Source organism: Lytechinus variegatus, chromosome 2 (assembly GCF_018143015.1).
Source record: "Lytechinus variegatus isolate NC3 chromosome 2, Lvar_3.0, whole genome shotgun sequence".
NCBI classification, from domain to species: Eukaryota; Metazoa; Echinodermata; class Echinoidea; order Temnopleuroida; family Toxopneustidae; genus Lytechinus; species Lytechinus variegatus.
The window spans coordinates 27930157-28046876 of NC_054741.1; the positions used below are offsets into that span (position 1 = coordinate 27930157).

At 36.5% G+C, this 116720-nt stretch overlaps 2 protein-coding genes across 2 annotated transcripts; both read left to right on the forward strand.

Annotated features, from left to right (window-relative positions):
• Window positions 1-29010: 29010 nt before the first annotated feature.
• LOC121409720 (monocarboxylate transporter 13-like) lies at window positions 29011-47119 on the forward strand. Its single transcript, XM_041601629.1, has 4 exons — window positions 29011-29190; window positions 43817-44048; window positions 44722-45717; window positions 46406-47119. Exons 1-4 carry the CDS (start codon window positions 29011-29013, stop codon window positions 46549-46551), a joined length of 1554 nt encoding a protein of 517 aa, XP_041457563.1. The 3' UTR covers window positions 46552-47119.
• A 7317-nt stretch (window positions 47120-54436) lies between these two features.
• LOC121407747 (E3 ubiquitin-protein ligase znrf2-like) lies at window positions 54437-92459 on the forward strand. The gene is made up of 4 exons (XM_041598938.1): window positions 54437-54942; window positions 76743-76838; window positions 89432-89537; window positions 92375-92459. Exons 1-4 carry the CDS (start codon window positions 54486-54488, stop codon window positions 92430-92432), a joined length of 717 nt encoding a protein of 238 aa, XP_041454872.1. The 5' UTR covers window positions 54437-54485; the 3' UTR covers window positions 92433-92459.
• The last annotated feature ends 24261 nt before the right edge of the window (window positions 92460-116720 follow it).

Consider the following 116720-nt stretch of genomic DNA (forward strand, 5'->3'; position numbering starts at 1 on the left):
GTAACCTGTAAAAAATAATATGCTTATATATGCACTGGGATAGAGATTAGATATCTGTGTATTAAAACACATCATATAATCAAATAATTGAAGAATTGCATCAGCAGTCAAATATGAAAAAATAAATGAAGAAACACATTCCCAATCCGCAGTATTTCCCTTTATTATTTTGATTTATAATTTTTAATGGTTTCTCATGACACAGTTTTATTCTTTTTACCAGCAGCTGATTTTTGTTCTTAAAGAAAAATCCGTCAAATTGAAAAGAAATGCAGACAAAGAAAAATCCGTCAAGTTGAAAAGAAATGCAGACAAACATTGCGAATAATTTTCGAATTTACTATATTTAACACTCGTGCTTAAAAAATCCAATGATCTACAAGTCATTATAATATGCAACCAGAGTATTATTCACTCTTAGTTATTATATAGATGATGGAGATTGTGGTGATCATTTTTATCACCGTCAACTCAATTGAAATGCAGAAGGTGACGGTATCATATTTTTCATCAACGATTTTCCATCAATGTTTTGAGAATAATTTCCTTTATTCAGGCCATCAAGCTGATAGGACGGAATTCTTTATTTCCTTTTATTTCCTCATGTCATAGTCATAATGAGTGAGATGGAGAAAGTAGAGAAACGAGCCAGGAGAATTGTGATGATAAAACATAAAAGATGATGATCTGCGCTTTTGGATTTAACATGCATCATTAATAATTATTAGTGGATGCATAAAGCAGTAATTCATTTTTATTCAATAAACTGTTATTCGAATCACACTCTCATATTGTATCAAAGGATTTGAGAATATATAGTAATATAACGTTTCTTTGTGCGATCTTTTCAGCATGTTCTGTATTTTTAGTGCAATCGTAGAAGTAATATAATATCATTTGAATGTTTCGTCGCCCCCTTTATATATTTTTATCAACTTTCCCTCTTTTTCTTTCTCTCAATTATTTAAATGTCTTTTCCTCATCTCTCATTTATTTTTTATCATGTTTTTTTATTCCCTTCTGATTCGTTCATATTCACTCGTCACTTACATTTCTTTACATAAATGCCAATATAGGCTTACCAGTATACAAATAATACATATTCATCTCTATTCAAGCATGGACCTTTTATAGGTCCATGATTCAAGCGTTCCTCCCATAGTCACGAACATGCCCCCCCCCTTATGCCCATGTTGTATCCAGCCCACTTTTCCGCATCTCTCATATATTCTTTATCATGTTTTTTTTATTCCCTTCTGATTCGTTCATATTCACTCGTCACTTACATTTCTTTACATAAATGCCAATAGGCTTACCAGTATACACATAATACATATTCATCTCTATTCAAGCATGGACCTATTATAGGTCCATGATTCAAGCGTTCCTCCCATCGTCACGAACATGCCCCCCCCCCCTTATGCTCATGTCGTATCCAGCCCACTTTCTCCATTATATTCACTATCCTCTCCGGGCACAGCTTTACTCCTCACTTTATTACACATACGTGTACTCTTTTCCTTCTTGAATACGTGTTATTTTTTTCTTCCCCTTCCCATTGCCTGCCCTTCACCCTCTCTACCCCCCCCTCTCTCTCTCTCTTCATCTCTCCCTCATTTCCCTCTCTTTTCCCTCTTACTCTTCACACAGAATCCCTTGCTTTCTCTTCCTTAGGGCATGCACGGGAAGGGTAAATACAAATATGTTTTATTGTTTATATCATGTTGTAGATGTTTATATATTGTTATAATGATACATTATTTTGCTATATTATTATTTCTAATTTAGATGTCTGTCATTATGTATTTTTAAACAATTGTTATCATGTCATCCATGGATGCTTTTAATATGTAAATCCCAAGACAAATTTCCTTTATGGACGAAATAAAATTGAATTGAATTGAATTGAAATTGAATGCTCCCATCTTTTTCACCCTCTATTTGTTCATCTTCCCTATTCCTCCTCCACAATAAGCATACCAACCTCTTCACATGATCCCACTCTCTTCAAGCGCCACCGCTACCGGATCCTGCACCCCTCGTACCGCATCTTCCTCTCATAACCCCCCTTCTCAAATCTCTAAACTCTTCAAGCCTTACCCCCATCCTCCCTCTTGCCGATCAATCAATATCTCTTTCACGATCCACTCTATCCTCTCTCAGCCATTACAGTCTTCCCTTACCTAATCTGACGATGGTGTGAGCATTCACGAAATTTGCCCATCAACATGATCACAGGGGAAAGAGGTATAATAGAGCAGTCATCATGGGACGGGGGGGGGGGGGTAGCAATCAATCAGAGCCCTGCTCATGTGAAGACGAACATCAAACCAGGAATACCCTTTTTTATAATATCTGTATTCCCATAATGAGAAAATGGCAATAATCGACAAAGCCATCACGACTATTAATCGGGCATTCGATAAATATTGTATTACTATCATTACCATACTGTTATAGCTCGGAGCAAATAACTCAAGCTGGATGGTTTGAAGTAAGTTACCATGGCAACGTCACTCCTTTCGCCATAATGCTTTCATATTCTTTGAACCTCATTATCTTATTATATGCGTTTATTCGGTCCCATTCCACCATTACATGATTGACTTTGGTAAGAAATATAAATCGTTCATCAAATCGTGCAGTTCTTTAAAACCGTGTCAAATTTTTTGGTTTAAATCTCTAAAAATTTATTTTCTTCCTCTAGATTTTAAAGTACCAGTTCATGGGGTCATAATAATTGTAAACCCCCCCCCTATTAAATGTTCCAATAACATTATTCCCGCATTCCATGTAAAATTATTTCAGTGGTTAAAATTGAAAATCTTCGAATAATAGATATTCTCACATTTTTTGCGTATATCTTTCTTTCTCTTTTCAACGTATAATGACTGAAGCTTGGTTAAATCGCCCGTTCTTCTTCTTATCACGTACCGTACTTAATCAGTGTTGTATTCATATCTTGGTCAAATTGTATTTCTGGTGAACATCGCGAAGTAACCTAATGTTTTACAGATTATGGCATGTCAGACATTCGGAAGTGCACGGTTATTAATGTATGTATGTGATGGAGAGCAATGTTTCCTGAATTCGACTGATATTCGATATACTGGATGCCTGCAGAGCATCCCCAGGCATCCGTGGATGCACTATTTCATCATGTCGTTAACTACGTTAAAACAAGAGCGTTGATTGAGCTGTGTGGGCCTAGCATTCATGTTGAGGAAAGCTAGATGATATAAGTGATGGAACATTATGATTGGGGCCCCCAGACTCTCATACTAAAGGTCCTGGGTTCAAGGTATGGGCCCGACATCTCTCAGCGATGTTTCTGCACGATGTTTTCACTTTTTTTTCCAACCGGTATGGCTAAATTAAGTGAGTACCAATAATTATTTGCGAAATTATATGCAGGAAACTAGAGAGAAAATAAGGGAATCTTAAAAGATGCATCTGCAAATTTTGATTTATCAGAGAGACGCATAACATATATCTTTTTTATCAATGTATAAATAAGAAGCAGTAATGAGGTTAAAAAAGCAAAAGGGCTAGATATGGCGTATCGCGTAAATTCATCAAAAGTTGGGAGCGAGTGAAGTGAGCGAGCAAAAATTTCGACATATTAATACAAATATCAAATTTTTTGATAAATTTTGACATAATATCATGTAATATTCAGAAAATTATATCATATTTCACCCTTCTCTCTTTCCTTTTCTCTTTTTTTTCTTCGTCTTGAAAAGCCAAAGAAAAATCGGTAGGCCAGCGATGAAAAGTATCTCGTCATTCAAACGAATGGATGTTATTAATTTTCAAATGAATATTTCAATTCGCTTTTAAGAGTTCTAAGTACCTCTATGATAATGATCTCTTGCAAATGAATACACAAAGATTGTATTTAGAATGTATGTGTATCTCTATGGATCCGCAAGACCCAGCCCCCCCCCCCCCTCCAACTGTAAGAGATTCTTGGTATCAATAGAAATGATGGTACACTCATTCTTAAATTAGACATGCATTAAGATCCTAACGAAGCGTAACCGCATTTCATTTTACCGCGGTTGAAGCAATTAGGAAAATTAAGTGTTCTTAGATATTCGTCTTCTTCGACACTTCAAAAGTGGGGATGAGGAAATCATTAATTAGTGATTTAGATCCGATAAGTGATCTGAACCATTTATCTGGAGGGTGTCACCTGTCTGTCAAGACCCCCCGCAATGCCTCTCAAACTCAAGTTCGAATGAGAAAGAGGAAAGAGGTGAAAGTGGCCCTAACACCGCGGTTTTGTGTATTAGGGGTTTAATAGATTCAATTAAACTTCACTTTCGTAGACATGGTAGAGGGGGTCTAATTCACACCCTTTTCAGAAGGAGCTCTGGGATCGTTTTGTTTGACGTGATCAAGAACAGGTGAGTAAGCGCGGTACACTAGGAGGCAGGTGATACGGAAAATATAAAGGGGGAGGGGCGTTCGGGGCTCTGGGAACCATTTTTTTTACTGGGGGTGCGGATGTAAATTTGACAAGCAAAAAAAAAGGGGGTGGGGTTAACTACAAATGAAGAGTATTTTAGTCCCGAGAAATTTTACAAGCAAAAAAGAAAAAAAAGGGTTTCACTACAAAATATTTTTCAACACCTACCAGAATTCCAGGGGGTGCTGCCTATATGAGGAGAATAATACACGCAGCACCCCAAACACCCCTGCTTCCCAGGGCCATGGTGCGTTTGAGCAGGAGAAAGAGAGATTGTGAATGTGGGGGCATTTTTTTATATTTAAACGGTGTTTTATTGATATATTTCAATTAACACGAAAATAATTATATTTCAAAATAAGGATGCACTAACCTTCATACTCATACTCTTCAATTTAATGATGAATGCATGAACAATATTTATTTCATCAATGTATTTTTTCTTCATCGTAAAAAATATAACACACTTTGATAAATCGACGATAGTTGGCTCATTTTACTTTTTTAAAAGGGTCTATGTTAGTCAGACGTTCAGACAGAGAAAACGAGAGAACGAAGAACAGAGTTAGAAAAGGCAATAAACGTATAGGGAATTGGGAATTTGAGGCATTCTTGAAGATAGAGGGAGGGGGGGTTAAGAGAAAAAGGAGAGTGGTAGAGAGAGAGTGGGAAGGAGAAAGGGAGGGAGGGGATGGGGAGAAGAAGAAAGTCTTAAGGTGAAAATCTAAATCATTACTCATCTGGACTGGAAAACCCGATCCCGATGAATAGGCCTATATTGACATGAGTGCAGGAATAAAATTGAGTTCACGACAAGAGTAAAAACAGACAGGACAGAAGGAAGTAAGTACATGAAATGCAAAGAAAGAAGGCTCAAGTCTGGTGCATAATATAACCATCAAGCTATTACTAGCTCTATGATATTACGAACGTTGTCTCCATGCACGCTTGGTCACTGCGAGTTGATTTTCATGATGAATTATTATCATATTTAACTGTTTGTCCAGCAATTTGGATTCTACAACGTCTTTATTTCTCAAGATATATTTCACTTTGGCATGTGGATAGGGCTTCATAAAAGGCTGCCTTTATTGTTATTCTCATCTTAATAAACTCAGTGCGTTTGCCGAGAACAATAATCCTAAGATTTTTAACACCCCCAAATTTAAAACAATACTACAATAACTATTCTCCTACATATATAAGCCGATTATTCAGCGAAAAAATACTCGATTGTCAATAATGATTACTAAGGGGAGTTGCCATTGCATTGTCTAAATCACATTATTCATATTCAAATTAACGTAATTTTTTTTTTTACCATGCGAACAATATTCACATTCAGAAAAAAGAGTGGTTATGACGAATCAGGGCCCTGGAAATCCATTTGTTGCTAGTTCAAAAAAAATGACATGGAAGAAAAGTTGCCCCCCCCCAAAAAAAAAAGGAAAGAAAACAGGTTTCGCTGCAAAATGAAGGTGCATTTGGAAATGCTGCCTATATGGTGTATAACATACGAAGCCCCCCCCCCCCCACAAATCACAAGTTGTGTGCTCTCGATAATAAGGCAGGAAAAAATGAATATTCCCCCCCAAAAAAAAAAGTGATTCGTTTCTCAATTCTTTCTCTGTGATTCAGAGTTGGCTGGCGTTGAAAGTGAATGTTTAATGGATTCTGAAAACCCCTCCGCTTATTCGGGTCATTGAACTTTAGCCCCTGCTCTAGCCTCAGTCGTAGCATGCTAAAGCAATTTTCTCATTTTTCCTGAATAGTTCCCGTATCTGTAGGATGTGGTGAATAATAATTGGTCTGAGTCTTAGCTGGCTGCTGTTCACCGTAGATTTTTTTTTCACTGGGATTACCGAGTCTAGATTAAGGAATGATCGGTGAATTGATTTTGATCACAGGATTTTGAATCATGATGAGTCGTAGGAATGATATCAAATTTTTGGAGACTTATTAAGAACGCAGGGATTTCCTTCTTTAAGTCACGTATTTTCGTATTTCAGAAAATCTAGATACAAAGATTCCGTACATCTGAATTCCAGAGATTCTTGGAGACTTCGGTTATGTGGTAAACTGATACAGAAAGGGTGTTTGTACCAGCTCGAACTTGATTAAGAATGGAGATTCGTGAGGATGCTATAAGCTAGAAGATTTAAATGTATAGGCTATATGCCTATTACATGACTTTGTATTACAAGTAGGCCTATTGTTGATACTTGAAGGAAGAGAAAGACTTCAAATTCGTGAAGATACACAAAACCAGAAGATTTAATTGTGTGGCTTTTACAACCATATAGGCCCTTTTATAAATGGGGTAACCATATACCATACAAGTATTGTAAATACCGAGTGGGTGCTGCGTGTCAGACAGAGGGATGGGGATATTAGTGAAACACGAAGAATAACAATGATACCTGCTTTTATTGTTTACTATATTTCGTGGAAAATGTTGTCGATGTTAAGACTTTATCAAGGGCCACAGAATGGGGTGGGGGGGGGGGCTTCAGCACCCCACTTTTCAATAAATATGCACAAAATGTTTGTTTTAATGACCATCTTAATGGGTGTTAGTGGGGTGGGTGTGTGGGTGGTGTTTTTTTGTATGGTCTGTCCTACTTTCGGCTACCCCCCCCCCCCAGTATCAAACCCATTCAGCGGCCCCTGTTGATAGACTTTTATATAGGGTCGGATGAGAAGAAAGTGTCGGAGAGGAGGTCCGAATTATAAGGCACATGATTTTACGTTGAACCTTTATATTTTGCTGATTTAAGACAGTATAGAAAGCTAAATGGCTGCCTCAAAGTGCCTCTTTATTTATATGACGAGATGGTTCCGTTGAAATCATAGGCAATTTCCATATTGAAAGGGGTACTCGCCTCAAGCTGCTTTTGGGAATGACCGCGTCACAGGATGAGCGCCGCACAGAGATTTGAATACAATATCGAAAATGTCCTGCATCTATTAGCATTTTTTTTTTCAGAGGAAAACATCACTTAAGCATATCATGAGTACGCATGCGCGATATTACACCTGTGTGGATGATGTCTTGCTGTGCAATGGCATTCAACTTGGCCGGTTAATGTAATGCGAACGTGTTCCTGTTCGGTCCTGTTTATGCGGGAGCTTTCATCTTCTCTATCGGATGTGTATATGCATGCACGTGTGAATGCCCGTCGATTCACCTTTTAAACTGCCCCCGCTCCCAGTACAGTGCACGCGCTCTCGCATCGCATTCGTTTCAGGCGCCACTTCGTGCCCGTACACACTGTAAATGGGGCTTGCTTTCTCGAGCAGACGATAAAAAGCTCTGATCCGAAGTAGTTCGCTGTCTCATCTGTTGGTCGCATTGTGAGCATACGACTGAACTTTCGCAGAGTCTAAGTGAGTTTAGAAATATAGCAGACATCGGACTTAAAAGCTGGATTTTCAAGAAGGGATCTTCAGAATGATATTAAAATTCTGGCAGTGAGATAATGAATTGGGAGCACTTTTCTTTCTATTGGTATTGATTAAATCATGTTCCATCGAGTGAAGACAGCCAGCGGGGTGGTTCCCGTGGAACCAGCGGGACGGAGCCCAGACGGAGCCCGTTGGTCATGCAGGACAGTGAGATGTAACACAGCCTTACTCGTCGTTTATGCTCATCTCTGTCTTTTCTTTGGGATTGGGATATCTACAAGCTTGACTGTATTTCTCGACGACATAGTTCATGAATTCGACTCCAGCATCACCACATTGGGCATATTCTTCTCTGTTCGAGCTCTCACGTTTGGTGTCACAAGTAAGTCGACGACCCTCCACAAATTTATTGATTATCAAAAGCCCATGCAAGTCGTAACTCATAGTTTAATTTTACTTCAATTCAATTCAATGTTCATATCAAATTACTTCCATCCCTCCATCATCATTGATTCTCATCCATTTGAAATGCACTGTAATCTGTAATGATACATCAATGTATCATCATAAAAGAAGTTTATTGATAATGTGGCCATTTTAGCCTATCTGTTTCATTGTAGGCCAACTAATGTGAACCAGATTTTTTTCTTATTTATTATTATATTTTAAAATGCTTGTATTAATTATATGTGATTTGTTATACAAAATCATGAAAACCCATTAAAAACTTAAAAGAAAATATTAATTTGATATGAACATTAAGATCAATATGACTAAATCTAACCATGTTTTTGAACAAGGCGGTAGCAGATTGCTATCATCGGATACTTTATTAAAAATGAGGCATATTGTAGTTTATTTCGATACTCGTTCTTCCGTTTCCTGTGTGCCAGTCGAAATAAGTCTTTTTCAAAGTTCTTGATACTATGCACTAAAACTAAAAGCAGCGGTTATCACACAATCACATAATGCCTATGGAAATATCGACAAGGAAAGTGTCCATATTAATAAAGAAACAAACGTTCATTGTAGGGGGTGGGGGAGAAAAGACAACTCATCTCTCAAATTCAATAAATTCAAATAGGACCATCAAGCTGTAAGAATCCTGGTCGATAATTAGATAATGAAAGCTTCACGCTTTCTGAAAACTAATTGTTACGGTAACGGGACATCACGTTTTATTAGCCCCCCTGTACAGACAATAAAAGCTTCACTCATTGCAAGAAACATCTCAAGAATTCAGTCCTGTCTTTAAGATTGGAATGATTAGTATTAAGTCTATTATTGATTTGTGCCTGAATGCATGTCCGTTGCTATGGCGATGCACTATTTTCTTAATCCATGCCACAATGTATAGGATATTTGCTGTGGCCCTTACTATTATGATCACATAGTTTCTCCATGGTTTCACTTACCAGCTACAAGAAATTTCATGTAAAATGTCAAGACTATGCATTGATATTTGTAAGTAACGTATTTTCAACATTACAATAATCACCAATCTAATGATCCCATGCAGGTATATGCTTAATTATTGAAATTGTCATGAGGGACGATTCCAAGGATTCCATGATTAGTTTGACCTAATATTTTGTAGATCTTATTGCTATATGATATATCTTGTTCCCGCGAAAATCAACCAGAATAATGATTGGATGTTTTATTCTCTTATAAAACCCAAGCTTTGAAGCATAAACATGATATTTTACTTCACGTCGCCACCGATTATTCTGAACACATCGTCGATATTGCTTGTAATTAATCGTTTCCGATTTGCCAACGAATTGCTAGCTAGATATGTGTTCAGCGTAAGTATTCCTGAAGCGACTTTTAAAATTTTCCTTGGAAAAATCAAGAGGCCAAGATATGAAGAACGTTGCACCATGGAGAGGATGAGAAAGAAGAAAAACTTTCAGAAAAATGTTATTCATTGCTTTAAGATAGTTCTAGAAATCTGTTTGGAAAGTCCATGACAAAATTATTTTCACCAATCACATCGAAGCATTTAGGGTACCTTTTGGCATCAGCTCGTAAATTTTCGTAGACAATAAGCTTACGAAACAGAGCCCTGGTCTAGGATTCGATCTCTGGACCTTCCGTTGAAGGTCAATCAAATGGCCATTCTGTTCTCACATACAGTGTACTGTTTAACGCAAGTACCTTGACCGATAATAGTGGTAACAATTTGATTGATTGATCTGTGTAGCAGACGTCAATTCGTACAAATACAGAAGTCGCGGATTGTTATGAGTATACCTAATGATTTAAACATGATGGATGTTTCTTTCTGTTAATAGAAGTTATTCAATTAGTAACGCTAATTATCCGAGTGACCCGCTCAATAATATTTAGAGCTAATCTGCTTGATTGTCTGTTGTTATTCGGGGCTTCTTTGAGACATGATGTCGTACCAGATATGATTTGTGAAGTCGACAATTACGTATAGTCATAATGACCATTTCAAAGATTTCAAATTCATCTCCGAAAGTCAACTCATAGGCCTTAGTGTAATCATGTACCATGGTGTAATGCATCATACAAATGACGAGGTTTTTTAGAAGTCAAAATCGGGTTATGGGTCTTTGTCACAAAATGCACCCTGCACTACGAAATAACAAGCTAACTCGATGTCCGAATGTAACAAATTAATTTCTGGTTGAATAGAAGATTTTGAAAAACTAATTTTACTTGTAAGTCGTCAATAAAAGTAGAAAACTATTCATTTGTTTATAGGTTTAACGTGTTCATTAATTTATGTTCAAAATCATGCTCATTAATGTGTGATTTCATATTGAAATTTGATATTATTGGTAAGCTCTGGCGGGTCCAGGGGGGGGGGCAAAGCCGTCCGTGCGCCCCTCCCCCATGAAAGGTACAATAATTCATAATGGTAAAGTTAAAGTGCCGTTAAAACAGAAGTCTGCCCCCTTTTGAAAGTGAAGACATTTTTTCTTTCTTTTTTTTTTTGGCTTGTCAATTTTTCCTCGGGAAAAATCATGGATCCGCCTGTTTTTAAACGTATATGCAAGGCTTATTCTGACAACCATATTCTATCTCCGTTTGCCTAGTGCACCCCTCTGTCTATCGCTCTCTCGTTGACCCCCTCAATGGTGTCACAGATGATCGCGATGATGAGGTCGACAACGACCTCAGAATTAAAAATGACAGCTCTGTGGGTTTCGTCATTCCCTGTATAAGATTCGACGTCAGAAGAGCTGTCGGATCGTACTAACCGAAAGACTGCATGCTATCTGAACCTGCTGAAAGGAATGCTAATAACCTATCGTGTTTCTAATATATTTAAAATATCATTACGCATTCAAATAGTCGAGAAACGTTCGCAAACCATCTTCGGGTTCAGATGATTTGCATTACTATCACTATATTAGATTGATAAAGATGCAAAAAAAACAACGGTGTTTTCTCGCTTATCGTCTGTTCATGGAAATCAGGATTTGAGAATGAAGAAAACGTGTAGGGTATCAAAGAGAAAGTATACTTGTATTTTATACAAGACATCATTGGACAATCTTTAAATCACCACTACTTATAAGTAGTGGTGATTTAAAGATTGTCCAATGATGTCTTGTATAAAATACAAGTATACTTTCTCTTTGATACCCTACACGTTTTCTTCATTCTCAGTATTAATATATTAACCCATCCTTTCTTTCTCTCACTTCCTTCTTACCATCTCTCTTTTTCTTCTTTGTCTCGAACTCCCAGGTTCCCTTTCTCTCCCTTTGCAATTCCCGTTAAATATTAGAGATAGTCGATTCCTTATTTAATCTTCATCGGACCACTTTTTTCTTTGAATTTACACAATCCACCTGATCAAATGCTTAGACCAAACACCCGGGTGTATTCCGAATGGGCAAGCACCGCGTCATGTGTGCATTTCAGGAATTGAAACTTTCTTTCTCATGGCTTGTCATGAATTTTGTAAGGCCTTTTCTCCATCAGTGATCCGCTGAAGTTCAAGATTATTCCTGTTTTCTTTTAAAGAAAATCAAAAGAATTGTTGAACACATGCTCCCTGTCGAGTCCCCTTCGCTTATCGAGAGACATCTGCACCGACTGAAAAACCTGTTCCTCTCCGATGTCGACATCCATTCCTTTCTGCCAAATAAAATCCTCGTCTGAGAAGAAATGAAACACATGCATGCAGTACCCCCTCAGTTCGGTTAGCAGCGCCTTGACTCATACTCAGTTTCCCTCACCATCAATCCTTTTGAGCTTTTTACTTCAACTACACCATACACGATGGCGATCTTCATGCACATGCAAGGCATGACTCACCCACAAAATTTTATCTTCATGTTCTTTCTTTCTTTCATTTTTTTTTGGCGACCACATTTTATGCCCCTTTCCAACCATCATTACTTTGCAGATATTGGGAAAATGACACGCGTGGAATCTTCATGCAATTTGCATCAGTCTGATGGCATGATTTACGTAACACTTCATCCAGATGATGAAATACTAGGAAAAAATGAATAAATGATAAGGTCAGTTATTTATTTATAGAAAAACTGATATCTCGAAGCGTTTTTATAACTAACGTGTGGAAAAAGTTCTGTTACATAATTCAATCTTCCCCGGAAAAATCCAACAACGAAAGCATTGAAATAATGCTATGATCAGACATTTTCTTTAAATTTTAACATCGTAATTACATATGTATTTTGCCGCTCTGAAATTGAAAGGTCGTTATTGAGATTGGGAACAACCTACCTACACTATCAATGCTTGTTGGGCATTTGGAGAAAATGTTTGACATTGTGAACACAGAGGACATTATTCAATATGCTTTTTGAGAATAGTAAATCTCGAAAATCAAATTTAATAAATTCTGATACCGTTTTTTGTTTTACTTCTTTGTACTTATTTCTTCGTATTTTATGTTATTTATACACTTAACTACGCTAATGCCACGCCCTTCTGAAATGATATTTTGTCATTTTCAGGGATACTAGCCCTTTCAGGACCATACCCAGACCTTATGGCATCCTTTCTCCATGTCCATGCACCATAGTCCTCTAACAACATGTCAAAACTCTTGTCTACATGGGAATGATAAATAATTACATTAAACTGACAAGCAAAGGTCATGTTGAAAAACAATCAAGATTGAAGTGGTCCGAGATGTGGAAAGCTCTCCCACTCGCGTAGGTATAGGTCCTTCAATTATTCACGAAGCCCCTGCAGCATCCCACTAACTGTCTACCTGTCCGTTACAACAACCAAATACAACCCCTGGAAAACTTTCTAATTAGTCCTATTCATACAAGGAAACCATTTATCTTGATATGCTGTGACTCGTGAAGCCTTTGCAACTCTCCGTGTAATTATAAAAGACGTTCTGCTCTGAAGAAGTCAACGTTCTTTCTGAAGACACCAAGCGGCGCGTCAGGTATTCTTTGCGTCAAGCGGTTGTTGGTAGCTTATAATTTTGTTTTAAAAGATTTTTTTGTGATGACAGTGTGCCGAAGTAAAGTGAACCAATTTCAGGCCTTCAAGTAAACAACCTGCTCTGCGAATGACCGTAAGTTTACACACCCAATAATTGCATAACGCTTCCCTCGGCATGCTCGTAGATTAAAGAAGAAAATCTGTGTACCTTGTTTTTCTGCAAATTGTGGACCAAAGATAAGTGGTATATCGAGGAACTTTTCGCTCAAATTCTAAGCATGATTTCCCCGTAAAAAATGTATGGATTTCATGTTGATCGATGATCGTAATTAACCAAATATTTGAGGGTTTTAAGAGCGGCTACATCACAGGACAGCAAAAAGAGGGCTGAAGTATCTGTGTGGATAATGAGTAAAAGAAAACTCTTGTGTAATTAATCCAATAAAATGACTGTGAACCTGAGTGGCTAAGCCAGTAAAGAAAAGGACAAAGATAACGCTGATGGGCCAAGTTCATTGTTTGACTCATCAGTAAAGGGTTGATGACCCCAAACCACAGGGTTTTTAAAATCAGTATTGATCCTGAAGCTTAAAAGATGCTCATCATTCTTTAGAACCGTTACGTAACGGAAGGAGATCAAGATGTACACAATTACCTATTTCACACCGGTAACCCAAATAAGCCACAAGGAATGCACGTAGAAGTGTAATCGCATTTAGCTCCAAAGAAAATAATCATGATAATGGGTCTAATATAAGATAAGATTATTAAGAGACTGGTAAAGGTTTGTAGCATTGAAATAACGATGAAATAGAGTGATGGAAGAGAAAATTTAAGAGCAAGAGCATTCGTGAGTGATGATGAGGGCTTGGTTAGAATATTTTATATGGATGCTGATCCATAGAGGGGGGTTGCGGGCACTTGACACTTCCAAAAAGTTCCGCTACCGAGAAAAAAAGAGAAAAAAAGAAACGGAAATGAATAACAGATGAAATATATAATTTTCTGGATATAATATATTCTGTGACAAAAAAATATTTTCAAATTGAAAAGGTTAACATAATTATATAATCTCTAACATCTTTTTTTTTCGAGAGTCAAATGGGCCTAAGCTTCCTATTTTTTGTTCGATAGTTTTCTGCCCCCTCATCATGTCAATAGTCAGCTAGTCAAGCGAGTTAAAATGTTAGAAGTTACGAATTCAAAGTTTTAAAGTGGAAGATTGCTTACACACAGTCATGTTCCGAACGTTTCCCAAAAGAATCGGATTCGTAACTTCCCCAATATTAGCGAATAAAAAGACACTTTTCGGAAGAAAGCAGCAATATTTTGAGAGCAGTATATCATGATTTAAATGTTGGACAAACATAGCAACTATAAGCTTCTCCCTTGTGCCCACACTAAATACACGCGCTTGATTTCGACGATAAAATTTACAGCTGGCTGTAAATTCGATTTGATGTGATGATGCATACAGTCCTTTGCTATTGTTTCAGTCGGAATAAGTTTAAATCGTCAGCTATTTGAGTCGATTTCCGCATTCCTCCAATTTTGTAAAGTAATCTCCCTGGTGCCGTCTTAGGGAATTTTAGAATTCAGTTTTGACACCCGTGACCTGTAAATGATGGCAAAGTGGTTTGGTATTGATTTTTACCATTTTGATGGTTGATGGTTCGAAAAACCAGCACAGCGACATAAATCTACCCTCCCAAATTGGACAGACCATATTTTCTTTACTGTGATATCACAGAGACACGAATATTCACCCGTTCTGTTGTAACCGTATTCCAATAATCAGAATAATTGGATTTCAGTCACTGTTTATATGCCAAACATCGCTTTCCCTACTTATTAGTATCATAATATCTATGCAGTCAATATACAGAAATAACCATGTTTTACAAACAATAGGCCTACAGACCGAAAAAGTCAATTTGGCTATGTAATTACATATCCATATGTAATAGGCCTATATGGAGGCTGACCTGGGCAAACTAGACTGCCCTCGATTTCGATAAAGACGGTTATCGGGCTGTTTTCAGCGAATTTGGACTCAGTTCGCATGCGTTTTAAGGATTTTCGACGGATAATTCGCGACTTCTATCACCTGCCTGCTGTAAAATCGAAGCAGAACAAGATAATTCTTTAAAACTTGATAATTTCCATTCACCATGTTCACTTTGATTAAGATAAACTATTTTGGGGAAGATAATGTGTGTGCAATTTAGATTTAGATAGCAAACCAGCACGCCCAAAATGAAAGGTATATAGAAGCATGGAGATATACGATGTTGGCAGTTGTAAGGGGGCGAGTATATGCCTATAATGTGTGACTTATCGTTTTGAGGTATTATGTAACAACCAAGTTATCATTTGCATCAGAACATTTCTTTCAATTTAACATGGAAGTAGTAACTATATGGCAAATGCCGCATATGTTACATTCAATTAGGTTGAATTCAATTTAAAACCATGTTTTACAGCTTCACAAAATGTTCGGTGTCAATTTAGATTAAAACGATATAAGCTATCAAATCGTCAACAGTTATCGACAAACTGAGGGATAGAAAGACAGTCGGACTTTGAATGTTATTCACAGACGATTTAGGCCCCCTACTTTGATGTCGCCATTATCTGGTGTCACACCAGTTATTTCCATTCATTGTTATATGGCTCCAGTAAAGCTGCTCGGATCGATAGGCGTTTTATGTGAGCGAAATTTCCGCATCAATAATTTACTGATGTCAACATTTTCAAGGGGACGTCCCTTCCCCCAGATAAAAGCCACTATGGACATAGTTCCATACCTGATGTGTAGTAATCGATAACTATTTCCGATTTTTCTCCATTCAGTCATGATTAAACGATCATCATCAAAGATGGAAAAATATTGATCTGTAAAATTACTCATCGTATATCATTCTTTCCTTGCAGTTTCCCTCCTTTTGCAGTTACAACATATTGGAAGTTGTTTTTTTATTTCTATTTAATTTTCCCCTGCATGCTCTTCAATTTCTTCCTCATCAGGACATAAAGCCTTGGTTGATAATTAGCTATATATTGTTAGATAACAGCACGAATCAATGTTTACATGTGCCTAATAATGCAGCTTCTCATCGTCTATAGTTTTCATCGAAGGGCAATAGTTCCTTGTATTGCCCTGTATGGTCCTGTTGTTAGCTATGCTGTGCTATTCTCGAAGTACACTGTCACAGTTTGCAGTCAAGCTAAACGTGTAATTTACTTCGATTTCTTGAAGTATTCCATAAACCCCTGTGTCGTCCAACTTGTAGTTGCAAATGTAATGGATTCAATTTGAGATCGATACAATAGTCACTGGTGACTTAAATCGATGGCTATTATGAATGGTTGATCTGTTGCTTTTTTCATCAATATAGCAAGGGGCATGACGATATTTGAGCTAAACGAACAATATAATCAAGGAAGGCATGATAAAACGTGAGAATAAGAGACGCCATAATAAATATTTTGAAACTCTTCCAATTCAAGACTGTTGATACGAAGCAAAACAACAAGGACCCTTTCATGGACTGTATTACACGCAAAATTATCAAATTTTATGAAAAGAGACCCAGCACTATTATCACATTCTAGGCAAGCATCCTGTTTCGTTGTATCACCATGGCAATGTCCTTGGCTGCATAATTAATATTTTAAGTAAATTTTCCATTCGATAATATTTCTGTTCGACAAGACATTGTTCGAGTCTGTTTGGCAATACCCGGTGTATTTCTATTTCACTCCGTTAGTCTTGATTCGTTGCTATGACATAGATGACACATGCAATGGAAAATTTTAAACCAACATTTTGAGGGTATAGTGGTATGAAATGGATCAGTTTAAAAGATGCCTAATCATGCTAATAGCATGGAATCATGGAAGAGCGAAGATGCATATTGGTCATTGTGTAAATGGAAACAAAATCTCATTAAATATAGATAATCCCCCGATCTCAATTATTCTGCTTTCACAAATTCATCTAGAAATTATGCAATGAAATTAGGGAAGGGGACTATAACTATGGCGTAATGGAATATTATTGTAAATTTCTGCCCTGTGATGACGAAATCGCGGTGAGGGGGGTTTCCAAACGAACTCCTCCCAGGTTTAATGACTTCGTTACCATGGCGACAATCTTTTAGGGGACGTCCCTGGATCCATCTGGCAAGTGTTGGTATCGTTGTTGACATTCGAGTCATGGGGAAAAGCAATAACATTCTATAGGTGTGACATAATTTCTTCATTGGTAATCAATCGGGGATTTTGTTCTATTGCGCTTCTGAATCAGTTATAGAATGCATGTTTAACAAAACATTGGTATATGAAGATCGGGAAATACTGAACATTATGCCCATGAGCTATTGAAATCGAACAACGGACCATAGTCCATTCCACTATTGTGTAGGTCTATGATAAATGTTGAACATATATGATCATGTGCAGTAAGTACATTTTCATAACATAATAAAAATTAATATTTTTTAACTAAATCCTAGTTTCGAGAGGTCGTTCTGCTTCACTCCACCTTTGAAACGCATTTACGAAACCATGGGTTTGAGACAAAATATATTGGGACACGTATTCACCGAACTCGTCCTAATTGAAATACTGACCTGGATTTGATGCTCGAAATGGCTTCAGACCCAGTGGTCTAGATTCACAAGAAGAAATGTTCTGAGAATGTGACATACATACATGTCTTTCTTCTCAAATCCACGATCTGATGCGTGAGATGCACCAATTTCCCATGATATGCAACTCGCCAAGGTTGAAAGAAAATAATTTGAGTAGCAAACGTTCCCAATTTCCTTCCAATTTTTGTCAATTTTGTGCCGATGACATGAAAGCTTGCAAGAAAGGACATCGAAAGTTCGACTCGTCTCATGTTTGATCATGTAACTCCAGACATCGCGTGGACATGCATCTCAATCAACGGTGATATACTTTAAAGAGTAGAAGAAATGTGAATCTATTCTATATACATTTCCATGAATAACATTTAGATTTGGGTATTGCTGAATGATTAGGATGCCTGTAATTTTGTTTGCAGAAAGGGAAGGAAAGTCGTTGAATGAATGCATCTGTCAAGTCCTAACCATATTGAAATATGAAATCCCAAGCACAAAGTTAAATCATATAAATTTGCCTTGGACATGATGGATCTGTAGGCATATGAAGAGCCCCCCCCCCCTCCTTGTTTTAAACTTGGGTATGTAAACAATTTGACTTGGCTCCAGATAATTTCCGTACACTGGAAACGGTAATATTTTCTTAATTCTTTGTAATAATTAACAATGATGAAGGTGGTGGTATAGTGGTGGTAATGATAGCGAGGACGATGATCTCCACCACTACTACCATTGCTAACTTCACCATCTTCTTAGTCTCATCACCACCTCCAACAACATCACCACTACTACCACCATCATCATCACCATTAGCACCACCATCATCATCACCACGATCACCATTACTGCTACCATCGCCACCATCATCACCACCACCACCGTCGTCGTCATCATCATCATCAACACCATCACCGTTACCACTACCACCACCATCATCATCACCACCACCATTACCACCACTATCACCACCATCTTTACCACCACCACCACCGTCACTATTATCGTCGCCATCGTTTCAACTATTTTATCCCTTGTGGTGGAGACAATCGTCCAAATATCTCACATCGACTGGAATTTATCACAGCAGCAAGGGATTGGTGGAAAAAATTATTAAAACCCTAATTTTGACTTATTTCATGATCTATCCTATACATCCCGACTCCAAGCAAGTTTGCTCTTTCATCTGCAGCACCTTGCCTTCTTGCGTGCAACAGATCGTTGAATATAGACGGTATAAAACCTCCATGATCTTGATATGTTACAGACTGGACATGTGTTGTTGGTCCACCCTGCATGTTGCAGACCGCAGTGACCCAACAAGGCATAGTCGATAGGCATTATCTCTGCACCGTGACACAAAACGCCACGATAATCACGATGATGCGCTGTGACTTGGGATAATTATTGACAGACATCAAGGCTGCTAACCTATAAACCATATATATGCGTGCTGTGCTATACAACTACGCAGATCAGATACAAAACAGTTATGGCATCCATACACGGATAACGAAGGCTTTATCCATGGATAAACGAACTAATAATTCCATGGTTTATCAATCTCTCTCTAAACATAGAATTACCAGGGTCATATTTCACTGAACGTGTTATCAATATCAAATCGTTTGTAGTAGGTCCATGATCAAAATGTAACTTTATATCACTGATATGCCATCGTCTTTTTAGATTCAGTAGCTTACAACAGGCGCTCCAATTAAAATAAATTATTTCAATGCAACTTTACCAATCAAATAATTAGGCTTAGCCCCACTGAGCCGGTATCGGAATCAATCAATTAAACACTTTTCCCTTGGTCGCCATGGTCGGTTAAAAACGGGTTGATTGACGGTTGCCATGGTGATTCGGGATGACAGTGTGGATGATAGCGTTCTAGTATTCATGGTATCTAGGGGGAAGATTGGATTATAATGAATAAGACCTATTTCGCAATTCACCCTCAAAGAGCTTTTACATCATTAGGAAGTGCAGAATGATGAGCTTAGGAGAACATGAAATTGAAAATGAAATTAAGAACTCATTTTGCTCATGGGTTCAGATTGAAGTTTAGAAGAGAAACAGATGGAGAAAGGGAGAGGGCGGCCTTGACTTATCCATGAAAAGTTCAGTCATATCAAAATTTGATATGGTTTCCGGATTCGTAGGTGTTATGATGTGACATCTATGTAACGGTCGGCGTGGATATCAAAAGCAATGGACCAAAATGTGGTTTCGGGGCTCGTTTCAGGACTTGCAACTGTTGTAACTTTGCCATATTGACAACTGCCATGGTAACAGGGCTCAGCAGCCAATCAGAACCAAGGTTTCCATGGTAGTTGCCATAATGGCAAAGTTACAACAGTTCCATGTCCTTTATGAAACGGGCACCTGGTGCACGTCACTTCGCGTGTAATTTTGCGACATATCCATTTAAAAAAAAATGGTTTGAAACTTATGGGCCGGGGGGCGGGGGGTATCCCCACTGAGTATATACGACCATGAATGTCACTGGTTGGCTTTTACAAAGAGCTTTCGTCGAAATAAAACTTTCAATCGCAGTCCGTGCTCTTTTTATTGACAGTGTTCAATGGTTTCTAAAAATGCTGCCTTCGGGTATTGCTTTAATGGGAATCTCTCGTCAAGCAATAACAAAATTTCAGAGGAACAAATCAATGATGTGGTTAAATTGTAAACAATTATCCCCGATTTTCAGCTTCCATCTTTCAGCGATTAAACAGAAATGCAACCAATCTGCTAACAGATATCAATTAACAGCCAATTGGAAGTCTCCAAATGTAGATTCTTCTCAACTTCTTCGTAGCCCATAGGCGTTTTGTGTAGGGTGGAGACTTTTTAATCGTCTCTGACTTTAGTAATCGGGTTCACCTTTCTGCCCTGATCGCTTCAGATAGAATTAGATTGACATCACATATGCGATTTAAAGACTCATCCAGGGGTAGTTGTTGCGGTGAAAATATTGCATGTGTTGATAGACGGATAATAAGCAAAGAGCGTTAACCTCTTGGCATACATCGCTCTGGTAAAACCATGGACCTACTAGCATGACTAGAGGTGGTAAAACAGACGTGGAACATTTTCGCATGTGATATCTTCAACAGTCTGTAACGGACTTGATCCGGACAGCCCTTCATGAAGCGATTTGTCAATTATTTTCACCTACAAACTGCTATTTCACAATGAGCTACTGCAATCCTTACATGTGGTTTGCTGAGAACAACTTGTTGGTGAAATCACTGACAATATAATATATCCTTCATGAAACGGAACGCTCCCCTTATTTTGTAACGTTTGGTCGCATTTAATTTTTCGTTAGCTGCAACCGCCACTGGATGTGTTGGATCGCAACATGGAGCTATATGCAAAGGACCTCCATGATCGCAACAAGTCTATAGACCCCTTGCATAGGCATAATCATAAAAACTTTGTCATCCAATGGTAACTCCTATCATGGACCTACTACTCTACTACAACTACTACTACTCAGAGTAGGAGGGAGGAGGTCCATGCTCCCATGAAATCCTTGACTTTTCTTGGCAGTTGAGCAGTGTTACCATGGTAGTTAGCCCTGGAGATAAAGTGCCGGGTTGATCTTATGCAATGCGATCCGGACAACCAAAACGATTCAACTTTTGATGGCGAAGAGTATAAGTCGAAATCAATTGTTACCAAGCCGATCAAAGCTATATTTCGAATAAGTTGGTTTGTAGTTGGTTTCATGTGAGGGCAACGTAAACTTAGGACCGAATGATGGGTGTGTTTGAAATCAGTAACGATCTCGAGCGACCAGATGGTAAACGTGATACCCAAATCCAGAGTGTATTACGAATAACCTCAAAGTTCACTTCTGAGTTATAGAATTCATTGCTCGAGCCAAGAATAAAAAGATTATGAGACGCCGAATTTTAAAAGTTGAAAAACACAACACAAGAGCTTCATGTCATTGACCATGTTGACACATGAAGGGGTGCTATAAAGTTGTTTTCCCAGAATACCCAGCATAATAAAAGAAAATGGTAATGTTCTTCGGTAAAGTCCAGTAATCAAATCCATAAAATCACGGAATTACATTAATTCATTTAAGAGTATGCTTGGTATTTGTAAAATGTGTTTTACTTGAATAATAAAACCGATCCACATGTTCGTTGCGCAATTAATTGCTAAAGTACCCACTTCGACCTGGGTGGAGAGTGACAAATGTAGGCACATGCGTCGAAAGGGCTTTTTTGGTGTGCCGCCGCGGCAAGAAGGTGCAAGAATGTTAATGCAACATGTAGTTTAAGAACAGGTGTGCTCCAGGCCAACTGTTCCTTTGGTGAACAGCAGCACATCGGGTGGGTTATTTGCGCTATAGATCGATGAGTGAATAAAGGAGAACCGGTAGGGTTAATGTTGAAGACGGACGACAAGTGGCCTTATTAATTCATGTAGAGGGTTGAGGACTGGTTACCATGGGAACAAGGCTTTGGAGACAGGTGAGAGTGGTGAAGACCGGGGGTTGAGAGGAATGGGTTTGGTCGTAGTGAAGAGTGTTTGCTTGACAGTCCTTCCATCAATCATTAACCAATCTTTAATCACTAACCTCTTGCGGCGCACAGGTGCGGATGAGTCGGAGAAATTGACCGCAAACGTTCATTTTTTTCTTCCAAAAAGCTCCCCTTTTCTGTAGAAATTATCTTATTTACACGAAAATTAATACCACTCCACCATAATGGTGAAGGATTTATAAATGTACGATTTATCGTTTTTTTTAATAGAATATTCAGAACAAGTCAAAGGTAGATTATCATGACTTTATACCTCCGTGGTGACGTTTATGTTTCTTTTTGAAGGTACTAATCTTTTAATTGCCATTACCTGTATATGCTATTAGTCTTTTATTATGTGAGCCTAAAACTCTTACTTGCATATATGCAGTATTGTTTTCGAAAAAAAATCATTTCAAATGATTGTCATGACGTTGAGTTGGAAACTATTATACAAAAGACATGAAAGGTGAACGACCTAGCTTCAGACCATCGATGCGTCATTTCTGAATTTCTGATACCATATATCTCCCATCCGACGTGTATAACAAGTAAAGAAGATATCGAACTTAAACAAAGATGAAATGGAATAATTTATTGAAAAATGTAAAATTATTCTTAACGTCCATAGCCCGTGCAGGCTAACGAATTAAACGAACATGACAAATGGAGGCGGATTAGGACAGGATATGAAATCTAAACAAATCGTTTGGCATTTGCAACTTCTGAGAGTAGACCCATCAAATATGAGAGCTGTTTGAGGAAGAAAGAAGAATGAGAGAAAAATAAAGTAGTAAGGAGAAAGAGAGAAAGGGGAGAGGGGGGGGGGGAGGGGTGCAGAAAATTGATTTGTACCACGAAAGAAGAGTGATGACAAATAGAGCGGACACTATTCAATCTTGGTTGAGAGGTTTCTTGGGAAGCCGCATCGTTTGATTGTTCTTCTTTCTTCATATTATCATTCAATGACTATCGAGTGAAATGGGATGTTTAAGAAGATCGGACAAGTACCTCTCGAAAAGTTTGGAAATAATAGAAGATGGATCGGCTTCTCCTTTCCATGTTTTCTTCATTTTCAGTCAGTTCGATCAATATAAAACTTGAGATGCAAACAATGTAAGATGATACTCTTTCCATTTGGCGTATTGTAGGATTGACTTTTTCTTTTACTTTCATTCCTTCACCATTCCTTCAGCATGTTCAGTATACAACTTAAGTTTTTACCTAAACGAAATCGTTGCATTTCAATTCGAAAATATAAGCAAGATATGTAGAGTCATCATGATCATAGGTCAACATTAATGTATTAAGCTTCAGATTAGATTACAAGGAACGATGTGAAAAATTACCATTAAAAAGTAATGAATAATAAATACAGTGTTCCATTCTCTTTTCATGAAATGCCATTGCGATCGAAAGTGTTGGTTGAGTTACAATTTGAAACCTTTTAATGGATGTGATTTCAGTTTAATGAAAGTTTTGCCTTTGTAAATTACAAATCACCCTCTTCATTGAAAATTAATGACACTGGTTGTTATATCATTAAGAAATAATTATCATTTCATGCAGAAGATCTCATAATTTCCAAAAAGCATTTTGTTTAATTGTTCCTGACAAGAAGTATCAATCCTAGGGGTCGTGGGTGTCATTTAGAATGTAAGTAAAAGTGCCCAGGTCGCTGATAGGTGAATAAACTGCTACAAAATAATGTTCTCCGTTCTGTGAAATCACTTGGTCACAGACCCATCATCGTCTAGACTTGGAACATTCGATAATCTGTGCCCAACAATTCCAATATTCTTGAATCTGATAACCACAGATTGGCGTCAAGACATGAACAATTCGATGATCTATTATTCCCACCACTTAAAGGCATTTCATTCTTGGCTCTTATAATAGTTGTCGAACAAGAGAAGTAGTCAATACTTTCCACTCAATCTAACATGGTGTCATACCGCATCAGTTCTCTCTTGATATCCCTATTATTTTGTCATCTTAATCCTACCCAATAGACGATTCTCTAAAAAAAATCTTTCTCCAATCTGTCTCGGATCCGAAAGTACCACAATGATGTCAATAAATTAAATTCTGTGTCAGTTCACAAAGATATCCCTTTGGCTAAATTAATTCCCTTTCAATACATTATTGACAATACCCTTACGCACGCCTATGGGTGTATATAGCTGAATTATTTCTGCTTGAAAAAATATTTTACAACTGGATTTAATATTTTATTGAACGTTTAGAAATCGACGATTGTACATGAATGGATACATAAAAGCATAGGATAAGTTACTTTACGAGTTAATGGTCCGTGAACAAATTTGTCCGTTTGATTGCTATTACGCTTTTATTCAAAGTGATAAGCAATCGTGAAGGCTAATGAACTTAAAGCTCGAAGCCCTTATTTTTACGCGTTTTTTTCTTCTCGTAAATAAAATTCTAATTTACAATATTGCCAATCATAAGAGTGCAGATGCAGGGCAATCTCTTCCTAATACCTGTCATTGATTCCAGGGTTATTGTTAATAATATAACTGTCACATACAATCTCGTCAACTGCAGCTTCATCGCAAAGGAAAGATTACATTTTGCCAAAATAATTTGAATTAATCTTCATCAATAATCCATGTTCCTATGGGCAAGTTATCAACGTCAATTCAAATGTCGAATATCATTTTTCAGCTCATTACCATTTTCAAGACATTGCTTTAAGATGATTGTGGGACGCGAAAAGGGAATTAACTGGAATTTTAATCATTTTGATCATGAAAAAAAATGTACGTCAAGAGATAATTCCTATCCACTTTCCTGATTTCAGTTCTGATTTTGAGTAATTCCAAACAAGGAGCAGTTGTGTTTCTTTTGATGAAGGATGCTAGAATGTTTCATTCCAAAGATTGGAGGAGCTTGACTTCGTAATAGCAGTTGTCGCAAGGTTAAAGTTTTTTTTTAAGTGACATGGTAATTGGCAACTTACGTTTAGAAGAGCCTAGAGATGGGAAATTAATTTAAGAGCTGACAACTTTTCTGCGTTATCATGATATATTGCAGATATTAACTATAAACTTTCGCTACGGGATATTGCATTATCACATTTTAGTCTGACCAAATCAGAAAGTCCACGCTCGGTTTAATCGGTCAAGGGGGTAGCACTGACCTTCCATGTCGATATCGTGATATGTTACACCGATCATTAAAATGTCTGCTGTTTCGAACTTCCTCTTTGATGACTCTTCTGTGCGATTAACGCTCAACATCCACATTAACTCATAGAATTAGTGCTGATATCTTCCGTCATTCCTGAGGTCCGAGACAGGATGCCATCTTTACTAGCCACCATCTTCCAGACAGGCAATGACATGGCGTTGAGTCAGAAGAATTGTCAACCTGGATCATAATTAAGTCGGTACGAAGTCCTCGGTCCCACACGTGCGTACCCGGCCCTATTCTATACGCTGTTGCGCCAAGACCAACGTCACATGTAAGCCATAAGCTTCCTGACTGCATGGCACAGATTTCATAGGGTTAATCTAGGGGTATACGCCATTTGGTCTGCAGCCAATTCGTCTTATAGGCCTACTGGGGCCCGTTGCAGAAAGAGTTGCGTTTAAACGCAAGTCAAGAAATCAATCGCAAGTCCCAAATGCGCGCTGTTGATTGGTTGAAAACAGGTTGAAAATCAGGTTGCGCATGATTTTTAGAGTTGCGATTGATTGCAACTCTTTCTGCAACGGGGGCCTGATCACAAATCTGATTGAATTTTTTGTCCGTTTTCATGTCACCCCATCACATTGCATTCACCAATGATTTTGGACTCTTCCTCTTGAGACTTGGTATGGTTATCACACAATTCCATTCATCTCCATTCGATCCTAAATCCGTTTGTGTATGAAAGCATAAGCTTTCATACATGCAGTCATGATACATGTTTTGTTCTGTTGAAAACTTGGAAGGAATGCTGGCGGAGGCAGGGCTGCAATTTACTGTGAAACTTTGTCTTGCATTGAGAAGATGTGAAAAGTTTATTGGAATTTGAAATGGAACACAATATGATGCAGATTCCATTGTTAATATGTGAATCTCTGATCTCTAAGTGTTAAACTTGCCAGTAAAAATTGAATTTTGACTTGGGTTTCGTTGCATTGACGTTGGGTAACCTGAAGGTGAACAAGTATATGCTCAAATCTAGAGCTCAAGAGAAGTTTAGAGAAAGATACACCAAGTGACATTGCTTTTCCATTAGATCTAGAGGGGGTGGGGTGGGGGAGAGGATTTAACACCTGGGAGTCATGAGGCTCGGTATCTGTCAGGTTCGATCGGATGAAGATGTTCACATCACGAGAGATGGATCGAAATTGAATTAGAGAAGAAAAGTGAGACTTGATCTCCCCAGATGAGATCCAGGACTAGAGATTCGTCATGAAAGGAATGGTGACGAACGGAGATTTAGATATGAGAGCAAGATGGGGGTACAGACGAAAAGCAAATAGTGGGTGCGGGGTGATTGTGCGCGCGCGTGTGTGTGTGCGTACCTGTGTGTGTTGTGCATGCACACGTAGATATAAAGAATGAAAAAAAAGAAAAAAATAAAGGAAGAAATTAAAGAAAAAAAGGAAAGAAATGAAAGAAAGAAAGAAAGAGAGAAAGAAAGAAAGAAAGGAGAAAGAAAGAAAGAAATAAACAAAAAAACAAACAGGAAGAAGAAGAAACTTCATCGTAAAATGTATGGCGGTGACAAATGTAATTTAAAAAAGATTTGAGGGTATGCGGGAGAGAGACGAATGATTGGAGGAATGAGTGTGTGGGATCAAAATGTGGGTGATGTGCGTGTATCTGATAATAGGAGGCGTACTGTAAGCTGATGTGGTAAATATTCATTTTTAATCTTTCATTCAGGGAAGATTTAACAAATTAACGACTAAAATCCTAAAGAATATTTGGATTGTTAGACGAAAACAGAACGGAAGAGTGGTTATAAAGATAAAGATTGGAAAGACAAGAATGGGGTGGGCAAAACGAATTAAATAAAATGATAGGAAGTAATAAAAAGGAAAAGTTGGTTGAAAATTTTGATGACTAAGAATTAGTATAATGTAAAAGCTCTAGCAAGAGTCCGTTCCTGATGTGAAGTCCTTTACCTGTCGAAGTTGGAATATCCTCGCTCCTTATTCCTTTCTCAGAACTTTGGAAAGGACATCTTGAGATATATACGTGTTGAACCGTGAGTCATGCTTATTTTCCTTCATGGCAGCATGTAGAGTAGAATTCATTTGAAATCAATTTATTTTCGTGAAAGCTTTGGTCAGCTACCCAATAATTGTCGTCTTGTCAAAAGTTATATATTCGATAATTGATCCGTTTCTTAATCCTTTTAATTCTAATCCTTTAATTGTTCATTGTTCCTGATATACCGGAATCACATGCTTCATTAAAGGTCTATTCAGCATTTCAGAAGACGATGATGATAGCGACATCGAGGCCATCAAATCGATCTGTTTGAGCAATATGATAGCAGAAAGACAGAATGTTAGTGAAATTGTTGTGAAGACAACGATCAACAAAGAACTAAAAAAAAACACTCTGAAAATTGATGGTATCATGGCACAATATAAAAGTCTGGTAAGATGTCCAAGACTTCTTCAAATAACAATGTTAGAACAAAGAACTGACATCAAATCAATAAAATAGGGAAGCGTCATCATGGTATACAGTTAATTCAATTTCAAAGCGATTTTCTGTTATTTCTTACTTCTAGTAGTTTAAATTGTTGAAAAATGTTCGATCAGTTGTTTAAAATGTTGAGATATTGTGAAGCAAGGGTGAATGTACGTAAGTGTGTATATTTTGGTGTTAAAGTGCTGTCACAAAATTTATTGAAAAAAAATCATGATGTTTGCCAAAAGGTTTTTGGCATTGTGCGATGATAATTCTGCTCGAGATAACACTATGTTTATGTTCACTCAAAATTCCTCGTTCAGATCACATCAGATCCTGACAGCAAATCTGGTACCATCTTAAGAATTCCTCAAGATGATTACACACTTTTGACAAAATATAGCCCTTATCTACATTCCAAACTTCTTGTACGGATTAATGGTCAAACTAAACATACCATGCATGTAATAAAGTTTATAAATTTTGTAAACTTCATGACAGTTTAAACATCTTGAAACGAAGGAGAAAGCCCATCAGAGTACATGGTCTGTTGGCTATAGCTGTATAAGCAACTTGCTATAATTAACCATGCCGCTTTAATCCTCAGTACAATTTCGACCCACTTCTTCAAAAAACAAACTTAAGATTCCAAAACCCTCTGGATGATGTGGGCACATGGGAAGATGGACTTTGGTGTCGCCATGTTCTGTTGGTTTACTTACGCGCGAGTCCTCCAATGTTTATGTCTCATGTGCCACAGTCACACCCACGAAACCGAATCCCTGTCGACCGATAGCAGGTCATGGGAAATCACACAAAGAGACCTTGGTCGGTCTGGAGTCGGTCTCGGTGGTGCGACTGTTGCATTGGGAGCATGCTGGACCGACCGTTATCTGACGTAGATGTAAACATCGCGCGGAGAGGACAGGAAGTAGGACTATCTCTTGGCTATTGCATGTCTGAGATAGGAGGCCCACCTAAGAAGGTTGAAGACATTGTTTTGTACACAAGGTTTTACCCTGATGGAGGGAAGGGTATAGGTGTGCGTGTGTGGGTGTGTGTGTGCGTGTGTAAGAGAGAGAGGAGAGAGGGAGTGACAGGTTGGATATATGTGTGAAAACAGGTTTTTACATGAAAATATGCATATCCTAATGTTATGGTTCGTACTGTGAGTACTAAAGTGGAAAGTACATGAGCAGATGAGGTTATTGGCAGCAAAAATACTAGAGAAGGATTAAATTACAAAGTGAAAGGTCACGTCATGTCTAAAAACGTACCCGTAGAAATTGTGTTTCCTTATATCTTCACCACAAGAACGTGGAGAAAGAAAAATATATATTTGGCTACGTTTGAGGTCAATAATCAAGCTGACCGAAATAATTTTGCTTGATTTTAAAATTAAAGAAAATAGAGCACGCATGTAAAGAGTTGAAATGCATATTGTTTGCTGATTTACCATCATTTAAAAAAAATAAGTGGCTTGCTTCATCAGCCTCGTTCGGCCCCATGAAGACTGATGGGGATATTCAAACCCGGGAGGTCGCCCCTTTCATGGTATCATGTCTCATCTGATGTTGTTTATGCCTGAGTAGTTCGTGTATCGGATTCTGTGTACTTGAGTGAAGACGGATGAGGCGACCAGACTCCTTTCAAGGTAGCTCATCCACCATGTCTACAAACTTGTAAGGTCTCTTTACATATTCATGGGATATTGTCACATTCATGGGATATTGTCACATTCACACGTAGAGGGGGAAAGGAACATTTCAGGGTGTGGCGGGATGTCTCATCCCAAGCAGACAGTCCTGGGAGGCTTAGCGGTAGGGAGGCGAGTCTCGTGATCGGACGACCCTGGTCCGAAACCAGATACGAAGGCCATGATAAACACAATGAAGGGTGTTTGGTTTAAAGCATTAACCCTCATTAGGCACATAATAGAGGGGCTCCAGTTGACATGCAGTACCCTTGATTTGAATTATTATTCATCGATATCATGCTGTCATTACGGTCAAGTAAATCAGTCATCAAGTATCAAAGTTTGACAGGTCTGAACTCCTTCTTGTCACTTACCAGGCCTCATTGATAATGTTGAATATTAAAAATTAAAATCAAAACTTTGTTTTTAATATTCAAGTCTTAATTAATTTTCAAGATTCATAGAAATAGCAAGCAATAACAAATTATTCAAACAAGTGAAAACAAATCAAATCTTCTTAAGTAACAACATGAACATCATGCTGATTTTGTAGTTCGGTTGATTCGAACTCTAAGGGCTGTCGGACTGACGCAATTATTTGGCGTTTCGTGCACATCCTGGATCCCGTCTTACATACAGTTACGATTGATCCAATCAATCTTAATTTTGTGGAAATCCATCCTTACCATTATTTTTTCTACAAGAAATTTGCACAATCTCCTTAGTAAACAAAAAGAATCACACTTAATCTTCAAGAGAACGATGGATGTGTGAATATACATCATAGGCCTATATAGAAAACTATTTTGAACAAATTTGCATTATAGATGTTGGCTTTCCATAGTTGTGGTTGATCGGATCGATCGCAACTCTTTGTGAAACGGGGCCCCGGAAACCTTTGCCGTTAAAGGGTTCTCCGGGGGATTGTATTCGTGATCCTTTCAAGAAACCGACCATTGAATTCTGTGATGCGGTTGGTAACTAAATGTGGCAAATTCGAAGTAGCCCCAATGTACCGCCCTTTTTTCTTAAAATTCGCCAAATTGATGTTGAAAAGTACCTTCTCAATTTAAAAAAGTCTAATGATTGTTGCAGTATCGGGCCTCAACTTGATTAAGTTCGTTGCTGTGGGTGTGATCCGTTTTGGTTTTATGAGGCATTCCTTGCTTCTGGGGCTATTGTATTACCCTTATGACAAGTTCATGTGAGATACAGTGACATGTTAAAGAAAATGAGTCAAAATCATCATCAGATCATTGAGGTCTGTCTTGTCTGTGGAGAGCTCAGAAACAACGTCTAAATTGACTTCAAAGTGTCATGACCACTTTGAGGTTAACAGTCATTTTCTTTTGAATGAATGATAATACAATCGAATTTCAGCAGCCAAACTTTGTTAATAGCGCATCCGAATTAATTTGTACTACCTGATAACTCGTAACCTTGTTCCGGGCTTGTAGCAATTCCTAAATCAATGCAGACAATGAAACACAAGGATATGTGATATGGAACATTATTTTAGTCTATAACAAAATTAATAGGCAATTCCTTATCGTCACAATGTCACAGAATTGCCGGCAAGCTCTAATGAATGATAAAGCTAACCAAATGAATAAGATATGTCATAGATGTTTATTTAGTTTTTGATATATATATGACAAATCAATTCAAGGTGAATGCCACAACAATGGAGACGGTCGGAAGACATGAAAATAACAATTTTCGGTAACTTTCATGATTTCATCGATAAGAGAAACCACAGATTTGAGTCATGTCTCCTGTATTAACATCTGAATTCTTTTATTTTTCACTTTACTTCCCGGGACACATAAAAGTTTAATCTCAAAAGTTGCTTCCTCTCCCGATAGAGAAAATAAATCCATAACTTCCATCAGTACTTTATTAATAAATTACGTGTGTCATCTTCCTCATTTTCATACTCATTCCATAATGTTCAAATCAATACTGTCCCAAATTAATGGTCCTCTTTGTCACTATTCTTTGATATGACAATCTCTGCTCATTTTGAAGATTTACGCAATGGCCTCCAACTCATCTTGCCTCACGCGTGAACAGAAATTGTATTTGATTCCAATGTTAACAAAAATTGAAATATAGGACAGTTAATAATATTGAACATTGCTGTAAAATAAATGGTATGGAAAATAAAAACGAATAAATACGGGGTAAATATTGTCGCCATTTTAAATTCGTATCAGATTTTGATTCTTAGCTGTACACCGTCTTTATCTATTAAGTGATATAAATCAAATGAAGCAATATATTATATTCTGACCTGTCTGATACGATAAAAGTTTGTAAATACCCCCCCCCCCCTAATGTAATGATATAGGCCCCCTATCAAGCTTGCAAATTTAGCTGTCGATATAGAGCATTATGATAATTTTATCTGTTGATGTTGATTTGAGGAAACGTCAGTCATAGACTGACCTTTCATATTTCAATTTGATATATCACAATGAAATTATATTTGTTATAATCCATGCTATAAATTATATTTGTGGTTAGGACGGGCGCCTAAATCGATTAATTGCAGCAATGCCTCGGTTGCACAGCCTCCAAACATGCTGGTTCTGACACCTCTGTCATACCAATTTTCAACTCCTTTGTTTTAATACTTCTGTATACATTCACATCGGATATAACTGCAGTTGTTGAATCGCGTTTGTCCATATACATGTATTAAACGTGTATTGTGTGAACAGTTCACCGTGTTCACATGTCAGTGGGAACGAAATAGGTTGGAAGTACAACCGAACACAAAACTTGTCTCAAATTTTCAGTAACAGGTGCTAATTAAACACCTCCAAACAGAGTTCTATGTTTATCTGTTCGATTTACAATTTGTTTAACCTTTATCTAAACCCTTTACGTATATCCTTTTCGCCTTTTGAAGGTCGTCTTTTTTTTTCTTCCTTTTCAGTTGTGGAAATCATCAAAAGTGTGGAGATATATACGCGGTTGTTTAGTTAAAAGGAGATACGCCTAACATTTGAATTTATATTTGTCGGGATTCCCTCTTATTAGTTGTCTCTTCTGAATGAGCAATGCTTCATGCCACAGAATATATCATTAAGATTATGACGGAAAATATTAGAAGTAAATTGAAATATGGATGTAAATATTATTTTGATCATTTCGATTTCACAGCAATACATTCACCAAAGTATCTGATATAGCAATCTGATATGCCTTTTTACATGTGACCAAAAGCTCTCCATGTTCCAAGCCTGCGTTGATTATTTTACAATTGTCATTTATCGAATTGGGGACTCCGTTGAATATACAAACAGTTTAATGTTCTTTGTCTGAAAGGGATTTCAGAATTAGATGTCGGATATCAAACTTAAATGATTCATATTTTTTTTCTTGAAGCGTTTGGGCGGTGCGCACATAGGCGTGCAACGTTTGTTCGGATATGAAAAATAACGCCTCCAATTTATTTATCCGGCTTGGCTAAATTGGTTTCGAGACACAAGTATCCAATAAACATCACTACTTCGATAAATGCACTGATTTAAAACATATGATACATTCGGGATGCGGATAGAATTTAATTCCAGCATAATACTTCATGAACGTCCGTCTGATTCAAGTTCCTCGAACGTTTAAAATACGTTACCATGGAGATATAAGTTTCGTAGATTGAGGTGAGGTAAATAGAAGGAGGGGTCAGGGCAATATGAGTGTGCATTTTTTTTTTCACTTTAACAATTTCTTGCTTATTCCGCCTGGAGTCGTCCTATAATTTTAATTTTCGAACGCCCAAAGATGTGAAATAGATTAGGCTATGCATGCATACATGCTGGAGGCCTACACCTTTCGATTTTTTTCTCTCGCTACCCCTGAATTTCTTGTCTTATTTTGTTACCATCGTCTCCCTTTTACATTTGAGCGAATTAAACTTCGCGCCGATGTGAGTCTTAACACGCGAATTGAACATTACACAAAATTAATGTTATCATGTGCTTCATTTCACTAACGGTCAACACGAGCGCATATATCCGCCAAATTTTGAGATGTACTGAAAACACATGCGCGGTGTCTTCCCTTGTTTGTCAAATTTAGATAAATTTATTCTGTCGTGTGATTGCGACACAAGGGACTAGGAGCAACACTTGAAATGATAAAAAAGGCTCCTTCCATCACATTTAACTGGACGAGATCTGAATTACAGGTGCCACTCTTTCTGTCTCAAATTTGGGCGGCAGCACAGAGTCAAACAGCTAAGTGCTCTTAAGAACCGACAAATTTTGCTGCTCAAACGGCCCCCATGTTTCCCTCCCATTTCACGTCCGCCCGCCTTTGTTCCACTTTAACAATCCAATAATATTTCCACTATCCCAGCACTTTAGTTAGGATCCACGGTATACATTTCAATAAAGGCCTCGTCTCCATTGCTCTACACGAAGAAAGTAATCAGATATATTACATGCCGGAATAGAACAACGGCGGAAAACAAAAATAGAGAGTTCATTTGCAAGCATCCCATCAGAGCCTTCTCCTCAGCTCGGCTCATTTTCAACCTCGCTATGACCTCCATGTACTAATGAAAAGATATGTACCGAGCCTTTCCTCATCTCACGCTGAAAAATATGAGAATGAAGAATTGGCCCAAACCGCTATCATGGCTATATAGAAGCATCTATCTGCATTGTGCTGCAATAACCAATGACAAATGCGGATTCCGCTGCCATTTCATATTTTAGATGGGGGACATTTTTGAAAATTACGGACGACCACAATATTCAAAGATGTGTTTGAGAAGCATGGATATAGGGCGGATTCGATGGTTTGAGAACAAAAGTCTGAACAAAACCCCCTTCACCGTGTAAAATAATTGGATATTTAAAATTGAATTGAAAGGAGGATGAAATCGGATTTTAAAGTGATTGGTTAACATTGGTTTGACTTTTAACAAATCTGAGCTAGAAGGTCACACTTGTCACCTGTGTCTGTGATATGTTACAAAAATGAAGCCCAGAAAAAAATGCATTCAAAAATAATTATTTAGTGCTTCAAAAATTGAAATATAAAGTGACCTGAAACACCATCTTAATTTCATCCCATACACTTATGTGTACTATTTAGGCGTCTATAAGACGCCTATTTACAAAATCGGGGTTTGCCTTGCAGTTTTAGCTTTTCATTCTCAATAATGGTTGTTTTCAGGGTTTATTAGTTCTAATACATGCACTTGTACACATGTTTCATCCTGGTTTGAGAATTTTTTAAATCGGCTGCTCACAAAGTTAAACAATACCTTTAAGTATTCATACCAACCGTTTACTTCCATTTTCAATACCATTCGTATTTACTCCTTTCTAAGCCATTTCAGAGATATTAACATTTGATCAAGTTCGTTTTAAAACCACCTGGATACATTTCATTTTTTGGTCGAACTTTCATATCAACATGATCAAGGTTCAAAACAGAGTTGTTTCTGTCTTCAAGTCGTGAAAATAATTCCTTCAAAGTATAACCTTTTGATCCATTATCTTAGTTCTTCATGCCTATAAAATATCAGAACCCATCACTTTGAAAGTAGTCTTTAAAGGGAGTTTTGTATAAGTAATAAAAATCATAATTGCATTCACATTTTAAGAATTGGGGCGATTAGATTAAATTTCATCAGAAATTGGACAAGACATTCTAGGCTTTATAGTCCTTGATATTTTCCGATTTCAGACAATTTTATAAGAACTTGATACCGATTGTTTTCTTTTTATATTTCAACCTGTTGTGAACTTAAAAAAATCATAAATTGGAGACAGTTTGTAATCCGAACCCTCTGGTCATATTATCAAACGACAATGCGTCATACGATATGACGGAATTCGGCCCATAATTCATATCATACCGTCACTTATAAAAGTCTAAAAGTCGTCACTACCCCCTTCCTTATAATAGGATAATAAAACCCTTGACTTGCTTTTGAACAAAGCTGAGACGTTATACCTTGTGTATAATTATAGAACTGACATCGCCCTCTTTAAGATAAAAGTGGGGTGGACTTTTATTTTGGGATTTATTTTGCTTTGATTGGTTTCAAAAGCATATTTTGCTGTTTATACAGATGCTTGCAGAAATGAAATATGGCACATGCATTGAGGTTCTTGAAAGTTTCATTTGAAAAAATATTGTGTGTGGTATTGGTATTTCCATCGTTGGTATATATACGCTCGATTTGGGTAATTACCATTTTCTTTCATGCATCACTTCATTTTTTTGTAATTTCTAATAAATTTGTTTATTCAACGATTGAAAAATATTCATGTAATACTGATATAACAATATCATCAGAAGGGAAACGAAATAATACAACAGATAACCAATTAACTGAAAAAAGTTACCTATATAAAATTCTAGGTGTATATCTTGAAATAACTATGACAACGAGAATTCTGTACTAAAAGAAATTGCACATAGTACACTATAGAAACGCTTTAAAAAAATAAGCACGTTGTTGAAGGCCGTCACTCTCGCAAATATTGTTTAAACTTTTAAACAAGTTGTTTAAAAATCAAACAATTTAAACAAATGTATAAGAATTTTAACTATTTTAACAATTGATTTAAAGTGAGTGGCGGATATCAACAACGTGCTTGAAATTTTAAAGTGTTTATAACATAATTACAAAATTGTTACAGGAAACATACAAATAAAAAGAAGGGGAAATTGTACTTTAAAATATTTTTTTTTAACAATTGGTCAGAAAGATACTTTTTGAAATAAATCTTGAACGATTGCAACGATGGCCCTTTTTTGAAGTGTATTTTAGTTACAGTGTTTTCATAAACCGAGTTTTGTACCATTTAAGCAGTTGTTTTGCAATATCGTGTGACCTATAGAGTGGGAATGTATTCATGAATGTATAGTTTGAAAACACTATAATACACTCAGTAGGCCTTGTTTCGGGTATTTCGTGACAATATGAATTCGTGACAATTTGAGTCAAATTATATTACATTATTACCTTTAATCACCAGTAATGAGGAACAATCCAATGAAGGGGCCTCTGACGCACTCTTCTTAATTACGTCCAGGGTGTATGCCATTCGGAAACCACCGTGTTCCACTCGGAACTCTTCGTATAATGTAATTAATATTCATCCCGAGGTGAAACGGGGGTGACACACCTAGGGGCACTTTCCCCAACTAATACTCTCGACCTTCAATGAACCTGTAAGCATGGTCAAGTCTGATTCAATCGAAGGAGAGTCAGAAAGAGAAGGGATTTGAAATGGAAATTCAATTTCAATCTCCATTTTCTGCACGTGGGTGTCGTCAGAATGAGGCTAGAACGTTGTAAATCCAACCTGGCGACGAGGCCTAATTTGTGCTGATTAGATTTGCTCTCTCTCAATGGCGATGACTTGTGGGTTTTCTTGATTATATGACTTGTCAATGGCTGGCAAAAGTCAAGAATTTATCACATCAAGATGTAAAAGTGTAATAAACCGTTCTTAATGGAATTCTATTAAATTCACTTTGTTTATAAGGCTCTTTATTAGTAGTATAATCAGTGACGCATTAAATGGGACTGAACGTCTTAATTCGTGCAGACAATCCATTATTACTGGTTATTATATCATAAGAAGCTGCCTCTCAGACATAATTGTACATTAGTTGTTTAATGACAGTGTTTCTCTACATTTGCTTAAAAATGTTTTTACGTGTTATGATTTATCTTGATTACACTCTCGTCGTGTTCATTCCTAAAAACATTCCCATTCCTGCTCTTCAACTCCTACCGCACGTCCTGTCCCCTTTGATTCATCATGTTCATGTAAGTTGTTGACTTGAAGTTTGTCCTCGTAGTCCTAGTTATTCAATGACACGTTCTTAATGAAAAACTTGACTACTAGTATGGCCGAATCCCACCAGCTATCTTCATGAGATGAGTATACTCGACAGGTATATGTGGATGGTGGCCCGCAAAGTGTGATGAATGTCTTTTTCGGTAGTTTCCGCAGGGGAAGTTCTAAACATGCTGGAGGGGGGCTTTTAGTTTGCTAAGGGAGATGGATTTAAGTTTACCTTCGCTGTAAAAGCTATCGCCCGGAGGATAAATGTTACTCCGAGGAATTTTGCAGTGTTGGCGTGGCATCGTCATGTTACCGGTCCGCCTTGTGCGTGTGTGTGGGTGAGGGTGTGTCTGTGTGTGAGAGTGTGGGGGAAGATGCAAACGAGATCCATGTACGATTCAGTGACGAAAACATTCTTGTTTTTTATCATTTCTAGATTCTTTTATTGATGGGAGGGTTTTACTTGGTATGCTTGCATGCGGAAGGGATGATGTGTGTATGTGTCTACCAGAGGCCTTCTAATGGCGCCACGATGTTACATATCGATTTTGATTTGAGAACACAATATAGTCATCTTTTGCGATACCTTCTCCACGTTTTCTCCATTCGTGTTTCCACCCCTTCGCCATGTTCATGTTTTGATGGATTGAGGTAACACCTCCTTAGCACATTAAATTGATGTTGAACTAAGTCTTCTCCCTCGTTGCTTTGGCTCTCTTCAAGTTATATTTTATCTGAAAGGTCATATTCTTGCAACACTGTCGTCTAGCTCTTGTAAGGGTGCTTGAAATGTCAACGACTTCTGTCTGGCACTGAAAGGCGAGCATTCAACGAATATTTTTTTTTATCACATCTCAGATTCATCATTTAAATGATCTAACATTTTGACTCACATCTGTAGATGCAAGCAACGATTTTATGTCGTTCATTTTGTTTTACATTTGCAGAACTCTTCAAGATCATTAAAGCAATAAGTAAGAAAAAATGACGCAGCAGAACTGTCTTGTTTTTCAAGCAGAGCCTCGGTTAATTCAATAGTGAGCATTGATGGCAAACGACATTAACTGATGTGAAAATCGTGATGTTCAATACATTTTACATGCATGAAAGTTAATGCTGCCAGAATGATATCCACAGATTCCATTAACTGCTCAAATTATTAGAAAAACATGGCTGCGGCAGGTGAAGCAATGACTGATAAAGATTGTGGAGAACAGTATTTTAATCTTAACACGTTTCAGAGGCAGTAAATACAAGCTCATGAATCTTGGAACGCAATGGAATATTTTTCAAGAATTTAGATAGCATTTGAAATTCGGAGTGAGATGGGAAGGGGGGGGGGTGTTCAAATTGTGTTCTATCAAATAATTCAAATGGATTTATTATTTCAAAATTGGCATCTTATTTCTGCAAGTGTCAGCAGCTAAAACATTAATTTTGCAATACGCAATTCGCTATAAAGTAGCACGATGATAACCGGCATAAAGACAGTCACACATGTCTGATAATGTTTTATTATACAAGCATGAATTCAGCCTTGATCTGGTTATAAAAAAAAATAAAAAAAAATCGTCATTTGCATATATTGTTTTCCACATACAGCTAGAAATCACCACCTTTTGTTTATTTCACCTCAAACTATCTCTGCCCGACGTATCAACTCTTTTGTCTCCAGGTTATTGGCCATTTTACTGGATCATTTCTGTTGAAAGAGTTTACTCATGAATAAAGATGATCGACCAAAGTTTTACAAAAGAAAATACATCGCAAAACACCCACAAACTCGCACCCCTCATCCAACACACACACACACACACACAAAAGGAAAAAGGAAAATCCTATGAAATCAACACGTCTTAATTCAATGACCAATCTGAATAACTGATGATGGGTCCCAAGAGAACAAGATGGCCGACTTTCTCATCCATCACACTAGCCAGGCATCAAGCTGACCAAACGATGGATGCATGGGACAGAGCCTGGAGCTCTAAATTACTTCTCAACCCTGATACCCTGAGGCAGCCAGGATGCACCCTAAAGACAACACGAACTGTTTAACATTAGAGGCATATATACCTTATCGCATTCAAGACGCTGAACAAGAGGGAAGGGGGTCTGCTTACCGATGGGAGAAGGGAAGCAGAATGTTCTGAGAAGAAGAACGTGACTATTCATTATCATGTTAAACATTCCTCCAGTATATGCCTCCAGATTTGAAGATAATAAGTTTATGTGTCATATTAGGAGGTACATTATTTCATTATAGCCAACACGTAATTGTTCAAAGCTATAAATTCATATTTATACATGTACATATTTTTTGTCTTTTTTCAGTAGTAGGTATTTTCCTACACGTAAAGTTTCAAAATGTTTAAGATAGCAAAGGTCGAGCTATTTATTATCAACAATAATCTTGTAATACTAAGGGCCGTATATACGTTATTCTCTTGTTTTCATTCAGAATAGATTTGCCATGGGAAATATATTTATAAAGAAAATCTCTATAGTAATTGATTTTGGTTGACCTCCAATATTCTGGATTTGTGTGCTGTCATGGCTGTCATGGCTGTGGGCTCAGGTTAATTATATTTCCTTTTGTAGGGGGAAACTTTCTCCATCATTTCCGTACACTTCGCCCGATGGCCTAAAGAAAGAAGAGAATTGATTCCAGCGGCCCAGAAGATAGAAAAGTATCTGGCGATGACACGCCAAGTGTTGAAAAACCCGCGCAATTGGATATGGGTCATGTTTGGGGTCCTATTAGGCCGTGTCATTTGCACTGGAGCGAAGCTCGCCATCGGTCCCATGCATAGCCAAATGCGTAACCTTTCCGTTCCATTTTGCCATACCCCTAAGGAAACCCCTCCCAAATACCTTGTGTGGTGTATTGATAGATATACAATAGGAAACATTACTCTTATTCCTGATGAGTATCGTGTTTAGATATCATTAATTATGGGGATCTTGGGATGGAGGTGGGGCGCTTTGGAAGTGGAAACACAAGAATGTCAACTGATATTGTCTATTTGCTAATTTTTATTTGACAAAGGTTAATAGATTAAGGAGAATTCAAGATGATTCATTTGGGAAGATTGACCTACCTTATATAGACTTGTAAGTGCCCAGGATGAAAAAGGGACATGGAAATTGATGCAAGCAAGCAAAAAAAAAAAAAGAAAAGAGAACCACACCGTCAGGCTTAATGTGATATCCTCATCAAAACATTGCTTGTCGAATATAACACTCGAACGGGAGCTTTAGTTACATCCTGAATAACATATTCGGTTAAATTGGGAAAACATTCGGAAAGAGTTGGACGGGTTGGGTATACTAGTAAGAAATATGAGACAAGGGGATGATTCTGTTTGCAGGAAGGCCTAGTATGGATGCTCGATGAAGAAGCTCTCTAACAGAAAGATATACATATATCTCCTTACATTCTTCTAAATATTTTAGCCTGGTTTCGCAATTAAACGCATTCTCGCGGTTCTAGAAATTGATGGATTGACGTTCATAATCTTCATATAATTCACTCGAGCGATGTATCGACTTTCCTGTTATTCAAATTTAAACGAAATAAAAAACTATATTTTTATAGCAATTTGCTTATTATCGGTATGTAAGCATGGTAAGGGATGCTTGAAAAGAATTCACTTCTACAATGGCAGCATGACTGCGAAGATAAACCTTTCATTCTATTATTTCTACATCGGCCTAAAAATCGCTTCCATTGCAATTACATAAGTGCAAAATATTTTCATTGATGAACTTGATGAAGATAATCTTGACACGGGAAATGTATTGCTTTTTAGATATCAAAACCACCACTAACAACGCCAACTAACATCAAATTCTAAAACAATTTCCAATGTCATTTTTCTTATAGGACTTGGAAATTGTAGTGATCATTACTTTATCATTATTAGAATTATTATTTTATATGTTTTATTATAATAAAATCGTGAAATATACAAACAATTAAATAAGTAGTAAAATCAATTAAAAATGCAGAGATAAATCACGCACTAGACATATCTATTTGCATATAATATAGACATAATGGCCCGTATTCTGAACTCAGATTTAAATTAAACCCTGGTTTAAAGTTGTGGTTTAACTATGGAGGCCAATTGGAGCACAAATCCCTTACAGTATACACATTCAATTTATGAACTCTTATGACACCCAAATTGTTCATAATTGTTTGGAAATGATAAGTGATATATTTTTCTTCATTATGAAAGCAAAAGGAAACAACATAGTAAACATAAAAAATATACCATATATAAACATATTTTTTAACTTTTGGCTCCCTATGTATGATTTTAGCACAGAGTTAGACCTTGGTCTAAATTAAACCTGACTTCAGAATACGGGCCAATACATCCACATAAAATAAAATACTTGTAATGTGTACAGCCTGCTCACAATCAACTGCCTGCTCTGACCATGCTGACGTATAGTCATCATTACTTAGAATGCTTCGTCTGTATTTCAGAACTGAACGACCAAAATATATACGATGACCTTGCTCATTATGCAGCAATTTGTAAGACCAAAAGACAAGAATATGTTAATTTAGCATATTCTCTCTTCCTCTCTTTCTTTCTCTGTCCCGCCTTCCTTTTTGACTCTTGGTATCATTCGATTATTCGAGCAGCGGATTTGATTTTCTCGAATAGAAAAGCCATTACCATATATCAATCGACATCTCGAATTATGATCAACACCACTGCTACCATCGGGGATGAATAACAACAGATATCATAATACCGTCACTCTAATAATAGCTATGATGAAGGATGTTTGATCCACAATGATAATGAAATATCTATATTTTACAACCCTCTCAACGTCATAGTCATTAACAAAAACCATACATGCATGACAAGTGCGAATGAATGAGGCTTTCTAACCTTCAAAAACACTCTATGAATGAAGCAACCAACAAATTAATCTCGTTGACGAATCCATTAATTTCGTCCATGAATTTTTTTTCCGTTGCTATTCTTCGTCGCTGGAAATTCCCCAAACATTCCCCATGCAGCCTCATCAAAAATAGACGTGTTTTCTCCATGAACCCCTTTTTTATGATGTAATTTTCCCCCATCTTGCTTGATGGTTGCTCTTCGGTTCTCTGTTTATTGAATTGCTCCATTTAAAATCTTCATTAAGTCTGTGCGAAGAGTGAACAGATGAATTCAAGAGATGTAAATGTATCCCCGATGACACATGGAAAACACATTCATCCATCTTCGTCTGTGCATACTTCTCATCTTATATTCTGAACTTGAATTATATCTCCCGCCTTTTCCTCTCTTCGTTTCTTTATCCTTTTCACCCTTCCCTTTCTCGGATAACATTATCCCTCTTTCGCTCGCTGTATTGTGTTTCATCTTTTTACCCCTCTGGCCCTCTTAACGTGCTTAACCACCTTTCCTTCACCGCCCCCCCCCCCCCCCTCTGTCCTCTTCCTTCATCATCTCCCCGTCCTTCTATATCCCTTTCTTTCATTCCTTCCCCCTTCGGATCTTACCTCCCTTCCTTTTATTCCATCTTTCCACTTATTTTCTACACGGTCTCTTGTTTTTTTTTCTATCTCGTTTAGCACAGAGTGAAAAAAATAAATGACCTCACCCTCCCCTCGAAAAAGCAAACAAACACATGATCGAAATATAATTGTATATACTTATAAGATATTTTTCAACCTGGATCTTGAAATGCATGGAAGAGTCAATGACTCATCCCAGAAATCAATAACTACGTGATATGCTAGCATTTAAAAAAAAATTCCCCATCTCCTTTTGCTTATCGATTTACATTTACAATTTTTTTTCATCGCTTCCTCCTGAAGATTGTAACAAGAGATGGCGCTATACAAAAATGATTTGTAAGCCAGGAGGAGAAACATCATTCACTGATAGCAAATTCATAATACTCGAGACCAAAGTTCTTATTTTGCAACAAAGAATCTAACTTTCATTCAGGCTTATTTTTCTTTGAATATACAATTTTTTTGTGTAATATTGATATTCCGATTTCAAATAGCCATTGCAGTACATCGAAACAACTCCTCTAAGCACTTTACAAATTATTCCTCCTAGATAACTAACTGGAAAAATTATAAGTTTATGATGAAAAGAGCTCACGCTTGAAAGCAATTTGTACAATTTTTCTATACTAGATTTTTCAATAATAAACGATGTTGTTATTATAAGATTGTTTCTCTTTTCTGTTTTACTCTAGGTCCTCTTGCATCGTTCTTAGCCAAACGATATGGATCAAGGGTGGTTGTGATGTCTGGAGGATTTCTGACTGGTGCAGGGGTGATGATGACTGCGTGGGCTAATGGTGTCGCGATGGTAGGAGTCGGAGTCGTCTGTTTAACAGGTAGCTATCATTTCCTTGGATTCGATAATATACTTATGACTTATAATGCTGATGATTACAGACACAGTATCATTGTCATTAAATAATCATGCTCTGACGATAAATGCAACGGGTAAAGACTTCACCGACGTCGCCTCCTCCTCTTATCTGCTCTTGCTGCCACAAGAGAAATGTGAAAAAATTTCGTTAATGAAGAATATTATTGTCGTTCGATTTTTTTTCATCGATGCATAAGCTGTAGTGAGAATTTGTCGTTTAGCTTAGTTGTGTTTCATCAGGAAGTAACTCCTTAGTTTAATGAGCAAGACATGATTTTATACAGTTAGCGATTCATTTTCACGAATTCTTACTTCCTTTCTTACTTTTTCCCTTCATTTAATATATGTTTTGAAATGAATGTGTGTGATGATATACACTGCTCGTGATTTGGCAGATTTGCAAAAAAAAAGCATTGACAGGATAGCCATCTTAATAAACATCGTAAAGTAAGATACAAACAACGACATGTCGACGACGGAATGACTAGTCAGCTTTTGTCGATACGTTTTCGAACCAAGTTACACGTATCAACTTTCATTAAATATCAATCGGCTGAAGTCGACCTTATTAAAAAAAAAATGAAGTTAAAAAGAGAACTGATATTAACAAATATTTAATTTTTCCCCCTTTCTAGGTATCGGGTCAGCACTGGTTTACATCGCAACTTTGATCTTCATTCGGCACAACTTTCCCGATTCCCGCTCCTACGCGTTAGCCAATGGGATCACCGTATCGGGTTCTTCGCTTGCCGTCTCTGTCTTTGCACCAATCACACGCGTTCTTTCAGACACTTACAACTGGCGGGGTGCCCTCCTTATATCGTCCGCCATCATCCTTAACACCATGGTCTTTGGCGCACTTCTCAGAGACCGGAAGGCCATACCGAAAGGTAAACCAGAGCGCCTCAATGACAGTGCATCCGCAATCGCACTCATAGACAATCAGACCACCTCATCAAGAGTGACGTTAAACGGTGGTTCGACACCGGTCAAGCATAGTATATCCAACGGCCATGGAAGTGGACATCATCTGGAGAATGGCAATGAACAATATGCAGAGAGTACCTTGATGACCAGTTTTGACGGAAGTGAAGCTCATGAGATGACAGAGAGCTTCGAACACCATGAACACATCCAACCGGAAGTTGTTCAAAGGACAAAAGAGCCCATCCTGGCGGATGTACCTACGACCATTCTCCATGGTCTTCTTCTCTTCGTTATATTTCTTTCTACCTCATCTTATTCTGCCGTCTTCGTGTATCTGGCAGCTGCAGGTACGGAGAGGGGTCTCACACCTATAGAATCAGCCGGTCTCCTCTCGGCGACGGGGATATCACAGGCCGTTGTCCGGTTCGGTCACGGTTTCCTAGTGACGGTGGGCTGCATCAAACCCCTTCCCCTCTACATCATAGTGCAATTTATCATGACAATCGGAATTCTTGTTCTTGGAGTCTTTCAACAATACAGCGTAGGCTGTTTTGCAGCCGTTTTGTTTGGCATTGGGACTGGAAGTGTAAGGTCTCTCAATGTAGTTGTCCAGAAAGAAGTGGACAGAAGGGCTGGATCCACTGCTCTTGGTATTGTGGGACTGGTCAGCGAGGTTGCTGCAGCGGTCGGAGGGCTTTTTGCAGGTAAATTACAACTTAGCTTTCTTTTCCAATAGGAGACATTGAAAAATACGCAAAATTGTTTCCTTGTTTCCAACTTTTTAGAAGAAATGAAAACGCAATTAGGTTGTCACCAGAATTTCAATTCACAAGTGTGTTCACTTATTCTTGAACGCCATATTTCTGCTTGAACCCCCTTTATGAGGTAAATAGAAATAACAGGTACTTGAAAATATTTTGGAACATGCTGAAGGAAAAAATGACGAGGTTTCATGTAATTTTCGTCATGTTTTAAGTTTATACTGTCGAGAAAATTGCTGAAATAAATAAGTTAAATGTCTTTTGTAATTCGCGGTATTAGAACGCACATGAAAATTATTTGAAATTATTTTAATGCTCATGGAGAGGCGAAAATCGGGGCAAAAATAGAGAAAGATTCATAATTTCATAAGAAATGTATCAGCAGTGCTAAACTTTCCATTGCTTTCCGAGAAAACTGCAATCTCATCACTTAAAATTCCACATTCAGAAATGGTGCCTTTGGATGAATCAGCTCTCGGGAGACGAATTCCGTTACGCCACTTGGTAACTCGAGGGGATTACACATCGAACAGTCGGTTCCGACAAGAGCTCTCGAAAGTGTTGCGTATCATGCTAACCTTATACATTCATTAATCTCTTCCTCCTTGTACGTTCTTGTCTTCGCCATCAGGTTTGCTGAGGGACCGATCTGGGGAATACTTGGCCTCGTTTATGGTCGCCTGTGGGATGACATTCGCCTCGACCCTTCTCTCTGTAGTCATCATGTTGCTCAAGCGGTTCATTCCATGTCAACCAAAGAACCATGTACTTACATGAGGACGGAGGACCGACCGATCCTCGAAGATGCATCCATGAATCACATCAACCTTCTCCATGGGGACCAGGGTATCGGGACATCGGTGAACCACGTGGTTATCTCACCGAAGCTGAACACCGTAGCTTTCGACCTTGGTCAGGAACTCAGTTGACCATTTTTTTTTATTTGGTTGACGAAATTTCGGCCATGCGAATGAAAAAAGAATAATGCATATGTTTTTGTTCATTTGGTCGTTGGGATGGGTTTCGGATAGTTGGTATTACTGTGACTCATCCGTGAGTCACATTTTGGTCTAAATTAAGTGGTAGCGAAGGACAGTATAATCAATTAATCAATCAATTTAAACCAAAGACCCAAATTACTTGTCGCTAGTCGAGTTAAAAAGTAAAAATATTTCAACCATGATGTCTCATTTCGAGATGATTTACTCTGTCCACTGATATTTAGAGAATGGTATTCATTTTAAAGCTGATAATCTCTTTTGAGAAACATTAACGGGTACTTTCAAAATGCCAACCTCTTGGACAACCTTGTTCTTTTTGGAAGGGAGGATGACGCAGACAATGACGCAGACAAAAACGCCGGGGCGTGGATTCACGAAATTGTCAACTAATCGTTCGCCGACCGACGCCGACTTTACGTCTCCGAATTTTCGCTAGAACATGATATCCCATTCTATCACATGGCATTACATCATGGATGTTGCAATGTCGGACAAATCATGGCTTGCAATCATTATCATGAGCCACTGCCGCTGTCATGGACAAGGTGAATAGTAGTTTACAAACGGATATTACAGATGACATGATGAGTATGGGATATCAGGGGCCGTTTCATAAAGCTGTTAAAGTTAAGAGCGACTTTAAGCACGACTGGTGAACCTTTATTACGCGCTATACCATCGCCAACGGTGTATTGCATTTACCAAAAGAAAGGATCACCAGTCGTTCTTAAAGTCGCTCTTATCTTACGAACAGCTTTATGAAACACCCACCAGAGATGTATAATTATGTTAATGGGAGGTAGCACATTCTACCTCTCAAGGTCTAGTGACGGCCGTGCCGTTTTCACTAGCGTAGCTGGGGTACTTAAGGGCATTTCCATTTGTTTTGTTTTTTACATCTTCTATATAAAAATGCTCGCATCAAAATGTTGGATTTTTTATGCGCATGATAAAATAAAATATTTTGTAATCATTCGGTCTGAAGTTTAAGTCGAATCATGGCGATTGTATCATTCCGTCGCAAGTTGGATTATGCTCTATTTCTAAGATTTCCGATTGGTTGGGAGAACCATACTTGAATAAATCGCTGCTGACAAATTGACTTTGTATTGGTCTTCGGGCTCCTTTCCCCCCTGGCTCCAAACATGGTAAATGGAAAATTATATTACGAAATGAATGGTCAGAACACACCGATCATGATGGTCCAATTTATTTTATGCACATTGTGCAATTATAATACATATTGTACTCAATTTTGATATTTTGCCTATGAAAAACTATCAGACTGTAGTTCTCTGAACCGTCATTTTTTTTTAAATATGAAACATAAAATAGAAAGTATAACGTAACATTGGTCAAGTCAGTGTTGGTTGTGATGACATTGTCATATCAAAGTATCCAGATTTACGTTTTTAAGTGGGGGTGGGATGGAACAGGGGTTTGCGGGAGGCTAAATACGTCGTCCCCACTGTCATGCGATCTTTTACTGAAGCCACGATTGGCCTTCGTAACTGATCGCGAAAAGTTTTGAACCATCCAAAATTTTCTACGATCAATACGAATTCCACGACTGAATTGATATGATCTGATACGATACTGCGATTTTTTTCCAGTGTTACGCCACTTGAATTGTCACGCAAATCATTACAGTGGGGACTAGGTATAATGAAATTCACAATTTTCTAATAATGCATGTAAAGTTAGCTCGAGTTTTGTCTCTTCTGCTTATAGTGGACGGTATAATGCGCACCATTTCTGATGGCATCGTCAACACCACCATCTTTTAACATAAGATTATGTTTTTGGTCTTGAAATATCATAAGTATGAAATCATAAAGTCATATTTCATGAAATTACATGATGATAATCATGTGTCGCTTATCACCTGGTATAAATGTAAAGTCACGAAGTGGCATCAACATCAGAAAACTAGTAATCAGCAATGATATTAGTAAAATTTCAGATCACAGAATCAAGGTTATTTCAAGTAAAAAATAAATCTTTGATGAAATTTCTTTAGAATTTCAAAAGTGTATGGTCATATCCATTAAAGATCTTATATCTTGAAGCTTGTGTTGAAAAAATATGTGTCAAGTGTATTATGCTACGAGTATATTTGGATGCTTTTTAGTGCAAGTTTTGTTATATTTGTAGGGTAAACAATTTGATCACGACATGTCGTTCTACTTGTTTGCATTTACCAAAGTATTACAAGAATATGTCTCTTTTCTTTTCTTAAGAAATATTGAAAACTGACAGTGAAATGGGTTTTAGCCTAAAAAAATATATGAATGTCGCTCATCTTCTGAATGTGATATGTGATGTTTTAACATGATCTTGTATTCAGTAATATTCGTACTAGATATATGCTATAAAGCAACTACTGCATGTGCATTTATTTTACGTGTCTTACACGGTTCGTCTTATAGCAGAATGCATTATTACAAGTGCAAGTACAATCATAATTATGTGTGATAATCATGTTGATTTAATGAAGGATGTAATGTTATCATGTTAAAGAAAATTTATTACAAAAAACATTCATTTCATATCAGATGCAGGAAAACTTGTAAATATATTTATAGTGTATTGACGACTTTATAAATATCATTATGTTCGATAATGATTATCGCAGAGTACCTTGCTATTTAAGATGTAGAAATTATTTAATGCAATCATTCGCAAATCAATATTTTTTTGACAGCGTATATATTTGATTTTTAAAGAAATAAACACCTTTCTTCCTTTATAGCACAATAAAATTCCGTATTTTCGATTCATTTGTTGAATATATTGAGTGAATTAATGAACAAAGGATTGAGCGAGTATATTTCAGTAATGGTTGATTGGTTATCTGGGTTATTGATGACACTCTCAAAACAAATCGGTCAAAATGACTACCAATCGGATCAGCTGAGTGCAACTGTTACTCAAGTCATATTTGACTATATTTTCTATGCGCATTTGACTAAATTTAAAACAGAGTTATTTCTGACTAGAATATACGTCAGAAATGTGACAAACCATATCAGTTGCACCAAGCTGACTACTGATTTAGTCAATTTGACTGATTAGAGTGTATCTGACTGAAATTTTAGCTGATTGATAAATTGGTTTGGTTGATATATCATTGATGAATCATTTTAAGTGATCGATTGGTTGACTGATCTGATTGAGTTGTTGTTCGCAAGTTGTTGGTGTTTTGTTATCAGTTGAGAACATTGATTTGATTGGATTTAGATCAAATTAGATTTAGATTTAGATTGATGATGACGTGTAAATGATTGTTTATTGGTTGCTGATTTTCTTTGCATGACTATAGGTTTAGTGTTGATGTTGGACTGTTTGGTAAATTTAGTGGTTGATTGTTGGTTTGATTGTTAGTTGGTTGAGTGAATGATTTGTTTTGTCAGGTGGTTGATTGGTTAGGGTTAGATGGTTGATTAGTTAGTTGGTTGATTGGTTAGTTGGGTGATTGTTTAGAGTGGTTGATTGGTTAGGGCTAGTGTTGGTTGATTTATTAAATGGTTTATTCGTTAGTTGGTCGATTTGTTAGGGTATTTTTGATAGGCAAGTTTGTAGATTGGTAGGTTGGTTAGTTGGTTGATTGGTTGGTTGGTTGGTTGGTTAGTAAGCTAGTTATTGGTCGGATGGTTGATCGGATAGTTGATTGTTGGTTGGCTGGTTTATTTGTTGGTTGGTTGGTTGGTTGGTAAGTTACAGTGGCGGCTCCATGATTTCTAAACTAGGGGGCACGTGGGGAGCAAAAGAACATTTTTTTTTGGGGGGGGCAAAGTTGGACATGATATTTGTTTCATGTTTCACAAAATCGAATGCGAAGCGCAAACTGAAATTTTCAATATACTTTTGGCCTGAAAGGGACCTGTAAAAGACTGTAAGCAGAGACTCATGAAGAGGACACATATCTTATCAAATAAATAATGCGAGCGCGAAGCGCGACTGAAAATTTTTGATATTCCGAGCTAATAACTGGAAGTTTTAAGCACTTTTTGAAACCATGAGAATGGTGGGTATCTAACTAAACGATTTATTGATGAGAGCTCCCGCCAAGCGCTTTTCATATTCAGTAATTTTTATGAACAGGATGCATATCATAAAAAGCAAATAATGATTTTACTTTCAGTTTTGAAAATTTATGCGGGTCAACGGGCAACGCTCCTGACGGGCGGTGGCCTAGTGGTGCCGCCACTGGTAAGTAAGTTACTTGTTGGTCTGATGGTTGATCGCTTAGTTGGTCTCTGGTTGAAGGGGTTTTTTTTGTCTTCATCAAAATTATGTCATTTCTGTTTCTGTTTTATGGTAACTCCCGTAGGAGCTCAGCAGGACAGCTTTTTTTTGCTGGTAAACGCCAAGCTGGTATATAACAAGTTACCTAATAAAAATTTTACGTCTAGATTAATCAGTCATAGTGGCTGTAGACGACATGTATACTCTCGGGTCTTTTAATCAAAGTGGAGACAATCATGACGAAGGCAGAGTGGGGATTCGAACTCACGACTTGCGATTATGAGTCCAATACTCTAACCACTGGACCACACGATCAGTGATAATTATTCCTTTAAAATTAGTTAACAATTAAACAAATCAGTACATAGAAGAAGGCATGATTACAACGAAGCTGTATTGTATTAAATACAAATCGTAATGTCATATAAATGTTTTTGATGATCATTTTTATTCATATATCAATTTATTCGCTTATTTATTTATTTATTTATTCATTTTAAAGTGGATTGAATGAAATAAACCATGACTGATTATTCCTTTTAATCGTATATTGTGCAAAGGTCAAAGTGGTCGTTGGTTGTTAATTGGTTAGACGGTTAAATTCAATGGTTGGTTTCTTATTCTTGAGATGGTTCATTCGTTATATCATTGGGAATTGACTGGATGATTGGTCAAATGGAGGATCGTTTGTTGATTGTGATTGTTGATTGGATACGACACTGGTTGGTCGGTTGAACAGTGGGTGTTGGTTGGACAGTCGATTGGTATAGTTGCATTGGTTTAGATTGGTTGACTCACTGATAATTCCGTGTGTGAGTGTGTGTTTATAGACGAAATGAAGCGTAAAACTAGATGGAAAGGTCGATTCGATCACTTCACCCCTTTGCTTAATAAAACCCTTATAGAAAAGAATTTTTTTAAAAATCACAAAACAGGGTTACTTATAAACATTTTCAACTCAGTATAAAACAATTAGTTGATGGGGATATTATAACAAATAACTAATCAGGGACAAAAGGTGGTGCTCATTAAGAGGGAATTGCTTATTTCTAGTAGGGGGAACTTGCACTGCTAGAGTGAAAATGAGCATTGTGACGCAAACTTTGAAACAGAGGGCTTTATATCGGGTAACCCATATTAGATCTTGAAGAGACAAAAAAAAGGAGTACCACCACTGGCATAATCCGGTCCGAACAGTGTGTGTGTGTATGTGGGTGGGGGGGGGGGTGAGCAATATATTGACCTGAAAATTCAAAATTTGGGGGACACCCCCACACCAAGAACTATATATACAGGGGTATATAACCGTGCACATAATATTACCATCTTTCAGTTAAAGGCCTTAAATGATTTTATCGATTTCTTTATTGAAATGGATCTGTTATGACCAGGTTGGTCATGACATAAAGTAATGAATTGAAGTTAAAGGTGAAGTCCACCCCAGTAAAATATTGATTTGAATAAATAGAGAAAAATCAAATTAGCATAACACTGAAATTTCTGAAAAGTTATGACATTTTAAAGTTTCGCTTATTTTTCACAAAATATAGTGATATGCACAATTCTGTGACATGCAAATGAGTCAGTCGATGCTGTCCATCACTCACTATTTCTTTTGTTTGTTATTGTTTGAATTATACAATATTTCATTTTTTTAGAGATTTGACCATAGGGACCGACTTGACTGAATCATATAGTATTAAACATTGCTAATTCCACATGTTCAGAGAGGAATTGATCACCGTTCATTTGACAATGAGGAGAAAATTAGAATATTTCATATAATAAAATACAAAAGAAATCTAGTGAGTGGGTGACGTCATCAGTCTCCTCATTTGCAAACCAACCAGGATATGCATATAACTGTTTTGTGAAATTAAAGGACAAGTCCACCCCATAAAAAAGTTGATTTGAATAAAAAGAGAAATATCCAACCAACATAACACTGAACAATTCATCAAAATCGGATGTAAAAAAAAGAAAGTTATGTCATAAAATTTCGCTTGATTTCACAAAACGGTTATAATATGCACATTATGGCTGGTATGCAAATGAGGATACTATGACGTCATCCACTCACTATTTCTTTTGTATTTTATTATATGAAATATTCTAATTTTCTCCTAATTGTCAAGCGATACAACGATTAATTCCTCGCTGAACATGTGGACTTAGCATTGTTTAACACTATATGGTTCAGTCAAGTTGGTCCTTATTGTCAAATCATGAGATATTGTAGAATTCAAACAAAAAAACAAACAAAAGAAATAGTGAGTGATGGATATCATCGACTGACTCACCTAGTTATGCAGATCACTGTTTTGTGAAAAATAAGTGAAACTTTAAAATGTCACAGCTTTCTTGTTTTACATCCGATTTTGATGAAATTTCCAGCACTGGGTGATTTTCTCTATTTATTCAAGTCAGTATTTTCCTGGGGTGGACTTGACCTTTAAGCGAAACTTTAAAATGTCATAACTTTCTTATTTCACATCCGATTTTGATGAAATTTTCAGTGTTTGTTGGATTTTTCTCTTTTTATTCAAATCAAGTTTTTATTGGGGTGGACTTGTCCTTTAATATCAATATGCGAGCGAGTACGTTTTCAGTAGTATACAAATGATGTTTTGCTTGGTTTATGATAAAAGTTATAACCATACATGAAAGTAATTGGTATCATACATTCATAAATGGACTTATTAACATACCGTCATAATGCAGGGGATACAAAATTTGCAATATGCATTTAGCTAAACATGAGGATTTGTCATGGCCAAAATAGTGTAAGATTAGATTGAGCGCGGGAGCGGAGCGACCGCGCAATAAATTTGTATTTTTTGTTGTTGAAAACTTGGGCAAATTTAAGCTCTTGACCACATTAATGAATCCACGCATTAACGTATTAACCATTTGATTAATTAAAAAAATTGTGTCCCCTATCCCTCCTGAGATTTACGCCGCGCGTGTGAGTAGCCACCTCTCCCAAGATCTCATTCCTACAGCGTGGCAGCGGCCCCTACATAATTATGCAGGGCCCCAGCAAGTTTTTTGGTATCTGATATGGATTAGGGATTATGGGATAGATTTATAGGTTTTGTGAATGCTCTTTACGCCTCCATCGATTACCCTTGGGCAACATTCAATGGTTGTGTTTGAACTAATCCCTAAAGCTTCTTACTCAGTCCATCTTGCCAATAAAATTATTTAGCGGGACGCCATCACATTTCCCCCTTTTCTTGGTAGACGGTGCACGCATCACCGTACCCCGTTGTTTGGATTCTACGTCATATGTATGAGTCTACTAAGCAATAGCTAAACACAGTCACAACAACATGGCCGATCAGTGTTTCGTGAATATGGATACTACCATGGCATACTCGGAGGGCTAACGTCGCCAATCCTATAGGAATATCTCTGGAATTTTACGCGAAAGTGGTGATAAATAGGAATATTTGGTTGATCATGGGGCAGAAAGTCAGTTCTAGTCCCAGGACGGTGTACGGGGCCGCGGTTGGTGGGGCAGACTCGCCGGGTGGTTCGACAGCCAGTGGCGGGTACCTTTCAATTGGTAGTTCCAATGGACATCACAATGGAGCCCGTATTTATTCTAGTGCATCCTCTTCGACAAATGGACAAAGGAACCGCGCTCGGTCTTTAGGCAGCACGAGTACTCATACAAATGGACAAGCAATGAATATACCTGGGGGGTCGGGACCAAGTAGAGGCCCCGATTCGGACCCTAGTTCATCAGAGAACAGTGCCCCCAGTTCAGGGTCAGGAGGTGGGGGCAGTGGAAGTGGCACCAGCTCTAGTGGTGCAAGTGGATCAGGGGGAGGGGGAGGAAGGAGTAGGGGGAGAAGTTTCCCCTTTCACGCTCAGTCTCTACCTACACATCTATTTGCTCCGGCTTTATTACAAGGTGAGATACTGAAGATGCAAAAAAAAAAATGTTTATGATCATGGCATCATTAATCAACATCATCGCCATCACCACCAACATCATCATTATCAATAATAACAGCATCATCATCATCATCACCACCACCATCATCATTCATCAGAAACATCATCATCATGTTTCATTATCATATTCATCTTCATCACCGTCATCATCATCATCACCACCAGCATCATCATCACCATTGATTATCATCAGTATCAGCACCAATCATCACCATTGTCATCATCATCAGTACTATACTACTATCAGTACCAATCATCATCATCTCCATCACCAGTTCACCACCATCATCTTATTATCACCATCATCATCATCAGTATCAGCTGTAATTATCTCAATCACCATCATGATGATGATCATAAATGATCTTATTATCATTATCATCAGTATTGCCAATTGTTATCTTAATCACCAACATCATCTTTATCATCATCACCATCATCGTTATCAAATTCAATCTACTCCTCCTTACTCAAAATGACAAGAAATATGAATGTTCAATGACTTTTATCATATTCACAATCAGTCATCATTACCATTATGGATTTTGTTTGTTACTGTTCTTAAATAATTTCATAATAAATAGGCCTATATTTAATTTACGATCTATAATCTATATTGTTCCATTTGCCTATGGACTATGTATGAGCTGAAGAGAAAACTTTGATAAAGATAGCCTGACAGGATATGAATAATTATTCTCTTTTAAAATTATTGAAATGAAGAACTAATTAATTACTTAGCCTTGTTTTATCTTTAACAGAAGTGGATCTAGAGGGGGGGGTTGCAACCCCTCCCCCCAAAAAAAAAATCCGGGGACCATTTTTTAAAATCTTATCTTTTTTAGATGCAAGAAAACGCCATTTTCACACACAGATTTTCAAAAATTTTCCCTACTGTGGGAGGGGGGACACCCCCCTCCCACACCCTCCCCCTCACTCGCTTGGACTCAGTCGCTACGCTCCCTTGCGTCGCATACCACCCCAACCCCCCCTTTATAAAAAGCTGGATCCGCCCCTGTTTAAGTGAATTCTTTTGTAAAATCTTGCCTTTGATTTTCTTAAAAAACAAAGCAGCATGAATTATAATTCAGTTGATTCATTTTAATTGCATACTTTTTTTCTATTAAATAATTATGGGTCATCCTTCTACACATTCATGATAAATATTTCCAAAGTTCCCAAATATAATATGGTTTACCTCTTTTCTCTGTAATACAAAATCGATGACAGGATGAGTGAATTAGTCTTAAGTATCCATCAGTCTCATTTTGACAAATTGATTTTAAAGATAAATTAAAATAAATTAGTTTAGATTTTTTTTAATCCAGAGTCAGATACTTGGCAAAGCTTTTTGCATAATGATGATAATCATATTTAGATAAATAAGGACAGCTTATTTATGTTACATCTTAAACATCTTCTGTGCATTGCAGATTTTGGTAAGAGGGCAGACTAATCTTGCACTTGTAACATAGAAATGATCTTCAAACATATGATAGCACATAATTGTCTAATTAAAGAGAGGGCCTATAATAAAAGAGCAGAGTCGTGTTACATGCATGCCATGACACAGCGCAAAGTTTATTATTGATATGTTGAGACCGTGGAAACCAATTTGCAGATCAATATGTCTGATGATGGCATTTGCTATTATCCAGTATCATATACATGTATGATTATGTGCTGTGAGGCCTGTCAGGCAATGAGGAAAAGTGAAAGTGAACACTCGGGGGAACATTCTATTATTTTTTTTTTCACTTGATTGATCGATTTATATCGTACTTCATGCATTATTAAAATTCATTTTAAAAAGTGACAGTTCACACTGGCATTCAAGTTATTTTAAAGAGTAGAAGATGGGAGGAACAGGACTAAGAAAATTAAAATAAACCTTAAAATTTGTTTTTAGTTTTAAGATTATGCCTAGCCATTCATAAAACACTTTGGCCTATTGGGAAAAGTACACTTAAAGTAATAAAAAGTTAATTAAAGTTTTTGGCATTTTGAATATTTTTTAAATGTGCACAGTCAAAGCGTTATTTTGCAACCGAGTGAACTGTTGTGCATCGTGAAAGCTCGTTCAATTCTATTTGAAGATGAAATATTATTTGTTTGTAAAAGTAATGATGGGGCTCATTTACAATTTTTTGTGTACATTGAAAAAAAGCTAGCATAACGAAAAAATGTCATTATGATTGCCAATGTTTTTTTCTTTCTCTTCCTCTTTTTTTGTGGGGGGGGCTATTTTCTTGGAATGTTGTTTCAATTGTAGGAGGTGATTGTATATTGTCTGACAAAGCAACAAACTGGGTTTTTGATAAAACATTAAATTGGTCTATAGCTATGACAACAGTAGTAGTGTCAGAAGTGAAACATTAAAAAACAAAAACTGCACACCTAGTAACCAAGAGTAGGTGGTTTCAGACCGCCTCGAAGTTCGCCAGTTCCAGGTATTCTCTGATCGGGAAATTTACCCCGATCAGAAAATACCAGGTATTTTGGTAATGTGAAAGCAAACTACGCGTAATTTCCCCGAAAGAAAATACCCGCTAAATAGTAGGTACTTGGCGAAATTACGAGAACTTTCGTGGGGATTTTTCCAAGGTCGTAGGTATTTTGGCGATGTGAAAGCAAATTACGGGAACTTTTAGCCCAGCGTGTCGTTGGGCGCGGCGGCGTGGGTGGCTGCTGGGCTAGTGATTTTGAATCTCCCGCCTTGCCTGCTTATCAGACCACACTGCGCATGCTCGTAACTTCGGGAACTTATCCCGAAGGATGTGTTTCGGGGCGGTCTGAATGCAGGAATAAATAACGGGTATTTTTTAGCCTTAAAAAGTTCTCGTAATTTAACGGGGATTCTTGTGATCGAGGCGGTTTGAAACCGCCTAATGTGTATACTAGTAGTACTTGTATTTCCATTTATTTGAATGCAGGATTAAAGAGTATTGTCAAATGTCATTTAAATGCCTTGCTCACAGGATACATGTAGGTGCCTCGGCCGGAGATCAAACCTCCAGACTTTCCATGTATAGTCAGGTGCCTTACACCACTCAGCCATGGCACCTCCGCAGAAGAAGTGAAACATGCATCCAGGTTGACTACATGGGTTGGATAACGACACTAGTCAAACAGATATTATTTATATTCAAAGCTGAAAGAATTACATCTAAAAGATTTTAATTTCAATCGTTTGAGATTTTAATCTAATTCTTAAAGATTCAAGATGAATCCTGGATTCCTGGTCACTCACTGTGGATCCTTCTTGAATCACTTTGAATCCCTCTAATTTAGAGTGCATATGTATATCATCATGAGCTACATTTTTCTAATGTGTTTAAAATGTTTCACCCCATTGTTGGTAACACGTGCTGTTTGTGATCACTGAATGTATCTCTATAGACTATATAGGGAATGAAGGCCAGTGAAAGAGAGGGATACATGTATGGAAAGATACGATAATAAGACTGTGAAGTGTGATAAGAATTCTTTTTTTGGGGGGGGAATTCATTTGTAAATCTCCAATAATGCTTAAGGCCATACCATCTTTCATCATTCTTTTTTGTAAATAATAAGGTCTTTAGTTTAAGGTAATATTTTGTTGTCTTTATAGTAAGCAGTGTCTTCCAAAATTCCAGGTTTTGATATTATTTCCTCTTTTAGGATTCGCTGATAGCTTTGTTTCTTTTTTCCCCCTGATATTGGTCTGTTCGACCTTATAACAAAAACCCTGATAGATCATGGTTTGCAAATAGAAACGGGCCTACATGTATGTGCACCCAATTCTTCATTTTTTTAGTAAATTACTGAATTTGAAATTCTCTAGTCAATCAGTATGTTTTGCTTGTTCAAAGTTTGAGTAAGTCATGAATTCAGAAAAATAAAGTGAGAGTTGGTTGGCTGAATTCAACTTACATACTTGTATAATAAAAAATCAATTGGCAATTTTGTTAATGGAATTTTGTTTTTGAAAAAATCATCTGTATACTGGATTAGGCAGTGACAAAGATGAAATAATGACTGAAACCTTGTGTGGAGTTAATTCACTCAATTTTACCATGGTTATTCCCTTTTCAGACAAAGAAAATTAGTGAGTGCCGTTCATTGTTTGGTCATGATACAGTAATATGACCTTTCTTATTTATTCCAATCAGCAATCAAACGGTGGCCTTGGCTAGCAATGAAGGTTCGTTCAGGAAGTGACTGCTATTCCTATTTACTGCAATCCAGGGTCCCATCTTACTAAGAGTTACCATCGATCAAATCAATCTCAACAGTATGGAAATCCATCCATACCATAATTTCTTTCTACAAGAAATAATAATTATACATGCTTACATTGTCAGAAGTCTCTAAGGCCGTGTTTTGCATCCACTTTTCGGGCCAGAATCAGCGTTTCCAAACATGATTAGTCCAAAACATGGTTGCGTCCATGCTTACTTTCATTTAAACGCTGTTTCAAAACGCCGATCGTAAACTTACAAAAAGGTGTGTTTGTAAACGTCGTTTGACCAGAATCAGGCTTTCTGGGGAAGTATAAACAGAACCATGATCGTAAACGTGTTTAGATGATGTCATTTGGTACCTGCTTCCGTGAGATGAAAATCCGCAGGCAAATACAGTCACTTTGCTCAATGTTATCTCCACATAATAACAACACTCGGAAAAAATGCTTTCGGAAAAAGGCGCCCAATTTTACCTCGCTTTCCTGCTCAATGAAAATTACGATACAAAGCCAGCTGGAGATCGTGATTTCGCCTCTGAAAAGTTAAACATAAACGGCACTCCCAGAACCATGTTTAAGATCAGCATTTTGAATCTATGTTTGAAAACCAATTCTGTCCTCGCGATGGAAGCATAAATACACCTTAAGCGCTCTATAGTATATGCAGCATAATTTTGCTCAATCTCCATAGTAAACACAGAGAATCACACTGAATCTTCAAGAGAATGATGAATGCATGAATATACATCATATCTACAAAATATTTTGAAGAAATTTGCATTTCAGATTGTGACGTTGCTGGCCGTCCATAGCTGTGGTTGATCAGATTGATCACATTTCTTTGTAAGACAGGACTCAGATGCTTATATATGTAACCTGATATTCAGTCTATCAGACAGAAGGGAAATATATAAATAAAGCATGAAAATGAAATACAGGCCTACATGTACATGTGAGCAATGGAATATGGGGACTGGGAAGCCTTCGACCAGGGGTGTGAGAGTTCAGATTTTTATCTGATTTCAGATTTTTTTGTTTTGATTTTCAGCTGAATTTCAGCTTATATTTGGCTTTCCTCTGTACAAAAAGTAGGGGAGCTCTTTCTATTTCAGACTTTTTCAATACTCTTCAGATTTTTTTCAGATTTTTTTTATTTGTGACCACTCACACCCCTGCCTTCGACTTCAAAACTACATGTAGGGCTGGTATTCAACTCTTGGTATTGATTGACAAAGTGAATTATGGCACTTGTTAGTGTTTTACTTAGCTAACCAAAATGGTTGTATCCGTATTCAATCCACTACAAAGTTTTTTACTTTATCAAGCCAGATTTAAGTAAAAAACAACCACTGTGACATCATAAAGCTCAAGCCAAATATCTAGGCCTGCATGCCATGGTCTAGTTTGGTAATAATGATGGTATTTATAGTGGGAGTTTTATAGCAAAATTTGTCCAAAAGCTCATGATGCAAGCCCAGCAACAGATCTCTTAACAAGGAAAAGAAATCTACAAATCAACCTAGAAGATAGAGCTTTTTGTTAGGTAGAAATTATACAACTGTCTGCGAATAAAAATTGACCCCAAAATAAAAAGAAAAAGAAAGGTTATCACTACTTCCAAAATTGCCAATTTACCTCCAACAGACATGATAGTCAGTTACATTAGCAAATAGTTTAGGCCAGGTGGGGGGGGGGGGCTTGGCCCTCAGTGCCCCTCCGTGCCCCTCCTGATCTACCACTTTTGCCAGTAATGGTTGGTCAGACTCCTTTGACCACATTTGAAGAGCATCATAATGAAAATTTGTACTGTCCACTTTGCTGTATATATAGCTAAACACACTTGTGATTCTACTCAATAAGCCATAATTCTAGAATTATATTTATTAAGTTCAATTGGAAAATATTGAAAGTTGAAATTGTACAGTCAAATACCTTTTTTTTCCAAAGAAGAAAAGCTTTGTAGCCTACAGGGAAGACACCTTTTCCCATAAATTCGCTTTGTATTTTGGACATTTTTAGCAAATGAAGGAGCATAGGAATGAGATGGAAAGAAAATTTAGACCTATAACCTCTTCAACTTTTAATATTTCCTGACTGTCTGTAGGAGTGTTGCCTCAGAACCCAGGCTGCCAAAAGAAAGTTTGTACTGCCATTGACAGAGTCAAGATTCAAGATTTATTAAAAATAAAATACATGATAATGGCAGCTAGAAAGCTGTATCAAAATATATCTTGCATGAATACTTTAATGAATATAAAGTAAGAATATTTAAAGCAGGACAGTAAATGTGGCATTGAAAGAGAAAAGGAAAAATCATGTCAGTTTTCTGAACAAGGTACAGGTATGCATGCTAGGTGTCAGAAAAGTATTTGGGGAGAGGTTTTGAAGAATCACACACATGAGCAACTGTTTTGAATCATGCTCTTGCGATGTTGAATAGGTTCTGTATTGTCATTGTTTGATGTGTCATTTATTTGCATACAATATGTGATTGCTATATATATGTTAAATGATCTAATATCACCCTAACCAATTTTGCCCCACTTCATAGAGACAACATGTTAGATAATGAAGATAGGCCTATCTACATGTATTATGGTTACAAAGGAAATTAATCTGTATTAAGACTATACACTAATAAAGAAAGCCTCTTTTCAGAGTTGACAGATTTATCTGTGATTTCAATTATCTAACGAAGGTGGGGAAGGATGGGGGGGGGGACGGGGGGTTCATCTGGCTTTTGCCACACTCCGTTCATCTTCATGTAGGCCTACTTCAATCAAGCTGCATTTAGAACAATCTTGATCACTCAGCCCCTTCCCCTCAAAACATATTGAGGCTCTTAAAGGTGTAAAATTGCCATTTAGTATTTGAGCTGAGCGTCATTAAATGTTAGGAGATATATATTGACTCATCCATCATTTTCCAGGGCCCAACACTAAGAGGCCGTTCTCATTACGCTTTCTAAAACCAGTTTACTGGAAACCGATTCAGGAAACCAGTTTGGAAGGTCGCTTTGCTAGCATTCCCAGCATCACACGAAGGTGGTTTTCAAAATCACTTAATTTTAAGCGATCTTGTTGCTATGGAAACATTCTCAGTTGGGTGACACGTTACGCGCGAAATTCGAAACCGCAGCATAGGCATTCTACACCTGTTCCAGTAAACTAGGTTTAGGAAGGTAGTGAGAACAGTCCTTGTCTTTAGTTTAGGGTCATGATCTAATTCAAATATTTACAGTCACTCTGAGTTGAAGATCCAGTTATTGTAATCATTGCAGAATGCACAGCCTATTTCGATAGAAGAGTGAATGACTGTAGAATTCATGTACTGAATTGATTGTATTCACTTTTCAGTGTTGCCTGAAAACCAGGTTAGAGTCAACATTTTCACACCCCTTGAACATGCTTGATGTCTTGGGGGTCAGTACTCAATAGGTGGTTAATGTGCAGCAATTATAGTGAATTTACATGCATGACATGTTGACTCATATTTATAGCCCAGAGCGACGAATGTTGAGGAGTTTGATCATGGAAATGTGCATGGGCTTATAGTATTCCTGTAAGAGTGAGATGATGACATTATCAAGTTTTTCAGATCTACAACTTCCATTCCCACATCCCAAGATACCTTTTGGGTTGGCGTAAAAAAGCTAGGAGGCATTTTAAAGACTTTTGAGTTGTATATAGAAATATGGTATTGAATATTGAATCTTGTTGGCAATTATAAAGTGAGATAGTTTCAGTGTTCACTTTTCATCAATACAGGACCATTTAACATGAAAGTTTACAATACATTGTAGCATCACTAAATTCCATTGGCCAGTAAGGATCACTATTAACGCTCACTTGCTTCAAAACACTGACAAGGAACCAATTGGAGTGGTTCTTTTATTTTTGCGGTTCATTGTAAATCTTTATATTTACAGGTATTGCAGGACCTACATTACATGTAGGTCACTGTCAGGACACCAAGAGGGCTGTTATGGGAAGTAAAATGTAAATTGACAGTGGTACCCTGACTACCCTTTGTAAATGAAAATACAAATAAATAAAAGTAATGAAATGGACATAAAGAAAATGAATGGAGGATTTTTTAAATTTTATTTATTTATTATTTTATATTTTTTTGGGAGGGGGTCCACACTTCTAGAGTTTCTTGTCTTATCAACCCTGTTTATAAGGTAGGTAACATGCTCCATGGTTATATCATAGAGCTATCGACTGTGTGAAGATGCTCTCCCAAGAGTGGTTTATTAGAGATCCATATGTTACTGAGCAGAGCGTGTGCTAAATTGGTCTGCTGCTTGCTGGTGGCGGGGTTGAAGCAGATGATTAAATTTGTGAACTAAAGAGTGGCTGTGTATGGTTTGAAGATAGAAAATATAAATGGAAATCTGTGAAATGGATCCAGGCAATCTCAAGTCGCAAAACTTGCCAAAAACTTAGATTTCTTATTACGCGACATGCATTCCAATTTTCAAACAAAGTGTAGGTGCCAGAGGTACTTCAGTGGCCTTTGATTAAGTCAAGCCCTGCTCTTTCCAAATGTTTCTGGAGATTTATTGAAAATTACGTACATATAAGATATGGCAGGTAACCTAGAGGATGGGATGAGATCAGCATAAAACATCAAATGGGGATAATGGGCAATTTTTGCCATCAGCTCATGAATTCTTCTGTAAAATCCTCAAAACTTTTTTTTTTGATGTGACCAGCATCTTCAGTCCTCACATCGGCCACAAAAATCATCACAAAAGTAATGGTTTATGAATTCTATAAGCAGTAGAATAGACCTTATTCTTAATACAGTCCGAAAATTAGCTTAAAGGTCAAGTCCACCTCAGAAAAATGATGATTTGAATTTATAGAGAAAAATCAGACAAGCACGATGCTGAAAATTTCATCAAAATCGGATGTAAAATAAGAAAGTTATGACATTTTAAAGTTTCGCTTATTTTTAACAAAATAGTTATATGAACGAGCCAGTTACATCCAAATGAGAGAGTCGATGATGTCACTCACTCACTATTTCTTTTTTTTTTTTTTGAATTATTCAATTTTTACGAATTTGACGCATAGGACCTCCTTGCCTGAAGCACAAAATGTTAAAATAATGGAATTCCACGTATTCAGGGAGGAATGAAACTTCATTTCACATGACAATGACGAGAAAATGAAAATATTTCATATAATGAAATACAAAAGTAAATAGTGATTGTGATGATGTCATCAGTTCCTCGTTTGCATAACGATCGAGATGTGCATATAAATGTTTTGTGAAATGAAGCGAAACTTTAAATGTCAGAACTTTCTTATTTAAACATCGATTTTGATGAAATTTTTCAATGATATGCTTGTTGATTTTTTCTCTTTTTATTCAAATCAAGTTTTTGTTTGGGTGGACTTGTCCTTTAATGTGTAATATGAAAGTTCAAAGTGGTCTTGAAAGAGATCTTCCATGTTCGTTAGCTAAGAGCGACTTTAAGATTGACTGGTGATCCATTCTTACTTGCTTAACAATCGCCAATGGTGTATACCATTTACCACAAGAAAGGATCACCAATAGTTCTTAAAGTCGCTCTTAACTTACAAACAGCTTAAATCAAACACCCACCAGTTGTGGTAAAGATTTCAAAATGAGTTCGAATAGAATCAAATGCAGTTACAATACAATCAAAGTTTTTGTATGTATAAATGAAAGTTATGTGCCTAATACATGTAGTTCTGGAAGAAAATGCGTAATTGCTGAGAAATGAGCGAAATAATAACGGAATTCTATCAAGTGTCGGGTGTTTTCGAAACAATATGCTGTCCCACATATGCTTTTTTGTGTTAGTGATCATCAGAATATAGATATTGATCTGAGATTTCACGATTTTACCAAGATAAGTTAATGTACTAGATCTAGATGTATGATAATATTTTGAAAATTAACCTTCATTTAAAAACTTTCTCATGAAATAATTGTTGGCTGCAAGTACTGTCTTTTACCTTTAACCTTGTGCTAGCAACTGCTTTGTGCATTTTCTTAATTGCCAAAATATGCGATGAAAAAGAAACCCCTGAAAAGTTAATCAAAGTGACAAGATCGCGTAATAGCCCTTTAAAATAATTAATTTCTATCCAGTAATTGCAAACATGCACAATATGCAGGGCACAGGAGGGTCATAAAGTAGGGAAATTCAAGACCCCTTTCTCATTATTAAGCGAAGCTCGGTAGGAATCGGTTCAGCATAGCTGTGCATGCTCTGAACAATCTTGGAAGCAATCTTAAGTGATGTTGGACACCGTAGTACGGGATCACCTCATGATGTGGTTTTCAAGATCACACTAGGTGGTTTCAAACCGCGTCGATCACAAGAATCCCCGTTAAATTACGAGAACTTTTTTAGGCTGAAAAATACTCATTAATTATTTCTGCATTCACACCGCCCTAAAACATACCCTTCGGGGTAAGTTTCTGAAGTTACAAGTATGCGCAGTATGGTCTGATAAGCAGGCAAGGCGCTAGATTCAAAATCACTAGCCCAGCAGCCACCCACGGTGCCGTACCCAACGACACGCTGGGCTAAAAGTTCCCGTAATTTGCTTTCACATCGCCAAAATAACTGCAACCTTGGAAAAATCCCCGCGAAAGTTCTCATAATTTCGCCAAGTACCTACTATTTAGTGGGTATTTTCTTCGGGGAATTACGCGTAGTTTGCTTTCACATTACCAAAATACCTAGTATTTTCTGATCGGGGTAAATTTCCCGATCAGAGAATACCTGGAACTGACAAACTTCGAGGCGGTCTGAAACCACCTATTGCTTCATGACCTGTTCACAATTGACTGTGATTCCAACCAATAGCGCCATCCCGAGTCCTCAATTACTCATTCCTGGCCCATAATGCTAGTGAAGTCTAGCAATATAGACCTACAGTAATTGAATGATAACATGTTAATTAACTACTCAATACATTTATACTGCAATTATTATGTCACAAAGTAGCAAATAAAGTATTTTTCCTCTCAAAACATTTTAGTTTCTCTATACAAATACAATTATAGGTCAATTTATTCTCTGTAGTGTTAGTAGATCTGAAAATGTATTTTAAGATTATGTATTTATAACGTACAGTCAAGAGACCACACAAAGTTCACTCCCCCTTTAATACTGTACTTTGTAATTCCAGAAAGCAATCTTGTGCAGGAAGTCTGTATATACGTATTGAAAGGTGAAACAAATGGCTATACAGTAGATGGTTTTGAGTTAATAGGCATGAACCCATGACCCCACTCTCTGGCTCTTTAAAGGACAAGTCCACCCCAACCAAAAGTTGATATGAAAAAAAGAGAAAAATCCAACAAGCAAAACACTGAAAATTTCATCAAAATCAGATGTGAAATAAGAAAGTTATGACATTCTAAAGTTTTGCTTAATTTCACAAAACAGTTATATGCACATCCTGGTCGGAATGCATATTGGCAGACTGATGGTGTCACCCACTCACTATTTCTTTTGTATTTTATTATATGAAATCAAGTGAAACAAAGTTTTATTTCTTTCTGAACAAGTGGAATTACCATTATTTAAACAGTTTATGGTTATGTTAAGTTGGTCCTTATTGTCAAATCTGTAAAAATTGACATAATGTATTATTCAAAAAAAAGAAGAAATAGTGAGTGATGGACATCATCGACTCTCATTTGCATATCGCTGAGTTGTGCATTTAACTGTTTTGTGAAAAATAAGCGAAACTTAAAAATGTCATAACTTTCTTATTTTACATCCGATTTCGATGAAATTTGCAAAATTTGCATTTATGTTTGTTTGATTTTTCTCGATACAAATCAACAATTTTCTGGGGTGGACTTGACCTCTAAATGTTGCCACAGGAACAAAATGGATATAGCTCACCAAAGAAGCGATCAGGATTCAGAAACATGAATGTTCAAACTGGGAAGGACCACCTGCAGATGGGAAAGCATATTGGTTACAGATTACAGACCCCTCCCCCCAAAAAAAAATGAATTGAAAGATATTACATGCATGATATAGTGTGAAAATAACACAAGCAGAGAGCTAATTCAACCTGTTAAACCTTCTAATAAACTTTATTATGAAGCTGAAAGAGATTGATTGGCTTTATAATTGTGCAATGATGTACATGTATTTTGATCTGTAATGAAGTCTATTGGCACTTCGCCTTGGTGATACCTCGTATCATAGGCCAACATTTCTCTTTGACAAAAAAGTGAATGGAATATGACAAAGGGGAGAACAAAAGGAATATATTTTCTTTACGTCATTCTGTATTTGAACGATGGTTACACCCAATCTCAAAAGACTTGCAGTGTCACCGCCCTAATCTTTCTTTATCACTCTGTAATTTTCTCTCTGTATTTCTTTCTCTCTCTCTCTTTCTCCCTCAGTCTTTCTATTTTTCTGTTATCTCATATTACTGTGTCATGCTTCTCTATCTGTCGTTTTCCACATTTCCCAGCTTCTTTATTGTAACTCCAAATATAGGCCTTATATTTCATTATTCTAGGGCAAAGCCCTGTTTCTTTAGAGAAAACTTGATATGCAACATAAAAAAGGGGGGGGGGGGGGGAATGAAAAACGGGGACAAGAAATCTCTAAGGACATTACGAGGGGCATTGAGGCCTATTCCATTCATTTGATATTTCCATTTCCAGTGATTACAATATAATGTGTGGTTTTGTGCATAGCATTCTTAAAATCATATCAAGATTATCATACAAATACATGTAGGTTGGGAATTGATGGGGCTGCTAAAAAAGCAGCACCATTAATAGGTTGTTTTCAAACCGCCTCGATCACAAGAATCCCCGTTAAATTTACGAGAACTTTTTCAGAATAAAGAATACCTGTTAATTATTCCTGTATTCACACTGCCCTGAAACGTACTCTTCGGGATAAGTTCCTGAAGTTAGGAGCATGCGCAGTATGGTCTGATAAGCAAGCAAGGTGCAAGATTCAAAATTGCTAGCTCAGCAACCACTGACGGTGCCTGCACCCATCTACATGCTGGGCTATAAGTTCCCATAATTTGCTTTCACACTGCCAAAAATACCTGTGATCTTGGAAAAATCCCCTCAAAAGTTCTTTTAATTTTCACAAATACCTTCTATCTAGTGGGTATTTTCTTTCGAGGAAATTCCACATAATTTGCTTTCACACTACCAAAATTACCTTGTATTTTCTGATTGGGGTAAATTTCCTGATCAGAAAATACTTGGAAGCTGGAAGTGATGAACATCGAGGTGGTATCCACCAAGGGTATCCATGACCATGACCTTCAATGGCCTTGGATAAATTTAATCCATACAGATAGAATATAATGTTCATAATAGTTTAAATAGTGTATTTTTAGATTGATTTTAGACAAAGTCTCTATGTGTACCAGTTACCATGTGCACACCACCAACCAAGCTTTTGTGTAAAAGTGCCCGGGAGCACATGACAGTGCAGTTTCCTTCAGCTTCGTAATTTAACCATTGAACTTCCTAAATCAACAAAGCAATGAACACACCGGGCTGCATGTACTGTATGTGATGAAGAATACAATAGAATCGCATTTGTTATTGGAAAGGTTGGTGATTCGTAATTGTCAACGGACAACTGACTACGGGCTGGTAACAAATGTACATAATGAGGCTTTGTATCTGAGTGAGCTTTGTACATTATAACTGGCTGTGCAATCATCTTCGTGGTTTATAGAACTTCCCTGTTTGTATGCTATATCATGATTGATCACTAGAGAATCATAATTTCATTCACATAAAATAATATATTATTGGTCAATTATTAATAATATGTCTAAGTTCCTTGATTTGTTTAAAGTGTAGAATTAGATGGGACTGCATGTATTTTGAAAGAAATGAGATTGAGTGTTTCATTTCCATTTATATGTATTACAAGAAGAGGACAAAAATTTATTGGCAGTAATGGCAAAAGTAGACTCTATACTGAACTCCTTAAAAGAGTTAAAAAATCAAGAACATAGAGACTATATCCTCCCCCCCCAAAAAAAATTGCAGCCTGATTTCAAGAGATGTACATTTTCAGTTGTGGCCTTTGTTCCCTCACCCCATGTGTTTATCAGTATTCTTTTGTTGTTTGGTGCATCATGCATGCTTTATACAATGAAGACCATACATGTGTATACAAGTGATGTAGCCTACACATACAATTCCAATAATCTGTTGTTTGAGTTTATTCCTAGACGAATCCTATGCTGTTTGTTCTCAGATTAAAAAGCATGGCCAATTGACCATTGTTGAATGTCCTCATACCCTTTCGCCAGATAGAAGATGTTTTCTGTATGTGTTAAAATTCCTATTGTGTTTTCCATGGCCAAATGATTCATGCACCCAAAAAACTCTGAAATTTCATAATTCAGCAGTTGATATTAAAAAAGAAGAAGAGTATAATTGGTTCAAACTTCAAGCATTTGTGATTTAAATGTCAGGCCTCCATTCCAATCAGTAAAAAGATGAACGTAGTGTAATGCTGATTTAATTTTAGTCTACTTACACAAGGGAAGAAGTTATTGTAATCAAGAACACCTATCCTTATACCCTTTTCATAAACCTATCCTCCAATTAGCCGCCTAAGAGTAATGCGGATAATTCAATAAAAATTGCGTTCACAAACTCCGAAAATAAACCGCATTATTTTTACAAGCGCTCGTCCTGAAAAGGCGGATAATCGTCATGACAACTGGACACGCCACCTCCAATGCGGTTGTGTGGAAAAGGGTGACCTTGTGACCGCACCATGGCAATTATCCGCAAATGCGTTCATAAACTCAAAATCTTGCCCCATGCTGCTATTATGCGGATAATAGCAGCATCAAAATAATGCGGATTACTCTTGTCCTCCTCCAATTTTACGACCAAATTATGCTGCTATTAGCCGCATAATTGGGTTTATGAAAGGGGTATTATACCCTCTTTCCTCTGTTTGAATGTTTCTCTGCCTGTCTACATGGGGTGGTTCTGATAACACACACACACAATTTTTGTTTTTGTGGATTAGTTTTCTTCACCCCTCTGTCCATCCCTTTTAATCAGATGGCAACATAAACCCAATTTAGCGGATGATATACGTCTTTCCAGGTAATCAACTTTAGACTTTGAACAGTAATTGTTTGATTTTGTGACACAATTGTTATCAAAGACTAAAAAAGGTATCCACTTTTCATATGACAGTTTTGCAGTTACAAAAGCAGACCACTTGTGTTGTTTATATGGTACTTGCCTGTGTCAGTCTGCAGTCTTTGTCCCGGTTGGATCACTATTGATTTTTTTGTTGGTTATATACATGTACTGTATTCAAAATTACACAAAGTTTCTTGAAATTACATGTGGGTTTGAATGATTTTATACTCTTATATATTTTACATAATTGAACCTTATACTTAAACTAAAGGTTTTTACAGGCTTTAATTATGAAAGTTATCTTGTATGTGACAGAGCTATGAAGCCTAATAATATTAAAAGACCTCCCCCCCCTCCCCTTTATAGTGTAGGCCTGTAAACTGTCTCAACTCTTTCTGCTAATCCCATTTAATACTGTGTGCAAAATGGTATTAAATAGGATCTGAATAGAGAGTACATAGGACATGTACTGTCCCAGCATTTATACTGCATGGTATGGCTTTATGGTGGAAGAGGAGGGGGGGGGGTATTTATAACTAATTAATATACTAAAATGAAGTTAACCTTAATCTCTATTTGATATTCATATGTTTACATGTGGTAGAATGGAATTAGAGCGAGAGTAAAATAGTGTTTGGTACTTATTGTAATTTCAAACTAGAAAATACAATATCTCATCTGGGTTGTAGTGCTATCGTGGACCTGAAATACACGTGGACCATTAGGTTAATGGCTTATTCCTGAGAAACATAAAGTAAAACAGAGAAATCGAAGGAAAAATCAGCATTTAATCCTAGTACAATACATGTAGATACATAGTTTGATTTGCCTTGCTTTTGACTCTGCACTGTGAGTACTTCTTGTAGTAGAGTCCTTTGGTCTGTCACCATCCAAGGAGCTGCTCCTTGCACCATCTAACCCCCTACCAACCAGTGGTGTTATTTTAGAGGTGTAGATTACCTCTCCTTGGAATAGTTTAACCCAGATCTCGCTGGAGGGCAGACTGTGACCTCACTGAGGACAAGGGAGTCAGGGGGAATCCCCATTGTGAATTAAGGTCAGGTTGAGGTCAAATGGTTATCCAGCCTTTTTTTTCTAGTAGTCTTATTTTTCTGACACACTTCTTTTTATTTATTTTTTGATAGACCTATCAGAATAATGAGGCTGTTTAAAAGTTTTGGGATTTGGGATGGTGAATATTGATGACGATGATATTCATGACAATGCCAGTGATGCCTGATGGTGATGAAGATGATGATTAAGATGATGATGGTGATGATAATAAAATGATGATGAAGAAGAAGATGGTGATGGTGAAGATAATATGATGATATTTTTTGCTTTGGAGATTGATAGTTTTACTAATAATAATGATGGTGATAATCATGAAATTGTGGTTGTTTCTATCACTGGTTCTGCTGTGTGGGGTTTAATATAATCATGTACAATTTTTTCAGTCTCATTGCATTACAGTTATCAGCAAATTTTTAGTACATGTATATACCTGTACACTGTAACCACCCAATACATTGATGTTGTGGCACATTGGGCATCGGCCCTTGCATAGAACATCCAGACCAATAAAAGAATGAGTTCTTTTTTGTTATGACAATGGGCGATTTCAAGTTCGGTGTTGGCCTTGGTGTTGGTGTTAGTGTTGAAATTTCGATTGCTTCCCCTAGCTCCAAAACTTATTCATAGTTTGTAAAACTGATCCAGATCACATTATTGACATCTCAAAAACTAGTGAGTGACTTTTCGGGACCATCCTCATTTTATGTTTGGTGTTATAATCGTGTAAAAATTGACCCAACACCAACACCAAAAGGTCAACACTGAACTTGAAATCACCCAATGGGTTTATGACCATTATTTCTATATACAATGGGCCAGCAACAAAATGGAATACAAAAAGAAAATTGCAGATATAGTATCATGTGAAGATACAGACCATCATGCTTACAACAAGCCTATGAGATTCTCTGTGATCTCATCCAATTTTCCATGCCAGTGAACTCAATAAAGCATTCACTGCTTTTTTTATAATTTAATCCCATTGCTTATTGAGTGTCTACATAAGAGAGAGAGAGAGAGAAAAAAATGTATCCTAGTGGTTCCAATGATGGACCCTACCTATATCTCTATGGATATAAGTACTGGTACATGATTGAATAACGTTATGTAAATAGATATTTTTTGTAATGTAAAGTGCTTAGCAGCAAGCCAGCAACCTCTTTAGTTCATATAAGAGTGAATAGCTGGATAGACTTTGAAACGCACTATTATACCTTGCCAAAATTATTCAACATTGAATGTGCTTGGTAATGGTATAAACGCAAATATGAGTATTATGACTGTTGAATAATGATGATGGATTGATTCATATGTATCCAGGTGTATATTGAATTTGGATACACAATGACACTGATCTTATATATTTGTATTTAAGACAGATAGTGTGCAGGGATAATACAGGCCTTTACAGGGAGATTCTCTTCTCCCTGAGCTTTTACATGTATATCCGTGTAAAGATGAATAGGCCCAGCCCACCAGCATCATTGAGCTTTTTTGCCCTTCAGGAGCTATCAAAACCAGGATGATGTATATGAGGAAGAAGTAATCTAATTATCAGCCACAACCCTCAAGTCATATCAGTTTATAATTATGTATTTCATTAGTTTCAATGCTACCATTCTTTGTGAAAAAAAGTATACATCAGCCAGAACTCAACAGGAAATCGTAGAATTAATAATTGGAATATTAAACAAATTAAAGGCAATTCTGTAGCAAAAATGTGCAAATGTCTATTTACCAACAGTGAGCAATATGCAATGTAGACCCACCTTTAAAGAAGGCCTAGGTATTGGATAAAGGGGATAGGGGTTTAAAGAGGAAGGGGGAGAGGGGTGAGGGAAATGCGGGAGGAAGATGTTACCAATAAAGAAAGGAAGTTGAGAGATAAGTAGGACGTCGAAGAAAGGTCATATCCCAGGTACCTGTTTCGGGAGGGTATAAAGACCGATGATGGATAAATTCATAACAAAGTTTTCAGTGTACTTATCTGTTGACTTATTTCATTTGTCTCATTGTCTGTGTATCTTTAAAGGGGTTTACTTCCAAATTTCATCGGTGAATTATGTTGGAAAAAAAATATCAGATCAAGTGAAACAAGTTTAAGTTGAGACAAATACACCAAAGTGTCAATTAAGCTCTTATAAATGCCTACAGTAATTATGATTACATTTACAGTGTACTTCTGTGTGGGATCAAAAGACATGATGTCCCATATCTGAAGTCTGTGTTAACCTAGACTGTGGTCTAATTCCTTGCCAAACTTATGGGAAGTCAAAAATGTCAAAACTTTTCTTTACATTTTTTTACTAATTTTAATTTGCTCTTTCCTCATGCTTTAATGGTTAATGAATCAGTTTGACATTTATAAATTATTTGAGTGTTGAATGAGCTTATTGAACTTGGATGTCACAGCTGGCTATCCGTACATGAAATAATAATATAGGATTTGTATAGTGCACATATCCAGTCCACCTTGCTAGGTGCTCAAGGCGCTCCTATATTACCCCGGCTAAGCTAGCCTAGATACTGATTCTGGTGCGCACAGCTTTTTGAGGAATTATTTCCTGCCGGTACCCATTTACCTCACCTGGGTCAAGTGCAGCACAGTATGGATAAATTTCTTGCTGAAGGAAAATACACCATGGCTAGGATTCGAACTCACGACCCTCTGTCTGAAAGGCGAGAGTCAGAACCACTAGACCACGATGCCCCCACATGTAGTTCAACCACAAAGGATTTTGGACAATTTCACAAATCTTTTTTTTGCAGTGATTTCCACTAAATTTCTTTTTTCAGCCAATCGGATGCACGGATTTTGAAAGCTTATATGCTAAGAGCGACTTCATGAAATGCCCCATTATTATTGGTTTGGATGTGAGAGAAGAATTTCAGTATTTTTTCTTTGAATGATATATTCATTGAAGAAACATATTACTTAAGAGAAACAGTATATTGGGCTATCCTTTTGCTCAAACTCATTAGGAGTGCTTATGGTGGATGAACTCGTGAAGATTACGATTTACCTATAGAATCCAAATAAAATACGATCAACTACTGTGTTTATCAGTATCTTTTTTTTAAATTCATTGTTCATTTGTGGATGATACACATTTGGATGTACCTTGCATGAATACATATTTATGACCCTGTTACTGTTATTTCAAGCTCACTGGGTGTGCGTATTATTTTGCTTACAACTTTAAAGAAATGATCCACTTTCATCTTTGTAATCAGTAGGAAGTTACAACCAGTGAAACTTTTTTAATGTACATGAAGGCCTACTGCTGCCATTGTGTTAGAATTCTAATTGGTCGAGCTTGGGTAATATTGGTGAACTTTAAAAAAAAAAACACAGACAGGAAGATAATTACACAGCATACACTGCATAATACATTGCAATGTTAAAGGACAAGTCCACCCCCAACAAAAACTTGATTTGATTAAAAAGTGAAAAATTCAACAAAGCATAACACTGAAAATTTCATCAAAATTGGATGCAAAATAAGGAAGTTGTGACATTTCAAAGTTTCGCTTATTTAAAAAAAAATAGTTATATGAACGAGCCAGTTACATCCAAATGAGAGAGTCGATGATGTCACTCACTCACTATTTCTTTTGTTTTTTATTGTTTGAATTATGAAATATTTTGATTTTCTCGTCATTGTCATGTGAAATGAAGTTTCATTCCACCCTGAACACATGGAATTCCATTATTTTAACATTTTGTCCTTCAGGCAAGGAGATCCTAACCGTCAAATTCGAAAAAATGAAATATTGTATAATTCAAACAATAAAAAAACAAAAGAAACAGTGAGTGAGTGACATCATCGACTCTCTCATTTGGATGTAACTGGCTCGTTCACATAACTATTTTGTTAAAAACAAGCGAAACTTTGAAATGTCATAACTTATTTTACATCCGATTTTGATGAAATTTTCAGCATTGTGCTGGTCTGATTTTTCTCTATTGATTCAAATCAACATTTTTCTGAGGTGGACTTTACCTTTAACATTGCAATGTATTATGCAGTGTATGCTGTGTAATTATCTTCCTGTCAGTGTTTTTTTAAAGTTCACCAATATTACCAAGCTCGACCAATTAAAATTCTAACACAATGGCAGCAGTAGGCTTACATTAAAGAGTTTCACTGGTTATAACTTCCTACTGATTACAAAGATGAAAGTGGATCATTTTCTTTAAAGTTGTAAGCAAAATATTACACACACCCAGTGAGCTTGAAATAACAGTAACAGGGTCATAAATATGTATTTTGATGAAATTTTCATTGTTATGCTTGTTGAATTTTTCTCTTTTTATTCAAATCAAGTTTTTGTTGGGGTGGACTTGTCCTTTAATTCAAAGTTTGTCCCATGTTGCAGGTCTAGGAAGTAGGTTGTGAAAAATAGCCCCCGAATAGAAAAAAAATTGCCACCAGATATATGCTTGTATGTTGTTATTCATGAGTAATCATGAAGTATGAAAATTAGGCTCTGATAATTTTGGTTCATTTTCCATACCAGCATGAAAAGTGTATTCTTCTTGGCCATCTTTGATATATAATCTAATACCGGCAAACACAACGTAAATAAAAGAGGATTAATCCTAGAAGCTACTGACAAAGAGTTTGCTGGTATGCTGTAATAGTACATATGTAGTCTCTCATTTGTTCTTAATGTGAAACATATCTTACCTGACCCCCAGGATCATACAGTGCATTGTCATTGATCAGAAGGTCATTTTCAAATATAATGTTGCATTGTCCTATACCTGTCAGACAAACTGTGTTTGGTAGATATCAAGTTCAGCTAAACTCATTCTTTTACTTATTGTAATTATTTGGGTTTTTGTCCAATCTTACCTTACCAAGCTGAAGTCCAGCAAAACATTTTTATTGTGAAGGATTTATCATGTTTATGTATAAAATCTGTTTGATGTACACATATTAGGTTCAATAATGGGCATTTTTATTATTACTTACCCTTCCATTCTTTCTCTTATTTGTATATCCACATTTATGTAGTAGTAGTAGTACTTATTACTACAGGCAATGATACAAAATATACACGTTCTACAGTATTTCAACAAAAAACAATATTTTTCTTGTACTATATTATTGTAATTTTTCCTCTTATATATTTCAACAGTATAAACCCCAGGTATTTCAGTTGATTTGATTGCTATTATTCCCATTACCGGTATCTAATTTATGTATCAGCTATGACTAATGCATTCATGTAGTAAAGAAGCATCTTGATTGAGCAGATTGTTATACTTTTTATTTTTCCAGGTATCAAATGTCCAGTATGTTCCAAGTTTGTCGGTGCCGATAATATTGAGCTTCATTTGCTTGCCTGCCTCACCAAACCCAGGATTGTATATAATGGTAAGAGTGGTGTCATTTCTTTTGGTCAATATTCATGTTCTCCGTGTATCGTGCCTTTAATGAAATATGAGCACATTCTTGCACAGGATATATGTTACCTTAAATAACATCCATTGTCACTTCACATTATTTTCTGTATATCCCTTACATGTCATGTACAAGAAGATACTCCACCACATTACACAACAAGCATATGGACATCCCATTGTATGGCGATATGCAATCAGGGTAGACTGTTCAAGAAACAAGGCTAGGAGTTCATTTTTCTTTGAATTGATGAAGAATTAAAGTTTGCACAAGTACACCCCCGTTTGCTGGAAAATTTGTTGTTGCATAAATACACTTTTTCATTTCATCTATTGGTTTCTGCAACACTTTTCATAAACACATAAACAAAGAAAATACAATAATGATATACATATAACTGACAAGCAAAACATTGAACAAAATGGCATTTTCTATTAAAACATATCGATTTTTAGAAGGTTGCAGGGGTTGCCACTATAAGCTAAGCTTGACTGCATGGCAACCCCAGAAAACAATGAGAATTATTATTCATCCTACACATATTTTAAAGTGATTGGTTAACATTGGTTTGACTTTTTTAAATCTGAGCTAGAAGGTCACACTTGTCATCTGTGTCTGTGATATGTTACAAAAATGAAGCCCAGAGAAAATTGCATTCGAAAATCATTATTAAGTGCTTCAAAAATTGAAATATAAAGTGACCGGAAACACCATCTTGATTTCATCCCATACACTTATGTGTACTATTTCGGCGTCTATAAGACGCCTATTTACATAATCGGGGTTTGCCTTGTAGTTTTAGCTTTTCATTCTCAATAATGGTTGTTTTCGGGGTTTATTAGTTCTAATATATGCACTTGTACACATGTTTCATCTTGGTTTGAGAATTTATTAAATCGGCTGCTCACAAAGTTAAACAATACCTTTAACATAAGGGTGCAGTTGCACTATCAGGAAAGCACTTGCAACCCAAAAAGTTCCTGCAAAATGGTTCTTAGTGCTGTTTAACATGGAGTTTTACAAATCACAATATTTTCATGGAGTTTTAGATAAGAAATTCGATATCTTCTGTCATATCTTTTGTTTGTCTGCCCGAATTGTACAAATGACCTTTGTTTTATAAGCCTAATTTCTAGAAATACTCATTAGGGTTCTCCCTTTGCCCTGATTTTGTAAAGTTTTGTTTACATATTGATGTGTAAACTACACTCTAGTAACCGCGTCAGCAAGATAATATTATCAGACAACATTACTCTGTTTTACCTTTGTACATGGTATCAAAATGTTAAATATGTGTGTGTACATGTATATACTCTATATGCAGGGGACTCCATCCTGAGTGAATAATTTCAGTCTTAACTTTAAAACCGTAGTTGATATTTTTTTTCCTCGTCTCGGTTTTAGTAGGTGTGGAAGCTAAAAAAAGGCTTCATATTATCTCTGATTTTTACTATTCAAGGTGTGATACCAGAACCGAAATTTCCTGTATTCTGAAATAAAACCTCAGCTTCCTCTTCCTTCCTCCTTATGCACATCAAATAGATAAATTGAAATTTCACTTTTGTGGAGCTTATGAAACTGTTACTGTGATCTATTATTAGGTGGTCTGTCTACGACAGATCACCTATTGTTTTCGTCAGAATTTTCTTTATTTCTTTCTTTATTCTTGGCACCTATGTTTGTCGCCAACTTTTCTCGAAATTGGCTGAATCAATTTTGCTGATTTTTTCGTCATATATAGAATCTATCATAGAGACGGCAAAATAAGCTTTTCAAGGTCATATGGTCATGATGACGTCATCTACGCGCCATTTTGTAAAATTCTTCATTTGATCATATCTTCATTATCAATTATCAAAAATTAACAATATTTACATGACATTAACTTCATGTCAAGGGTCAACTGTCAATGTCATCAAAGGTCATGTAGAGGTCATGACGCGCGCGTACGCGCGCGTCAAAGGTAAAAAAATCGTCCAAATGACCTATAAAATTTTTTGGGTACGTTTCAGGTCATTTTAAGCATTTCAAAAATTTGCGCGCGCGCACTGTGCGCGCGTTTCCGCGCGTTACACCTTAACACAACGCAGAAAACCGTTTCTTTTAATATCATTGCATTGCTAATAAAATTCTGAGCAATTTGATACCTTGATCAACCTTCTACAACCATTAATATAGAAATTAACACCCATTAAAGTTTGCAGCACGTGTGCGCGCGAGCTCTCACTATAGGCCATATATGGGCAAAAACATGCCTATTGTAAATTCACTGTAGCTCTTTAAAAAGTCCGTTGACCCCCAATTTTTTTTTCATATATCGATAGAGTATGAGTTGTAGATTTGATTTCATGTCACCATTGTCCCTAAATTATATCGTGACGTCATCAAATAGGCGCCCAAACTAAAAATTTCATTTTTTTCAAAAATGACGTCATCAAATTTATGCAAATTTGGCTGTAACTTCTCGAATATAGATCATTTTTCGCCCAGATTTCGATATGTTGTAGTTTATAATGTACTCTTTCTCCTCAGTTAACATGAATATTCGTTTTGAGAAACGCATCATTGCGTAAAACAGCGATGAAAAGAGGCATGTCATTTTTCCTCATTTTGCGTGTAATCTCTATGGACATGACTTTTTCCCAAAACTAGATTCGACATTCCTCTATTTCGTGAGCCATATCTCCATTTTTTCTTGTCAGCTTTCCTTGAGCTTTTAACATGTTGTAGCTGAGATTCTGGGCTATCGGAAATGTGCCCTTCATTTTTTGATCAGATGCCGGGATCATGCCCGTATTTCACTTGCAAAATTGGAATTGTAATTCTCAAAATTGCTTACGTGTAATCTCTATGGGGAATATCGTGGCTCAATGGATAACGCATTTGACTTGCTTTCTCGAGGGCGGAGGTTCGATTCCTGGGGTAGAAAAGATGATTTTTTTTTCATTTTTTTTTTCTTTTTGCCACCTCTTACATGATCCTTTATGATAATTAAAAGGTATGAAAGTTAAAATTTAGCAAGATAAAACAGATTATAATTACTTTTTTCATATTACATGTATTTTGCGTGTAATCTCTATGGGACATGACTTTTTCTCAAAACCAGATTCGACATTCCTCTATTTCGTGAGCCATATCTCCATTTTTTCTTGTCAGTTTTCTTTAAGCTTTTAGTATGTTGTAGCTGAGATTCTAAGCTTTCGCAAGTGTGCCCTTTATTTTTTGATCAGATGCCGGGATCATGCCCGTATTTCACTTGCAAAATTGGACTTGTAATTCTCAAAATTGCTTACGTGTATTCTCTATGGGGAATATCGTGGCTTTGACTGCTTCTTAAAGGGCGCGGGTTCGAGTCCTGGGGTGAACAAGATGAATTTTTTTTTCACTTTTTTTTCTTTTTGCCACTTCTTACATGATCCTTTATGATAATTTAAAGGTATAAAAGTTTAAATTTAGCAAGATAAAACAGATTATAATTACTTTTTTTCATATCACATGTATTTTGCGTGTAATCTCTATGGGACATGACCTTTTCTCAAAACTAGATTCGACATTCCTCTATTTCGTGAGCCATATCTCCATTGTTTCTTGTCAGTTTTCCCTGAGCTTTGAGTATGTTGTAGCTGAGATTCTAAGCTTTCGCGAATGTGCCCACCATTTTTTGATCAGATGCCAGGATCATGCCTGTATTTCGCTTGCAAAATTGGACTTGTAATTCTCAAAATTGCTTACGTGTATTCTCTATGGGGAATATCGTGGCTTTGACTGCTTTCTAAAGGGCGCGGGTTCGAGTCCTGGGGTGAACAAGATGAATTTTTTTCACTTTTTTTTCTTTTTGCCGCTTCTTACATGATCCTTTATGATAATTTAAAGGTATAAAAGTTTAAATTTAGCAAGATAAAACAGATTATAATTACTTTTTTCATATCACATGTATTTTGCGTGTAATCTCTATGGGACATGACCTTTTCTCAAAACTAGATTCGACATTCCTCTATTTCGTGAGCCATTTTCAGTTTTCCCTGAGCTTTTAGTATGTTGTAGCTGAGATTCTAAGCTTTCGGTAATGTGCCCTCCATTTTTTGATCAGATGCCGGGATCATGCCCGTATTTCGCTTGCAAAATTGGAATTGTAATTCTCAAACTTGCTTACGTGTAATCTCTATGGGGAATATGCTAGCTCAATGGATAACGCATTTGACGTGTTCGTCCGTATTGCTGACGTGTAGGTCCGTGTTGCTGACGTGGTGGTCCGTGTAGCTGACGTGTAGGTCCGTGTTGCTGACGTATTGGTCCGTGTTGACGACGTGCTCTGCCGGCATGATCCGTGTAGATCCGTGTGAAGCTGCCGTGTTGATGCCGTGTTCACAGTCATCTGGGGCAAAACTATCCCGGACCTCCCCGGATCATGCCGGCATTGCCGTGTTGATCCGTGAGGTATAATCATCTATCTTGTATGTATCTGTTTGAAGATGTATGTCTGACGATTGTCATCACCACATCAATAATCACAGTTAGTAATGGTCAAAACTTATTCTTAGGATGTCTACGATCAAGATTATCAATATCTAAATGATTTATTTCATACATCAGCCGACACTGAATGACAAATCATGACAGACCACCTAATTCGTCCGCATGACGAATTAAATTCTAGTATTTCATTTCATTAGGTGGTCTGTCTATGACAGATCACCTATTGATTTCGTCAGAATTTTCTTTATTATTTATTATTTATTCTTAGCCCCTATGTTTGTCGCCAACTTTTCTCGGAATTGGCTGAATCAATTTTGCTGATTTTTTCGTCATTTATAGAGTCTATCATAGAGACGGCATACGAATCTTTTGAAGGTCATATGGTCATGATGACGTCATCTACGCGCCATTTTGTAAAATTCTTCATTTCATCATATCTTCATTATCAATTATCAAAAATTAATAATATTTACAGGACATTAACTTCATGTCAAGGGTCAACTGTCAATGTCATCAAAGGTCATGTAGAGGTCATGACGCGCGCGTACGCGCGCGTCAAAGGTAAAAAAATCGTCCAAATGACCTATAAATTTTTTTGGGTACGTTTAAAGTCATTTTAAGCATTTCAAAAATTTGCGCGCGCGCACGTATGCGCGCGCGTTTCCGCGCGTTACACCTTAACACAACGCAGAAAAACCGTTTCTTTTAATATCATTGCATTGCTAATAAAATTCTGAGCAATTTGATACCTTGATCAACCTTCTACAACCATTAATATAGAAATTAACACCCATTAAAGTTTGCAGCACGTGTGCGCGCGAGCTCTCACTATAGGCCATATATGGGCAAAAACATGCCTATTGTAAATTCACTGTAGCTCTTTAAAAAGTCCGTTGACCCCCAATTTTTTTTTCATATATCGATAGAGTATGAGTTGTAGATTTGATTTCATGTCACCATTGTCCCTAAATTATATCGTGACGTCATCAAATAGGCGCCCAAACTAAAAATTTCATTTTTTTCAAAAATGACGTCATCAAATTTATGCAAATTTGGCTGTAACTTCTCGAATATAGATCATTTTTCGCCCAGATTTCACTATGTTGTAGTTTATAATGTACTCTTTCTCCTCAGTTAACATGAATATTCGTTTTGAGAAACGCATCATTGCGTAAAACAGCGATGAAAAGAGGCATGTCATTTTTCCTCATTTTGCGTGTAATCTCTATGGGACATGACTTTTTCCCAAAACTAGATTCGACATTCCTCTATTTCGTGAGCCATATCTCCATTTTTTCTTGTCAGCTTTCCTTGAGCTTTTAACATGTTGTAGCTGAGATTCTGGGCTATTGGAAGTGTGCCCTTCATTTTTTGATCAGATGCCGGGATCATGCCCGTATTTCACTTGCAAAATTGGAATTGTAATTCTCAAAATTGCTTACGTGTAATCTCTATGGGGAATATCGTGGCTCAATGGATAACGCATTTGACTTGCTTTCTCGAGGGCGGAGGTTCGATTCCTGGGGTAGAAAAGATGATTTTTTTTTCATTTTTTTTTTCTTTTTGCCACCTCTTACATGATCCTTTATGATAATTAAAAGGTATGAAAGTTAAAATTTAGCAAGATAAAACAGATTATAATTGTTTTTTTTTCATATCACATGTATTTTGTGTGTAATCTCTATGGGACATGACTTTTTCTCAAAACTAGATTCGACATTCCTCTATTTCGTGAGCCATATCTCCATTTCTTCTTGTCAGTTTTGCCGGAGCTTTTAATATGTTATAGCTGAGATTCTGGGCTTTCGGTAATGTGCCCTCCACTTTTTGATCAGATGCCGGGATCATGCCCGTTTTTCACTTGCAATATTGGAATTGTAATTCTCAAAATTGCTTACGTGTAAAGTCTATGGGAAACATTAATAATCACATTGAGCAATGGTCAAAATTTATTCTTAGGATGTCTAGAATCAAGATTATCAATCATATCTAAATTATTCATTTTATACATTAGCCGACTCTGAATGAAAAATCATGACAGACCACCTAATTCGTCCGCATGACGAATTAAATTCTAGTCTTTATTTATTTCTTTATTTATTTTTACGGATTTTTCTTGTCGCCAAGTTATCTCAAAATGGACTTGCTCAATTTCATTGAATTTCATGTCATCTATAGGATCTGTCATGGACACGTCAAAATAAGCTTTTCAAGGTCATCACGTCATGATGACGTCATCTAGGCGCCATTTTGTAAAATCACATTATCAATCACATCTCCATTATCAATTATCAAAAATCAATCAAATTTACATCACATCAACTTCAGGTCAAGGGTCATCAGGTCATGTCATCAAAGGTCACCTGTAGGTCACGACGCGCGCGTACGCGCGCGTCAAAATTTAAAAATGCTCAAAATCACTTTTTGACCAAACGAAAGTACGTTTTAGGTCATTCTAAGCATTTCAAGAATTTGCGCGCGCGCACGCATGCGTGCGCGTTTCCGCGCGTAACACCTTAACGCAATGCAGAAACACCGTTTTTTTTACATCATTGCATTGATAATAAAATTCTGAACAATTCGATACCTTGATCAACCTTCTACGACCATTAATGACGAAATTAACACCCGTTAAAGTCTGCAGCACGTGTGCGCGCGAGCTCTCACTATAGGCCATATATGGGCAAAAACATGCCTATTGAAAATTCACTGTAGCTCTTTAAATAGTCCGTTGACCCCCAATTTTTTTTTCATATATCGATAGAGTATGAGTTGTAAATTTGATTTCATGTCACCATTGTCCCTAAATTATATCGTGACGTCATCAAAATGGCGCCTAAACTAAAAATTTCATTTTTTCAAAAATGACGTCATCAAATTTATGCAAATTTGGTTGTAACTTCTCAAATATAGATCGTTTTTCGCCCAGATTTCGATATCTTGTAGTTTAGAATGTACTCTTTCTCCTGAGTAAACATGATTATTCGTTTTGAGAAACGCATCATTGCGTAAAACAGCGATGAAAAGAGGCATGTCATTTTTCCTCATTTTGCGTGTAATCTCTATGGGACATGACTTTTTCTCAAAACCAGATTCGACATTCCTCTATTTCATGAGCCATATCTCCATTTTTTCTTGTCAGTTTTCTTTAAGCTTTTAGTATGTTGTAGCTGAGATTCTAAGCTTTCGGAAGTGTGCCCTTTATTTTTTGATCAGATGCCGGGATCATGCCCGTATTTCACTTGCAAAATTGGACTTGTAATTCTCAAAATTGCTTACGTGTATTCTCTATGGGGAATATCGTGGCTTTGACTGCTTTCTAAAGGGCGCGGGTTCGAGTCCTGGGGTGAACAAGATGAATTTTTTTTCACTTTTTTTTCCTTTTTGCCACTTCTTACATGATCCTTTATGATAATTAAAAGGTATAAAAGTTTAAATTTAGCAAGATAAAACAGATTATAATTGCTTTTTTCATATCACATGTATTTTGCGTGTAATCTCTATGGGACATGACTTTTTCTCAAAACTAGATTCGACATTCCTCTATTTCGTGAGCCATATCTCTATTGTTTCTTGTCAGTTTTCCCTGAGCTTTTAGTATGTTCTAGCTGAGATTCTAAGCTTTCGGAATGTGCCCTCCATTTTTTGATCAGATGCCGGGATCATGCCCGTATTTCGCTTGCAAAATTTGAATTGTAATTCTCAAACTTGCTTACGTGTATTCTCTATGGGGAATATCGTGGCTTTGACTGCTTTCTAAAGGGCGCGGGTTCGAGTCCTGGGGTGAACAAGATGATTTTTTTTCACTTTTTAGGTGGTCTGTCTACGACAGATCACCTATTGATTTCGTCAGAATTTTCTTTATTTCTTTATTTCTTTATTCTTGGCACCTATGTTTGTCGCCAACTTTTCTCGAAATTGGCTGAATCAATTTTGCTGATTTTTTCGTCATATATAGAATTTATCATAGAGACGGCAAAATAAGCTTTTCAAGGTCATATGGTAATGATGACGTCATCTACGCGCCATTTTGTAAAATTCTTCATTTGATCATATCTTCATTATCAATTATCAAAAATTACCAATATTTACATGACATCAATTTCATGTCAAGGGTCAACTGTCAATGTCATCAAGGGTCATGTAGAGGTCATGACGCGCGCGTACGCGCGCGTCAAAGGTAAAAAAATCGTCCAAATGACCTATAAATTTTTTTGGGTACGTTTCAGGTCATTTTAAGCATTTCAAAAATTTGCGCGCGCGCACATATGCGCGCGCGTTTCCGCGCGTTACACCTTAACGCAACGCAGAAAAACCATTTCTTTTAATATCATTGCATTGCTAATAAAATTCTGAGCAATTTGATACCTTGATCAACCTTCTACAACCATTAATATAGAAATTAACACCCATTAAAGTTTGCAGCACGTGTGCGCGCGAGCTCTCACTATAGGCCATATATGGGCAAAAACATGCCTATTGTAAATTCACTGTAGCTCTTTAAAAAGTCCGTTGACCCCCAACTTTTTTTTCATATATCGATAGAATATTAGTTGTAGATTTGATTTCATGTCACCATTGTCCCTAAATTATATCGTAACGTCATCAAAATGGCGCCCAAACTAAAATTTTCATTTTTTTAAAAATGACGTCATCAAATTTATGCAAATTTGGCTGTAACTTCTCGAATATAGATCATTTTTCGCCCAGATTTTGATATGTTGTAGTTTATAATGTACTCTTTCTCCTCAGTTAACATGAATTTTCGTTTTGAGAAACGCATCATTGCGTAAAACAGCGATGAAAAGAGGCATGTCATTTTTCCTCATTTTGCGTGTAATCTCTATGGGACATGACTTTTTCCCAAAACTAGATTCGACATTCCTCTATTTCGTGAGCCATATCTCCATTTTTTCTCGTCAGCTTTCCTTGAGCTTGTTATATGTTGTAGCTGAGATTCTGGGCTATTGGAAGTGTTCCCTTCAATTTTTGATGAGATGCCGGGATCATGCCCGTATTTCACTTGCAAAATTGGAATTGTAATTCTCAAAATTGCTTACGTGTAATCTCTATGGGGAATATCGTGGCTCAATGGATAACGCATTTGACTTGCTTTCTCGAGGGCGGAGGTTCGATTCCTGGGTAGAAAAGATGATTTTTTTTTTCATTTTTTTTTTCTTTTTGCCACCTCTTACATGATCCTTTATGATAATTAAAAGGTATAAAAGTTAAAATTTAGCAAGATAAAACAGATTATAATTGTTTTTTTCATATCACATGTATTTTGCGTGTAATCTCTATGGGACATGACTTTTTCCCAAAACTAGATTCGACATTCCTCTATTTCGTGAGCCATATCTCCATTTCTTCTTGTCAGTTTTGCCGGAGCTTTTAATATGTTATAGCTGAGATTCTGGGCTTTCGGTAATGTGCCCTCCACCTTTTGATCAGATGCCGGGATCATGCCCGTTTTTCACTTGCAATATTGGAATTGTAATTCTCAAAATTGCTTACGTGTAAAGTCTATGGGAAACATTAATAATCACATTGAGCAATGGTCAAAATTTATTCTTAGGATGTCTAGAATCAAGATTATCAATCATATCTAAATGATTCATTTTATACATTAGCCGACTCTGAATGAAAAATCATGACAGACCACCTAATTCGTCCGCATGACGAATTAAATTCTAGTTTTTCTTTTTGCCGCTTCTTACATGATCCTTTATGATAATTTAAAGGTATAAAAGTTTAAATTTAGCAAGATAAAACAGATTATAATTACTTTTTTCATATCACATGTATTTTGCGTGTAATCTCTATGGGACATGACCTTTTCTCAAAACTAGATTCGACATTCCTCTATTTCGTGAGCTATATCTCCATTGTTTCTTGTCAGTTTTCCCTGAATTTTTAGTATGTTGTAGCCGAGATTCTAAGCTTTCGAAAATATGCACTCCATTTTTTGATCAGATGCCGGGATCATGCCCGTATTTCGCTTACAAAATTGGAATTGTAATTCTCAAATTTGCTTACGTGTAATCTCTATGGGGAATATGCTAGCTCAATGGATAACGCATTTGACGTGTTCGTCCGTATTGCTGACGTGTAGGTCCGTGTTGCTGACGTGGTGGTCCGTGTAGCTGACGTGTAGGTCCGTGTTGCTGACGTATTGGTCCGTGTTGACGACGTGCTCTGCCGGTATGATCCGTGTAGATCCGTGCTGCCGTGTTGATGCCGTGTTCACAGTCATCTGGGGCAAAACTATCCCGGACCTCCCCGGATCATGCCGGCATTGCCGTGTTGATCCGTGAGGTATAATCATCTATCTTGTATGTATCTGTTTGAAGATGTATGTCTGGCGATTGTCATCACCACATCAATAATCACATTTAGTAATGGTCAAAACTTATTCTTAGGATGTCTACGATCAAGATTATCAATGATATCTAAATGATTTATTTCATACATCAGCCGACACTGAATGACAAATCATGACAGACCACCTAATTCGTCCGCATGACGAATTAAATTCTAGTTTTTCATTTCATTTATTCGATATGAAAGTAAATATTGCCATCTAAATCATTTGATGAAGAGAGTGAAAGGACAATGATAGAGGCATTTTTTAGTCCTCGAGTGCGTTGCTTCTTTTTTAAATGCTTAATAATGATTTCCCACCGGGGTTTGTCCATACTTCTTTTTTCTTTTTTTCCAAGCAAGTTCATTCTGTGTACATAGCTGAATTTGACAAGCTGCTATCTAGACCTTGGAGAAGAGGTTGAGTTGTGTGTTGTGGTTTCTATCAAACTGGAAACACATAGTTATAAAGGACATCATTGAAACACATTTAGATTTAATGTTGCGTTTATGCTTCTGCAGAAACCGTGTTTCTTGAGGAATGCTGGTGATAATAGCATTTGTGTAAATTTACAATTGCTGATTTACATGAAAGTAAATTCATTCATTCATTTAATGGTTTACTCAACAGACATTGTATCGCAGTAAAAAACTGAATTACAGGGTATCGATTGCAATATACATAGTAATAAAAATGCAGAGGCAATTGGAGTTATTCACATACATGTAGAATTTGCTTAGTAAAGTGTTGACAAAAATGAATAAATAACAGAAGAATACACATAAATTGATAAAACTCTGAAAACATGATTAAGTTAATGGTTAAGTAAATGGATTAGATTGATGTTCAAGAATTTTCAAATCATTTTAGTTAAGATTTGTAGTATTTGTTAAGCACATATACAAGATTAGGGAGGGCACTGTTTCTAAATCTGTTAACAAAAAATTATGCAACTGTGATTTGAATTAAACATGTAACAAAATCCTTATTTTGACCTTAAAATTGAGAACTGAGAAGCATAAACACACCCTCTATTTTGTATGATGTAAGGAATATTGCCTGGGTAAAGTCCAGGCATGGTCCAGGGTTCATTCAGCTAATTACATCTGTCGGGATGGAGGTCAGGTTTTATGAAACCACTATGTATTTCACAAATTAGTTGACAACTGAAATGACAATTATACTCTGTATGTCCATGATAGGTCCATGGTATGTCCAAACCAGTGCATATTATCGTGGATCCTGGTATGATGAATGCCTGGTTGGGATTATACAGTATCATGAAATAGTGCTATGGAGAAAACTACAAAGTCCTAAAGTATGTCAAATGAAAAGTTGTCTTTATCACTTGTTGTATTAATCTATTCATTGAATTTCCATTGTGCTATTATGTGTACAATAATCTTTGTGATCTTATGTTTAAAACTAAAGAGTCATAGCTTTCTTACATGTATTTCTAATGAACTTTTCTTGTTCTGATGTTCTCCACATTTTCTTTTTCACAGATCAATTTAAATAATATACATACATCTACATGCACTATAAAATAATGTTGGAAACCTCTCTTTCTAAGATCAAAAATGGCTTCGAAGACTATTATGCAAGACATGCTATTAAGCAATACATGCGCATTCTAATTATTGAGATTACTGTCTGAAGGCTGGTTTAACTAAAAATAGAATTCATGGTATTTTCAGTCAACTATTTCTTTTTTCTTGAAACCTTGCAGAAGATGTACTAACGTTAGACTCAGGGGAATGTGTAATATGCCTAGAAGATATGCTACAAGGGGATACCATAGCAAGACTGCCATGCCTTTGTATTTATCACAAAAGGTAAGAGCAATGAAAGAATGATTGCTAGGTTGATTGATAGTTTGATGAATAAAAGATTAAAATATCTATTGATAGAATAGGCTGATCGATATCTTGATGGATTTGTTGATCAATTGATTTATAGATAGGTTGATTGATAGATTTAGTGGGTATATTAGAAAGTGAATGTTTGAGATTCAGAATGATGAGTGAGAGTTCATAAGTTATCGAGTAACTTATGCTGTGTTTGTACACTGCATCAGCTTTTTTGTTGCGTGTAAACGCGATTAACTTGCATCGGCTCTCAGTGCAGAATCGGCAATTTTGCACCACCAAAGTAGTAGGTTCAGAACCACGAGCCGGTGCAGAATCTGCTTTTTTTCTACGTGTAAACATAAAGCCGATTCTGCATTGGCAATTGGCGTGCATTTTCATTTATTGGCAGTGTGAAAGCATATTACAGGAACTTTTAGCCCAGCGTGTAGTTGGGCATGGGCGCTGTGGTTGGCTGCTGAGCTAGCGATTTTGAATCTTGCGTCTTGCTTGCTTATCAGACCGTACTGCGCATGCTTGTAACTTCAAGAACTTATCCCTAATAGTATGTGTTGGGCAGTGTGAATGAAGGAATAATTATCAACAGGTATTTTTAGCCTGAAAAAGTTTTCATAATGTAACTGGGATTCTTGTGATCGAAGCAATTTGAAACCACCTAGTAAGTGAGCAGTGATGAGTCCATTGAGCGGATAAGTGTGCTACTGCTATTGCTAAGAAGAAATGCCTGAGTATTGGGGTGATGAACAAGGGTAAATAGGTTAGTTGTTATTGAACAGTTAACAAATCACTGAGTTACTGGATGGGCATACAGTGTTTGTGAGTTGGTACATTTCACCATATCTAGGCCGGGGCTCCCCCCCCCATGATTTGCGCAATATTTTTTTTTTTTACCTCACTGCTTACTGACTTTTTACTTTCAAGTCTTGTGCATCTTTTGAGACCAAATTTACAATGCCCGGGTACGCGGTTCCGAAATTACGCAACATTTTGTGCGTGCATGTCAGACCCAAAATTGCTAAAATATGTGATTGCATGCAAATTGTGTTTTCAACCAAAGATCATAAATGTATGATTATTTTTAGTTTTGCTGGTCTAAATGGATTTATTTCATGCTCATTTGAATTTATGAGTGATAAAATGGTGTGTTAGCAGTGAACTTGAGATGATAACAGCATGATCAGCGTGGGATATTATAGACTAAGACCCCTGTTACATCTGAAAGTTTCCTACCCGAGACCCGACCGAGTCCACTTGCAACCTTGACTGGATTATTGGTGGATTAGCTTCGCGAACGGACCGAGTCCGAAATGTGGTCTGTTTACATCACAGTGTTCATTCCCTCCCTATCGCCCTATCTGTACTGTTTCGAGCGGCATCCGATTGCTGACACCTTTAAAAGGCGCTCTCGATCTAGGCTCCGAATAATTCACGCGCGCTAATTGAAGTTACCCGAGATTCTGAAAGAATGCTGATGATCCCAGCAGTCGTTGAAGATATGATCGACTTGAAAAGGATACGTTTAAAATGCTTCTTTTCACTCAAATCAAAGACTTTATCAATCACAATTCACATGTCGCATGCCGCAAAAACATTCGAAGAACGTCGGGGCTGGGGAGGGGATAGCACGCACTATATGATGTAATTTGACAGCTGGCGAACGGACCGAGATAGGTTCGAAAGCTTGTGTGCGTTTACATCTACGAATCGGTGGACCGGGGCCGGCCCGATACCTACCCGAGACTACCTCTGGATGTGGTCTCGGGTAGGTTCGCTAAAAGGTGGCCCGAGGTAGGTTTGGGATGTTTACATCTGATTTCTTTCCGGCCCGAGGTAGGGAATCTCTCAGATGTAACAGGGGTCTAAGTAGGTGGTTTTGTTAGGCCACTGCACACCTTATGACCCAACTGGTCGCCGACTGGCTTGCGACTGAGTGAGGGGAGATGTGACGTCACAGCGCTTGTCAGCTTCACAGTCGCAGACCGGTCAGAGACAAGTCGCAAGGAAAATCGGAAGGATTTGACATGTCGAATCCTGATGACTGGATCGCAAGCTCAATCCAACCTCCAGCCAATCAGACAGCAGAGTTGCATAACGCGTATTATGATAAACAACGCGCATACGCAGTAGTAAGCGCAATTTCTCAGATGCTATGCCAAAAAGCAAAAAGCGCATGCGTGAGTCGCAGACCGGATCGCAAGGTGTGCGGTGTCGAGGCTTATGACTGCCTTGCGACTCATCTCCCCTCACCCAGTCGCAAGCCAGTCGGCGACCAGTCGGGTCGTAAGGTGTGCGGTGGCCTTAAGAGAGGTGGATAAGAGTGATTGTGTATGATTAGTGAATGAGTGAGTGGTATTTCCAATTGTCGAACTGAGTTTCTATTTGACAAATTATTTTAAGGAAAGATTATAATATATTTGTAAAAAAAAAAGATGTACCTATTTTTACCGAAGATGTCCAATTCCATTTTAATCAACTTAAATCTCACCTTTTGATCATTGAGCAATATTCATTTAATGCTTGTGCTCCTATGACATGGGGCGAGAGGGGGGGGGGGCGGTTAAAGAAAGTATGAACTTTGATTAAAAAGGTATAAATATGTATATAGAATAAATGCAAATGAAATTGGTGCAGACTTTTATGCATAAAAGCAATGGAAATATGCTCAGCAGATATATAACTGAAAGTATTTTGATTCATGAAAAAGAGGGTGGGGGAGGGTGATTGATCAAGCTGAGTGAAATATCATCCCATGCTGCCTTTCATACCCTGCAGCTCCTGTTACTTGACTTCTGTTTCTATTTCAGTTGTATCGACAATTGGTTTGAGAGGAATCGATCGTGTCCGGAGCACCCGAACGACTAGGAGCAGAGTGTGTGTGTGAATCTAAAGTAAAGTGAGTATAAAGATGAGACGACTCACAAGAGCATATGTAAACCAGGGTTTACTTGTCATAAATGAATTGGAAATAATTGTATGCCTGGGCTAATATATTTATTACTTTCATTTTGCCACCATGTATATCCATGAATATCTATACATAGTTCAGAATTAGAATTTCCTGTTGCCTGCCACCCCACCAACCTACATAATATGCAATATCATATTTTTTTATGATAAACAGACTACATTTAAGCTCTTTGGATTTATTTATTTGTTTATTTATTTATTTATTGATTGATTTATTTATTTGTTTATTTATTTATTTATTTATGTATTATTTATTTACTTACTTACTTATTTTATATTTTTTTGGTTTGTTTTTTATTTATTCATTTATTCATTTATTTTATTTATTCATTTATTTATATATTTGTTTATTTATTTATTCATCTATCCATCCATCCATCTATCTAGTTATCTATCTATCTATTCTGTCTGTCTGTCTATTTATTTTGATTTAAGTATTTAAGTATTTATTCATTTTATTGAGGGTATCATTTAAGTGATTTGCCAAGTATCATTTCTCATGCTCTGTTATTGTGATGTGTTGAATTTCAAGAGATTCCTCTGTTACATGTATGTTATTAAAAGTCACCCTGTGCATTACTATTACCATTTGATCTCCACACTTTCTATATAAACCAAGTCAACCTTGTCTGACAAGGCTTTTCTGTTATGACTGATCAATTCATCATTTTGAAATGGCAGAATGGCCTTCTATGTAACTGTAATCTATCTAGGTCATGTGATTTAGGTAATGAATTAACCCGCAATCTAAAAACATGTGATCTACTTTTGTGACATACTATGTGATGTCATAATAGTGAAACCATCAAAACACGAAAAAGGGGAAAAGAATTCAAGGAGGAAAAATTTGAATGGGGAGCACACAATACTATCATACACTCCCCCCCCACAAAACCCGCAATAAAATGACAGAAAGTCACAGTAAACAAATACAATCTTACATTGGCTAATGTACATAATTCAAATTACTCATGGAAATGAGTTCTTCAATAAATAACACATTTTCATGTTACTAATTCACGAGTGGAATCTACACAAATAAAGTCGCCTCTATCAGCATATTGCAAGCTATCACTGATTCCATTTGTTCTCCCTTCTGACAGAATCAATATCATATTTTCACAACATACGACCTCTCCATTTCTTGAACAAAGCTTTTTAATGCTCTAAACCCTGCCATAGGCTAACATATTCCTACTGCCATGCTTTAAAGAGAAATGCCAGTAGTTGCAGTAAACACTGATTTCATGAGAAAGTCTGTAAAACCAGGCTTAATTGTCAGTATATCATCGAGGATCTAGATCTGGTACAGTTACATAAACTGAACTTTGTGAAATCTTGAAATCTACGCTGAAAAATGTTCACACTGAAGATCACCAACACAGATAAGCGCACGTGGGACAGTGTATCATTATTGCTTCGAATGTCGTGCCCGACGCTTGACCCGAATCCTATGCTTATTTGCTAATTTCTCAGCAATTACACAATTTCTTCCAGAATCCTTTGGCACATATTTTTTATTTATACAAACAGACACTTTGGTGGTCATTTTATTGGATTCTGTACGAACTCATTTTGATATCGTTACCAAAACTGGCATTTACCTTTAAGCATGTTGAAAAGTACAATGGTACATGATGCTAGCACAGACTTCCTAAATTGCTATTGATTTGCCAGCCAGTTAGCAGTAGCAAACATTGGTCAGTCATATGTTACTCAAAACATGAAATAGTAATTTGTGTTACACAAAATTGATGTATGTTAAATGTATAGATAACGAGGGAAAAAAGAACCCTCAAACCCATGAACCTCTAAATCATCTCCTTTAACTATATACAGTATATATACATATATATATAGCTGCAAATATGATATTAACTCAAGTATTCAACCATATGCATGGCGTATCCCCAAACCAATTATTTTGTGTTTGTTTTCAATCTTTGCAGACTATACTCATCAACTCATCTCGAGTCCAATTGAGGCCTTTCGGAATCAACCTTTGTCATCTTCCAACTCCTTTTAATAGAAGCAAACTATGAGGGCGCTCTACATCTAGTCTTTTACCTGAAACATAGTACATGTTGCAGATTGCAAAGTGTATTTATATAGATGCTTACTCGAATCAGCAAAGCCATGAAGTTATGACATAATTGTGGCAGGATATGTGCAAATATGAAGATGTTTATGCATCTGATTGTTTCAATACGAAATAGTTCGTGGAACTTTTCTGTGGCTAAGCAATCGAGACCAAGTGGATGATATCGTCATGTTTAGTCCATCATCCTCTCGTTGCCATGGTTACATGCTTGGAGATCTGGAGGAGCAGTAGTGATAAATGGGTGCTTTTAAGTGCATAGATGAGAGCCAAAATGATAAGAACAACCTGTATATAATTCTGATCCATCAGAATGATGCACTAAATGGAGATATACCTACCCGAGTGGTCAAAACATCCTTCACAAATCATTTTCAGTAAATATGGAATGCTTTTGTGTAGCCAAAAATGCCATATGAAAGTCAAGCAGTTGATATTGTATATTTTTTTCCAAGATGTGATACTACAGTGGAATAGGAGTACGAGTATTATGGATAAGAGGTTGTTTTCAGAGGAAGGGATGAGGATAACATCATTGCCATTGAAACACCCCTGTGTCTGGATTTAAATGGATCTAATCTGGATCAAACATGGACCATATCTGGATCTAACCTGGATCAAATGTGGATAATGTGTCGTGGTGAAAGTTGATTCTTGCATGCGTGCCGTTGTGTGTTTCGTACTGGTTCTGGAATCAAGGACGTACCCATTTTATCTTCAAGGAATATTTTACCAAGTATACGATATATGGCTTCTATGGAGCTGATATCTCCAGAACCAACACCGTTATATCAAGTGTTACCAAGTGTATTGGAATAAGGTTCATTCTGTAATGACCTATACCACTTTGTGCAGCTCACTTCAAGACTTGTACATCACACGTGTCAAGATATCTGCCGAAACTTAGTACCATCATGATTTTTCATTGTCTTTGTAAATGGAATCATTGTCGTCAATTTTTATAATTCTGTATAATGCTTTGTTAAAAAGCAATTATTTTTCACCTTTAAGATTTGTTTCTGAATCATGTGGACTGAGTATTGTGTCCTATTTGAGAATATATATCCCAGTAATTGTAATCTGAAGAAGATGATTGACAAAATTGTCATCATGAAAAACCAATATTGATTGTTAATGAAAAATCACACTAGTTTCAATTGTCAATTTGAAGTAGAATTTCTGGGGGGGTTGTGATTTTTTAGAGAATTACATGTACTCATTTCATTTGTTCCTTTGTGCCTTTGTTAGCTGCATCTTCTTCCTCATTTTGATTAATTACAAAATCTGCACTGCATAACTTTCACTCTCAATCCCAACTAAGTTTTGATTTGGTGATTATGATCATCTTTATCTTAACAAGCCAACAGGAAATAAAAAAATAATATGTCTAGACTCATACCAGCTCCCGGTTTATCCCTGTGTATTTTTCTAAATTTGGAGGGTGGTTTTGTCCAGACAAAACCACCATGTTGAATAATATCTTTATTTGTTTGAACAGATCCACCTCAAAAACCATCTTTCTGTTCCCACAGTGAGGGGTAACCAACCATCCAAAAGACACTGGTTAAGCTTCAGATTATATCTACAAACTGTATCCATCCATATAGTGATGTACTTCCTCTCCATTGTGGTGTAAATTCAATTGTAACAAACCTTGTTACGAGATGAGGGATGCGTTCGAAACATATTGTAAGCATGCTTGCTTTCATGCCTATTTGTCATATGATGATGTCACAATGCCCTGCAGCACTATAGACAGGCTTCCACTGGAACATATGCCTCAAAGTGAACTCATGGTTTTCCCAATTCTCAAGGTTGAACAGCACTGTCTGAAATCAAAACAAGAATCGGAGATGAGCACTTTAAAAATGTAGTATGAACATATTTTTAAGGGGTACATGTACTCCAGGGGGAAAATAATACGATTTGAAAATGCTGAAAATTTGATCAAAATAATGAATTTATGACATTGAAATATTTCCATTATTATGGTGTAACAGTTCTATGCATTTTTTTCCCGAGTGTTCAATTAGCAAATTGATGATGTCACATCCCCACTTGTGCTTTTGTATATTATGATATGAAAGCATGTTCATTCAAATTTTGTCCTTCAAAATTGAATCAAAATTGGATTCACAGCTGATTGCATTAGATATTCATTGCTGCAGCTTATTTCATTATAAGGGAGACATATAAACACTTAATGCATGAAGAAATTAAATAGATATGATTTCATGTAATAGTATGAGAAAAGTGAGGGCGCATGACACCATCAGTTCACCTTTAATATTCATGACAATGGGCATATAACTTTTAAAAAAAATAATGCTAAACTTTAAAATGCAATAATAATGTTATTTGTAATCGGATTTTGATGAAATATTCTCTGTTTGCTCATTGAATTTTAGTCTTATTTATTGAGATATAAGGATTTAAAGCCTGGAGTACCCGTTTGAATGAGAGACATTACAAAATGCATGCATGGTGTTTTGAGTTCAAAATTTGTGGGAATGCTGCTTGTCAAGAAGCTCTATTTCAATTTTCTATAAATGAATAATTCCAAGAAAGAAAATACACATTTATACAAAGTAAAGTTTGGAAATCCCAATGCCTTATTTTGTTATAGATCTTCTCCATTTATCTATCCTTGCTGTGGACTTCTTTCCAAATGAGTATAGGCAAAATAAATTGGCAATTATGAAAAGAAAATTGAATTGAAGCAAAAAGTGGTTGGATACATCTAGTCAATATTCCCGCCCACGGTCTGTTCTACCTCTAAGAGTGTCTAGGATTTATCGGAATTGTTCTGACCCAGATCAAAATAAGCTCTGGCATAATTTTTTTCTGGTCTGGAAATAGCCAGTTGAGAGTGTTAAATTGCATTTTCATTCAAAAGTCAAAGTTGGTATTCAGGATTAACTAGATCAGATCGAAATTGGCGCTATCTCACTCACTTGGTTGGTAGCCGCTGACCTTAATCCCCCCGAGAATACATGATGATGATTCTCGTTAGAATTACTACAAGTGAGAAATGGGTAGCATCTGATGATTGCGAGGTGATCGTCTACGCACTGATGCATGAAGGGAAAAAATAATCACCTACCACTGACAACACGCCCACTCACGCACTAGTTGCCTGGCAACCGGGCGAAAACAATAAGTATGCAAACGTGGTGTATTAATGTCATGAGCACACATCTGCTTCAAAGCACATTAGCATCTGGATGAATATTTGATGAGTTTTGTAAAGGTGATACCAAAGAGTCTCTTCGGCTCTCTGCTATCGGCTCATAATACCCATACAGGTTTTAATTTGCTTTTGATAATTTGATGAGGAGAAATGTGGATGAAACGCTCACGGGTCATAAGAGAAAGGAAGAAAGAAAGACTGCGGTACAAAAATTTACGTATAAAATATCCTGTCTAGTTGGTCGAAGCAGGCCGATGGTGGATTAGTGAAATTAGGTTTTGGAATATTCTAGTTTAAATGATTCAATCGCATTATTTATTTTTTTCAAAGTCAAATATTAAGCTACAGGGAGAAGTGTTAATTATCATAATAGCAGCAACTGACTCCACTGTCACCTATCAGCTAAAGATTTTCACAAAGCTCTGGGAAGTAAAGACTGGTTTATTACCGGTATTTGCTATTTCACTACTATATGAAATTGAGAACTCGTTATGGGCCTTATTTCACAAAACTTATTATTGATATAATTACAAAGTTCGATGTTCACAGTGACCAGCTTGTCAAGGTTACACAAATCCAAACAAACAATGACCTGGTAATCACACAAGCAACAATAACATTTTTTTTTTGTTTCCTTGTGTTCTTACTCCATTTTTTCTAAACCTGAATTGTATTTGGATGCTAGGTGAATATGATGTTCACACAATGTTGTTATTCTCCAACAAATGTTTTTTTTTCAGTCAAATTTGTCATCATTAGCCAATCAAAATTCGTGATTCCAGTATTAGTGATTGAATGATTTATGGAAAAAGGCCCTTCTCAATGTAGCAGAATATTGTGATGTATGTGAGAATATATACTAAGATATGAGAACAACAGGTGCATGTATTCCACTTTTGAATCCACCATGTCCCCTTTTACCCATACACTGTTGCCAACTAGATACCGGAATACCAAGGAGATCTCCTTGGGTATGCATAGTGATGTGGTACCACTTGAGTATCCTGTATGGTGCCGGTGTTTCTCCAGACCACCTCTAGAGCTTACCTATGGTGGCTGTGCAGTATGGTTGGTCACGCACATGACACACGACTTTAGCCACAAAGTTTGCGATATCCGTAGAATATTTTGCAATTTCAGTTGTGAAGTTCGCGACTTTCGTTGCAAACTTTGCGATTTTGAATTGTGAATTTCACGATTGAAGTAGTTTGTGATCGACCTTACTTCAGAGCCACCATATTTATCCCTATATGGGCAAATGGCAAGGTTCAATGCCCCTGATGTCATAGAATGAGAAGAATGTGACAAGTAATATGGTATGATTGTGCTTCGCTATTGTAAAAAGAATTTGCATGTTCATGACAAAATTTGTCATGTTTTACACTCAGTACTCCTGATTTATCCTTCCTGTTTTTGTATCGATGTAAAAAAGAATATATTTCTTTGAAATCTACAAATATACATGTGTCATTATAGTCCATAGAGTATTTTTAGAAACTGCAAGATGCAATGTTCTCTATTTTGTGCAAAGTGTCACATATGTTTTGTACATGTTGAATTCATCCATGTGTGTTGCGTTGTTTGAGGAAAAGCTTTGCAGTCAACCATACGTGGCTGGCTGGTCATACAAATTAGCAAGCTGCAAAGTAATCCTTATCGTCTGTCTAGCCAATTGATTATGTGAATTTACATTCTGATAAAGGAATTTATTTTTAAGGTGTTACTGTTAGAAATGATATAACATAGAGAATGTTATGATCTAGGTGTTCTAGATTATTGTATGATACAAATATGTTGGCATGGGTGAGCTATAATGTTTCAATTATTTTTTGTGCATTTTATCACATATACCTTCACAACTCAACAGTCAATACTTCATTTTTTTTCTTTTGATATTTAATTTCATCCACTTAACATGCTCCTTTCCAATCAATCTGGGGATGGAAACATTTCAAAGTATGATGCAATCATTTCATCATCTGAGGTCGACTTTTTGCCACTGTACCGCTGGACATGATGATGATCCAGTGATTTTCATAGTTGCCTCTCATGAAGGCAAAAGGCGATTCGCCCCCGAATTGTTTCGAAAAGGCTTTTCAGTTGCAAAAAGAATTTTAAAAAAATATCTCTGTACTGTATTACAGCATGGATAGAGTTAAGAGATAAAGGTCTTCATAGTCATACAGGTTATAAAATTTCTCTCTTTGCTTGGATTTTATGACGTTACAGTGTACCAATTAATTGTTATAAGTGAGAATTATATAGGGCTTTTATGCAGAAGAAAAAGAGGCAGCACCAACAGAAATCCATTTCATGCAGTGGACCAGTCTTAATTGACACAGGTCTTTGGAAAAATATCTATTTGCAATAATATAAATGCCATAAATATTCAATAAATGCAGCCCATCAATAGAACATTTAAGATGGATAAGTGTTTGGCAGGGAGAATGGCTGTATTCGCCTACTCTATCAATCATCATTTGCCTCTGTATACTACTCCTTTTACCATTCAATTATTCAAAGAATATTAACGGTACTTGGAACATAGTGCCACCATTTTAATTCTACCATACCTATATGAATAGCAGTATACATTTTCTTTCTCGATTAAGCATGGTGTCTGTAAAAAATGAATCAAAATTAAAACTGAGGTATTAAAATGATTTGGGTGTACATGTTCAATTCAATTTTATTTGGCAAATTAAAACAATCAAGAAGTTACAAAATAAACAAATACATAACTGATAAGAATGAACCAGGACCTCTGAAAAGCATCCTGAGCTTATATTTGAGGCCCTAAATGACAATTAAGAAATACAATAAAACACAAAAAATAATATTCAATTAACTTTGTTTAAAAACCCAAGTATTAGCTAAATGTTATACGTGAAGTTTTGTGAAATCAATATTGTGGAGATGAAAATAAAAACAAATGTATCACAATCATAAGTGCCATGAATTATGCATTGATGAATCACTTATGCCTGATGCTTGAAAAGTAAATGGAGTGTGATTTGATAAACAAATTGATGAACAGTTGTCAATCTGTGTGTTTGTGCAATATTTGAATCGGTACGCAAACAAAGTGAGGTTGACATAGGAAATATGTGTATGCACAGATGCACCCAATTTGACTGGAGGAATATTTACTCTAAAATTTTAAACATATTCAGCGAGCCATTATGGATGTAAACACACCCTTTTAACTGGAAAGTGAGCAGAATTTTAAAAGTAAATGAAAAATAAAGATAACTCATTTAAATTTAAAAACAGCAGTCAGGCAGCAAAAACAAACCCTTAAAAAGGTTTGGTGTTATAAAAAATGATTGAAATTCTTTAGAACAATGGTTATATGTACTTTCATACACTATATACAGGTATAAAATAAGTGGATTTATATTTTGTTTACCACATTTTTCATTCCACAGTATTGTTAGACTTAAAATATGCATTTTAAACATTGTTTTGGAAGTCAAGCCCATTTGCCCATGAAATGTATTGGTTTAATATACTTGGATAGCCAGGCTAGGAGATTAAAATGTAGGTTTTCCATTTTTCGAATTCCAAGAGAGGGTTCATAAGTGCAAGGCGGGTCTATAAATATGTGGTTAGTGTATTGTATGGTTTCCTTCAAAATATGGCCTTAGTTCCCTGTATGAAGTAGTTTACTGTAAACCTAAGTGCATCATATTTTGACAGTTCTAATCCCTTCACAACAACTCCACTTGTTCAAAAACTTCATGAATGGATTTGCCAAATTTAGATATTAATAAAATATAATTGAGTTTCATGTTCCCTTTCCAAGTTCTTAATCAAAAGATAGATAAAGATAGGAAAGAGTGTATAATCAAAATAAGAGTGTACTCTAAAATCTACACATTTACGATCATGTAAATGATGCATGTAGATGGAGTTATTGGACAGTAGTGTATCTGCCCACCCATTACTGGCCTATTTTAGGTCCCTAACCCTTCCTAGATATATCAGTTTTAATGTGGGTTTGCCGGAGGGCATCCCCCTTCCTGTCTCCCCAGCCTGTCTCCCCCTTCCCCGATCCTCCCTCATCCCCCATCTGAACATACCCCAGAGCATCGGATGTCATTACTCACCACCTTGGCTATTTCTCTGTAACCAACCATGATGATGAGGATGATGAGGATGTTCTCTTCACTCCCTGCTGTAGTACACATCTCTCCAGCTGACCTAGTTCGAAGCTGCATGTCACATGGCATTATAGAGAAGAACGCTTGACCCGATCCCGTTCCCTCTAAAGAAACAAACGGTCCTCCTTGATCTATTTTTAACCCTCTGCACTATACTCACCATCCAATGAAAGATGCTATCTCCACCATCTTCCCAAGATCTATACATCTTCCTCAGAATGTTAATGTTTTGTATTAAGGTATGTGTTCATGGGAAATTGAAATTGAGATACTGCTTGAATTTGTTCAGTAACCCCTTTAGAAACAGATATAACATGACTGGAGGTTGTATAACATTTCGTGTTCCTGATGGAATTATATTTTCCCAAAATTGTATTATTCCCATGGGAAAGCGCTGAGCACTTTGGGGCTTTTTTAAGGGGAAAGTTAAAATAGCTTTGGAGGGGGATATGAAATGTTATTTATTAAACAGATAGACCAGGTCCCTGTCTTACAAAGAGTTGCAGTCGATTTAATCAGTCGTAACTCTTATGGAAATCCATCCGTATCATAATTTCTTTTACAGGAAGTTTGTAAAATGACCTTTGTAAACAAAGGAGAACACACCAAATTGTCAAGAAATCAATGAATTTATGGATATTCATTAATATCTATAATTTTTTTTAACAAACAAGCATATTTTATACGTTGAAGTTGCTGGTCGTCCATAGTTGCGATTGATGGGATCAATCGCAGCTCTTTGTAAGATAGGGCCCAGGAATAACTGTTATATTGTATAGACTGTAGAATCTGCATTTAGTCTGAAGGCACAGACCCTCTATTGATCGCAATATACATAGTGCATTATACAGAGTCTGAAGTATTGAGACTAAATTCACTATGTATTGAGGCTGGCTGACACAGACACAGAGAGAGCCTTTGGCATTTAGTCTTTACTCTAGACCTGTCACTAGTTAAAGTGTCAAATATGAGTCTGCGCTTGTAGACAAGTCTGCATTGACGGTATGCTTGCTTCAGCTCTGATAACGTTTACGTCAAAATAGAAAAAACACAGCTAGCGCGTGCATCCCGCAAACTTTGCATACACACGAGCGCTTGCATCACACAAACTACTGGATTGCGCAGCTTATCAGCAGTGAGTGACATCGCTTCTGTGAATATAACAATGTTATTTTGACTGGGGTGACGTTCAAAACCTAGAATATAACAAATGTGATCCCTGCAGGTCAGTCATGTGATGTCACTTTAACCTAATATCACTGATTCAAATTTACATAACCTATATGTAATATTCCATCATAAACTCTTCTAGAAAGACCCATTGTATAACAATACTAATATGGCCTTTCTTTGTACCCATTCAGTCTAGAAACTTTGGAAGTTAAATGATTTAATGAACATGAATTTTTGACATGAGACTCATGTTGCTGGTTACCTGAGTGCATGATATAAAAGGATATCAAATTATTATATATCCACTCTAGTCCAAGGATACTTGACATATCCCCTACAGAAATCTAAGCGTGCCGCTTGCTAGTAACTAGCATGCGACTAGCAGGGCGCTCGCTTAATAAGCGAGTGCATGCTAGCGAACAGTCCATGCTCGCTAAAAGATCGCTTAACTATTACTCTGCACGCATATTACACGCTTATTAAGCTAACCGCATGCTAGTTACTAGCATGCCGCAAGCTTGCGCAAGCTAGTCGCACGCTTCCCGCAAGCTTGGAAATTTCTGTAGGGGATATGATCCAATTTATAGTTGCTTTTCTTCATTTAATCAAGAACTTATCGGTTACAGCTCATTAAATTTAATGTTGTATATTTTACCATAAGATTGTGTGTGTTGTAGACTTTATGTGTGAAATATGTAAGCTGAACATGCTTAGAGAAGATATGAAAGGGATACCTTTCACAAGCCATCCTCCAAAAACAAGTTGCTCATTTTTTTGTACATAGCTTATCTGCAGATATATACATTATTTCACACTCTTTTTGGAGAAGAAATGTATATACATGTACATGTATATTGGAGCCTGGCATATTTTTATTGACATTTTATAAAGATGAAAACATTTGTACATATTTTGAAGATGACTAATTGTGTTTTTTCTGTACGTGAGATGACTTTCTTCGATGTTTATATGCATTTTTTTTTCGATAGCCTCTTTATGTGTGTTAAGTGTTGTGCATTTGAAATAGCTATCTATTATAAAAGCAGGGTGTGTGTGTATTAGCAGTCCTCCGTAATATGTTGGATAATTTCATTCGCTTGATGGTCGGAACATGCAGGTAGCTATGACGGGGAAACGTTATTGTGTTGTGATTGAATGCCTCCATGCACCATGGGTATGTATATGCATGGATGTATGCTAGCCATGCAGTATAAGCTAGCGTTGCTGCATACATTATACAGTCACTTTCAATCCAAACGCTCTACCCCAGCTTGCAGCTAGTCTTGACTCCAGTTTCTATGACATTATTTTTGGAGGAAGGAGAGAGAACATTCAAGTTGCATTTGAGCAAAGTCTGGATACATAACAAAAGAATGATGGTCATCAATATCATAATATATCAAATTAATGTCACCATCCAAAATATACCATAACCCTTGTCATCCCGTGTACATTTCAACAAATAATTTGGTCAATCTCTATCCATATGTTGGTCAGACATTTTAGCCAAAGAATTGGTCACCGTGACCAATCTTTCTCTGATATATGAATGATTCATATCAATTCATCGGTTTGTGATGACTGATGAGTCACCCTACATTTCTTTAGGTCACACAAGCCAACGTCAATCTGACCCGACGATTAATTTGTATTCTGACTTCTAACTAATTAGATACAATTATTCATAACAGACGAACAGAATAATTGTATATCCAGTCCCTTCTGAAAGACAAATGGACTGGTATGGATTCCATAATAATGCAACTTATCCAGGGCCCTGTTGTACAAAGAGTTACGATTAATCCAATCAATCGTAACTCTATGGAAACCATCAGTGTCATAATTTTTTCTACGAAAAGTTTGCGCAATGTCCTTTGTATGCCAAGAGAAGCGCAGTGAATTTTCAAGAAAACAATGAATGCATGAATATACATCACAGATACAAAATATTTTGAACAAACGTGCATAATAGATGTTGACGTTGCTGGCCGTCCATAATTGCGATTGATCAGATCAATCGTAACTCTTTGTACAACAGGGCCCAGGTGTTTGCTACATGTACCTGTAGATAGTCTGTAATATCCACTCAATTGGATTTATATGTGACCATATTTATTGGAGATCATCTTTTGTTATGTAATCAAAAGTTTTGTTGCTGCCATCAACCGCAAACACTGATTTTTAATATCATTTTGTAATTGCTGATCAGTTTTGCACAATTAAGAGTCTGTAGTGTTGATCTAATGAGTTATGTATCAAGATTGGATCTGTACCTGTATTTGGACTTAATCCAGTTATGCCAGCAGCTAATATAAGTATTTGGTACTTGTAGTCATCAATGCTCTTGATTATCCCATTGTTATTACCAGAGGCCATCCAAAACAACAACAAAATCACATCAAAATCTTTAACGCTATGTTACATTACCATCATCAATGCAAAAAAAAATTAACTTATAATTTTTTACTCGCCTTAATGATGGTAATGGAAATAGTATGAAATCTGAAATAAAATTGAGATTATGCAATCATGTGATCCTGAAAGATAATAATCTACATTGTGTTCAAAATGAATAAGAAATATCATATTTCGAGTATGAGTGATATTCTAAAATTCCAATATGAAATTATTAGTTTCAAGGACTGGTGTCTCATCTCCTCTTTTCTGTTTGCTTTCGTAATGTTCTTTTCTTCACAAGGCTTATTCATGGTTTCGTTAATTTTATATGCATTCTTCCACATTTCTTGTTTTCCTATTTCTCTTTTTTCACATCCCTACCATAAATATGAGCAATCAATAATTTACTGTTACATAATTTCCTCTTGAGTTACAGCAAGTTTCTACTTGTGAGAATTTCATTATTTTTTTTATATGAGTCACCATGTCCAAATTAAATATGTTTACAGCATCATAGATATACTAATAATGTGAGTGATTTCCCATGCATCCTTGCTTTCCTAAGTTGTCATATGTTATTTCCTGTTAGGAAGACTAATTATTTGTGGATATATTCGTGCATCAATCTGTCTGCTTGTAGTAGTTGAATGCTTTTTGTGTTCTTAGAAATATTATTTTGATCTGTACATGTATTGAATGAGCAATGTGCCACCTCTTCATTTAAAATTTATGAAGGATTTGGGTACTTCGTATCAGATGAAGAGAATTATATTTTCATAGCAGACCATGAAATCTGTTGAAACTCTTGATTTCAAAAGCTTCCTCTTACCGTATACATGATCAATGGAAAACATGAATGTTACGTTGATGTTCCGGTTAAGATTTAGTGCATCCTTCTATAGACCAGTTTGCAATGATAGACAATTTATGGATTTCCTTTTCTCTTGGATTTTCTTTCGTTCGTTCATTCTTTCTTTCTCTCTCTCTGTCTTTCTTTCTATACATGCAGAGCATTGAAGTGTTGCTTTATGAAAACAGTAATTACTCTACAGCCAATTTGCATGAAGTTCTAGTTGCCATGTCTGGCATGCCTCATGCAAGATGTCAAAACCCTCTTACCAATAATTCTTTGTTTGAAATGTTTTCATAATAGTGTAGTATGTGTCCAAATTCATAGCATTTCGCAAACTGGTCTGCAACGTGTACTCAACAAATTAGCAACAATGTTATCAAAATCTAAAAAGAGAGAATATTTTGCCTTTTACACATTGCTCCTATTATTTGCTCACCTAGCAGTCATGTCACCTCGTTAAAGCACACATCCGACTACTTTTTACCTCTCTTCTGTCTCGTAATGAATGAATTATCTGTAAATGGTCTGATTATCAACTCATGTAGAAAATAGTCCTATATTTTTGTTAGAGAACTTGCTCAGGTTTGGACAGGGCTAGTGCTTCTTCTGCGATTTCAAAGATCAAAGACTTGTATTTATTTGCTTGTAAAATGTTTACTTTATAGTTGTGTGAGTTGTATGTTTGACATATAATTACCACTCAACATGTTGTAAATCTTATTTTTGCTTGAAGTTATTTCATATTTGCATTGGAGAGGTACATATTTTTGAAGATTTTGTCAGAACCATTTGAATGTTTAATGTACACCATCGGCAAGGGTCTTATAATGATATTATTCGATTCTACTGCAATATACTTGTATACAGACTTATTGCAGTTTCTTATGATCCTAAAAAGCGAATTGAATTTACGTATTGAAGATTGACAGGCTTTTCTTACAAGCAAAATCCAATGTTTACAAATTTGAATTCTTATATTATAATTGCCTAAATTTTAAAAAGGTGATATAGCAGTTTTATTCAATCTTCAGTATTTCTGATTTTGAGATGTATTTCTTTTATTCTATTATTTTTCTAATTATTAATGATTATTATTAATATCATTATTGTAATCTTTATTACACAAGTCATTATAATACTATACATATGAGTTCCCTGTTTTTTGCGCATAGGTCATTGTTTGGTGTTAGACCTGGGATACGTACAAGATTGGCGTAAAAACTATACAGTGGTATTGATTTCTTGAAAAAAGAAAATGTTTTTATAAGAAAGAGAAAGAAACACCTTCTTTAAAATAAATTGAATGTTTATTACAGTACTGGATGTGATTTTGTTGAAGATTTCACTTCTTTTGCATGGTTTGTGTGGTTTTTATTCTAATGGTATCTTATGTACATGTCTGTTTGGAGAAAACAAAATAGTTATTATGACAGTATTTGAAAGGGGAAATAATGAATAAGAAGATTATCAGCTATAGCAGAGCCATTTTGTTTCTTTTTATAACACTGAACCATGTTGACCATTTTCATAATGAATATTCAAATTCAGTGCATATTGCTAAACCATCGGCTATGTATTTCATTTATACCATTTACCAAAAGAAAGGATAACCAGTCGTTCTTAAAGTTGCTCTTAACTTACAAAGAGCTTTACGAAACCGCCCCTGGATATGAATAACATTGCCTTTTTTTTAATTCAGTAATCAATATGTAACCTTCATATAATTGTTGATGTTATGCTAGGCAGGTATTAGTAATGGCATTGCTGCTTGATCTTTAAGATGCATTCTAAAATGGCCTGCTTATTTTTTTTAAAGTTCTTACATTGAACTTGGGCTTCATACACATGTTTTCATTGGTATGTGCAATGTGGGTTGATTTCAATGTGAATTCTGATCGGATGCATGTTGCCAAGATTTGAATAGCGATGCAATATGAAAATTGTGTGCATGCGAGCGAGGGAAGCACATGCCACATTTTAGGTATTTCATTTAGTCATTAACTACAGTATGTCTTGTCATGTCAAATAATTGAATGAAGATATCCAAGGAGTTTTAAAGGGTAGGCCTATATAAATGAATTACAAGACATTTCATGTACATGATCACTTATTACAAATTTATAAAAGTCTCTTCTCAAAATGAGTTGGCATATCATCAGTGATGTAGAATATTATGTGCAAAGGATCCTGTATATAACTAAGAAATATATTTTCTTTTATTCAGTAACATTGAAATAATAACTAGTCCATGTATTAATTTGTTCAATGCACAACTGGATGGTGTATATTAATGAATCTCATGGAAAGCAAAATTGTATAATTTTGTTTATATGAGGGACCGACTAAAGAGTTTTGAGCCTATTAAACAAGGAAAGGAATAAGATATGGAGACTGCATTTGGGCCATGAATTCTTTCACATTTCTTATTCCTACCCATCAAATATTTTGATCATAGCAAACATGTATCAAGTCTTATTTTACAGGGCTCTGAAATATCTGTACTCAGTTGTTGCATGAAAAATTGACAACCCCCTATCAAGCTGTCATCATGACCCTGCTCTCACTACTGTCCTAAAACTAGTTTAATGGAAACTAGTTCAGTAAAAACTTGTTCAGTAGGAACTTACGTGTAATGAGAACCGGTCCTGGAAGCGATCTTCCAAATCGGTTCGGAAAACCACCTCACGATGTAGTTTTCAAAATCGCTTTGCCTTGTTTAAGTGGTTTTAGCGTAAGTGAGGATACAACTGTTCTTCGGGAAGCGATCTTCGCTGATGTTGTGTGTAGAATGCCTACGCTGCGGTTTCTAATTTCGCACAAAACTGAGAGCATACCCATAGCAACAAGATTCCTTTCCGTGAAGTGGTTTTTAAGACCACTTTCTGGTGATCAAATGGGAGCACTAAGCAAAGCGATCTTCTAAACTGGTGTCCTCACTCCTGAACTGGTTTCCAGTAAACTAGTTTTTGGGGATTGTAATGAGAACGGTGTCCATGTTTCTGCTGCGGAAAGGCATGACCCCAGCAGAGATTTAGCACTCTTTGAGGGTAACCCATCCAATTTCTTATAATGATCTGTGACTGGATGAAACCTCTCTATCAGCCCGAGACTGCTAAAGGGCAGTCAGAACAGTGGAAGCATCCCATGTCACTAACCCCAAGTTTGTTCAGTTTTCATTAGACACTTACCGTGTTTACACTTAATCGGCTTTTGAATCGGCTCGTGGTTCTGAACCACGAGCTGATGCAGCATCGGCTTTTTCACAGCGTGTAAACGCGATTAACTTGCATCGGCTCGTGGTTCAGAACCCGCAACTTTGCACCACGAAAGTAGTAGGTTTAGAACCGCGAGCCGATGCAGAATCGGCTTTTTTACTACGTGTAAACAGAAAGCGGATTCTGCATCGGCAATTTGTGCGCATTTCATTTACTTTACCATTGTGACGTAATTGTAAGCGCACGGATCCAGCGTTGTCTTTATTATGACGTATATTGTTGGTGTGCGTATCATTTCAGGTTTTTGCATCGGCTCGCGGTTCTGAACCACGAGCTGTAACAGTGTGTAAACGCAGTGCAAGATAAACCAACAGCCGATTCTGCATCGTCTTGTGGTTCTGAACCAAAAGCCGATTAAGTGTAAACACGGTAACTATGGCCTGTATTCTGAAGTTGGGGAATACAGGCCTATGGTACAAGAACCTGTAAAATCAGACTATATATATATATTGCTTTGAGTAAAAATTAGGTAGGATGAGAGATTATGTGGACCAAATGCGGCCTTCATATCATAATCATTTTTCTGTAAGGCTCAAAACTTTCCAGTCGCCCTTCGTATTTATGAATGGTGTCATATTGCATAGAATCCACCCCCCCCCCAAAAAAAAGAAGGAAAAATGCAAATGTTTTGTTTTTGCTCTATTGTAATAATCATGTCCACACAATTGACCTGAGGTGGTTCCATCTTGAATATCATGTCAGATTTTAGAGTGTTTCCTGACCTTTGTAAACTTTTATTATAAAGATGAACACATCATGTAGTTTGATATATAAAAATATAGGTTTTCAAGTACTTTGGTAATTTCTACTCTGACTGCATTTGCTTTATATATGATTCATAGTCTTCACTCACTCCTCCAAGAATATGTGTATGCGCAATTAGATTTTCTATCTCTCTGGTATTATATTTAAAGATTTCATCAGTGTAAGAATATGATCTGTTTACTTTAATTCCAAACTATTTTGTTCTTCTGCTACTGTACGTTGTTTGTTATCTTGTTTACCGTAATTCACCGGTGCTTGTGAAATCTTTTAGCATGCAATGAGCCTTACAAAGTGGATATATCATTATTTCCTTTTTATTGCTTGAATTAATCTCTTGTACAGTAATGATATGTTATTTATTATTTTTTGATTGTCACATTTGATACAGTTTGTCTGTTAAGACTTCACTTATAATTCTGTGAGTTTTTTTCAATTTTGTGTGATGTTGCTCTATACCTGTTTATGCAGTCCTTTAAACATTGGCTAGAGAAAAAGTGATGTATGTATTACAGAAAGATATGAAAATAAATCATGATATACAAACAGTGTCTTTTGATTTGTCTTCTCTATATGGATTTGCTAAAGGGTATAACTACTCTAGTTGCCATTTCATCTACTTGGTTACAGGTTGTGCACTGAAATCTGTGATCATTTTAAGTTATGAAGTTCACATCATGACTGAAGATCTCATAAATGCATTTGCATACCCAAAGATAAAGGTCAAGTCCACCCAAGAAAATAGTTGATTCAAATAAATTGAGAAAAATTAAACATGTTTAACGCTGAAAACTTCACATATAAAATATGAAAGTTATGACATTTTAAAGTTTCGCTTATTTTTCACAAAACAGTTCTATGCTCAACTCAGTGATATGCAAACGAGAGATTCGATGATGTCAATCAGTCACTATCTCTTTTGTTTTTTATTGTTTGAATTATACAATATTTCAATGTTTTTACGAATTTGACAATTTCAGGACCCCTTGCTTGAACCACAAAATGTTAAAGCTTGTGTATAGTTTTGGTAAATCCACCAAAATGCACCTATCACTATTCCAATTCATTGCTAGCTAATATGAATGGATATGCCCTATAACAGTTATGATGTGGAGGATATGAAATGAAAATGTGTTTTACAGGATAAATTTTGTGATTTTACATGGAAATTTAACTTGATCGGGTCACCCACGATCAAATTAAAATATCTGTGTTTTTGTCTTTCAATTAAATCCTATTCCAAATCATGGAATGGGCTGAAACTTTCAAGATACGTTCTTTGTAACTTTTGGATATCTAATCACTAAATTTATAAGATAAGTGCTTGAATGCCCATTTTTTTAATTTAAAACAAGCATCGCCGAGAGAGGGCGCTATATATCCAAGATTTGAATATTTGAAATTTTCTCAGAGAAGTGCAGTTGGAAAAATATCTAACGGTCTCTACGCTTCAGTAAGACTGTCATATTAGATGATATTCGATTATCAATCACATTATTGACCCTTTACCAAAGCTATACACAGGCTTTAATATAATGGAATTCTATGTGTTCAGGGAGGAAAGAAACTTTGTTTCACATGACGAGAAAATCAAAATATTTCATATAACATACAAAAGAAATAGTGATGTCATCAGTTCCCACATTTGCATACCAACAGGATGTGCATATAGCTGTTTTGTGAAATTAAGCATAACTAAATGTCATACCTTTCTTATTTTACATCCGATTTTGATGAAATTTTCAGTGTTATGCTTGGATTTTTCTCTTTCTATTCAGATCAGCTTGTAGTTGGGTGGACTTGTCCCTTTTTAAAGATTTTTTTTCTTTATAAAGATATTAATATTTGACATATTAGTTGCTACTTATTTTGATTAACAAAAGTTATTTTACAAGAGATTGAAAAACAAATGTATTCAATTATTTCAAGGAAAAAATGGATTACAGCTACTCATTCCTTGATAATGAAGATGCTTTCAGAAAGCATCCCTTTCATGTGTCCCGCGAATCAAGAAGCGTTTATGTGTGAATATGAAGAAGGCCGAGAGAGAGAGGGAGAGAAAGAAAGCACAAGAGGGTTAGTGCCAGTGTTTTTTTTTCCTGAGGGGGGGAAGAGTATCTTGAAGTTGACTTCATTTCTCCCTCTTCTTTAAGGCCTGGTCACACCACCTGAGCGTTGTTGGAGCGGTCGTAGAGCGAAAAAAATCTTCACTGCTCGCTACCGTTCACCTTTTTCTATTTCGATTGTTATTTTTTTGTTTTTTGATTTTTTCCCAAATTTTGTGAGCGAAATTCGACCCTCTCTCCCTACCGCTCTACGACCGCTCCAAAAACGCTCGGGCGGTGTGACCAGGCCTTTACTTTTCCCTCCATCTTTTCATCACTTGAACAATCTAGAGGGGGGGGGGGGAACCCAACCTCATGTTAGTAAGAGAATAGACAGACAGAATTCTGAAATGCCAGACAAAATGAATATGGATGCTCACATTTCTTTTTATACAATCTCATTTATTATGATTGAACATGATACCATTATTTATCATATCAAGACTGTACAACATTGTCATACCAGACACATAAATCAGCCATCCAATCTCCCATATGAATTATGTCTATTCCAATCCTTGTCTCATGCTATATTTCATGGCACATTATTCTTGATCATTCTTGCTTGAAGAACTACACCGACACAAAGGGAAAAGAGAATACATCTGTTGAGTAATAAGGAATAAAGAATACTGCTCGTGCTGTGATCTACGATAAAGTGAATACCTTAAAATAAACTGTAAATTTGAATGAAAAAAAATAGAGAATCGTCTCTCGATACAACACTCAGTACAAAGTTTATTTAAGCCTTTTTTTAACATCTTGAAACTTTGTTTTATAAATATATGATTTTCTACTAAAGAATGTATTAAAAAGTAATACATGGTCAGTGTAAAACTCCTTGAAAAATATCTAGTGGCTAAAGGTAACTAGTCATGTATGGACCATTGGTTCTTACTGAAAGGTCCCATGTTTTACATTATCTCACTATTACTGACTAGAGAATTCTATCACACATAATTTTCAAGGTGGGTAAGAGAGAATACATTGTTTTCAAGGTACATATCCAATAATCCAACACATTTCAAAATATGAAACAGGCTTTTGTCAAAGCAATTATTTGCAAAGAATGCAAAAAAAATGTGCAAAGATTAGGGTATGGAAACAACTCTTAAGGCCACCGCACACCTTACGACCCCACTGGTCTGTTCTGGCTTGCGACTGAGTGAGGGGAGATGTGACGTCACAGCTCTTGTCAGCTCGAGAGTCACAGATCGGTCAGAGACAAGTCACATGGAAAATCATAAGGATTTGACGTGTTGAATCTTTATGACTCAATCGCAAGCTCAATCCAACTTCCAGCCAATCAGACAGCAAAGTTGCACAACGCGTATATGGTATAAAACGCACTTCGCAGAAGTAAGCGCCTTTTTCTCAGTTGCTATGGAAAAAAAGCAAAAAGCACATAAGTGAGTCGCAGACAGCATGGTAGTTGGATCGCAAGGTGTGTGGTGTCGAGGCTTATGACTGCCTTGCGATTCATCTCTATTCAGTAGCAAGCCAGTTGTTGACCAGTCGGGTCGAAGGTGTGCGGTGGCCTTTACATAAATTCAGCAGAAGTGGTCGGGGAAAGGGGGGGGGTCCAAAACAATGCCAATAATTCAGAAAAATTGGGAGCATATTCTGATGAAATGACATCCTTGAAAAGCCATTGGGGCTTCAATGAACATCCTCCCTTTCAACAAATTAATACATGTACATACTTTTTAGAATATTTATAATCATGGTATATAAATTCAATTAGGTAGTGAAATGATAAAGTCAGCAACAAAAAAGAAAGAAAATAAGAAATTACCTTGTTTTTAGAACAAAGTAATCGATTGACATTACACCAGAAATATACCATTTCTCAAGGAAGTCTTGTGTTTCATTTGACTAAGTGACATAACAGAATTAACCTGGAACTGAACCCGGAGTACTCAAAGGACTAAACTTACCATATTACATCACAATGTAGTCTACCAGTAAGCAAGAGAACCTTCTATTATAGAGTTGAACACCATATCATGTTTTAGGACTGCTCCTCATGATATGACAAATGCCTATACCTAGAGAGATTTGGCCGTAGGAGCAATTTAAAAAGAATATATTGTTCCAAGCAATTATCATCTAGCAAATGTCCTTGCATCATCTTTCATCTCAACATTATTCTCATGTTGTGGAATAATCATATTTTAAAGCATGATCATTTTGTTACTAAGTAGTAAAATAATATAAACATAATATATATGGTAAAATAAATAGTCATGAATTTATCATCATTGGTGGTATATGCATAATACAAAATCAATACACAAATGCTGTGAAGTTAAATAAATAAATAGATACACATTATACTCACGAAAAGTAAGAAGACTCAAATCTAAATACAGGGCATATCAATAAATGTTGACATACTTCGAAAGACAAGAGAAAGATGAATATCTAAACGAGACATGAGCTGTAAAATTGTATATATAATATTTTATAATGAAATATAAGGAAATTGAACAATTGGAATTAAAAACAGAGATAAAGGACAGAGACACAGACAAGGAGACAGGCAGACCAATTCATGAAATGTACAATATATCTACAATGTATCACAAAACTAGACAACTTTCTCCTTTTGATATACAGCTAATCATACAAATAGCCTATGCACATGGTAATATGATATTTTCTATTATACAATATGTCATGTGTGATATGAATCTATCAATAATGAATACTAGCCCTCTTAGCCTTGCATTCAGTTCATCCAAAGCTATAAATACACACATCCACGATAAAATTACACAATATGACTATTTGTTTCACAGGTATAATATACAAGAAATCTAAATCCTTTCAAGACCGAGGATTGATGAATACGATATCGTTCAGCGATCATACAAATATATTTCCACAAAGTCAGCTCAGATAAAAATAATTCCCTTTTGGACATATATGTAGAGATTTCCTATAAAGCCCATCAAATAATTTCTACTTTTTTCCATGTATTTAAAAGGGCATTTCCTCTGTGCACACAAAGCTAGCCTACAGCCCTGGTATTTTTATTCAGACTCTGATCATGGCACATATCAAAATGGTTTACTTTGGCAGATTTTGGCATGGTTTAAGATAAAAATAAGATATTTACAGATTAAAAATCTAATGGTTTAGATTTTTACAATTTTAAGGCAAATCCATTTGTCAAACTTATTAGCTATTTTAAGAATTGACTCATTTTGTATATATATTTCTTTGAATAAAAGGATTGATAAAAACCATGAACAAGAACAACAACGCAATAAATTAATCTATCATGGTATATCACTAGCAAAACAACCAATCAAATCAAACCATCCATGAGATCATTCATGATGGTATAATTAATTTACCATCAGTTGTAACTGCGCTAAGTCATACCCGGCTTAGATAAGAGCAGAAGCAATAACGATACCCCTACATTGTAATTTGGTGATTCCAAGATATTGTAAATTACAATTTTTAATATTCAATTGCACTTACAAAACCATAACCATGTTTGTTTCTTCCAAGAATTATTTGCATTTGAAAATGTTGTTAGGTGATGCTTAGTTAATACATCTTATTAATGGTTGACATTCTATTGTTCCTTAGTTAACAGCAACACAACATCATTTGTGGGTAATGTTTCTGTTCTCCAGTTTTATAGATATTAAATCTTAATTCAGAATTGCAATTTCTAATATTGCCACATAGTGTGAAGAACAAAATCCGTATATGCATTCATAAATTGTTCTAAGAAAAGCTAAGTAACCCACTTTCAAATTGATCTTCTATACTGGCTTGTTTCGAACTGAATGGGTACAGAAAAAAGAAGAGAAATTGATGCCAATATGAGCAGTGCACACCAATTACTGAGTTAATGAGTAAAAAAATGGTTAATGGTTGACCACACCACTTCTACTGCACTAATGGTCATTACATTAAAGATTTATTAACTAGCTTCAAGGTATATTTACTTGCATCCAACTGCACTAAAGAGTGACATAATTCATTCAACACTTCACATCATCTGACAGTTTCAAGAATGCGTACACTGAGAGAAAAAAAAATGTGCACAGTTCACATATTTAGCACAAAAACAATTGCTATAGAATGAATTAACCATGGAGAACACATGATTAGAATGCATATCTGGGAGAACTGTAAGAGTAACCC

Coding starts and splice junctions, on each gene's coding strand:
- LOC121409720 (XM_041601629.1), top strand. CDS start 29,011: ATGCTGGACCGACCGTTATCTGACGTAGATGTAAACATCGCGCGGAGA. Junction 29,191..43,816: donor GTATAGGTGTGCGTGTGTGG/GTGTGTGTGTGC, acceptor CACGCTTGAAAG/CAATTTGTACAATTTTTCTA. Junction 45,718..46,405: donor GGTCGGAGGGCTTTTTGCAG/GTAAATTACAAC, acceptor CTTCGCCATCAG/GTTTGCTGAGGGACCGATCT.
- LOC121407747 (XM_041598938.1), top strand. CDS start 54,486: ATGGGGCAGAAAGTCAGTTCTAGTCCCAGGACGGTGTACGGGGCCGCG. Junction 54,943..76,742: donor TGCTCCGGCTTTATTACAAG/GTGAGATACTGA, acceptor TTATTTTTCCAG/GTATCAAATGTCCAGTATGT. Junction 89,538..92,374: donor CTTTGTATTTATCACAAAAG/GTAAGAGCAATG, acceptor TTTCTATTTCAG/TTGTATCGACAATTGGTTTG.